Here is a 138,202-nt window from a genome sequence, read left to right as displayed (position 1 = left end):
TTCTGCCTAAGCAGGCAGCAGTCTCCACAAGGTCACCACCTGCTCTCATTTGCCTCTGAATGAGTCTGTAAGGGGCTGGGACTCAACAGGACTGACAGCCCTAAGGGCTCTGGGGGAATCCCAAGTTCTTCCTACTCTCTTGTGATACAGCTGCATCCTTCAGGCTGGGTAACAACTCTGAACAGGGTAAGAGCCACATCACACATAAGTCCTCTGCTTAGCAAGGGTAAGTCAGACCACTGTAAGGCTCCCCCACAAATCCCGAGAAGTTGAGACAGCTCTGCAGGCTAGGGGCTTAGGAGGAAGATTCATAATCTATGGCAGGCCAGGCTGTGTGTCTCACATAGTCACGTGGCTACACACCAAAACCAGGCTAGCCTGCAAACCTTCTAACATATGGGTGTCCTTTTGCTCAGGACTCCCTCTTAAGGACCACAGCAGACTTCTGGGAGACCCTTACTGTGGCACTGTACCAACACACACTCTTGTGCCCACCTTGGGGCAGGGGGAGGAAAGAAAAGGCCAGTACTTGATAGGCGTGGAGGGCCTGGAGGCTGGGTTGGGCAGGGCTGTGGAGGGCGCTGGAGACATTGAGTCGGTAGTGTAGAACCTCCAACTGAGAGACAACAAACAGAAAGGCCAAGAAGAGGCAGATTGGAGGACACGGGGTGGGGAAGGGAGGGCAGGAGAGGACAGGGGAAGGGAGATGGGGAGAGAGAAAACATGAGGAGCCCAGGAGAAAGAACAAAGAGAAAAAACAAAAAACAAGAACAAAAGTTCATCAGTGGCAATACCCAACAAACTGCCCAGCAGCCCTGGGTCTCCCACAGGCAAGCCCCAGCTGAGATAGATGAATCCTCAAGATCCCCTACACAGCTGTCTGTCAGCCCTCACAAGATCCCCTACACAGCTGTCTGTCAGCCCTCATGAGATCACCAGGAAGTCTTAGGCCACTGGAGCTGCAGGCCTCAGCAGCTCTGAGGTCTGCCCAGTTCTGTTTTTCCAGATGTGTAACTCTGTCCACTGACCCTACAATGACAACATGTGGTTTTATATATATATGATAACAGTGTACATAACAGCCCAGGATCTCACTGTCACTGGAACATCTGCTGCAAGCAAGGCCTAGCAAGGTGAGGCTCAGAAAAGAAACCTGAGCCAGGCACAGGACTTGGGGGGTGGGGGTGTACAACTGGCCTTCTATATATATGGGATCCACACAGACTTGACCAACCTAATTTAAGATATTTTAGAAAGGCATCTCTCTGGAATGTGTACATGAGGTATTGTAAATATTCTGTTTTGAGACAGGGTCTTACACTGCAGCCCATGTGGGCCTGGAACTTCCAATTCCTCTGCCTCAGCCTCTGGAGTGCCAGGATTACAGGCACGTTGTAGGGAAAACCTTAGAGCAGGACAGGTCAGTTCTGTGCAAGAGCACTTTATACAACGGAATTAATGATGCACAGATCTGGGAATACCAAGGAGCAAGCCCTAGGCCGTCCCTCAGGCACTGATTGAGGAAGCACTGAGGACTTCCATGGGTTGACTTGAGAAGTGACAGAGACCTTGCCTAGCATGTGTGAGGCCCTAGGTTCAACCCCCAGAACCAGGAGAGGGGAGAGGGGATCTGTTGACCAAGTCAGTAGATAAGGATAGAACAGAACCAATTCATATACATCTAAAACCCACAAATACCCTCCATTCATTCATGTTCTCTCCAGTCTATGAAGATGGGCCTGGCCTGTCCACCAGGTTGCACTCTGTCCCTACACTGGAAACTGCCAAAGGAAGGGTGCTTCCTAGCTCCAGCTGGGGAGACAGACTTTTCTACTTCTTGTCTCTCAGCACAGGGTGCTCCCAAGGGAAGGAACCCCCAGGACCCTGACAGAGTCACATCCCCCCCAGAGGCTAGAGCAGCCCAGGACAGCAAAGGGAACAAACAGCCAAGCCAGCAAGCCTCCAGGCCCCACCCAACCACCCTCTACCCTAGCTCCCTGTAGCACCACTGCCTGCCAAGGCACTCCTTCCTCAACACACACCCAATGCCAGCACACTCATGCCCCACCAAAGCCAGGCCCTACCAGCATGCCCGCCAACTGCAGGAGAGGAAAGGATGGACTGCCAGACACCGAGGAGCCTCCAGTAAGGGGAGCCAAGGCCCTTCTCCTCACAGGCTTCCTTTGTGCCAGACCCAGGCTCACCACAGTGCTCCCAGAGGAACCCCACAGGGCAGGTCCCCTGCAGGCCACAGCCAGCACTGACCCCAGGCACTGGGAGTGAACATGTACTCTGGACCCAGTCTGAGCAGAGTAAGATCTCAGATGCCAGATTTTCTGCATGTGGCAGTCAGGGCTTGGTAGGGACTGGAAAGGATTTCTGGAAGGTATAGTACAGGCCCCAGTAACAGGATGGTGATATGAAGGAGAGCAACTTCTGCTGCTGTCTTTCCTGGTTTCCAGCCATTGGAAACCTCTGGGTTCTATGTTCTGTCTCAATAGAAGGCAGAAAAGTACAGTCAGCCAGGAAGCATCAACCCTCCACACACAGCTCACCCACCCAAGGTCTGGCCAAGAGGAAGCAACTGTGGGGACAAGAGGGAAGTACTCTTTCACACAGAGAGGACCCACTGACCCTTCCCTCTGACCATGGAAGACAGACTCAACAGGAGACAACCCAGAAGGACCTTTCTGGTTGGCTCGAGGGCAGGTGTGGCTTCCACTCACTGGAAAGACAGGAAGACAAGCAGCAAAGCCAGCCTGTCTCAGCTAGGTCAAGCCACATGGACAAGGCTGAGCCAGCTGGGGCCTGGGAACCTGGAGAAGCCCAGTACCAGTCTTCTGTGTGCTAGCCTAGAGCATGAACAAGTCTGGCTGGAAGCAGGAAGGGTATCACAGGCTCTCTGTAGTGCCCAAGGTCCAGGAGGAGTCTTCAGCCTTTCCCTGTCTTCCTTCTCCAACGTGATGCTATGAATGGATGGACATCTGGGGGGCTCTGCACTTGAGAGTAGTGGAAGAGTCTCCACCTTCAACACAGCAGAATGTTGGAGTCACAGAACTGGCTACAGGGACGCTGTGGTAGCAGTATCCAGGGCTCAATACTGAGTTACAGGCCATACTTGTCAATGTTTTAAAGGAAGTGCTGGAGAATTCACCTGGCAGTGACAAGATCAGTCTACAGAGTAAGGAGATACAAGCAGCATCGTATGTTGGTGCTGCCTGTGTGGGACTCTATGACCTACAAGATCCACCAGGCCACTCACTACCTGAATGCAACTGTCTACTCTGACCAGTCCACTGGAGTACTTGCCCAAGGAACACCACCACCAGGAGGGTCCAGGGACTTGACCACCTCCACCTATCTCTCTGCAAATGAGTGTGCTATCCAGGAGAAGGCAAGGGAAAGGCTGAGGAAGTGGAGAGGAGGAAGAAGCAGACTAGGCCACATGCAGGAGGGTTCCAGAGCCCACACATCACAAATGGCTACTTGCTGATGCTCTGCAAATCAGAGCAGCAAGCAGGCAGAAGAGGTCTATGGTCACCACAGCATGGAGGGCCTGCTCAGGGCCACCTGAAGAGCATCAGGGCCCTACGGAGGGCAGAAAAACTGGACATGAGTCTCAAATAGACCTAGAGATTTCTCCGTCCCAGAAGACCTGAGGCACCCCGTGGTGGCAGGGACTGTGGAGGGGACAGACTCAGGCTCAAAGGTCACCTCTTACGCACAGTATCCGAGTGAAGGGTGAACAATGGGCTTCTGTTTCCCTCGTCAAAGCTGGGGTAAGCAACTCATGCGGACAAGACACAGCAGGCTAGCAAGGGCAGGAGACAGGAGGTGGGTGAATAACCACAGAGACATACCTTGGCATGAGGGGACTGCATTTTTTGGTACATCTCCAGGGAATAATGATGAAGCCACATTTCAACAAAAACCTGCAGAAAAGACATTAACTGATCAAATTGACAACAGGGCACTACACCATTTAATGGTGAAGAAATCTTTCCAACAAACGGTGCTGGAAACAGGCTGTCCGCGTGTCAAAGAAACAAGCTGCGAAGAACCCAATCCCACCCACAAGAATGAATGCCAACAGAATGCCAGTCTAGGCACAAAAGCCAAACCGCGAACTCAGAAGGAAACATGGGGGCAGCTCTGGCTATAGCTTCTTTGAAGTGACACCAAAATTAAAAAAAAAGGAAGAAGACAACAGGAATGTTATCAAAATCAGAGCGTTTGTGCAACCAAGATACTTTTACTAGAGTGAAAGCAAACTACGAAACAGGAGAAAATACTTGCAACCCTCCAACCCTTACCTAATAAGGAATTTCTATGTAGAATACATAAATTTAAAAAATTAGCCCAATATCAAAAGCAAACAAAACCAAAGCTGGGCATGGTGACGGGCATCCCTGCACTCAGGAGACAGAGGCAGACAGACCTCTTCAAGATCAGCCTGGTCTACATAGCAAGTTCCAGACTGGCCAGAGCTACATAGTGAGACTGCCATTTAAAAAAAACAACAACCCAGGCTGGTTGTGGTGGGGAAAAACCTCAACCAAAACACCCAACACTCACAGTCTAATTAAAAAATAGACAAAGGTCTCGAAAAGACAATGCTCCACCTATGATAGACAATAAAACAAAGAGACGGCCACATTGCTAACCACTAGGGAACAGCACCTGCATACCTACAGCAGCTATGGCAATGACTCAGCTCCTCAGCGCCCAGCACACACCTGCTGGTTTACAAGCACCTTAACTACTGGTCTAGAGGCTCTGTTGCTCTCTTCTAACCTGAACATGGTGAAAAAAGGGAACTTATGTACTCTACTTGGGTGAGGAGGGGGTAGCTATAAAACATAAAACAGTAGTAACCAGAACTACCATGTGACTTCACAATGCTATTTCTAGATACTTTATATCCCAAAGATCTAAAAGCAGGGGCTGGAGAGATGCTCAGTGGTTATGAGCACGGGCTGCTCTTCCAGAGGACCTTAAGTCAGTTCCGTTCCCAGCACCCACTCAGGCAGTTCAGATCCAAAACTCTTCTGACCTCTGTACTTAAATGGCACATACTCACACATACATATACACATAAATAAAAGTAAAGCTATGCGGGGCGGTGGTGGCACATGCCTGTAATCCCAGCACTTGGGAGGCAGAGCCAGGTGGATCTCTGTGAGTTCAAGGCCAGCCTGGTCTACAGAGTGAGTTCCAGGACAGGATCCAAAACTACAGAGAAACCCTGTCTCGAAAAACTAAATAAATAAATAAATAAATAAATAAATAAAAAAGTAAAGCTAAAAATAGATAGTTGTACATCAATATTCATAGCACACTAATATTCCCAATAGCTAAAAAGTTGACATAACCCAAATGTCTACAGATGAATGCATATAGCCATACAACAGAGTGTTACATGACCATTAAAATGAGAGATTTGTTGGGCAGTGATGGCGCACGCCTGTAATCCCAGCACTTGGGAGGCAGAGGCGGGTGGATCTTTGTGAGTTCGGGAGGCCAGCCTGGTCTACAGAGCGAGATCTAGAGAAACCCTGTCTCAAAAAACCAAAAAAAAAAAAAAAAAAGGCTGGAGCGGTTAAGAGCACTGGCTCTTCCAGAGGTCCTGAGTTCAATTCCCAGCAACCACATGATGGCTCACAACCATCTGTAATGAGATCTGGTGCCCTCTTCAGGCCTGCAGACATATATGCAGGCAGAACACTGTATACATAATAAATAAATAAAATATTTAAAAAAAAAAAGAGAGAGAGATAGATTTTATTTAGAGACAAGGTCTTACTATGCAGTGCAGGCTGGCTTTGAACTAAGATCCTTCTGTCTCAGCTATCTAAGTCTGGAATTACCAGGATGTGCCACCAAGTTCAGCAAAAAGAAGGAAAATCTGATCATGCTAAAGCAGACCAGTCACATGAAATACTCCACACCATCTAGATAAATCCTCCAGAAACAGGTGCCTGGAGCAGTCAGACTGATAGAAACAGAAGCAAATTAGTGCTTCCTGGGGCAAGGAGGAGGGGGATGGAGAACATCACTAAAGGGCTAGTCTGTTTTTCAAGATAAAATGGGTTTCATCCTGTCCCTCAAAGCTTAGGGAGCACCGTGGACTATGGGGCTAAAGGACTGTTCAAGCCAGAGGTCAGGAGAACTGGAGTCCAGTTTTCACACGACAGTGGCCTCCTAGGGCTACCATGAAAATAAAGCAAGAGGTTTCTAAAAGCACAGGACTCCATATTCCACTTGTGTACAAGTGGGACTGAATTCCAGCCCATCCAGTTTTCTGTCAGGAGCAACACTGGCTACCACAGGAGCCCCAGAATCCAGTACTGCACAAGCTGATTTTCTCCAGACACTGGGGCATGGAGGAGGGCAGCGCCACTCACTGAGTGTCCTGCCACTTGTATCTCCTGCTCAATGTCTGGGAGCTCATTGCTAACCAAGGTAGAGGTTCTGAGGGCTCTCACCATGCAGCATCATACAGAAATTTCTGCAGCATATCTAGCATATGGTGGTCACAGGAAACCAACCCTAGCAACACGGGATGGTTTCAGAAGGGGACAAGGTAGGGCACGTGGAACATACACACAGATGGACCGTTGGAAACTAGATGACTGGTGAATGAATATCTCCTTGTGAGAAAAGCAATACTGTGGACAAGGGAATCTGGACAGAAAACACTGTCTATGACATTTAGCTTACAAGAGTATATCTGTTTCTCCTCATCTGCTTTCTAAATACCACAGCAAGAAAATGCCATTTAGATCTAGCCCCCGGTTGACTAGATGTCTTTGGGGTCTGCCCCACAGGGTAGAAGGTGTTAGCTAAGCAGTTTGCTCTGAAAGAGAAGCAGGGACTGGCCTTTGTTTTTACCTGGAGTAGAGTTTCTGACCGCCAGATCTCATGGGACGCAGGATCTGCATTCACAGATGTCTGATGAGAGATATGTCGCTTTAAGAGGCTAGTGTGGAGACCATAGGAAGCAAAAGGCATGGCTGGAGTCCTAACAGGAGATACAGAGACAACAGTAAGTTAGGGACCCCTGCTGACACCAAAATCAATGATACCAATAGTCAATTACAACATACTGAATCACACAGTGCCACAAGGTCCATACTGATACACTTGTTATCCTTACTATACCCTGTCCACTTAGCAAATGAGATGCTAAAAAAAGGGATGAAATCAGAAAGTCACAACTTACGATATGCTCTATTAATAACTGTGTAATTGAGAATAGCAGATGCTAACATAAATGATAATTTGACATTCTTCCCCACCAAGTCCTTGATCCAGGTACAGAGCACAGATCTGAATTTACAGTAGAAAAATCTGGTTAACATCCTTAAGCACAGACCAAGCAAGCACTAACGGAGCACAGGGACAGCAAAGATCTGATAGGACACTGGCAAGAACTTGGCATTACTACTGTGGTGTTCTGCTTACTTGGCCCAAGGAAGGGAGTACCTACTACACTCACCCTGCAAACACACCTAGGGACCTCTGCTACAAGCAGGAAGCAAGAGGAATAAGGGATAAAGAGCTACAGAGAGGACTTCTGTCCTGGTTGGTTTTTGTCAACTTGACACAGCTAGAGTCATCTGGGAAGAGGAGACTAAATTGAAGAAATGGCATCAGACTCCCTGTAGCAAGTCTGTCAAGCATCTTCTTGCTTAACAGTTGACACAGGAAGGCCCAGCCCAAGGAGGTGGTCCTGAGTGCATTAGAAAGCAGGCTGAGCAAGCCTAGAGGAGCAAGTCAGTACACAGCGTTCCTCCATGGCTTCTGCTTTAGTGCCGGCCCTGACTTTCCTCAGGGACAGATGAAATAGACCTGTCCTCCTACACTGCTTTGCTCATTGTCTGGATCCCAGCACTAGAAACCCAAGACAACAGTGCACAGTGAGCAGCCGCCAAGGACCAGATTCCAGCCAGCAGACATGGGTAGGGTAGCTGGTGGTGAACACTGGACAGGCTCTCAAGATCTGATGGCAGCTTGGTAGCACACCAGCTTCCCAAGGTGGACAGACGCACTGTGCTCGAGCAAGAAGACTGTGAGGCCTCTAGGAAACACAATGGAATAGCAAACAGTCCAGAGAAGCCAGGCACATCTGTAACCCCAACACTCGGGAGGTGGAAACAAGAGGGTCATGAACTTGAGGGCAGCCTAGGTTACAGTGTGAGCGACTGGACAGGACAAAACAGACAGAGAGCCATAGCTGTGTCAAAAATTTGGAAATCCAGGTTTAAAAACTTATGAATGTTCTATCTGGCAACTTTTCTGTAAGTGGATTACTTCAAAATGAAAAGTTCAAGCAAGCCACAAACCAGGCCCAGGCAATCACTTAGCACCCAAATTCCACCTTGGAGAAGCCCTCTTCCCCAGCTACAGCACTACCAGAGTATCAGGGTCAGGTCACTAGCTGTCACCACCTCACCCCCCAGGTCTACCTCTATATTCTGAGGACATCTGCCCACATGGTGAGTTTTAGATGAAGGCATACCTGGTATGCACATACCAGCAGACATGGCTAGACCAGAATCTGCATCAGTGCCTGCCTATAGCCTGCTAGATCAGGCACTGGGTCAGTGAGGTCAGGGAGGGAGCAGAGAAGTTCAGACAATTCCTGCTAGGTCAGAAGGGTTCCTAAGGAGGACGGCCAAGAGGCTAAGGGCCCATAAAAACCTTAGAAAAAGCAGCTGGAGAGGCCCCAATCCACTCTCAAACTGTAGTCATAGCATACCTCCAACTTGTGGAGTACAGCATCAGGCTTAGCTTATGGCCTGGCACAAAAGGCTTTTCAGCCCAGGCTCTCCCCTTTGACTGATTCATATGATCATCTCTTTTGAATACAAGACAATCCTTCCCCCTCCACTCTATTCATTGCTTTGGTAGGACTCAGACCCCATCTGCAATGAGGGCTACTCCATGGTAAGGCCTTGTCAATGAGGCCAGAGACAAGCCTTACCCCTTCCTGTCTTTGTTAGGGCAAGGGACGTTGAAAATTGGATGGACCCCAGAAAGGTTGGGGAACCTTGGACACAGATACCAATACTTGACTGGGCAATGCCATTAATGAGGCCACTCCCAGTAGAAGGACCAGGTCTTAATTGTCAAGACAGCCTTACCTGGGGGCTGGTGAGGGGCTGGAGCCCCCTGGACTGGAAGCAAGTGGTGGAGGCACACTGCCTTCGGTGGGCAGGAACCATGACAGGTATCTGTCCACCAGGATGAAATAGGCACAGTCTGAAGTTCGGACATGGAGGGACATAGGCACGGGCTAGGAAAGCAAAATTGTTATTAGTGTCATGAGCATCCATGGCAGAACCCTGGCCCCACTGTGGGATCTACACAAGCCACACTCAGAGGTGTCCCTTCTGTACCTTCTGAGAGATGAGGCTCAAAGCAAAGAAGAACATGTAGTATTCAAATGGGTCTGACGGCAGTGTCAAGGGGCAAATGCGGAGGCAGCAGAGCCACCTTCAACCCCCCCACACCTTGGGCCAACAAAGGATACTGAGGGCTAGGTTCAGGCCTAGGCCTCCGGTAGGAGGAACCTGGATCTTGTTGTGGTACAGAGGGCTGTCGGGGAGGACATTCTCCTGGATGGATGCCTTCACAGGGCCCTGCAGAGAGAGGCAGGTCGGTGGGCAATCACCAGCACAGCTGTTACAGCCTTCGGGGGATCTACTGAGACAGACAACAACACACAGATCCTGCTTTATGGATACAGGGTCTGACCTCTGGGCAGGGCTTGATTTAAAATTTTTCCTCTAGTCCTCATAAAGCTTCACACACACAAAGGTAAGAACTGAGTGTTTTTGAGTCCTACCTCATGTTTCTCAAACCTCCTGAACATCACCTTCCCTGAGGTCTGGAGCTCTGAAGAACAGAGCAACGCAGTCACATGGGCCAGCTGCTGCTCAGGCCGCAGTACAACATAGTCTCCATCAGCAATTTGTAGTGAGCTTTTGAAAATGTTACCACTGGAACTTCTAAGCTGTGATACCTCTAGGACCCTGAAAGGTTCCCTGCCCACTCACAGCACAGCCACCGGTCTGGGTACTCCCCAGTGTTGTTCACCACCATGGCTCACTCACAGGAAGGCAGGAGACAGGGAAGTCAAAGCTATAGTCTTCAGCTTGAAGCTTGTAAACCAACTTCATCATGGGGCCACTGAACATGAAATTTAAAAAGGAGAGGAGTCTGTCAGCATGAATAAGTACTCAGCCCTTCTCAAGCAGGAAACCCACCTACCTTGGGTCTAGAAATTCCATTGCTATGCTGTACTCCACAGGGCTCACACGCCCCTGGAGGCATCGGAGATTCCAACCAACAAGGACACCATCCAGGCTGCCAAAGATGCTCTCCACCAGCCATGGGAAGATGGCATGCAATTCCTGAAACAGTACACAGTAAGGCAGCTGGCATGCTCACTGAGGACCAGTGCCCATCCCTGTCTCTGTTCCAGTTTGCACCATATACTACCTGCCTGAGGTCACTCTGAGACAGACCCACAGAAGCTCTGTTCAGCGGTGAAGAGCTGTGAATTCTTCCACTGGCCTCATTTTACACACCAACCATATATTGGGGTCAATTAAGTCAGCCTTTGACTGAAATATGTTTTAAGATTTATTTTTATTATTTTAAAAATTATGTGTATATGTAGGTGGGTGTGTGCTTATGAGTACAGGTGACTGTGGAATCTAGAAACACTGTCAGATATCCTGGAACTAGAGTTACAGACAGCTATGAGCTGCCTGACCTGGTTGCTGGAAACTGAACTTGGGGTTCTCTGAAAGAGAAGCAAGTGCTCTTAGCACTGAACCATCTCTCCAGCCTTCCTCACCTCCTCCACCAGTGTTTTCATTTTGTTGAGACAGTCTAGCTACATAGTAGGAGGGCCTTCAACTCATAGAAATCCTCCTGCCTCAGCCTTCCAATTGCTAAGACTACTGTCAGTGTATACCACCATATTCAGCCAAGTATAGCATTCTTCAGGGACTGGCGGTGTAATATGACGACAGAGCACTTGCTTCTCACGTGTGAGGCCCTACATTCAATCTCCAGTATCACAAACACTAACAAAAACAACAACAAACAAAACTCCAATGGGGACAGAGAAAGCTTAGTCGGCAAATGTTTATCACACAAGCCTGAAGACCTGAGTTTGATCCCCAACACTCATACAAAAAGAGAGGTGTGGTGACACATGCTTATAATCCCAGTGCTGAGGAAGCAGAATCCCTAGGTTTGTTGGCCACCCACCCACCTAGCCTAAAACAGCAAGGTCCAGGTCCCAGTGAGCCCTGTCTCAAAAAACAAGGTGGACAGCTGCTGAGGAACAATACCTGATGTTGAACATGTATACCTGCGCACATACACATATACACAAACACAGGTCTACCTCCACACACATGAACACCATCCCCCAAAAAACCTTCTGATTTTAACAGACTTCTATTAAAAAGGAGAGATTTTTTTTTCCCCCGAGACAGGGATTTCTGTGTAGTTTTGGTGCCTGTCCTAGATCTTGCTCTGTAGACCAGGCTGGCCTTGAACTCAGAGAGATCCACCTGGCTTTGCCTCCCCAGTGCTAGGATTAAAGGTGTGCGCCACCGCCACCCAGCTGAGAAATACTTTTTTTAAAAAAATCAAATCACTGCCGGACAGTGGTGGCGTACGCCTTTAATCCCAGCACTCAGGAGGCAGAGCCAGGGGGAATCTCTGTGAGTTCGAGGCCAGCCTGGGCTACCAAGTGAGCTCCAGGAAAAGACGCAAAGCTACACAGGGAAACCCTGTCTCGAAAAAAAAAACAAAAAACAAAACCATACCAAATGACTGAAATATAACAGCAGTATTAATTTGTTGTCTAGGCCAACTTTTTGGCCTCAACAATTCTAAGTGTGTATTTATATTCAAGTTTTCAATCTTAGTACTATGGATATTTGGGGCTAGATACTTTGTTGTTGTTTTTGAGACAAGGTCTCACGAAACACAGGGGGGCCTTGCTATGTAGCCTGGCCTTGAACTCCTGATCCTCCTGCCTTCCAAGTGCAGGGACTATAGCATGCATCACTATGCCAGGCTTTAGACTGGGTACTTTGTTGTTGCAGGGAGCTGTCTTGTGTGTTGTAGGATGTTTCAAGCATTTCTGGCTTCAATCCACCACAGACACATTAAAGATTATGGGAGATACCAAAAAGGAGTTGCAGGTAAAGCTGTACCTTGGCTGGAAAATCCTCAATGACTTTCACCAAGTCTTGGCAACGCTGAGCAAAGGGCTTATTTATAGAGTCAGCTTTCAGGCTAGCCTAGAAGACAATGTGAAAGAACCATAAGCAGACTTGCCACACAGCATCTGCAAATAGTCTGCTTAACCAGAAGAGAGGTGCCAGCATTGGCTCTAGCACTGTCTGCACCAGGGGTTGCATCAAAGGCCCACAGCACGCTTCTAAAAGAGAGACGCTATAATTCTACCACCTTTAGACCAAAACCTCTCAGGCGCTCCCTTAGGCATCCTATTACTTCAGAGTGCTGCACTATCAAAAGGGAACTGACTCCCACTGGCCCACAAGTAGGGACAGGACCCCTGTTGTACAGGGACCTTTCCTCAGTTCACAGGTGTTGAGTTTATACACAGGAGATACAAACTTCCCACCTCCTCAACCACGATTGTACCACTGAGATCATCAGTAAGAATGGACAATAAACACAGAGAACAGAACTCTCTTTCTCTCTCCCTCTTTCTCTCTCGATTTTTTCGAGACAAGGTTTCTTTGTGCAGTTCTGGCTGTCCTGGATCTCACTCTGTAGACCAGGCTGTCCTTGAACTCACAGAGATCCGCCTGCCTCTGCCTCCCGAGTGCTGGGATTAAAGGCGTGCACCACCACCACCACCACCCAGCCACCTCTTTTCTCTCAACCAGTGGACAGAAACTTACTGGAGTTACCACCTTAAAAAAAGGCAATAATGTAATTGTATTATAAACTCAAAAAATAAAAGAAAAATCACAAAAAATTAAGGTAATCTGAAATACAGATGGCCTCTGCCAATTCAATACTCATCAAGACAGCAGATAACCCAGTGAAACAAATACTCAGGACAGAAAACATGGAGTTCTGCTGAAGTCACGGGATGTGGGAGAACATCCATGACTCCAAGGAGAAATGGCCTCTGGACAAACAGAGATCAGGAGGTACTAGACTTTCAACAAACAGGCTTGGGCCGAGCATATCTAATACCCTGACCATTGCCAAACAAAAAGGGACAGCATGGGGCCTGTCTCAGAGAGGCAGAACTGACTGTTAAGGCCATGGGCTGAGCCAGTTGGCTCCAGAAGATACACTAAGGAAGAATATTCCTTTTTTCCTTTCCTTTTCTTTCTTTCTTTCTTTCTTTCTTTCTTTCTTTCTTTCTTTCTTTTTCTTTTCTTTTTTTTTGTTTTGTTTGTTTTTTGTTTTGAAACAGGGTTTCTCCATTTAATTACTAGCCCTGGCTGTCCTGGAACTTACTCTGTAGATCAGGCTGGCCTCAAACTCACAGAAATCCACCTGCCTCGGCTTCCTGAGAGCTGGGATTCAAAGTGTGTGCCACCACTGCCTAGCAGGAAGAATATTCCTTTTTTTAAAAAAGCCAGGTATGGGGGCTGGGGATGTAGCTCAGTGGTAGAGTGCTTGCCTAGCAAGAGCAGGGCCCTGGGTTCGGTCCTCAGCTCAAAAGAAAAAAAAAAAGCCAGGTATGGTGGCACACACCTTTAATCCCAGCACTCGGGAGGCAGAGGCAGGCAGGTCTCTGAGTTCGAGGCCAGCCTGGGCTACAGGGTGAGCTCCAGGACAGCCAGGGCTGCACGGAGAAGCTGTCTGGAAAACAAAGTTCATGAGACGTGCCTTCGGGGACTGACGTGAGCAGTCTTTTACCACTCCTATCTGCCTCACATTCTGCTCTCCCAGCTTCAGCCTATTTTTTTTTTTGTTTTGTTTTGGTTTTTCTGAGACAGGGTTCTCTGTGTAGCTTTGCATCTTTCCTGGAACTCACTTGGTAGCCCAGGCTGGCCTCGAACTCTTTACACTCTTCCAGCCTCAGCCACCCCAGTACTGACTGAATCAACTAACTTGGTGAATGAGGAAATGAGTTCAGAGATTGAATGCATGCAGCATCCTGCACTAAGAGAAGGCATAGTAAGTATACTAACACTGATTTTGGTGTTTTTCCCAATATAATAATAAAAACAATCCAGTGGAGAGTTTTCAACTCAGCTGAGTATGGTGGCACATGCCTATTATAACCCAGCAGCTGGGGAACTAAGGCAGAAAGAACTAGACTTCAAGAGGCCTGCACAGCCAGGTGTGGTGGTGCAGCCTTTAATCCCAGCACTCATGAGGCAGAGGCAGGCGGAGCTCTGTGAACGCAAAGCCAATCTAGTCTATATTGCAAGTTCCATAGCAGTCAGAGCTATACACAGACCCTGTCTCAAAGACAAAAAAACAAAAACAAACAAACAAAAAAAAAAAAACAAAACAGAGGGCAGCAGGGCTCTATAGCAAGACTCTTGGTCCCCCTAAAAATGAGTCCTTCAAATCAGCAGAAAGAAATCCTAAGACCCTCGCTATAGAACCATCACAGCAACCTTCCAAAGGCAGCCGACACTTACCAGGAGGAAGCTGGGCTGTTGCAGGTGAGGGAACGCCATAGCAGCCTTTGGGAAGTCAGAAATGGCTACCTTAGGGAACCACTGTGGAAAGACAAAGACAAAATCTCCACATCTTCTACACAACCGATTATACAATTTCACAATGCCCAGGAGATTTTGGACTCAGGACAAATCACACCACATATTCCTTTGATTTCTAAGATGCAGCAGGAGCTAGCTTTGTGGTGGCGACTGCTTGGTAATGCTTATACAGCACTTGCTAGATGCCGAGATTGGCTCTAAGGGCTTTCCATTTATTTCCCTATCTAATTACCAGTGACAGGCAGCATCCTTAACTATCCCCAAGAGTCTTCTGTGGATATTCAATCAAACACCCACCTAAGCACTGTTGTAAAGAGGTTTTAAAGGACGACTGAAGCACAATGTTGGTGGACTTCAAGAAACAAAGCAGAGCTCAGCTAGAAAGTCAGAACCTCGAAGAAACTAGAACTGAGAGCTACTTGAAAAGCTTGGAAGAGATTCCTCCTTGCAAATTAAAGCAGATCTTGATTGGCCCTTCTAATGCCTTAAGCAGACACTTCACATAAGTGGGCCTGGACCTGTGACTATGTAACTAAGAGAAAGCAAATACAAAAGGTGCTAAATTAGGAATAATGGAAAGTACATCATCACAATAACCCCACGAGGCTGACACAAATAAGGAAACAAGTAGAAAACAGCAAGATTTCTCAACACCAGCCAAGATTCCAGTAAACTCCTTAAAATCTTATTTGAGCTGGGTGGTGGTGGCACACGCCTGTAATCCCAGCACTCAGGAGGCCAGCCTGGGCTACAGAGCAAGATCCAGGAAAGGCGCAAAGCTACACAGAGAAACCCTGTCTCAGAAAAAAAAAAAAAAAAAAAAAAAAAAACTTATTTGAAAGAGAAGGGCAGAGCATATAACAACGCTCTTTGCAACATATGAAGAGCAAGTTCTAGGAAGGAAGGCTTTGAAATGGCCACCAAAAATTAGGAATAGCTCGGCAGCTTCCTACCTCTCTGTGCCCGTGGTCAGAAATACTAATTATAGTTAGAAAGAGCAGAGGCTAGCCTGGTCTACAGAGCGAGATCCAGGACAGGCTCCAAAGCTACGCAGAGAAACTCTGTCTTGGAAAACTAAAAAAAAAAAAAAAAAAAAAAAGGAAGGAAGGAAGGAAGGAAAGAGAGAGCAGAGAGGAAGCCTGCATTCCACTGAAGGACTAGTGGTATTTTTCCTGGCACAGCTCTGCCCACTACCAGGAGTAAAGGTATCAACGTGGAACTGGAGGTCCGTGAGTAGAGAAGTCCAGTAGTAGGAGCTGAAAGCAGTTGCGGTTTTGAGTGGAGACCACCAATCTTTGCCATTTGGCGAGAGAGAATCACTTCCCAGTTTTTTCCAATTCTTAAACTAGTATCAGTTTCAGTGCTGGCCCACATAGCAAACGACTCCAAAATGATCAGGGCAGCATAAAATTGTGGATTATTTGATAAGGACAGAGCTCTAGAGGAGACAAGCAACTCTCACAGAAAGCAGGCAGCTGAAAGTGGAGATGTCAAACGTGGGTCTTCCCACGAAGAGGGCAACGACTCTTAGCCACAAGCTTTTAGACCCTGTCAGCCACGCCCCTTGTCAGTGTGCATGCAGTGCTTCCCCCGACCCCTCAATACCCACTTTCCTCAGGCGCTGCTTCCAACTGCTTTTGAGGTTTATAACTATTGTGAGTCAACGCTCTCAGGCCAAGCTTATCGCGCCACAGCCAAGACCTCCTTTGGCTGCTCTATGATAAGCTGCGGCTTCCCGCATTTGTTGATCACAACTGTTCTACACCGCGAAGTTTCGAGACTCGGAAACCGAGGCTCGGAGAAACCAGAAGGTAGAATCTGGACCCATGCTGAGTTCTACGCCCAACATCACTCGCTAAGCCCAAGGTTCAGTTTTCACTCCAAGTCCTCCCTCCCTCAACGCCCGCATCGAGCGTTCATCGAGCCCCTACCGGGACCGGCCGTGAGGACCACGCAGGAAGGCGGCGGAAAGGCATGGCCCCCGGGGGAGGCGGGAGGGTGCAGCCGGGCCCTCCGCTCCCCGCCGGCCCGCTCAGGGGCTGCCGGGAGGCCCGAGTCCCACGGCTCGAGGAGGAACAGAGTCGGCCTCGGAGAGGACTCGAGGAAACCGCACGGTGCCGGGCTCCCTCGCGCGCGGCTCCCGCCACTCACCTGCCGTGCTGATCGCCCAAACCTCGAGCCTCTCAAAAATAGAAGCCGCCATTCGGCCACTCGGCGCCGAAATGTCGTCATCAAGCTGCGCCGGGCGCCACGCCCCCTTGGCTTGGTGGGAGGTCTGAAGTGCGGAGGAAAGCGAAAGGATACCCTTCAAGAAAAGTAGATAGGCAAGAATTCCTGTTCCGGCACAGGAACAGCCCAGAGAATTAAAAATGGGATTACATTACATTAAAAAGTTTTGGGTTGGGGATTTAGCTCAGTGGTAGAGCGCTTGCCTAGCAAGTGCAAGGCCCTGGGTTCGATCCTCAGCTCCAAAAAAAAAAAAAAGTTTCTACAAGGGCTGGAGAGATGGCTCAGTGGTTAAGAGCACCTACTGCTCTTCCAGAGGACCTGAGTTCAATTCCCAGCAACCACATGGTGGCTCACAACCATCTGTAATGAGATCTGGTGCCCTTTTCTGGCATGCAGGGACACATGCAAACAATACTGTATACATGATAGATAGATAGATAGATAGATAGATAGATAGATAGATAGGTAGGTAGGTAGATAGATAGATAGATCTTTAAAAAAAAAAAAAAGGTTTCTACAAAGGCAACTGAGTAGAGGGAACAGCCAGCCTAAATCTTTTCTAGCTGTACTTTGGGGAAGAGGATGTTATTAATATCTAGAAAGTATAAAGAACTACAAAAATTAAGCACCCAAACTACCAATCAATAAATAGACAAATATGAGCAGACCGTCGTTCCCCCACCCAAAGAAACACAGGGCTGGAGAGGGCGCCCAAAGGACCCGAACACCCACATCGGTGGATGTAGTAAATTGGCGAGAATGTAGGTGTGGGCTACCAAACGCGAAAGCAGATGTCGAGAGGAAGAGGATGATGGTACCAGAGAACACATGTGACATGAAAGAGGAAAGGGGACTTCAGGAGTGGAAAGTACAAGGGGGGAGGGGAGTGAGAAGAGCAGGGAGGCGAATAAACAAAAAAGCCATTTAAAAAAAAAAAAAAAAAAAAAAAAAAAACAACTTCATACTTTAGGCCGGGCAGTGGTGGCGCACGCCTTTAATCCCAGCACTCGGGAGGCAGAGCCAGGTGATCTCTGTGAGTTCGAGGCCAGCCTGGACTACCAAGTGAGTTCCAAGAAAAGGCGCAAAGCTACACAGAGAAACCCTGTCTTGAAAAACAAACAAAAACTTCATACTTTATAAGCTAATTAAAAATTTAGAAAGCTGTTTGTTAGAGCCCTTAGGGAGTGCTTCAAGTAGGGAACCTGCACAAAATAGATAATTACGTGCAATCATGAATACCCGTCATCTAACAGGCATTTACCAAGTACCCAGAATAAGCCGGACATGGTTCGGGTTGTTGCTACCTAAGCGAGTGGTCTATCAGGGGTCTGGTCTCCATACAGCGGACAGCTTTCCATCCCACTATCCCCGTGCCTAACACACTGTGCACACTGGGAGCTCAGCACAAGTCAAGCAATCAACTATGTAAAGATTCCTCCCGACCCCCACCCTCCTCGCTGGAGCTGCCTGGCTGGGACCTGCGGGGACCCTGCATGGAAACGAGCGGCCAGTAGGAGGCGCTGTGAAGTCTCCTATCCCCCTGGGCCGTGAGAAGCCAGAGGGATGGAGGGATGGGTAGTGAGGTATGAGTGTTTTGCCTGCATGTATGTATGTGCACCACGTGTGTGCCTGGTGACAAAGAAGGGCAGAAGGAGGCTTTGGATCCCCTGAGGCTGGAGTTACAGACAGTTTTGAGTTGACATGTTGGTGCTGGGAATCAAACCTAGGTCCTCTGGAAGTGCTCTTAATCACTTAGCTGTCTGTCCAGCTTCCTTCCTCCCTCCCTCCCTCCGCTCCCTTCCTCCAACCCCTCCCTCCCTCCAGTCGCTCCCTCCCTCCCTTCCTTCCTCCCCTCCTTTCCTCCCTTTCCTTTTTTACACAAGACCTAGAACTCAGGAGTCCCTGGCCTCTACCTTATGAGTGCTCGGACTGAAGACATACACCACCATACCCAACTAAGCCTTCCATTTCTAAGCCTTTATACAGTAGTCAGCATGCCCCTTCAATGGAGAAGCCTCCCAAATAGCAGATTTGGTGATGGGGGGTAGGGAAACCCCTGACTCTTTTAAATTAAACACACACACACACACACACACACACACACACACACACACACACGTCTAAAAACAGTGGCTACTTTCCCTTAAACAGAAAACACACCACTTTGGTACCCTCCCATGACCCCCTTCTGTGCACACTCTGGGGAAATCATTATTTCTACACACACCCCAAGCACTGAGCCCTCCTTTGTGACAGTCACAGTGCTGAGACAGTGGGAAGACTGTTCCAGTCTGTTCTGTTGCCATGAAGAGACACCATGACCAAGGCAACTTATAAAGGAAGGAATTAATTTGGGAGCTTGCTTACAGTTTCAGAGGGTTAGTCCCTGACCATCATATTGGAGAGCATGAGGCAGGCAGACATGGCACTGGAGCAGTAGCTGAGAGTGATGTGGACATAGCTCTGTATAAATAAAATGCTGTTTGGCCAGTGGCCAGGCAGGAAGTATAGGTGGGACAAGAGAAGAGAATTCTGGGAAGTGGAAGGCTGGGTAGAGAGAGATGCTGCCAGCCACCACCATAACTAGGAAGATGTAAGGTACTGGTGAGCCACAAGCCACATGGCAAAGTATAGATTAATAGAAATGGGTTAATTTAAGATAGAAGAAGTAGATAACAAGAAGCCTGCCACGGCCATACAGTTTGTAAACAATGTAAGTTTCTGTGTGTTTACTTGGTTGGGTCTGAGTGCCTATGGACCTGGCGGGTAAGAGAGATTTGTCCTGACTGTGGGCCAGGCAGAAAAATTCTAACTACAAAGAGTTTACATTGGATCCATAAGACGGAGGCAGAGAGAAAGCAGACTAGGCGTGGCATGGGCTTTTGCTACCTCAAAGCCCACTCCCAGTGACACACCTCCTCCAACAAGGCCACACCTCCTAATGCTTCCCAAACAAACCACTGTGAACCAAACCTTCAAATATTGAGGCTATGGGGGCATTTTTATTCAAACTACCACAGTCATCCTTGACTACATACTGGTTCAAGACCAAACTGGACTACCTAAGACCCCATATATCAAAATCCTACCAACCAACAAAACACCAAAAACCCCAGCAACAATACAAACCAAAAACAATTTATAATAACAGAGACTCATATCTGTAATGTGGCAGACACTGGCACTGAGGAGGTTGATGCAAGACACGAGTTTAAGGCCCATCTGAGCTCCAAAGTAAAGATCGTCTCAAAACAAAAACAAGAAAAACCCACCCACTTCAGGGACCCGGCAGCAATGAGTGTTGAGCCAGAGAGATTGGTAAAAATGGCAAAGCACAAGTGACGGCACACAGATGCATTTGACCTCCGACGATCTCGGCTCTGCAGCTACTGGTCTGCTTCTTGGGTAGCAACCTGGTGGGACTTTCACCTCCTGCCAGATCTGCCTCCTGCTGCTGCCACCAAATGTAGTTTTAGCTACCTCTCTATTGTTCTGTTTTCCAATAGGACTCAAGAGTCAGAGGCCGGGGTGAAAACCTGCTAGCTCAGAGAGTTTGATGAGCAACTAGTTGACCTTCCCTCTTTGCCGGTGTCTCCAAAAGAAGCTTCCTTCCACTCCACCAAACCAAAAAAGACTGACACACTCAAAATCCTCCCTGCTGTTCCTGTGTGTCCAGGACTCTCTATGATTACTTTCTGTCAACTAGTTGCTGGCTCTGCCTCCTGACCCAAGGTTGATTTTATTTAATCAATGCAAATGCAAACTCGGGGTTCACAGTGTTATCATATACCCTGAAACACACCTCTATGTTGTTGTGGAATATTATTTTAACTGGGCAAAGATGTGTTACATTTGTTTATGCTGTGGAATATTACTTTTTTTTATTCTTCAGCTGAGACAGCAAGAGAGGTGCTTTAATGTACATGAGTTACACTTGGCCACAAGTGAGAACAGAACTAGTCCACAATGCCACAGGTCCAGGGCTGAGGGCCAGTGGGACTGTTTTAGTTGTAATGAAGGCAGTCAAAATCTCTCAGGTAGTCTCTGCAAGCTGACGGTGATGTTCCAGGCCCATTGAGACTTATACTGATAGTAGCACTGCCAGCGTCCCGGCCTTCAGCGTCCCTTATGCCTGCTCCTTCAGCCTCTGGGTGCACAAGCTGGTTTCCTTGGACCTCTGCCTCAGCTTTCTTCCCCTGCACTTCAGCCTGCATGTTTGCTGCATCCTACACTCTGCTCTCATGGCACAGGAGTTTCAAGGAAGATGGCGCTAAGGCTGAGAGCATGGGGTATTACTTTAATTGTGTAAAGGTGTGTTAGATTTGTTTATGCTGCATTTGCTTAATGATGTAAGGATGTGTATTTAATTATGCAAAGATGTGTTGCTGTTTTGCCTTGCCTGCCTAAGGCACCCAATTGGTCTAATAAAGAGCTGAATGGCCAATAGCTAGGCAGAAGAGGGGAATAGTTGTGGCTTCCAAGCAGAGAGAATAAATAGGGTGCTGTGGATATCACTCTGTATAAATAAAACTCTGATTGGCCAGTAGCCAGGCAGGAAGTATAGGCGGGACAAGCAGAGAAGAGAATTGTGGGAGGTAGAAGGCTGGGGAGGAGACACTGCCAGCCGCCGCCATGGCAAGAAGGATGTAAGGTAATGGTAAGCCATGAGTCACGTGGCAAAGTATAGATTTATAGAAATGGGTTAATTTAAGATAGAAGAAGTAGAAAACAAGAAGCCTGCCACGGCTATACAGTTTGTAAACAATATAAGTCTCTGTGTGCTTTCTTGGTTGGGTCTAAGTGACTGTGGGACTGGCGGGTAAGAGAGATTTGTCCTGACTGGGCCAGGTAGGAAAACTCAAACTACAATAGGGGGAGAAATCTAGGTTTGGGTGAAGAGGAATGAAGGAAGAAGGAGGAGAGAAGAGAACAAGGGAGATACCCTGGGCCAGAAGCCAAATGGCTGCCACTAGCCAGACATAGAGTCTGCAAGAAAGTAAGAAAAGATTTAAAAAAAAAAAAACCCAAGGCAAAAATGTAGATGAAGAGAAACAGGTTAAGTTATAAGAGCTAACAAGAAAAGAGCTAAGCTAAGGCAGAGCATTCAAAACTAATAATAAGTCTCTGTGTCATGATTTTGGAGCTGGTTGGTGGCCCAAAAGAAAAAGCCTGGTACATTATGTCAGAACTAACATCACACAATCAATAGGTTAAAAACCTATTGGAATCTACTAACAGAGCAGACAACTAGTCCCACCAATCCATCAGGTAGTGGTGTGGACCTGAAGAAAAGCTCCCCCAGCTTGCTGGACCTACTCTCTGATGTACCCAGAAGTTTATTTTAAACTTGTCTCAATTTGTGATGTTCTTTGCTCTGTAAAACTGTAAGGCTGCTTCCTCATTGGAACCCAGAATTTTGGATAACCTAAGTCTGTGTTCCTGGGCCATAGCCACTCAAAATGCTTCCAGAATCTTATTCCCTTTAAGATGAGAGCTGAGTTGAGCCAGGCATGGTGGAATATGCCTTTAATCCCAGCACTTGGGAGTCAGAGGTATGTGGATCTCTGAATTTGAGGCCAGCCTGGTCTTCAGAGTGAGTTCCAGGACAGCCTGGGCTACACAGAGAGGGCTGTCTCAAAAACAAATAAACAAAAGCTGATGAGAGCTGGGTTTTTTTGTTTTTGTTTTTGTTTTTTGGGGGGTGTTGTTGTTGTTGTTGTTTTTCACTACTCAAGGGCGAGATGATGTGCCTAGTGTGTGATAGTGGTACGACCGTCGTAGGATAACGAGTAACTCTATAATTGCTCTTAAAGCTGCTCTACAGGAGGGAATTTGCACCTGTACTGTGAACCTGGTCAAAAGTCAGTGGCTGGGCCAGGTGCAGTGGTGCATGCCTTTAATACCAGCACTTGGGATGCAGAGGCAGGCAGACCTTGATATGGTTAGGTCTGATATTGCCTTATGACACTGCTGCATCTTCTAACTAGGTACAAGTGCCACAAAAATCAATTAACTTTTTTTTTTTTTTTTTGGTTTTTCAAGACAGGGTTTCTCTGTGTAACTTTGCGCCTTTCCTGGAACTCACAGAGATCCGCCTGGCTCTGCCTCCCAAGTGCTGGGATTAAAGGCATGCGCCAACACCGCCCGGCTCAACTAACGTTTTAAAATCAGGATTAATTATTTAAACAAGTTGGCTTTAAGGGTCTTAAATCCCAACCAATACAGGTCCCAAATCCCTCTGATCTCAGCCCAAGCCACACTCAAGCAGTTAAAACGGTACTGTGCCTTCTCCAGCGACAATTTGTGACTAGGAACTGAGGTGGGGTGGGTCAAAACAAGAGCCAGATGACATCGAGAGGCATCTGTTACATTTCTGAGGCAACAAGCATGAGACAGAAGGCAGAAAGAGACCAGAGTCTGACCTTCAACAGATGAGACTGTGCTTAATAGCACACACAACAAGGGCAAATCTCTCTCCTATGGGAAATGCAGGGGTCTGGCTGTGACCCTTTATGGTAGCATGAAGGGCTTGGGAGTGAGGAAATTGTCTGCAGTCTCTCCTCAGGTGATCACCACACTCCTTTTCATAACAGAAAAGGAGTGATGCCAAACCTGCATGGGGATTTTTTTTTATTTTAGTTTTTTGTTTTGTTTTAATTTTAAAACATTACTTTGTGGAATATATTTACTGATAGAGAGGACTTTAGAGTTTTCCCAGCCATGTGCCTCCAACACCAGCTGGCTATCAAAGCCACACTGTGAAGTGTCTAGACTTGGAAAGCTCCTGTGAATGTGTAGCTCTTGGGAACTTGGGAAGGCACAGACAGGACCAGGACTCAAAGGGTAGATGTCCGGATGCTAGACAAGCTGCTTCCAGTGGGCAGCTACCACAGCTGGAGAATCAGCCTGCCTGGAGGAGGCAGGAGGTGTAGGCTGTGCTGGGTCCTGATGCCTTGAGAAAGGGTCTCACTGTGTAGTTCTGGCTGACCTTGAACTCACTATGTAAACCAGGCTAGCTCCAAAGTCACAAAGCTCTGCCTGCCTCTGCCTCCTGAGTGCTGGGGTACAAGGTGTGGGGCACCAGGCCTGGCCTCTGTCTCATACTTCATCTGGACAAATGTATACAGGTTATAAGGGCTTTGGCTCCAGACAATTGTCACTGGACTCAAGAGCAAGTCCTCCTGTCCAGTGTAAACCAATGGCTTGCTTTTCTAAAGGAGCAATACCTTTTGTGTGTACTGTTATTTACCTCGTGAGATAAGGATGTCTGTGGTAAAAGCAGCTAATGGGATGCTCATCCATGGAGAGGAGAGAGAGGACTCTGTCTAAAGACCTCTCAGTAGCAACTCCAGACTCACAGCAGGGACTCCTTAGTTGAGTTTTGCCGGGTGTGGTAAACATCTAGTTGATGATGCTTTGCTCTGTATCTGCTCCTGCTCTGTGTTTGCTACAAGCACTCATCCAAAACCAAGGACACAGCTATGGTAGCAACTCCTTGTACTGGGGCCAGACTGCTTTGTGTTCTCCATGACGTTTACCTGGGAACTTAGAAAGCCTCATAGTTTAATAGTGTGCACATAGGTAATGTTAATTTATTCCATTAACCTATGTGTGTCATTTGAATTCAGCTTTCTTTTATTAAGTTGGTATTGCCCAGCACTATCCTCTAAGCCAATCAACTGCCATCTTTGTAAAACTCACGATGGCTGCTTATGAAAGATCATGACAGCTGGGCTTAATAGTAGATATTCCTTCACAGAGGAGGGGTAAGAAGGGTCACTGGACCCTCACTGAGTCTCAGCCTCTCCTCTCAGCCAGCTGTGTGCAATTCTGGCATAACTGCATTTGGCTCGTGATTCAGGGAGGAGCTAGAGTGTATAGGCTGGGAAAGACTGAGGAGAAGATTTTACTATGTGGCTGCTTTCAGGGCACCCACACTCCTGTCAGGAATCCTTCGTCCATGTGGATGTAAGTCCAATATACTCCCTGATGCTTCAGGATGAACTTTGATGGTTTGTGGTAGGGATTTTTTTTTTTTTTTATGTTTTAATCCACAGATTTTGTGAAGTTCTCAAACTTGGTCAATGCCCGTACATTCAAAAAGGCAGGGGAGAGTAGTCTGAATTGGGTTATGAGGTCCACAAGGTAACTCACCTCAGCCATTGAACTCGCTCTAGCTTGCAGTGAGTCTGTTCCAAGCTCCAGTGAGGGAGGCCTATTCGGGGCCTCTCCTGCCCAGTTTGCCCACACGTGGAGCCCTGCTCTCTGGGAACTCATCTTCCTGCTCATGGAGAGTCTGGTTAGGGCCATGGGAGGCCCCAGTCTCAGACCTTCCCAGAGGCTGGGGAGTAACAAGCAATCAGCACGTGGCCCCGCTGATGAGCTCCCCCCCAGCTCTGTGTGTATGCCTGCATGCCAGAAGAGAGCATCAGACCCCACTATAGATGGCTGTGAGACACAATGTGGTTGCTGGGAATTGAACTCAGGACCTCTGGAAGAACAGCTGGCAACCACTGAGCCATTTCTCCAGCCCTGTCATGGGGATCTTCTGAGGAGGGGTAGACATCACTTATCCCCCAGAGGAAAAACTTCTCACCACAGACAGTGAATTTATTTTCTATTGGTATTATGCCTCATGGTGTTAAGAAAGAAACTAGTGAGTAAAATGAAACATTAGAAGGATGTAAACATGGAAATAGTTTAGTCAACCAGTTGTGTGTGAAGATTAAGACAGGATGGATGTTTCCAGAATGGAAAAGAAATCTAGAAAGCTTATGCAAGTTATTATGGTCTGAGTAAGTTGTTTAGGCATGTAAAAGACGAGAGTTCAAGATGATGTATGTGCTAGGTGATAGTGGCTCAAACATTTAGTCTCAGCACTTGGAGGCAGAGGCAGGCATATCTCTGTGAGTTCAAGGCCAGCCTTGTCTATAGAGTGAGTTCCAGGACAGCCAGGACTACACAGAGAAACCTTGTCTTAAAAACTCCCACCCATCCCCAAAATAAAAAGAAAGAAAAAGGGCAAAGAAAGGTCAAAGGAGATATTTCTGTCAAGCCCAAGTGGTTCTTGAGGACAGACTCCTCAGCTAGCCTTGACAGTACAAACAAAAGATTAATTATGGCCACTTACATGACCTTAAACATCCAGCTAGGTGTTATAACCAAACACCTTGATTATTTTTTAACAGTCCAAGGGATCACACTTAAATCCACATGGGATGTTATTTAGACAGCTGTTTCTCATTAATGATTTCTATTTTGTGACAGGGTCTCACTCTATAGAGTGACTGGCCTGGGACTTGCTATATAGACCAGGCTAACCTCAAACTCACATATATCTGCCTGCCTCTGTCTTGCCAGTGCTGGGATCAGAGGCGTGGTCACCAAGCCTGGCTGATCATAAGGTGAGAGAATGGTGTTCAGATACAGGATTTTAGGCTTCAGGTCTCTTCAGCACCTATCTGTGGTAAAGGTCGGGCCCACTTCAACAAAATTAGCCGGTGGATTTGGACATACCATGTGTGCAGGCTTCTTCCTCCTGCCTGGGACTTGGAAAACTGGCACTCTTGTGTTCTCCCTCACATCTATTTCCAGACCCAGCCAATGACTTCTCTTCCCTACATCTAACAGACGGGGTCTTATTGACAGGCTCTCTTGAGGGGCACCCCAAAACTGCCACATCCAACACCCTAGGTTCAGCTGAGAGAAGCCAGGTGGGTCACCAGCCCATCCCACAATGCTAGTCACGTCACCTCTTAAGAGGGAGGTGGACAATATGGACAGAGGTCCATATTGGCTAGGCAGGCTAGGTCACAAAGAGCCCAAAGAAAAGTAATCAGCCCCTTTCTTGGCTAAAAGTAAAAAAAATATTTTTGGGCCCTTTGGCAGCCTTGTCCCTGCCAGAGACTAGACACCCGTCACAGCCAAGAACAGCAAAATATTCAGCAAAGACCATTGAGACAAAACTCTAATCAAGAAAATAGAATTTCTGGCCCGGGGCTAGGCAGTGGTGGCACATGCCTTTAATTCCAGGACTCGGGAGGCAGAGGCAGGCAGATCTCTGTGAGTTCAAGGCCAGCCTGGTCTACAGAGAGAGTTCCAGGACAGTCTCCAAAGCTACACAGAGAAACCCTGTCTCGAAAAACAAAAACAAACAAACAAAAAAAGAATTTCTGGCCCGGGTGCTAACTTCACACTCTGCTTGGGCCAGCTCACCTTAAACCAGTGTTTCACTTACAGTAGTAATTTACTCGTACTAGAGACTTCAAAAAGCCAACATACATTGGCAAAGTTTGAAAAAGGATATATAATAAAGAGGCGGTAATTGTAAGAAACTCTAAAATAATAAACAAATGGTAGTTAGCCCAGTGAGGACTTGTTTGCTGATTGCTCTTGTCCTTTGTGCCCATTAACCAGTCTCATCAGACGGTGACATTTGGACTGAGAACCAGTCATCAGCTATGCCTGGGTTGGGTTCTAGCCCACCCTTCAAAAAACAGAGCTGGGGGGGGGGCGGCGCTCACCTTTAATTCCAGCACTCGGGAGGCAGAGGCAGGCAGATCTCTGAGTTTGAGACCAGCCTGGGCTACAGAGTAAGTTCCAGGACAGCCAGGTCTGTTTCACAGAGAAACCCTGTCTCGGGGAAAAAAAAAAATCACCATGGAACCTTTATAAAACAGAATTGCCTTGCTGAGCTAATTCTGCTTTGTGTGTATTCCCTTGTGGGACACTGAGACTGTTTTGTTAACATCATCACACTCCTTTTTATATCAGGCTAAGAGGGAACACCAGACCCCTCATTGGATTTCTTTTATTTTTACCCTTTTGCTTTGTCTTGTTGCAATTTTGAGACATTGTTTTACATGATGTACTTATTGGTTTCTAGAGGGGACTTAAGAATTTTTCCAGCTGTGTGCCTCCAATATATTAGAGATTAAGTTCAGAGTTGCAGTGAGAAAGACCACCACTCCAATTAAACAGTCTCAACATGGTTAAACTCTAGATCCAGAGGGTAAGCTACCCAGAAAAGCAGAGGGCAAGCGCACCGGGGCAGGGTGTACTTGGTTTTTATTCTGTTATAGGTATTGTGTCTTGCCCATGGCTGGGGTCTGCCTAACAGTCTTAGGTGATCGGTTATCAGGAAGGAGATGAACCAGGAAGGCGGTAGCACTCAAGCCAACAAGTTCTGTGAATGGGGGCCCCAAGCTTAGCGTAAACCCAAGTGGAGCCATTCAAATGTTTGTATAAAGGTTTTATAGGGTGGAGAAGATAAAGTCTGGAATTCCTCTTCAGAAACAAGAGTTTCACGATGTTTGACAGAAAGGGCTAGTATTCAATGTTGCTTACGGTCTCATCTGCAGCGAGCAGACTGCACAAGGACTGTTAATGGAGGCAGCCTGTTACTCATTCCAAAGGTTAGTCTTGCCCACTCTGGTCAGCCTTGTCTCAGAGATTCCATTTCCCTCATTGCTACTCTCTGTGTACCAGAGGGGTCATGTACACCAAGTGGGAAGGAGCCCGAGTCTAACATTCCTCTTGAGTTGCTGGATGTATTGCATCTGGGGTAAAGGTTAACCCAGATTAACACACTATTAATGGTGTGGTGTTCCAGACTGCTTTCTGTACTATGGAGTACACATGTGCTCTTACAACAGAGATGATCTGTTCCTCCTGCCCCCGACCATCTGGACCCTTTTGTCTCTTCCTCTTTCCAACAAGCATTGATTAAGTAACCTCTCTCTGCAGCATCCTTGTCTCTTTAACTGGTATTTGGGGATAGGACTGATAAGTCTACTGGGGATGCTGGAGGCAGGATTTTAGTCATAACATTTCAATTACTGTTTCTTTCACTGGCCACGAACACAAGACATATGTCCTTGCTGAAGAGGTGGGATTTGTTTGTTTGAGACAGGGTCTCGCTTTGTTAAGCTCTGGCTGACTAGAACTTGCTATGTAGACCAGGATAGCCTCAATTCACAGGGGTCCTCCTGCCTCGGCCCTCTCCATGCTGGTTTTAAAGGCATGCACCATCACCGCCAGCTATGGGATCCTTTTTAAGATCCAAAAATCAAGTCTAGCTATGGTGATATGAATTCATAATTGTAGCCATTGGGAGGTGGAGGCAAGAGAATTGAGAGTTCAAGGCCTTGCTGAGTTATATTAAAAAGTTCAAGACCAGCCAGAGATATGAGATCCTATTTGACAAAACAAAACAACAACAACAAAAACCCCACCAAAAACAGAAAACAGGATTTCTCTCAAGATATCTTAAGGAAGCAAGATGCTCCTTGTTAATGAGGCATGTAAGACAGAGATAATCAAGAAAAGCTCCTTGGTTGGACAAAGGGACACAGAGTCCAGTGGGTCTTTGCCTTGGACTGGTCTAACAAGCTGCTCAGCTGATGAACAGGGCTCTCAGCCCTGGTCATAGCCACGTTTCAAGACAGGGATGAGCCTGAAGGAGAGTGCTCCCCATAAACTACACAGACTGATGTAAGACAGATTAATAGAAAAAAGGCAAATAAAATGATACCAATTTGTGTGATACAGGAAGCCTGTCAACAAATGAAGACCCTCTAAGGGGCAATTGTTTGTTTGTTTGTTTGTTTTTATTCCATTTGATAAAAATAGGACGTTGTGAAGAGACAACTGAGTTACGAGGTGACTGGCGCTCTCTCTTCTCTGTGAGACCTGGGTGTCAAATTCAGATTGTCAATCCTACAGAGCCAGTGATTTTACCCGATGGGTCATCTCACCTGCACTGGGACTTTTGTTTTTGTTTTTGTCTTGGAGACAGAGTCCCCTATATTCCAGGCTCTCTGGCATTCAGTGTGCTCACTCTGTACCCAGGGGTGACCTGGAGCTTTCATCCTCTTTTCTCTAATTCCCAAGCGCTGTGATCACAGACATGTGCCACCATCCCTAGGTTATGCTGTGGTGAGCATTGAACCCAAGACCTCCTCCATGCTGGCCAAGCACTCTACAATCAGCTCTCTTTGATCATCTTAAAATTCCTAAAATGTAATGTTATTGTGTGCTTGTTTGTGTGCTAAGGTTTGATTTCTGGATTTTTTTTTTTTAAGATAGGATTTCTCTGTGTAGTCTAAGCTGTCCTGGAACTCTCTATGTAGACCAGACTGGCCTCAAATTCAGACATCTGCCTGCCTCTGCATCCCGAGTGCTGGGATTACAGTCATGCCTCACCAGTCTGATTTCTGGATTTTTTTTTTTTTTTTTTGAGCTGAGGATTGAACCCAGGGCCTTGCGCTTGCTAGGCAAGTGCTCTACCACTGAGCTAAATCCCCAATCCTGATTTCTGGATTTTTAAGTCTAGTCAGTTAATGTCTATGCCTACTTACATGTCAATACTCATTTTAATTATTGTTACTTTGAAATCAGTTTAAAAATTAGCAGCCTCGGGGTTGGAGAGCTGGCTCAATAGCAAAGAACACTTCATTGTTCTTTCAGAGGACTGGAGTTGGGTTCCCAGCATCGATATGGTGACTTCCAGCCATCTGTAACCCCAGTTCCAGAGGCTCCAGTGCCCTCTGCTGTCCTCTGCAGGCATGCATGTGCTGCACATGCATACACACATGTGCAGGCAAAACACTCAGGTACATAAACATAAAATATTTTTTAAAGAAAAAATAAAAATCAGGAGTTTAGCCAGAAGTGGTGGTGCATGCCTTTAATTCCAGCACTCAGGATTCAGTCAGATCGCTTGAATTCAAGGCCAACTTGTTCTATATAACAAGTTCCAGGCCAACCAGGGCTAAATTGTGAAACCCTGTCTCTAAATAAACAAGTAACAAATAAATATTAGAAACTGGGGCTGGAGAGGGGACACAGCTGTTAGGATCACTTGCTGCTTATGCAGAGACACAGGTTCAGTTCCTAGCACCTACATGGAGGCTCACAACCATCTGAGACAGGCAGATTGCCACGAGGCCAGCCTGATCTATATAGGATGTCAGGCTGGACTACAAAATGAGATTCTGGCCACACACACACAAACACCCCCACCATACGCACATTAAACAAGAAGGAAAGGAAGGAAGGAAGGAAGGAAGGAAGGAAGGAAGGAAGGAAGGAAGGAAGGAAGGAAGGAAGGAAGGAAATGGGCAAGAAAGAAAAGTAGAAATTATGTTTTTGTGCTGGGATCAAACTCAGGGCCTTGTTTGTGCCAGACAAACACTCTACCACTGAGCTACATTACCTGACTCACAGCAGCCAGGAAATGTGAATTCTCCAATTCTGTCATTTTCCAAGGGTGTTTTGTCTGTTCTGCATCCCTTGTTTTTTATATTCATTTGGGGATCTGTCTGGCAATTTTTGCAGAATGGACTGTTGGGATTTAACAGGAACTGCACTGGGTTTGCAGGGCATCTGAGGAGTATTGCATCTTAGCAATACAAAATCTTGCAGCTGGGCTAGTGATGCATCTTGAGAACCATGCAAACCTGAATTTGATTCCTAGCACCACTAAATAGGAAAAATAATGGTGCAGTCTGTAAGCATTGTATATATTTCCATCTTAAAGGTTTTAAATTTTTAATAATGTTTAGAGGTTTGCAATGTATATTTTAAATTTCTTTCTTTCTTTTTCTTTTTTTCTTTTCTGGTTTGCTGGAAAGGGTCTCTTTTTTTGTGGAGCTGAGGATTGAACCCAGGGCCTTGTGCTTGCTAGGCAAGTGCTCTACCACTGAGCTAAATCCCCAACCCCGTTGTTTTTTTTTTTAAAGGGTCTCTTGTACCCCAGGGTAACCTTGAACTCCTGCTCCTCAAGTGCTGGGACTACAGGTGTGTACAACCCCATGAACTCTGCCTCAGCAAACTCTCTCAAAGCTGTCTGGCCTCCATATGTATGCCATGGCGTGTGGTGTGTATGTGCACACATGTACACACACAATAAATAAATTAATTAAAATATATTTCAAGTATCTCATTTTTATGTTACATGAACAGAATTATTTCTTTAATTTCATTCCCTGCTAGTCCACTACTAGTGTGCAGAAGTGCAATTGATTGTTGTATATTAATCTTGTATCCAGCACCTTTGCTGAACGTATTAGTTCTGATGCTTTTTTTTATTTTTTATTTTAGTTTCGTTTGGTTGGTTTTTGTTTTTGTTTTTGTTTTTTTGAGACAGGATTTCACTGTGTAACAATCCTGGCTGTCCTGGAACTCACTTTGTATACTGGCTGGCCTCAAACTCACAGATTCTCCTGCCTCTGCCTCCTGAGTATAGGGACTAAAGGTGTGTGCCACCATGCCTGACTCTGATGCTTTAAAAAAAATTGTAGATTCCTTGGGCCTTTATATACTTAAGGGGGTAGTTTTTCTTCTTTCTATTCCAGGTTCCTTTTACATACATTACTTGCCCCATTGCCTTGGCTGCAGCCACCACTACAAGTGTTGAGAGTGAACATCCTATGCTGCTACTGATGTTACACAAAGTGTTCAGTCTTTTGACATTTAGTACAGTAGCTGTAGATTTTTTATACATGGTCTAAAGACTGGGTGTCCCAGTCACTATTCTGTTGCTGTGAAGAGATGCCATGGTCAAGGCAGCTCTTCTAAAGGGAACATTTAATCGGGCTTGCTTACAGCTCCAGAGGGTTAGTCCATTATCGTCATGGTAGGAAACATGGTAGCATGCAGGCAGATATGGTGCTGGAGCAGTAGCTGAGAACTACATTCTGATCCAGAGAGAGAGAGAGAGAGAGAGAGAGAGAGAGCGCCTGGGCCTGGTGTGGGCTTTTGAAACCTCCAAGTCCACTCCCTGTAACACACTTCCTAATCCTAATCCTTCTCAAACAGTACCCCTCCCTGGTGACCAAGCATTCAAATACGTTAGCCTATGGGGGCCATTCCTATTCAAACCAACACTGGGCTTCTTGAATATTTTTCCTGTGTCAATTGAGATTTTTTGTTTGTTTGTTTCTGAAGAGTGTTTCATTAAAAGCACTAATATTTCTCTGACGAAGCTTCAAGCTCTCCACTAAAGCTGGGAGAGTGTGAGAGCCAGAGCCCCAGAAGATGTGTCAGAAAGGAAACTCTCTTGGAGAGTTGGTAGGGTGACAGGAAGTGATATTCCACTTTCATAATATGGTCATTGATTTCCCTCATGACAGAGATGCTTTTTGTGGGCTTGATTATTTATTTTATTAGTATGATATATTTCACGGACTGATTTTCATATGTCAAATCATCCTTGCATTCCTGGGGTAAATCTCACTTGGGACGCGTGCGTGCGTGTGCGTGTGCGTGTGCGTGTGCGTGTGCGTGTGCGTGTGCGTGTGTGTGTGTGTGTGTGTGTGTGTATTTATTTTGTTAGCATTTTTTTTTCTTTAAAAAATTGTTTTACTTAAGGGCTGGAAAGATGGCTCACTGATTAAGAGCACTGGCTGCTTTTCCAGAAGACTAGAGTTCAATTCTCAGTACCCATATGGCAGCTTGCAACTGTCTGCAACTCCAGTTCCAGGGGATCTGACACCCTCACACAGACATACATGCAGGCATAATGCCAATGCACATGAAGTAAAAATAAATAAATTAAAAAACAAATAGATAAAAGTAAAATCTTAAGGCTGGGCAGTGGTGGTGCATGTCTTTAATTCCAGCACTCAGGAGGCAGAGGCAGGTGAATCTCTGTGAATTTGAGGCCAGCCTGATCTACAGAGTGAGTTCCAGGACAGGCTCCAAAATCTACACAGAGAAACTCTGTATTAAAAACCAAAAAATAAATTAATTAATAATGATAATAAAATCTTAAAAATACTGCTTATTACTCGGGCATGGTGTCACATGCCCTTAATCCCAGCACTCAGAAGGCAGAGGCAGGTGGATCACTGAGTTGAAAGCCAGCCTGGTCTATAAAGCAAGTTCTAGGACAGTCAGGGCTACACAGAGAAAACCTGTCTCACACACAAAAAAAATTACTTATTGTTCTTAGTGTGTATGTGTGTGTGTGTGTGTGTGTGTGTGTGTGTGCGCGCGCGCGCACACGCACGTGCATGCACATTCATGCACATGCTACAGTGAACATGTATACATCAGAGAAAAACTTATTGCAGTCAGTTCTCTTTCCATGATGCTTTGGGAATTGAACTCAAATAGTCAAGGTTGGCAGCAAACGCCTTCACCTGCTCTTGCCCTGATTTAAAAGCATCTTGCTGAGCAGTTCTGAGTCTGTCCACACACAGGATACTGGCTGGTAGCTATGCTTATCAGGTGACATCTTGGTGGGGAGACGTTCTTCCTCTTTCCCGGTGCTTCACTCTCAGTGTATCTCCACGAGGTTGCTGTGTCGTGGCCTGCTCCCTGAGGTCCAGCACTTGCTCAGCCATATAACTAGAAACATAGAACTCACTGCTGTATCACCCACAGTGCATCACCAAGTGCCTGTTGTATGCTGGTGCCTAGGACAGGGCAAAGTGAAGTTCTTCTAAAAGCCAGAACCCCAAAACACTGCACATCAGCTCTAGGGTTGTCAAGAAAATGTGGGCAGATGGCTTCTTTTTACAGGATCTCCCAAGTCTATGGTCTGAGTGCTTTTTTTCTAGGCGTGTGTGGAGGTGTTTCAAGACGGGGAGCACTCCCTCCCTAAGTTCAGGCAGGGACTGTGCAAACAGCAGCAACCCTTTCAGACGATGTCAGGTAGCCCAAGGAGTTGACTAAAACCAGAGTGTTCCAAGTATCCCCACACTTTGTTTTCATCTGAGCGAGTCATCCAGGTGTGTCCCAAGACAGGGTGTCCATTAACACCGGTAAACTTGAACATTTGTGTGTATGAATACATAGATTTTTAGTAGTGTATATTATATACCATTCTATCCTCATCACACATAATCAAGGATATATTATATAGTTGTATGCTTATTATATATTATATACTAAATATATTAGATATGTCTTATAGACTAAACATATAAAGTTCTGGGAGAAACAGGTGCCCACTTTGGTTTTGCCTGGCTGGGCTGGGCTATTGTTTTGCTGTCAACAAATCAACACCTTAACACAGCTTTCTCACTATATATACACACTCTCATATATATATATATATATATATATACACTCTCACTATATATACACTCTCACTATATATATACAATACTCTATACACACACAATATACTCTGTATCTATCTATATCCATCTATCATCTATATGTATATACACATATATACACATACACACAATTTATATATATATGTGTGTGTATATATATAAAGAGAGAGAGAGAGAGGTCTCTCGCCCAGCTACCTTCAATTTCCCTTGTGCCAGCATTACAGGCACAAGCCACCAAGCTTAGCTAGCATTTTTGCTTTCAAAATGAGAAGAACAGAAAGAAAAAGACTCCTCAGACCTAAGCATAAATGAGCCAGAGTGGACTCTGGAGATCTTGTGCCGGAGCTAGCCCCATCGTGGTGTGAATGCTGGTGAGAAGTAGGGAGTACTCCCGGCTATCACTAGTGGAGAGCTGATGTTGGAATCCCTTGAGAATGTTAGGCCTGTCAGGCGCTTGAGGCTGTTGAGGCTGTCATTGACGTTTGAGGGCACCGCAGCTGTAGAGCTGCAAGCTGTCTTACGATGCTGGGTGCTGTCTTTTTATGGGACAACAGCTCTTCAGATTCTGCCAATTCACAGAACTCTCCCCAAAGGCTGCTTTCTCTTGCCTATAGTGTAAGTTAGTTCCCGCCACCCCACTGAGATTTAGAGACTGTCAAGGCCACTGGGCCAGACTCCTGTCTTCATCTCACTGTGCTGGACATTTGCAAACCCCACATGATCCTGTGGTGGGGGCCTGGACGATGTCCTGTTGGCTGGAGTGATTGTGTTGGGGTGGGAGAGCTAGAGTATCTGCCCCCGTGCTTTCAGGGTGGGCTCCGCCCCCAACCTGGACCCTCTGAAGGGGCTCAGTAGGCGGTGGAGCAAGCAGGACGGTGGAGCCCTAGGACTGGTCAGCTCTGGTCGACTCGCTAAGAGGGTTATTCTGATATGTAACGCGGTATGGAGCCCTGTGCAGAACCCAACCGGCGATGGTTGTGAGATGGTCTATCCAGTGCCTGGGAGCCAGGGGCGGGCCTTGCACGCAGGCGTTGTAAACTAACGGGGCAGGCGCAGTGCGCACGGTGGTGGCGGCAGCGGCGACAGCAGGTGGGTTGCAGCGGGTCTGGCGGGACAGCAGCTGTGGGAATACAAATACAAGCCAAGGCTAGAATGTCTGAGGGCCAGGGGCATGGCAGAGGCAGCCAGCCGCAGCAGCCAAGGCTGGGGCTCATATGGCGAGGGGAGGTGCCCTACAGCTTCCACATCCGGGGCTCAGGGCCCTTGCAGCCCTAGCCTCCTGGCCTCAGGTGAGCTGATCCTCCAACCTGTTGCGAGGGTGGAGTTAGGGGGTGGTGATCGCTTTTCTCTGAGTCCTGGAGTCCTCCTTGGCGGCGCTCAAGGCTGCAGGAGCTGCTCCTGTTCCGGGTCCTGCCTTCCTGGCCCTGCTCCAAGGAAGCCTCCCGTTCCTCCTTGCTTGTGGAACCTGTTCCACTCCTGGCTAATGTTCTTCAGCAACCTCCCACTCACCCTCAGAAGCACCTGCAGGGTTCCAGGTCTGCACCACCCTGCCATTTCCACTGCCTGAGGCTGACAGGAAGGACCTCCATGGTTTCAGTCCCTCCTGCCCACGGTCCCTGACACCACCCCGCCCTACACACATACTCTCGTTTAAGCCTTCTAAGGTAGGTCTACAGTGCAGGTGTCCTGGGATCCTAGGGAGAGGCGAGATCTGGGTGGACAGTCTGTGAAAGAACAGAGGCTGGCTGGTTATTCCTGCTGCCTGTCCCCAGCAGTTTCCAGAAGCTGGCTCAGGACTCCTCAGCCGTCTGCCATGTCCCCGGGACTTCCCAGCACTGCCCGCCTGGCACGCTTCTGCCAGAAACTGAACCGTCTGAAGCCACTGGAAGAGTCTAGCATGGAGACGTCACTGCGACGCTGCCTGTCCACACTGGACTTGACCCTACTGGGTGTGGGTGGCATGGTGGGGTCTGGGCTCTATGTGCTCACAGGCACAGTGGCCAAGGACATGGCTGGCCCTGCTGTGCTCTTGTCCTTTTTGGTGGCTGCAGTAGCCTCCTTGCTGGCAGCACTATGCTATGCAGAATTTGGAGCCCGTGTGCCCCGTACTGGCTCTGCATACTTGTTCACCTACGTGTCCATGGGTGAAATATGGGCATTCCTCATAGGCTGGAATGTGCTTCTGGAATACCTCATTGGAGGTGCTGCTGTGGCCCGGGCCTGGAGTGGCTATTTGGATGCCATCTTTAACCACAGCATTCGTAACTTCACAGAGTCCCACATGGGTGTCTGGCAGATGCCCTTCCTGGCCCGTTATCCAGATTTTCTGGCTGCTGGCATTTTACTTGTGGCTTCTGCCTTTGTCTCCTGTGGAGCCCGAGTCTCCTCCTGGCTTAACCACACATTCTCAGCCATCAGTATGATTGTCATCCTCTTCATCATCGTTCTGGGTTTCATCCTGGCCCGCCCTCACAACTGGAGCCTAGAAGAGGGTGGTTTTGCACCCTACGGCTTCTCTGGCATCCTGGCAGGCACGGCCACCTGTTTCTATGCCTTTGTGGGTTTTGATGTTATTGCTGCCTCCAGTGAGGAGGCCAAAAACCCTCGGTGGGCTGTGCCCATGGCCATCGCCATCTCCCTTGGCCTGGCAGCTGGTGCCTACATTCTGGTCTCCACTGTGTTGACCCTCATGGTACCTTGGCACAGTCTGGATCCTGACTCAGCACTCGCTGATGCCTTCTACAGGCGGGGCTACAGCTGGGCTGGCTTCATTGTGGCGGTTGGCTCCATCTGTGGTAAGGGACCTTCTGGGCAGGGTGGGAGGGGACAGGGTAGTGGGCCTTCCCCCACACCTCTCAAAATACTTCTGTCCAGGCCCCGGTTTTACTACCTGTATAATGAGCTCACGAAAATACTGGTTTTCAGAGACTTGTAGGCAGAACCTCTCCCCACAAATTGTACACAGGTCAGACTGCTAGCTCTCAAAAGCTCTTTAATGGGCCTAGACCTAAAGGGAAGTGCCCCATTCCTCGGTGGGAGGTGAGAAGCTAATACCCTCCATACACACTCTATCTGAGAGCCTAGTAGCAGCCCTGCTGGGCTTATCTGCCATGCTGATAGCTCCCTATGCTCTGCTGCAGCCATGAATACGGTCCTGCTCAGCAACCTCTTCTCCCTGCCTCGCATTGTCTATGCCATGGCCGCCGACGGGCTCTTCTTCCAGGTGTTTGCCCGTGTACATCCCCGGACACAGGTGCCTGTAGTAGGAATCCTGGTGTTTGGGGTCCTCATGGCTCTCCTGGCACTGCTGATGGACCTTGAGGCATTGGTCCAGTTTCTATCCATCGGTACCCTGCTGGCCTATACCTTTGTAGCCACTAGCATCATTGTGCTGCGTTTCCAGAAAGCTGCTCCACCCGGCTCCCTGTGCCTAGCCAGCCCTGGTCCTACAACTAAGAAGTATGACTCCTTCTCGGACCACATACAGCTAGTAGGTGCAGAACAGACCTCGATGTCTGAGACTGGGCAGCTGCGACCAGCCCTGAAGCCTTTCCTGGGCTTCCTGAATGGATGCAGCCCTGGAACTGCTGTGGCCTGGGCGCTTGGCATCTTGGTAGCCTCAGCTATCTTCCTGGCATGTGTGCTGGTCTTCGGAAACTCAGACCTGCACCTCCCACGGTGGGGCTATGTCCTGCTGCTGGCCATCAGTGGTTCTGTCTTTCTGTTCAGCCTTCTGGTCCTGGGGGCTCACCAGCAGCAAAAGAAGCAAGACACTTTTCAGGTACACCCCTATCCCCATCCCCATCCCCCAGATTTGTGCCTCACCAATACTGTCCCTTCCCAGGCCAACCTGTTCCCTTTACCCCAGTCTCTCATGCTACCTGAGCCATTCTGCAAGGGCTCATGGGGCTGGGGAAGCAGGTTTATACATTCCCACTTTCTCCAACATTCTGCATGGCGAGGGTACACCTGGCCCCAAATCTTCAAAGACAAAGAAGGTTTCTGTGGGACTTCCACACAGGCTCTGGACTGGTATATCTATCCTACAGCCAAGCTCAGCCTCACTCTTGCACCCTCAGATCCCTTTGGTGCCCCTGACTCCAGCCCTCAGCATCCTTCTCAACATTTGCCTCATGCTGAAGCTGAGCTACCTGACCTGGTTGCGCTTTATCTTTTGGCTGCTGGTTGGTGAGTAGGGCCTGGGCTTGGATAGGCCCACCATGGGAGGACAAGGAGGGCAGGTGGGGTTGGGACCTGCCCCTTAGGCTCATGCCCACTCTTGCAGGACTCGTCGTGTATTTTGGCTATGGCATCTGGCACAGCAAAGAGAACCAGAGGGAGCCACTGGAGCTGACGACCGCACACTACGTGGTGTTCCCCAGTGGCAGCCTGGAGGAAACAGTGCAAGCTGTGCAGCCTGCTAGCCAGGCCCCAGGCCAGGAGGCAGGCTGCACAGAGTAGCTGGCCAGCCTGTAAGGCTGCCTCAGAGAGGGCCCCACATTGCCCACATCCGGAGGCCAGAATTGGCAGCTGTCTGCCCAAGGAAGACTGGGCCGGGAGTGTTGTCAGTTCCTAGGAACTGATAACGGGATAGGCCTTGGCCAGTGCTGGTGTATACTCACTGCCCAGTGCTTTCCTGTTTATGATCAACTCTGGATACCTAGGCAGGTGGAGCAGAGTGGGCAGGTGGGGCAGAGGGGGCAGGTGGGGCAGAGTGGGCAGGAGGGGCAGAGTGGGCAGGGAAGAGGCCCCAGCACCTGGGGCCCATAATAATAACTAATCAGCTAGTGTTACAATCACCTATCGTGTACGCTGTGGTATTCTTTGTGGCACTGAGTTCTTACTTGCCTGAAAAACCAAACAATTGTCCCCAGTGCACAGCAGAGACACAGAGGTCTACGAAAAGCATCTCTGGGGTGGGAAGCTACTACATGCATAATGTGAAGAGGGGCATGTGGGAAGACAGAGTCAGATTCCTCACGTGTCTTCTGTAAGGGTGTTTGTGTGCATGTGCGTGTGTGTACGTGTGCTCGTGTGTGTGTGTGTGTGTGTGTGTGTGTGTGTGTGTGTGTGTGTGTGTGTTTTAGTGGTGCTTGAGATGGAAGTCAGGACCTTGAGATTGATAGGCAAGGATTCCACTAGTAATCTGTATCCCCAGATCCTTGACATGTCCTCTAGCAGGGTAACCTGGACTCAGAAAAAGTAACTAAAAAGGCATTGGGTGTCAGGGTCTCTTGATTTTCCTGGGCTCCTGGGATTCAAAGCATGTGCCCAAGGACTGCCTAGAGACATTGAAATGCACTGAACACAGGTATACAGCCACAAGACACTCCCCCCAGCGCATTCCTGCATGGCCCACACAGCTACCCTTGGAGTGCACACTATGTACAGACTAAGTTGATCACTGTTTCCAAATCCAGGCTCCTGGCCACAGCTCACTCTTTTACTGTCTCTGTATACTCTGGGAGGGTTTCAGATGAAGTCTTTAGGGCCCCTACTACTCATTAATCTCCAGAACAACAGTGTCCACGAGAGGTGGGCTTGGAGTAGTACATGAGTGGCACACTTGAGTATGCATGGATGCACATGTGCTTGGCCCTGTGTCCACTACCTGCCAGCCTACTAGGCAACTGCAAGGCTACAGTTCAGAGAGGGAGAAAGTCCCAGGTCCACTCTGCATCTCCCTCTGTCTAAGGTAAATATCTCCTTCTCATTTCTCCCTTTAAAGACTACACAGGAAGCTGCTTGCTTTGGCAAGCTTTACTTCAGCGGTGATATCACAGTTCTTTGGGTCCCCGAGGACTACTGAGTCTGGGACTCCCCTGGTCACTGTGCATCCATAACAAAGCTGCCTCTTCCCTCCCAGGGGTTCAAACTCTATAAATTATGCCCCACACTTGGACCAAGAAACAGCTGTGTTTCTGTGGCCCCTATCCCTGCCATCCTTTCTGTGGGCTTTGGGGCATGGAGGAAGTCTCTAATCAGGGGGAATCAAAGCCCTACATGAATACAGATCCAGAACCAACTACCCTCAGTGTCCTTCATGGAGAGCATACCTCAAAACTCTGGCACACTGGCTGGGGCCAGACTTAGGGCCTCTGGAAGGAAGATGCTTTAGTGTACATTGAGGTTGCCAGAAATGTCTTGATGGCAGGAAATCCTAGATGTGCCGCCTCTCATCTCACCTAGGCCCCTGAGAAACCTGTTGGTCAGGTCAAGGGGCCTTGAACTGCATGGCAGAGTCACCCAGAAGACAGAGAATCCCAAGGAACCAGGAAATCAATCTTTTGGCCAGATTGCCTTCTACCCTCTCAGGCTGGACCCAGGAAGGAGTCCGGTGGAAACACCCACCTCCAGTCCTACTGGAGCTTTGTCCTTGATGTTCTCAAGCCAGAACCCTTATCCTTCCCGTCCCTTGAACTTTAACCCACAGTGAGCGGCTGTAAGCCTCAGGAATGGATAGGCCAAAGGATGATAACCACCCAGACACGGCCACTGGTGGATGGATGTCTGGATCCCAGCAGCAATAGACATGGATGGGGCAGGTGCAAGTCACTACTGAGACACTAGGCAGCAGGATTTGCAGGTGTGAAAGTCAGTTCAGTCTATGCAGTGTTGTTGATAGTTGCCTTTGGAGCTTTTGCCTACAAAGATAACAGATAAGGGATCAAGGTAACATCCCCCAAAGTGTGGCAGAACCCAGTGTTCAGGCAGAGTGACTTCAGCTCTGGGACACAAGCAGGCCCACCACTCACTTCTTCATACTTGGTCCTCCAGTAGAAACCGGCTTCTCTATCCACATACAGTAGTAGCAGGTCACAGAGGAAGGTGACCTGGAAAAGGCAGGACCTACCATGTTCTAGATTCCTCGACCCACCCCTCTCCTCCAGCTAAGCCCTCACCCAGGACACAATATGCAGGTCCGGTGGGTGCCCCAGGCACTGGCAGGTGGCTACTGCGGCCAGCGTGAACCCTAGGTTCAGACTTACCATGCCCAGCCAAGCTGCTCCTGTGCCCACTGTGATGGCAGTCGGAATGAGTGCAAACTTCCCTGCCTGAGAGACCTGGGCTGAGCCTCTGCAGCTGGGGCTGCCCTCCCAAACCTCCCCTGGTCTAAACTTTACCTTCCCAGTGACAAGAATGTCAAAGCGGATCCCATAGAGCTTGAGCAGGCTCCGGGCCTCCACACCCGAGGCTTCCCACCAGTGATTGGCTGTCCTGGGGATAGCAGAGAAGACGCCATTGGTTTGCATGCTGCATTTCAGGCTGGATTACTCATGGACTCTACCAGCTCAAGTTTCCATGTAGGTGTTAAGGAGGGGGAAAGCATCCCAGACCCTGGGCAGGGCCTGATGGGAGGAGGTCCTGACAGGAGGGGGGCCTGACAGGAGGAGGGCCAGAGAGGGCATGAGGGTGCTGAAATGGACACTGGCATGGGAGAAGGAGGGGTTGGAGGTGAGGGATGGGGAATTCTGAGACAGCAGTTCCTTTCAGCACAGAACTAGGGGAGGAAGTGAAGGCAGGCACTGTGGCAGGGCTCCAGAAGGCGCTCAGCAGGGAGAAGGGCGCCGGCAGGGGCAGTGGGCACAGAGGCCCACCCCATAAGGTTGGAAAAGGTGGGGAGCCAAGCACAATGAGTTCTATCGAGGGACGCTGTCCTTGGGCCTTATGGCCACCTGTGCTCCTGCTACCATGTGTGATAAAATGATATTAAGTGGCAGGAGGAGCCCAAGATTCTACTTGGGGAACTGAAAACATGACGATACCTGCAATTTAAGATCTCTTAGTGCCTCTGGGATTGGAAAATGCAGATTTGGGAACATTACTAACACAGTGGGGGAAATATAAAATGTCAGATTTAATCTATCAACACCCTTTACCTAACTTCCTTCCTTTCTCCCCTCCCCCCTCTCTCCTTCCCCTCTCCATCCTTCCTCCTCTCCCCCTCCTCCTCTCCTTCCTTCTCCCCTCCCCCTCCTCCTCCCCTTCCTCCCCTTCTCCCTCCTCCTCTCCTTCCTTCCTTCCTTCCTTCCTTCCTTCCTTCCTTCCTTCCTCCCCTCCTCCTCCTTCCCCAGGCTGCCTCATCCTTTCTCTGCCTCCTGAGGGCTAGGATTAGGGATTGCAGCATGTTCTATGACCATCTACCCAATGTCCAGAGTTGTCTGTGGCATGCGGAAACATTCCTCAACAGCGTTGGGAAGGGTGAGTATCCAACATCTGGTATTTACTTTTGAATAGTTCTGAGGCCCTGGGTCCAGCCGCTAGCACTGCCGGGGAAGAAAAGCAGGACCACCAAACCCGGGTCAGGGTTGTATAAATATTTGTGCTATTGGTCTGAAATTTTCCACAGATTTTTTTGGGTAATTTTAAAGTAAAGTCCCATAGGGAAATTAAAGATGAGAGGTGTCTGTGCTCTGGAGGAGCAGGATCATCTGGGAGAGGCTACACCAAGATCTGCAGTGGGGAGCCTGTACTGACAGTTGAGTGAGGAAAGAGGGAATGGAGCTGGGGACAGGGAACACCCACAGGACCCTTGTACACACAGTAGAGATCCTGAAATCTAGGGACTGGGAACAGGGAACACCCAACAGGACCCTTGTACACACAGTAGAGATCCTGAAATCTAGGGACTGGGAACAGGGAACACCCAACAGGACCCTTGTACACACAGTAGAGATCCTGAAATCTAGGGACTGGGAACAGGGAACACCCAACAGGACCCTTGTACACACAAGAGATCCTGAAATCTAGGGACTGGGAACAGGGAACACCCAACAGGACCCTTGTACACACAAGAGATCCTGAAATCTAGGGACTGGGAACAGGGAACACCCAACAGGACCCTTGTACACACAGTAGAGATCCTGAAATCTAGGGACTGGGAACAGGGAACACCCAACAGGACCCTTGTACACACAGTAGAGATCCTGAAATCTAGGGACTGGGAACAGGGAACACCCAACAGGACCCTTGTACACACAAGAGATCCTGAGGTCTGGGAACAGGGAACACCCAACAGGACCCTTGTACACACAAGAGATCCTGAAATCTAGGGACTGGGAACAGGGAACACCCAACAGGACCCTTGTACACACAGTAGAGATCCTGAAATCTAGGGACTGGGAACAGGGAACACCCAACAGGACCCTTGTACACACAGTAGAGATCCTGAAATCTAGGGACTGGGAACAGGGAACACCCAACAGGACCCTTGTACACACAGTAGAGATCCTGAAATCTAGGGACTGGGAACAGGGAACACCCAACAGGACCCTTGTACACACAGTAGAGATCCTGAGGTCTGGGCAAAGGGAACACCCACAGGACCCTTATACACACAGTAGAGATCCTGAGGTCTGGGAACAGGGAACACCCACAGGACCCTTATACACACAGTAGAGATCCTGAGGTCTGGGAACACCCACAGGACCCTTATACACACAGTAGAGATCCTGAGGTCTGAGTTGGATGTGCTCTGTTCTGGTGGTTGTAGGGAGACAGGTAGAGAGAACACTAGACCAGGAACAGCAAGCCAGGACTATGGCAGTAGGGCATACCTGAAGTTGTACCCTCTCTCCTGCAGCTGGAAGGAGTACTGGGGATAGCAGGCAGAGCCCCTGGTGTCCAGGTTGCAGTCCCAGTGGATGCTGATGCCCACAGCACCACCCTGCACACAACACACTTCTGTTGCACTGGCACATGGGCTCAAGGCCCTAACCCTGAGCTGCAGGAACTTTGTCCCAAATGACTCACCAGCAATGCCAGGTCCTCAAAGTCCCCTCCAGCCATGGCCACAAGGTCCCCGATGCGGAACACTGGACAGTACGGGCTGGAATGGGGGTCATAGCGACAATGCTTGAAATAGGTGCTGTCCCAGGTATCTAAGGCGTTGGTTCTAGAAAGAACAGTGACATGATGGGGATCAGATGACCCAAGAGGCATGGGGCATCTGGGCTCAACCAAGACCTGCCCATGCTTACTTAGAGAAGTTGAACTTGCTGAAGGTGACAGTGTTTTTGATGAAAAGTGTGAAGTCCTTGGCCTGAACTAGCAGGGGCTTCCTGAGGACAGATGGTGCACTGGCATCATTTTGCTTATCTTAGGGCTCGCCCTGCCCTGGGAGAGAAAGGAGACTTACCTGGGCACAGCACCACTCTCCACTGGGCACCAGCTCAAGATCTCACAGGTCCTGTGGGTTCCGTTGAATACCACACACTGACCCGTTTTTATGCCTTGAAAACACAAAATGAGCTCCAAGGCCTCAAGTCTCTATGGGTCCTGAGGAGGGTGTGGGGCACGGGCTTGTTGGCAGAATGAGATGGGGCACAGACAAGAACAGCAGGACCTGCTTTGGGGACCACACAGTATTCCCTCTCCTCCCCTTGTTCGAGCAGCAGTACCAGAGGACCAAGCCCACAGTTACCATGGCTGTGCGTTCCTGTCTCCCCTTCAGGACAGTCCTTGTCTTCCCAGCAGTTAGCCAGAGGAACGGAAGGGTGCTGAGGTAAGAGAGACTCTAGTCACCGACACAATGACAAGACCCTGGATCCCTCCCAGGATACCCCAAGTTTGGAAGCACAGGGAAGGTACAAACTGTAAGCTAGAGGAAAGAACCATCCCGTGAGACAGGGTTCCAAGGGCAGAGCAAGGCTCCTGAGAGCTGTGTCCCTGATAGTTCACTGAGGTCCAGCTCTCAGTCCAACTGGGATAACAGACCAGGAGTACTAAAGCACCATAGAAGGACAGACTAGTGATGCGCAATATAAGGTAGGCACAGCTACCAAAGAACAGGGGCCTGTACAGGGAGGAGAGCCCCCCCCACACCTGCTGGGGCCAGTCTCTTCTGCCAAATACGGACACTGTGTCTATATAAGGCCAAAGAGTCAAGGAGGTGAACTAGGAGCTAAAGGTAGGTTCCTGGGGGTCCCCAACCTAAGAGAGGAAGGCAGCCTTGAGCTCCAGAACCCTTATGGGGATTCAGCTCATGAGGAACTCCAGGATGACCACAGCACCGTGGAAGCAAGAATGGCTGAGGGACAAAAAGCCAGAAGGAGACTTAGGACTTATCAGAGGTTGGAGTACAGCCACTTTCTCTGCTTTGCTGTCCCAACCTGTGTCTGACTGTCTCCAGCTCCTTCAACCAGAGTCCATGGTGAGATGTGAGTACCTCTAACCGGCAGCCCAGGTGATGAGAGACTGGGGGTCTTTACCATGCACCCCCTCCAGCTACCTTCTGCTCATACATCAAGTCCAGCTTCTTAGCAGGACTCAGAGGGTCCATGAGATCTTGGGCTGTCATTTTTGTGACCCAGCCCTAATCTATGCTCCAGCCACACTGAACAGCAGGTATCCCCAGAGACACCTCACTCCCTCACATAGCCTGGGCCTCTGCCCATGAAGCTCCCTCTGCCCTGGCATCCTGTTGCAGCCACAGTGACCCAGATCACTAGCTCCTTTAAGATTTTGTCCATGTATTTCCCTAAGTCTCCCCACTGCAGCCTCTGCCTTGTGGGCATCATGGAACCTGCTGCCTTGGCTGGACCATGGCTGCAACTTGAGATACAGGGAGCTGGAGTTCTGCCAGCCCAACCCAGGGCCTGACCTATATGGGGGGTGTGCTCAAGAAAGGTTTGCAGAGGGATATGACACTCTATTGAGCATGTGCTTGGAGGGACCAGGCCACTAATATTCCAAGAAGAGCTGGCAGGAACTCTGGTTGTCCTCAGGAAACTGGTCATTAGATCTCGTGAGTTACTTCCCAATCATGGGAGGTTCACTGGAAGAGCCAGAAGCCCTGACAAGGAAAGAGGAAAACTCTTGTGTTTTCTAAGAAGTGGGTGTGTTGGTTTGGTGAAGTTTTGGAGTTGTCTACTTGGTAAACCTAGAATCAGCATCCTCTAAGCATCAGCAACTGAGGTGTTGTCTGCCTTCCCCAAGGGAGAGTTGCCCTGTGTACATACATACCTCCTTTGTGGATAGGGGTAAACTATGGGCATATGACATCCCCTGAAACGGTAATGTCACCAAATACCAGAGCCTGAGTCCAGCTGGGCAGAGGTTGGACTTGAATGTGGTGTTTATATATGGACTGGGTCATAACTTTCACACAAAAACCAAGGTTGTGAGAGCTAGTGTGCTCTTTGAAAGATTGTCTTCACAAATGGAAAAGGTGAGATTTCGGGGGGGGGGGTGCTTCCATTTCTGCAGATAAGGCAGAAGACTCACACATGAACACAGTTGGGCTGAAAAACACCCAGAGATCATAAATCACCTGGAAGCAAAGGCAGAAGTGTGCTAGCTTGTCCCCCAGAAGAAAGCTGACTCAGAATACATTAATGAGGCTGGAGAGGGAAGGTGCTCTCCCAGCTTGCCCCCTGCTCTTAATGCCCATCTGAGTGTGTGCCCAGCTGTAACCCAGAGGCATGGGAAAGAGGCTGGAAACTGTCTCCACTCATAGCCCATACTTGGGGTACCTTTGGGCAAGTGACTGAAACTTGGGAAGCCCCAATCACCTGTTTGATGGGAACTACAGTATTTCTGGTAGAAACAGATGTAAAGACTTGATGAAATGAGTTCTAGAAAGAAAGATTTAGCGAATTGCCTGATATAGATACACCAAGCTCAGACTGAATCCTGATTCACATGTGAAGGAGAAAGGAGACAGGGCTGGCGATAGATGCGGGGTGTGCTACAGGCTCTGGACAGACTTACCTCTGGGCATCTGCCCTGGACTTGAGCTGGTGTCACGAGGAAATTGGTCACCAGGAAGAACACATTCTCTCCCTAGAAGGCAAGGCTAGAGGTTGGCCTCAGCTGAACTCCACAGCTAAGGGGCTGGAAGCTGACAGTCTGCTGTTTGCTGTTTGTTGCTCCCAGTGCTGGGAATGGAACCCAAGATCGCAGGCATGCTAGGCCAGCGCTCCACCGCTGAGGTATAGCTCAGCCTGGTAGCTTGGATTTCGTGGGACTGCTTCTTGGCACCATCTAGTCACCAATTTTGTGCTGCAGAAAGTGGTGACCAGCAAGGCAGGCAAACCTGGCTGTGTTTATGGCCTTTCCTGAGCCCAAGGAAGGGTCAAGCCTCTATCCATATCTTCTAAACAAGTTTCCTTTCAAATTCTCATGCACTCAAGCAGGATTTCCTGACCCCAGGCACTGAAGATAGGCAATGGGGACAGAGGAGGATGGCTGCTCACAGAGGAACAGCCGGCAAGGGAGTGCTTGCACAGAAATCTAGCGCCACCTGGAGCCAAAAAATGGTCAGGACGAGGTAGCCAGCCTGCTCCTGGAAGTATCCCTTGCTTAATATGCCTACTGGTGATGGCAATTACCCATTGGTTCACAGAACTAATTCGGAATGAAATTGGCCCATTGTTGGTGTACTAGGTGAGGTAAACAGACTTTTGTTTATGTCTCCTCAGGAAATGTCACGCGGCAGCTGGCAGTGGGAGCCAGATGAGCTGGGTGGAGGGAGAAGGGAAGAAGAGTGAGTGGGTGGGCGGGGTCAGATTGCACCCTGACAGGCAAAGACAGGAAAAGGGACCGTGATCAGCCGCAGATGGCAAACTCCCAGCTTCTTTCTCAACACACCTATCCAAGACGAAGGCCTGCTGAGCTTTTTTTTTTTTTTTTTTTTCCTGCCAGAAGGATGCCCTTCTGGATGAATGGTCTAGACCAGTTATGTTCAAGGCTGATCCTGAGTTTGTCTCAGCTTGTATGCACCTATGGGACTGTCAGCTCCTTCTTTTAAGTTGATCATCCAAAATCCAGAAACAGGGACCCATCCTGCACCACCACAAACATGTAAGGCCAACATTCCTCCAAGGGAGAGTGGACTTTGGTTTCTAGATCCCCTTCCCTCTGCTGGGAAGCCTGACTCAGTAGGGGTGTGCATTCACTTTCAATAAGACTTATTTGCTGTGACTGTGACTTATTTTCTGTCTATTATTTTTTTTTTTCCTTTTAGAGACAGGGTTTCTCTGTAGCTTTGGAGCCTGTCCTGGACTAGCTCTGTAGCCCAGGCTGGCCCTGAACTCACAGAGATCCACCTGCCTCTGCCGCCCGAGTGTTGGGATTTACAGGCTTGCACCACCACTGCCTGGCATGCCTTTTAATTCTTTTGTTGAGCAGTTTTATTTAATAATGCGTATGAAAGTATGTATGCTGTTTGTGTGCCTGGTAACATCAGAGGCCGGAAGAAGGCACTAGAACTCCCCTGGAACAGGAGTAACTGAAAGTTGTGAGCTACCATGTGAGTGTTGAGAGCAGAGCCCAACACCTCTGCAAGAGCAGCCAGTGCTCTTAACAGCTGAGTCACCCTCCAACCTTTTAATTCTTTTAATTAATTTTAATTCTTTTAATTCTTTCATCAATGGAAAAAATGAACCTGACCCAAGATCCCTAATGGTAACAAGGGGGACTTCAGAAAGTTCAACCCCTGAATTCCTGTGTCCCCTGCCTTTCACTTCCAAGCATAAATCTTGAGCCCGAGATACTTCAATCCTTTTCAGGTAGGTATATCTTTGTATGGGTAATGGAGGGGTAGGGTGTTTTTCTTTTCTTTTCTTTTCTTTTCTTTTCTTTTCTTCTCTTCTCTTCTCTTCTCTTCTCTTCTCTTTTCTTTTCTTTTCTTGATGGTACTAGGAATTGAACCCAGTAAGTTATGCCTGCCAGGCAAGCACTCTGCCTCTGAGCTGTATCTCTAACCTTCCTTTTAAAAGAAAGTTCCATAGGCACAGGCTTCCTGACTCGGGAAGCTACACATCCCTGAAAGCCATTTGCTCAGATTGACTCCGCACTCTTCTGAGAGGCCCTTTCCCTTCCCCAAGCCCTTCTCCCACCCTCTGGCATCACAGGTATCCTGTGTCTCTCATGCACAGCAGCTGGAGGCCACTGTCAGTGGCCGAAGGACTCCAGCAGCAGGGACCTACCTGTGATGGCTTCACGAAATCAGCCACATCCCACAGCCGGTTCTCTAGCTCCTTAATCTGGGTTACAGAAACCCCTTTGAGTTTAGTGATGACAGAAATGTGGGGGTCCAAGTCCCATTCCTGGTAGCCTTTTTTGGCCAAGAGGGCCCACCTAGGGAGAAGTTGATGGACAGTGTAATGTGAGATGAGGAGTGGAGAAGTCTATAACTCTAAGCTGTCTTGGAATACTCCAGAGGCTCCTTAGATCAGCGTGGAAGGCCTCAACCTTCTGTCCATCTGCACCTCTTGCTCTAGACCCTTGAGCAGGTGGAGCCCTTGGATGGAGCTGTACACTTTTCACATGCCAATGCCTATACACTCAGCAAACCCAGCTCCCTCCTTCAAGACACTTCAGACATGCAGCTAGTGGTCTCTCTGGGAGCCTTAGTGCTTGGTTGTTCACAGATGCCAAGATTTACCACCTCCTGCCCCACCAGGGTAGGGTGTCTCTGGGCAAGAGTACTGCAGATGTACACAGAGAGCAAGATGAAGCTGGGAGCAATGTCCCTTATGTGAGCACATGGCTTCTGCTGTCTTCTGACTGGAGTAAAACCCTCCTCCTGACCATCTCTCACCACCCCCAATCCCACTCTCCCACCAGCTGGAATTCTAAAAAGCCAACTTCTAGCCCTCAGCCAGCGAGGCCAACAGCAGTCTGTGCAGCTAGCCTGATAAGACAGCCTGATAAGATAGCTCTTACCCTATCACGTAGGCCACCACTCCCAGCTGCAGCAGCCTCTGAGAGACACCCACCCGGCAGTTTCTAGTCATCACATACTTCTCTGTCTTGTAATCCAGAAACCCCCAGCCCATGAGTGCTGCCACCACGGCAGAAGCCATGTTCCCTGTTGGTCACCAGTGCATGAGTCAGCAGGCAGCTGCAGCTGCAGCTGAACAGGAGGCAGAACAGCCGTGCATGGGATCCAGGCCAGTGTTAAAGGGACATCGCCATTCAGCAGGTTCTGGCTCCTGGCCCAGTCCCAAACTCCAGCTGATCTAGGCCTCCCATCCTATCCAAAGTCCTTGGGTTGGACCCTATGCATATAGAGAGGAGTAATCCTGTTCCTGCTCATCCACGTCACTTCTTTACAGGGTGGGCAGTGACCAATGTGGGGTAACAGAAGCCCACAGGAGGGGATCTGAGCTCAAACTTGCATATTCTAAAGTGTAACCGGTCAAGTTAGGTTTGAGATGTCCCCCCTGGAGCAGCAGCATAGGGGAGACTAGCTCTTGAGAAGACACTGAGACCCTCAGGCAGGACAGCATAGTTGTGGCGTCAGAGAATAATCTTTGCTAGACTCTAACAGGGTCCTTAGGTCTTCCCTGGAGCCGCCTACTGCCCCCAAATACAAACTCTGGAGTCAGACTGGAAAAGTCCGTGCAAAGAACATGGAGGAGATGACCAACCCCGTGCATGGCAGCAGTATGTGCGGTAGTCAGCCCTGGTGAAGAGTGTGCCAAGGTCGTGGTGCTTCTGCAGCCACAAACAACACCCGGTTCCCAGGGAGACCGTGTGGTGGGAGGGCAGCACCATTACTGGCCTCAGTGACCACCTGTTGCCCGCAAATCAAATTCGATTGGTCAATGAAGTCAGAGGGACCGCCCACATCCTTAGGAAGCGCTCCTGGCAGTGAGCTGTGCCCCCACTGGAAGTTGAGGGTAAACATGAAAGGTCCCCTGCAAGGAGTCTACGAAAAATGAAAATCAAGAGGGAGAAGCACCAGCCACCACGCGCCAGGCAGAGGCCGTGGAGGCCAAGAATTTCTGGACCGAAGATTCACACTTTGCTCTGGAAACAGAAGGTGCCTCATCCTCCGAGTGGGGTCCTGGTTGGACTCCTCAGGCAGGTGGTAAGAGTCTGGCTGGCATGGGACCGCACCCTTCAGTGGGTGGGGCTGCACCCCTCATTATCAGCAGCAAGTCCCTTACCCTCCTGGAGGCATGAGGAAGCCCATCGCTTAGATCTGTCTTGCAGAATAAACTGTAAATGAAACACACTGACAGTTACTGGTGTCCCACCTGGAAGGGTTCAGGACCGGGTGTTCTAACCTATAGGAAAAAACTTAGCTAATGGATGTATTGAATTTAGAATTGTTTAGAATTATTTTTAAATTAATTTAGAATTATTAAACACCATTAGGTGTTTGTAGACATTATGACCTGTGGGCTGAGAATGTAGCTCAGTTGGCAGAGTGCTTGCCTAGCATGCTTGAAGCCTTGGGTTCAAGGTTCTCCTCCACTAGCAAGTTGGAGACCAACTTTATGGAAGAAAATGTGATCTGTAATGCTTGGACCCGATGGGGTGGGGCCAACATACCCTTTAGCGTTAGGCACGTGCTCCCATTGGTTCTGACTAGCACTGTGACAGAGAAAGGATTTTTGTTTTTTGGTTTTTTAGCCATGAGGTCCTCATGTGGAATAAGAGCTACTAGCTGCTGACACAGGAGGAATCACAGCAAGGGCAGGAAGGGGTGGGGCTGAGCCAATGGAGCGCTCCTCCTTTGTCCCTGTCTACTGTTAGGCACTCGGAGACTTGGAGAACTGGTCCTGCCTACCCTCTATCTGGAGTCTTGCCAGGCCCATAGTGTTGTGCCGGCTTCTTGTCTTCTGCGCCAAGGGAGTGCCTCCAAATTGAATCTTCAGCACCGGGGCCTGGGGCCTCAGGTATCTGTCAGGGGATACTGGAACCAGGCTTGGCAGGAAGGATGTGGAAGATGGTGGCCATCTTGTCCTTGAGTCCATCTCACAAACTCGCAGCCTTCCCCTGGGCCTTGCCTGTCCTGTCTCCCATGCCTGAGAGACAGGATGGAGGCTGAGACAGCGATGAGGGCTCCAGGAGATGAGATCTAATTGGCACTTAGAGGGAGAAGCACATGTTCCCTGGAGAAGATGGGAGGGAGCTCTGGCCAGCTGCATCTGGGGAGGACCAGAGACCCCTTAGGGCCCTGTGTCCCTCTGCCCCTTGTACCTCTCTGCTCTGTTCCAGGGGGCCTGGGCTCTGGCTTCCATGTTGACCTCTAATCTCTACATCAAGTGTCTGGATCTTCGGGACAATGGGCTCTGTGGGGCTGGAGCAGAGGCTCTGGCCCACGTCCTGTGTAAGAACAGCATTATCTCTGGTAGGTAGATGCTGAGTTTCTGAGTCTGAGCAGCAGGTACACTTGGGGCCCCTTTCCTCAGAGAAGTGGCTCCCTTACTAGGCCTTCTTACTGGGGGTGTTGCTAGGAGATGAGGGTCCTCATCACAGGGTGAGGCATGTGGGGTGACTTTCTGGGAGTTTCCTCATTGGTGTAGCCAATGCTGAATGCTGCTATTTGCCTGACCCATCTCATGGCTATCACTCCTCTGGTGATCACCCCACTTGTGCACATGATAGACTCCCAGCACCTGAGTGCAGGATGAGAGAGGCACAGAGAAGCAGTGTCTCCATAGACTGGAAGGGCAAGGTGGGAGTCGGGTGAGGCTGCTTGCTGATGACAGTTCTGGCAATGGAGCTGACCCAGGCAAGCAGCATGACCATGTTTTACTCTGTAAAATGACCACAGCAGCACCACTTAGCTCTCTGGGCTGTGGCCAACATCAAAGGAGGTGGCAGAAGTGGACCCGAGCGGACATCTGAGCTCACACTGACAAGTGTCCTACTCCCTAGCATAGGACAGACAGACAGAGAGCTTCTGTGGGAGGTTATGTTGTTACAAGACAGCAACCATCAACAGGGGGCTGGCCCTCTGCCACAGCATTCTTCACAGACAGACAATCATGGGATGGATAGACCAGAGACCCAAGGTGACCCAGCCAATAGATGGCAAGCTGCCACCACGCCACCCTCAATAATCAGATTGCAAGGTCCCTTCTTTTGCCTCAGGCCTGGAGGTTTATGAGATGCAGGAGTGCGAGAGGGTGGTGCCTGGCCGCGGCTCCCACTGACCAAGCAGTGGTGCTGCCCTCAGATGTGGACCTGTCAGAGAACCAGATTGGAGCTGCAGGGCTCCAGGCCATCTGTGCCGCCCTTGCCTTAAACTCAGCTGTGCAGAAGATGCGGCTGGCGGGGAACAGGCTAGAGGAAAAGGCTGCCCAGCACCTTGCCGCTCTTCTGCTGCTTCCCACGGGCTTGAAGTCCCTAGACCTCAGCTATAACCAGCTCAATGACCTGGCAGGTAATACTGGGTCTGGGTAGTCATGTGTCATGCATATCCACTGGTGGCAGGGGAGAGGGATGGGCAGGGCCACACCCAGCTTCTACCAGAAATAGCCCTGTGCTGGCTGGCATCTGTTCACCATCCCTCTCTTGGTTATTCTTCTCCTTCAACCACACAGAATTCTTAATTCCAGACTGTTTGAATCTACCTACCAAAACAAAGTTCCTGACTTCAAGAAACATACACTAAACAAGACCATTCTCAGCAATTAGTGGCCTTCCAAAAGAAACAACGTATGGTTCTAGAAAAGGATGGACCAACCACTATAGAGTGAACATGTGTGGGGTGTGTGGGGTGGAACCGAGTCAGCCATGGCAAGAGCATGTTAATGAACTGTGAGCACGCAGGCTTGTTTCCTAGACCGGTAGAGACTGGTGTGGTTGGGCGGGTGATCCAGGGATGAATGATCAGGCTGTGGTTTGGAAAGCAAGCAGAAGCTACATGGCCTGCAGCTCACAGCTGAAAGTATGAAGGTTTCACCCCAAGTGCTTTTGTAAAAAGGCTTGCAATACAGCTTAATGGTAAGGTGCTTGTCTCGTGCATGTGAGATCTTGGGTTCAGTCACCAGCACTGTGGAGGTGGGGGACACTAAGTGCTGTGAAGGACTGGGATTGGCTACTTGACCCAGTCATGGTCTCGCCAGGGCCTTTGCACAGGCTGTACGCTTTGCCAGGAATATGAATATCTACCTATGCCATCTCCAAATGTGCCAATCAGTTACACAGATCAAAGCTAGGTATACCTATAGAATCAACTACTTGGAAGATCAGTTGAGCCTAGAAACTTGGGGGCAGCTTGGTGGCAGGGAAGGGTCATGGCAGGGTCATGGCAGGGTCATGGAAGGATCATGGAAGGGTCACCAGGCCCTGCATTAGGAGGTTCTGTCACCTGGAATGGCTGAAGCAAATTCTTCATTTATATAAATGTGTGTGAGTGTGTGTCACACACGTGTGAGTGCCTGTGTAGCCTAGAAGAGGACATCCCACATCAGAAACTATTGGGGTCCAGAAGAGACACTACTAACAGTGCCAATAATCTGAGGGAAAAGAATCTAAGTACACGGAGCTCTTTCATCTGTCCACTTTATTCTTCTAAGATAAAATTCTATCTACACAGCTTCAGTTCTGTTCTCATGCTCAGCTCCTCTCTGTCCCTTCTCTCCCCTCATTGTTCTGTATTGGTGAAATTATTAAGGCCACTCCACGTAGTTAAAAGGGAGGTTTATTTTGTGGGGTAACTTACAAATGAAGGGGTAGATTGCAGGATCTGGGAAAGGTATGGCGCAGTCCAGCGGTGTTCTCTGGAGAACTCTCCTCGGTCTAACTCCAGTGTCCAGGGTCTCAGAGCCAAGAGAGACCTCTCCTCTCGATCCTGGGTCTTCAGCCTCCTCCCTCAGCTCCGCCTTGTGGGCGTGACCATTACCGAAGCCTCAGTGGGGGTTGGAACTTCCAGGCCAATGCTGGGATGGCTACCCACTGCAGTTCTTGTTCTATCTAAGCTGTTTCCATCTCATTCTCCTCTTCATCCTCTTCTCTGCCCATTTTCGTTCCTTCCTCCCCTACTCTTGTGATTGTCTCAATACACCTACAATCTGCATAACTCTGCCCTACTTTCTGGTCAAGCAGGGCCACTCTGCTCCGAGCTAGGAACCCTGCCTCATGGCTTCACTGTACTGAGTCAGTAGCTCTGGACTGCTTCATTTGCACAAGAAACAAAGCTATGTACCTAATTTCTGCCTATCTTTTAGGCCTAGGGGACAGGCCGGTGTCTCCATAAGGGTGTTTACCTTAATTCAGATCAGCAGTTGGTCTGAAAAGCTTATTCTGTCTGCTGTTTTGGCCTAGGATGCTTGAAAGGTATTTCAGATAAATACATTGTTAGTATAGAGCGCACATGAAATTCACAGCAGGAAACAGCTGATATATTAAGAGCCAAATAACACCAAATGCTCCTTGAAATTTGGGTTCCTCTGGAAGAATTCCTTGATTCTTCCAAGTATAGCTTCACCATATTCTGAATTTCTATTTCATATTCCTGTGGCTCATAGTAATCCCATCCTCTGCAATAGGAGTTAGGTTGTAAGCCACCCAGTAGCAGTGCTGGGAACTGAACTCAGGTCCTCTGGTTCACTTAGCTGCTCAGACACTTCTCCAGCACCTGACACAAATTCTTAGATGCCCATGTGTCTGCATTGTAGTGGACACTGTAGTTGTCTCAGGACAATTGTCTAATCAGGAGTTTTGGAATTTCTGGTCTGTCCCAAGCTGCTTAGATAATTGAGTGGAGTGGCACTAACCTCAGCTCTGGAGTTTAACTGCTGAAGTCAATTGTTTTCTAAAAAAATTATTGTGGGAAGTCAATGGAACTAAAGGAGGGCTCATCTCAGACTCTGACAAATTGTAGCAGTCTCTGCAACTTGAGAACTTAGGAGCCAGCTTACTGTCATGTAACAAATACCTCCAATAACTGTCTCTCAAAGGGAAACAATGCATCTGAGTTCATAGTTTACTATAAGGAATACCTCTGATAACCATCTCACAATGGGAAACAGTGCATTTGAATTCATAGTTTGGAGATTTCAACCTTTGGTGGACTGGTCCTGTGGCTGAGCAAGCATTAGAAAAAAGCCACTCAACTCACGGTCTGAAAGAAAGAAGTAAAAGGAAGAGACTGGAGTCATACAGGTCCCTCAAGGGGACCCCAAGTGGCCTAAGACCATTAGATAGTGTCATCTGCCACATCCCAATTTTGGGGACCAAGCTTCTTAGAGTAGACTTTATTTTATTTTGTGTATGAGTGCTTGCCTGCATGCATGCTTGTGTACTACATGTGTGAGTGCCCAGAGGACAGAAGGTAGGTAGCATCAGATCCATGAAACTGGAGTTACAGACAAGTGACAGAGACAGTAGGGCTGGGGGATCTGAAGCCCTATGAAGGTATGTAGGGGGATGGGCAGGGAGGAAGAGCAGAGTGAGTCTGTTTTGTCTCTCCAAGAGGGGATCGCAGGTTGTTCCTGAGGGGTGAAGGGGCTTGAATCTCAGTAATGCATGATCTATGACAGTGGAGAGCACACCTGCAGGAGTGTGCCTCACCCTCCAGTCCTCTCCCAGACTTAGCAGTGTCCAGGAGATGCAGGAGGATCCTGCATCTGAGAACCTAGAGGGATCAGATCCTGCCCTGGATGAGACAGTTCCTGAAACCTTAGCTGTGGCACAGGATACTCTCCAAGGTGCTAAAATGCCCTACTGCTGCAAGGGCTAGCCAAGCAGGTGGCTGGGAGCACTCAGGCTTCACACACACACACACACACACACACACACACACACACACACACACACACACTCATGTACTCACACCATGTATTTCCTTGGTTTGATTCAGCTCAATTTGGTTTGGTTTTTGAGATCAGGTCTCATTATGCAGCCCAGGGTGACTTGGAATTCACTACAGTGTTCAGACTAGCCTTGAACTAAGGATCCTCTCCCTCAGTGTCCTGTATGCTGGGGTTATAGGAGTGGACTACCATACCTAGACCCTGTGAGCACTTCAAACCAGCTTTTGTGCTCCAGCCACCAAGATAATGAGAGGAGGCCAGATTTGGATCCTTGAGGGATTCTAATCCAGGCACAGAGATCAACCAGCCAGGGTTGGGAGGCTGTAAGGAGTCACCAGGCTAGAACAGTACAGGAAGTGGAAGGACAGTAAACATGGGTTCCGAGGGGCCCACACAGCCTGCAGAGACAGGTGTGGTGTCCTGAGTCTGCACACCCAGCTTATGAGGCTGAGATACGGTTGGCCAGGCAGATAAAGGGGTACCATGGAGAACCATGGGACGAGGGTGGAGCTGGGGCTGTGGAGAACTGGCGGGGTCACACCCATCAGTGCTAACAGAATGAGAGCTGGCTGTAGGGTGTGCCCCTGCCCACTGGACATGCTAGGTATTATCAGAGTTCCACCCACTTCCTTTTGCTCCTCCTCTTTTCCACCACAGCTGCCAGACTTGGAGGGCTCTGTCTCTGTCATGCCCACCAGCCAATAGGAACCTTGCTGGAGTGCTCAGCCTGCCTCACAGCTCTTACAGAAGCTCCTGTGAACCCAGCTTGGCACTCAAGGACTCTCAAGTGCCCTTACTTCCTATGTTATTGCACCTGCTTTCTCTTGCCTCTCCTCTAACTCCAGCACCAACCCAGCTTCACTTTGCATCCCTGCTGTCTATCACATGTGCATACATGTGGATTCCTTGATTCTAGGTTGTCTGCTCTGTCCTTCCTTCCAGACCCCACCAACACTACCACTGCTTCTCTACCCTTTCCATCTGTAGATTAGAATAGTTGGGATCTCTTTACTTTGACTTCATATCTTCCCAATTGTGTGTGGATTCCTTGCTGGGCGTGGTGGCTTGTATCCATATTGTCAACACAGTGGAGGTGACAAGAAGATGATCTGGAGTTCAAGGCCAGTCTGGGTGACAGAGTGAGTTCTAGACCTATCTGTGTTGTAGGACAAGACCCTGTTCCAGTGTACACACACACACACACACACACACACACACACACACACCACACACCATACACAAACACATACACACACATATACACAACACACACACACACACACACACACACACACACACACACACACACACACAGCCTGTAAGTCCCTGGGGCACCTGAGCTCCACAAACACACACAGACACACACACACACACACACACACACACACACACACACACACACACACACACACACACGTTTCTTGCAGGTAATCCAGGTATACACTGAATTTTGTAACCCTCCTCCCCAACAAAAGTTCTGACACATGGTGAGCATCAGGTCATTTTTTTTTTAACATAGCATTTTCTTTTTTTCTTTTTTAAATATCTCTTTGTGCTCCTCAGGAGAGATACTTGGACCTGCCTTGGCAGAAAACACAGGACTCACAGATCTTAACCTCAGTTGGAATCACCTTCGAGGCCTGGGAGCCATTGCATTTGCCAAGGGTCTGGAGGTATGAGACAGCTGCCCACTCAGTCCCCAGAGCCCGCCTGTCCTTTGGGAAGTTGTCCCTGAGCCGTTCTTAATGATACAGCTCTTCAGACATGAACTGCAGCCCTTTTCAGCATAACTTTCATGGTGACCTTGGATGGTCTGTTTTCCTGCCCCCATTAAATGACAATGCACTGCACCGAGTCTCATGTAATTTCATGACTAGATAAATGTCGCTGCCTCCTCCAGACATCAGCTGGTGGGGCCATCTGTGCAGTCTGGTGACATTATTAACACACAGATACTTTTCCTTGTGTGCCAGCACACCCTCCCGGTGCTTCCCTGAAAGCTCATAGATCTGGGAAACATGTTTCAAGCCCGTCCAGGGTATTTTGAGGCATCTTCATTGTCCACAGTGACAGTGACCTTGGAAATGACAGGCACGACCATGCCCTCTTACAGGACTGACTACAGTTGGTGGGTGGGGTAGTCCTGACAGAAAGAGTCAGGTTAGAGCATCCACCCTTCCCTGATCACAGTCTCTTGGGCAGGCTTCATACAGTACCCTGCCACCAGGTCACTGGGCCCATGCAGTTTCTCTGTACCCCAGGATACCTGCCTTGGGAATTTCCACATAGATGTGGATTGATCATCTCTGAGAATTGTCCGTAGCTCTACCCATCATCCTCTGCTGCTCTTCAAGTTGTTTGGCCCTACTGGTCACTGCTGCCTGAGAACTCATGCTAACTCTGTCCCAGGACCTCTGTCTTTCATCATTGCTCAGGCTCTCTTGGAAGTGGAGACTGTGGCTTTCTGCACCATCAGATGTGAACTCACAGCTTTGCTCTCTGTGTCCTAGGCAAATATATTCTTGAAAGTCCTAGACATCTCGAATAATGGCTTTGGAGACTCCGGAGCCTCTGCAATAGGTGAGGCCCTCAAGGCCAACAACGTGTTGGAAGAACTAAACATGAGGTGAGAAACAAGGGTGCTGGTCTCGGGGTCACACAGTGATCTAGATGCTGTTCATACTGCTGCTATTGTGTGGCTTGAATCTTAATCCTACAGCAAGCTCTGTCCTCATTCAAGAGGGCTGGGGTGTAGCTAGGCTGGTGGAGTGCTTGTCTAGCATGCCGGAAGGCTGTGGGTAAATCAGGAGTGGTGTCTTATGGTTCACTTCTGTGGCTGTGACGAAACACAGTGACCAAAAGCTACTTTAGAGGAAGGTTTATCCGACTTCCAGTGTAGTTAGATGTGAGCGTTTCAGGGGACTCCCACCACACGCACAGTCAAGAGCTGAGAGCAGAGCATTTCCCATGCTGCTGCTCGCTGTCATCTTCCAGCTTCTCCCGTTCTACAGCTGGCTCGTGGTGCCGCCCACATCCAGGAACAATCAAGACAACCCCCAAAGACGTGCTGTAGGCCAACCTGATCTAGATAATTCCTACTCACTGAGACTCTCCTCCAGCTAAATAAAAACTGGCCAGCACACCCATTCTTTGTTAACTTGACACACACACACTTTAAGCTGTAGTTTCCCTTCGTTGGTCCCCCAAGGCCTCATGTTTATTTTACAATGTAAAATATAGTCCTTAAAAATTCCAACACCACCGAGCAGTGGTGGCGAACACCTTTAACCCCAGCACTCGGAAGGCAGAGCCAGGCAGATCTCTGTGAGTTCAAGGCCAGCCTGGTCTACAGAGTGAGTTCCAGGATGGGCACCAAAAACTATACAGAGAAACCCTGTCTCAAAAAAAAAAATTCCAACACTTAAGGTTGCTGGAGAGAGGGCTCAGTGGTTAAGAGCATAATGTTGCTCTTGTAGAGGACCCAGATTTGGTTCCCAGCACCCACATGGTAGCTCACAATAATCCATAATTCTACTTCCAGAGAATCTAATGCCCTCTTCTGATCTCCATGGGCACCAGACACACACGTGGTACATATATATGCAGGCAAAATGCTCATATACATAGTTTTAAAAAATTCCAACACTTTAAACATCCAAGATCTCTTTGAAAGTCCAAAGTCTCAGCCAGGTGGTGGTAGCACATGATTTTAATCCCAGCACTCAGGAAGCAGAGGTAGGCAGATCTCTGAGTTTGAAGCCAACCTGGTCTACAAAGTGAGTTTTAGGACAGCCAAAGCTACAAAGAGAAATACTGTCTCAAAAACAAAGCAAAACAAAACAAAACAAAAAAACCTAACAAAAACAAACAAAAAACCAAAACAAACAAAAAAGTCCAAAGTCTCCTTACAAACACAGTCTCTTGGATATTCAAAACCATGTACTGCTCTTTCAGAGGACCCAAGTTTGGTCCTCAGCACCCGCATCAGATGGCTCACAACTGCCTGCAACCCCAGCTTCAGGGGGACTGGATGGCTTCTTTCTGAACTCCTCAGGTACTTGCACTCAAACGTAATTTTAAAAAAGACTTTAGGGTTGGGGATTTAGCTCAGTGGTAGAGTGCTTGCCTAGAAGCACTAAGGCCCTGGGTTCTATCCTCAGCTCAAAAAAAAAAAAAACTTTAAAAGTCTGGAGTCTGTTACTAGAGTCTTATCAAATCAAAAGCAGGCTACATATGTAAACATTCTTATTCATTCCCTGGGGAAGTAGAGACAGTCACACCTGGGCAAAAGTAAAATTTGGCCGTGTGAATCCAACCTGTAGCCATGTCTGCCATCTGAGACACATCTTCGGGTCCCATCCCTGCTCTCCACCACCTGAAGTGCACAACTGTCTTCCTAGACTCCACACCACACCTGTGTCTTGGTGGACATCCCAGTCCTGATATTCCAAACATCTGAGGTCTCCATGGCAACCGAGGCCTCCCTTCATCAGTGGTGCCTTTGGGCCTCCCCCTCACACAACAAGGAGCATGCCTCAGCTGCTCTCCATGCATCCTCCACACTCTCAGAGCCAGTTCTGCACGGGCTCCACTTCGGACATTGCCACGCTCTGCCAGCTTCATCCACAGATGTAGTCTGGTCTCCTTGGATTAGCTTCCAGTGCCGACCCTGGGGGACACTTCCCTTTTGTCCCTGAGATGCACAGGTCTCACCTCAGGGGTAGTGATCTATTATAATCGAAGCTGATTCTTCAGTCCCAGCTTATCAGCAAACAAGGGTTTTTAGCCAAAGTAATCCAATTAATGGTAAAGTCTTTGCTCCTTTCTGAAGTGGGATCTAGGGCTTCACTGCTGCTGGCATTTCAACATTACTGTCATTCAAGCACCTCAAGAACTATCTGGAAAGCTCTGGCTATGGCACTCAATGGTTTTTCCAGTCTGAAATTGCAATGTTTTCTATACCTGTCAACCAGCACTTAGGAGGTAGAGGCAGAAAAAATAAAAAGTTCAAGGTCATCCTCAGCTATATAAGAGTTACAGGCTCAACTGGAATGCATAGGGCTATCTTTTTTCTTTTTCTTTTGAGACAGGGTTTCTCCATGTAGCCCTGGCTGTCCTGGAAAACTCTCTCTCTCTCTCTCTCTCTCTCTCTCTCTCTCTCTCTCTCTCTCTCTCTCTCTCTGTGTGTGTGTGTGTGTGTGTGTGTGTGTGTGTGTACCAGGTTGGCCTTGAATTCAGAGATCCACCTGCCTCTGCCTCCCAAGTGCTGGGATTAAAGGCATGCATCACCACCACCCAGCAGACTCTATCTTAAGAAAAAAGGGGTGGGGGTGGGGCTGGAGAGATGGCTCAGAGGTTAAGAGCCCTGGCTGCTCTTCTGGAGGTCCTGAGTTCAATTCCCAGCACCCACATGGTGGCTCACAGCCATCCATAATGAGATATAATGCCCTCTTCTGTCCTTCAGGGATACATGCAGGCAGAACACTGTATACATAATAAATAAATAAACCTTAAAAAAAAGGGGGGGGGGCCCTCTGGATAAGTGAGACAATTGAATAGCTTGATCTGTTTGGGAGGCTCCCAGGATGTGGGACCAGGACCTGTCCTTAGTGCATGAGCTGGCTGTTTGGAACCTTGGGCTTACACAGGGACACATGCTCAGCCTAGAAGGAGGGGACCTGCCTGTACTGAATCCACCATGTTTAAATGAATCCCCAGGGGTGCCTTGGTCCGGGAGGACATGGGAATGGAGGGGAGGGGCTGGGGGGAAGGTAGGGGTGGGGGAGGACAGGGGAACCCATGGCTGATGTATAAAATTAAAACACATGATAATAATAATAAAACAATAATAAAGAAAGAAAGAAAGAAGAGGAAGTCAGCATTAGCTATGTAGGCTTGGCAATTCGGAGGGGAGGGAGGAGTGGGCTCCAGAGCCGATGTTGTTGTGGTAATGGGTATGTGTTGCCAGTGGGCAGAAGACATACAGGAGCATCTTCCAAGCTTAAAGAGCCTAGGAGCAGGCATCCCCTCATCTCCACAGGGCGGGGGGTGTTAGATGTGACCGGTCCATACATGCCTGCAGAGTGCGCTGACCCAGTTAGCCTCCATTTATTTATTTATTTGTTTGTTTTCACTTTTCTCCTCTTCATATGCTTCCTGATCTCTGATAATTACTAGTATATTTTCCAGGCTGTTGTTATTAGTGTTTGTGTAGGATAGAAAGCTTGTTCTCAGGCATTTTGTCTGGCTTATTTCACCTAACATAATCCTTCCTGTTCCACCAAATGACATGGTACTTCTTTCTTTGTGGCTGAATACTCTATTGTAGATACACACTGCATTTGACCTATCTATCCATGTATCAGTGGGTACCTAGGCTGATTAACTATGATACATATGTCTCTCTTGTTGCAGAAACAACCGAATCTCCATGACAGGGGCCCTGAGCCTGGGACTGGGTCTGCAAGTCAACCAGACACTGCGGATTCTTATTGTAAGTTCGAGTCTGGTTGGGGAGGCTCCAGCACAGATTGGTCCTGTGTCTCTTCATACAGCTCTTTCACCTGCCAGCCCCAGACAGCACATGGGCATCTCATCATCTTAGCCTCTTGTGGCCACTTCCCACCTCTGACTCTCCACCCCTTTCCCAGTGGCTGTGACAACGCCTTGTAGTCCTCCCTCCTGCTTCCCTGAGTTCCACTGTAGGAGAGCAGCAGCGCATCCCCCAGTTTCCTTCCGTCTTCTTCCCTGGACTTCTGCTGTCCCCAGTTTAGACACACCTGAGGTTTTTTTGTGTCCAGAGGGTCCTTTCCTCAGGTTTGCAGGTGGGGGGCGAGGCCACAAGACGGGGTGCCAGCAAAGGCAGAGGGGAAGGAGCCAGTGAGGTGAGCAGGTCTCAGCTGTACCAACACCATGGGGAGGAGGATGGGAAGTGCAGGTATATCTCCAACTTGGGGCATGGAGTGCACCTGGCTCCGCCTGGACCTTAGCTTCCCACTCATTAGCAACTCCACCTCCTGTGACAGAGGAACCAGACTTATTTCAAGCTTGAGTCCACGTTTCCAGCCACCTGTTATACTATCTCCAAGTCACAGTGAGTCTCAGAATCCCACCTGGATGAACTACCCGCTTCTTAGGGAACTACCTGCCCCCTACCCTGCTGGGTCCTCTCTCTTCTTACTTCTCCTGCTCTATTGACTGAGTTCACCAGCCCTCGAGACACCTGGTGATTTTCTCAATCAGAAACATGCCCTGCTTTTCATTGTTGTTGTCTTGTTAGATTTGTTTTTGTTTTTGTTTTTTCAAGACAGGGTTTCTCTGTGTAGCTTTGGTGCCTGTTCTGGATCTCACTCTGTAGCCCAGGCTGGCCTCGAACTCACAGAGATCCACCTGCCTCTGCCTCCCAAGTGCTGGTATTAAAGACATGCACCACCACTGCCCGGCTTGTTTTAGTTTTTTATGTGTATGTGTGCCTGGGTGTATAGATGTAACAGGGCACCAGATCCCCCTGGAACTGGAGTTACAAGGGTGGAGTTGTGAGCCACCCATGTGGGTGTTAGGTACTGAACCTGGATACTCTACAAGAGAAGCAAGTGTCTTAACTGCTGGTGTTGGTTATTTGCGGTGCTCTTACCCTTCAAGGAGATGTCACGAAACACAACAGAATCCACTAACAAGAGTTTTATGAACCTGGGGCCTATGCAGGGACACTTTGCTCAGCCTGAGAGGAGGGGACTGGACCTACCTCAAAGGAATCTACCAGGTTGAGCTGAATCCCCAGGGGAGTCCTTGCCCTGCAGGAGATGGGAATGGGGGGTGGACCAGGGAAAGGGGGGACGGGAGGAGGGAGGACAGGGGAATCCGTGGCTGATATGTAAAATTAAATTAAATTATAAAATAAAAAAAAAAGAAAACAAAAAAATGACCAATAAACATGAAAAAAAAAAAGATAAGGTAAAGAGACAGAGGTGCACAGGCTTGTGGAAAGGACACGTGAGTAAAGATGGAACCGGGAATCACGGCGCCAGCTCATAAAGGCTGGGCCGTGCCTGCACACACAGGCCCATGTGGCTATTCCATGCATTCACGTAGATCACGTGGTTGTGGTGCGCGCTTTACACAGCCACGCAAAGCCATGGGATCCCGGTCACTAGAGATGTTTTGACCCGGAAATGACTAGGCAGAAGTGACTAGGTCCTGCTGGGCATGCGCAACCATGCCCGAACTGTGGAGGCGTGTTGTGAATCGGTACCACCTGGGCCACCTCTCCAGCACTTGTGTTTTTTGTTTTTTAATTTTTTTTTTTTTTTTGAGCTGAGGATCGAACCCTGGTCCTTGTGCTTGCTAGGCAAGTGCTCTACACTGAGCTAAATCCCCAACCCAATTTTTAAGATTTATTTATGTTTGAGTGGTTTGCTTGCATGTATATCTGTGTACCACATGTATGCCTGGTGCCTTCTAGTGCCTGAGACTAGTGTTACAGACAGATGAGAGCCACTATGTGGGTGCTGGGAATTGAACTCAGGTCCTCTGGAAATGAAGCCAGTGTTCTTAGCCACTGAGCCATCTTTCTAGCCCCTAGTGGGCTCTTAACTTTGTAAGTAGTCTTGACCTGCTAATCCTCCTGCTTCCACCTCCTGAGTACTGAGACTATGGGCATGGGTCCTCATAAGAGGCTCTAGTATCCAAGTGTGCTCATCCTTCTTAGATTTCCAAGAATCCCATTCGAAGTGAAGGATATGTCAGCCTCCTTAAGTCCATCCAGAACAACAGATCGTCTGCCCTGGAACTACTGGACCTCTCTGTAAGAGCTTCTTCTGAGCCTCATCTGTGATCTGCCAGGAGCTCTGTGAGCTATTGACATATTGACATCTCCATCTTAGAGGGATGATGTGGGAGTCAGCGCTCTCTCTCTCTCTCTCTCTCTCTCTCTCTCTCTCTCTCTCTCTTAGTTTTTTTGAGACAAAGTTTCTCTGTAGCTTTGGCTTTAGAACCTGTCCCGAAACTCATTCTATAGCCCAGGCTGGCCTCAGACTCACAGAAATCCACCTGCCTCTGCCACCCAAGTGCTGGAATCAAAGGTGTGCACTACTGCCATCCTGCAGAAGTCAGCTCTCTTATCCCATGCAGATATACTGCCTGATAGACTTGGCATTTCAATCCTCCCAGACTGTGGGCCATAAAACCACTCCAACTCTGTGTCATTGTATGTTGGAAGTATATAATTTAAAATTTTTATGTTATGTGGAGTTACAAGTAAGAGATTGCCTTGAGTCTCTGAAAGACTCTGGACTTTTAAACAGTCTTTTATTTTATTTATTTTGAGATGGAATATCTCTATATAGCCCTGGCTGTCCTGGAAGTTGGTACATAGACCAGGCTAATCTTATATACTTGTGTGTATATTCACAGAGATCTGTCTGCCTCTGCCTCCCAAGTGCTGGGATTAAAGGCATGCTACCACACGTTTTGTTTTGTTTTGTTTTGGGGGGTGTTTGTTTGGTTTGTTTTGGTTTGGTTTGGGTTTTTGTTTTTTTTTTTGGCGGGGGCAGTTTTGGTTTTTAGAGACAGGGTTTCTCTGTGTAGTTTTGGAGCCTGTCCTGGATCTCGCTCTGTAGACCAGGCTGGCCTCGAACTCACAGAGATCCAACTCCTGAGTGCTGGGATTAAAGGTGTGTGCCACCACTGCCAGGCCCACACCTGGTTTTTAAACAGTCTTGAGACTGAAAGACTGTGGGAACTTTTGAAGTTGGACTAAATGCATTTCACATTATGATATGGCCATAAGCCTATGAGGTCCAGGAAGTGGAATGTGGTGGTTTGAATAAAAATGGTCCCCATACACTCATATGTTTGAATGCTTAGTCCCTAGTTGGTGAAACTGTTTGGGAAGGATCAGGAGGTGTGGCTGAGGTGTGTCATTGGGAGTAGGCTTTGAGGTTTCAAAAACCCATGTCATTCTCAGTTAGCATGCTCTCTCTGTCCCTGTCTCATGCTTGTGGATCATATATATATGTACGCTCTTAGCTACTGCTCAGTGCCTGCCTGCCGCCTGCCTGCCTGCCGCCTGCCTGCCTGCTGCCTGCCTGCTGCCTGCCTGCCTGCTGCCTGCCTGCCTGCCTGCTGCCTGCCTGCCTGCCTGCTGCCTGCCTGCTGCCTGCCTGCTGCCTGCTGCCTGCCTGCCTGCCTGCTGCCTGCTGCCTGCCTGCCTGCCTGCTGCCTGCCTGCTGCCTGCCTGCTGCCTGCCGCCTGCCTGCTGCCTGCTGCCTGCCTGCCGCCTGCCTGCCGCCTGCCTGCCTGCCTGCCGCCTGCCTGCTGCCTGCCTGCCTGCCTGCTGCCTGCCTGCTGCCTGCCTGCTGCCTGCCTGCCTGCTGCCTGCCTGCCTGCCTGCCGCCTGCCTGCTGCCTGCCTGCCTGCCTGCCTGCTGCCTGCCTGCTGCCTGCCTGCCTGCCTGCCTGCCTGCCTGCCTACCTGCTGCCTGCCGCCTGCCTGCTGCCTGCCTGCTGCCTGCCTGCCTGCTGCCGCCATGCCCCCTACCTGATGGTCATGGACTCTAACCAGTTCTTGGTGGGGTGTGTGCAATTGCGTAGTTCAGAAGTTCAAGGCTGGCATCAAGTACACAGTGAGCTTCAGGCCAAACTACACTACATCAGACCTTGTCTCAAAACATAAACATAAACAAAACAAAACAAACAAACAAAAAACAACAACAAAAACTGGATTGAAAGCTGCACATAGATTTAACGTAGCGATCAAATACTCATGTAACTGAGCCAGATCAAGAAATAGAACACACATGTCTTAGCTACTTTCCCACTTCTTACAACACACCATGACTAAGGCAACTTATAAAAGAAAACATTTAATTTTGTACTCCTGGCTTCAGAGAGTGAGTTCATGACCATTGTCTTAGTCAGGGTTTCTATTGCTGTGAAGAGACACCATGACCACAGCAACTGTTATAAAGGAAAGCATTTGATCACGGCAGCAGCTTACAGTTCGCTATCATCATCGTGGAGAGCATGGTGATGTGCAGGCAGAAAGAGTGCTGCCTATATCTCACAGGTGGCAAAGGTCGCCTGAGACACCAGGCGGCATCCTGAGTGTAGGAGACCTCAAAGCCCGCCCCCACAGTGACACACTTCCTCCAACAAGGCCACACCCACTCCAACAAACCCTATCTCCTAATAGTGCCATTCCCTATGAGATTATTCAAGCTACATTCAAACTACCACAGCCATCATGGTAGGAGCACAGCAGTAGGCAGGTAGGCATGGTGCGAGAGCAGTTGCTGAGAGCTCACCCCTTATCTACAAGTGTGAGGCAGGGAGACCCAAACTGGAAAGGTGTGGGGTTTTAAAAACTCAAGCTGCACCTGGGCCCCTGCCATCCCCAGTGACACACCTCCTACAACAAGGCCACACTTCCTAATCCTTCCTAAACAGTTCCACCAACTGGGGATCTCATATTCAAATACGTGAGCCTATGAAGGTCATCTTATTCAAACTACCACAGGGATCCTTCTAGCTGCTTTACTAAAGGCATCCTTGAGTTCCTTTACTTTCCTACTTTAATAGTCATGAGATCATGGAGGAGGAGTCATGAGGTCATGGAGGAAGAGTCATGAGATCATGGAGGGTCATGAGATCATGGGGGAGGGATCACAAGATCATGGGGGAGGGGTCACGAGATCATGGGAGAGGAGTCATGAGATTGTGGTAGTCCACAAGAGAGAAAAATGCCCAAAAGAACTCTTAGACCTGGGTATGCAAATGAGAATAATCAAATCCTCAGAAAGTGCTAATAACTGTCTCCTAATGGCTCTTCTTAGGATGTCCAAGTGAACAAAGAGTGGGATGGCCTTGCTAGCTCAGTGAACGTAATTCTTCCAGGACTTTGTATAAAGAATAACACTTCCAGAAGAAAAGACTATCCACCAGCCTCCACACCATCCCAGCCAGCATCTGCCTCAAGTGGCTCTGGCCTCATCTCTAGTGTACCACTCTAACGTTCATACTGATCCCATTCAACATGGCGTCTGCCATAATCTGGGCTTCATTTGCTGTGGCTCATTCATTCAACCAAAATACCTCCCATGAACAACACAGACACAAGGACAATGACATCCCTGTCATCTAGGTGTTCATGTTCTGGTGATCCTGTTAGACAAAATATAAGGAGAGATGGAATTCCCAAGCTCTTGAAAGAAGGCAAACAGTCACAACCCACTGTAAGGCAACGTACCATTACTAATGTTCCAAACTGTAAAATCACCCATGTGCTTCAGTCTAGCTGATGGACTAGTGTGCTCTACAGAAGTAATCAGAGCTGCAGAGGAAAACAGCTGCTGATTGCCAGGTATGTAACTCAGTGCTTGCTTAGCATACAGAAAACCCTGGGTTTGATTCCATGGTGCCAGATAAAGAAGCACAGTTATCTGTGCATTCCAGTAGTGTAGGCAGGAGAAACAGAAGTTCCAGGCCATTCTCCACAACATAGTCCAGTTTGAGGCCAGCCTGGATAAGACCCTGTCTCAAAAAAGAAAAATAAAAAAGGTATCTATAGAGCTGGTAGCACATGCCTGTGATTCTGGCCCTTGGGAGACTGAGTCAGAGCATAGTGACTTAAGACCAGACTGAGATACACAGCACAACCCTGCATAAAAAACACTCACGTCTGAAGACATTCACTAAAGCCAGTTATTTGTAATGATGAAAACTGGAAACAAGCGAAATGCCCAGTAAAGATTTGGGAACTCTGCTAATGTTCAGGAACAGTAATCCAAGAACATAGGACAATCCGTGATGATAAACATAATCAATGTTGTGCGGGAATATCAGAATCATGTGGTTTTCTGGTAGTTCATCAGAATTACCATGTATTAAAATATGACATTTTCAAGAGAAATGATAACACATCACACAAAAACTTGTGAGTGGAAGCTGGGGCGATAGCTCAGAAGGTAAAGGTTCTTGCTACCAAGCGTGAGGAGCAGAGCTTGCTCTCCAGACCCCACATGGTAGAAGGAAAGAATGGGTCCCCACCAGTTGTCCTATGACCTCCACACATATGCTGTGGCAATGTGCCCCTCTGCACACATTAATAAATAAGTGTGATAAGAATAGTTTTAAAAACACCTCAAACTGTTCTTAGCGGCATCATTCATAATATCCGGAATGTCCAAAAGATACCAGTGGATAAATACAATTGGTATATACACACAGTGGAATACTATTTGACCACAACAGAATAAATTTTGGGGTGATTAGTGTTATAGAGTTAATTATGGGTGATTGTTATACAACTGTGAATACGGTAGAAGTCACTCTAGTAAATGCATAGCTTTGAAAGAATAAGTTACATCACAACAAAGTTGCTTTTGAAGGAAAACAACCAGTCTCTACATGGACGGAACTTTAAACATGCTGTGAGACGTTAGTCAAAGATCATGTATTGTATGATTCTCTTTCTGTGAAATGACCAGATTATACCAATCCACACACATGGTAGACTCTAGGGTGTGGAGAATCCAGGACTGACAGCTACTCTACTCTAGAGTATGGAGAATCCAGGACTGACAGCTACTCTACTCTAGAGTATGGAGAATCCAGGACTGACAGCTATCATCTTTTATATATATATATGATTATTTACAGTGGCTTACAGGATATGGTCCAAACAGTCCAACCAAGTCTGATGGAAAGGCCAAAGGGGACTGAGACTAGATGTCTCAACAGTTCCATCTGCTGCTGGAGTCCCAGAGAAGTCCTGGACAGCTGCCATCGTCAATCCACATTAGAATCCCAAAGAAGCCAGTTCTAACACTAGCAAAGGAAAGCCTCAGGAAGGAGAGAGATGATCTTGCCAGTAAGAGTGAGTGAAGTGCCGAGGGGGTGGCGCACGCCTTTAATCCCAGCACTTGGGAGGCAGAGGCAAGCAGATCTCTGTGAGTTTGAAGCCAGCCTGGTTTCCAAAGGGAGTTCCAGGAAAGGTGCAAAGCTACACAGAGAAACCCTGTCTCGAAAAACAAAACAAAACAAACAAACAAAAAAAGAGTGAGGTCAAGCAGGCAAAAAAGCAAACACCTCCTTCTTCCCAGTCCTTTTCTGTGGGGTGCTCTACATTTACAGTAGTTCTTCCAACATCAGTTGATCCAAGGGTGAGTCTTCCCACCTCAAATGACCCAGTCAAGGAGAACCCCCTCCATGGGCATACCCAACTGCTTCAGTTTTAGTTGATTCCAGATGGAGTCAAGATGGCAACCAAGATTAGCCATTACAAGTCAACTTGACACACACTCATATCTCCTTATGTCATACTCAATTTCCAAATGAAAACATAATTATGCCTAACATAATGTAACTATTCCATGCATTATATATTTTAGAATAGTTGGCAATGTTCCTTGAGGAACAGTCTCTTAGTGTTTTATAACTTAAATATGATAGCCACTGATATTATCTTAATTGATGTTACATTACATGATAAAGAAATCAAGGAAAAAAGACACAAATATCTGTACAAACACATACTTAAAAAATATGACAGAAATACTCATGTAAGGTTTTTTGTTTTCTTTGTTTTGGTTTGGTTTTGGTTTTTTGAGACAGGGTTTCCCTGTGTAGCTTTGCACCTTTCCTGAAACTCACTTGGTAGCCCAGGCTGGCCTCTAGAACCCTCTACCTCCTGAGTGCTGGGATTAAAGGCGTGCGCCACCACCGCCCAGCCTCATGTAAGTTTTGTCTCTGCAAATGGTCACATGGCCTTAGCTGGTATTTCCTCCACTATCCATTCTGGATTTCCTCCATCCTCAGCAGGTCTTGACTTTTCCTGGAAGAAACCATCCTTCATTCCTGAAGGGTCTGTGCCCTTTGTCATCCTTCCTGGATCAGGCTGTTGTAGTTTCCCATTGACTTTAATCATAGGACATGGTAGCACCAAGAGACCCTAAAGGATCTCCTACACTGCAGACATAATCTGTCCTCCTCCATTGGGAGAAGCAATCCAATTTCCCCTTGGTAACCTGGATCAGTCACCCCTCTTAATATTGTTATGTCTTTTTTTTTGGGGGGGGGGGGTGGCTGAGGATCGAACCCAGGGCCTTGTGCTTGCTAGGCTCCACCACTGAGCTAAATCCCCTGTTATGTCTTTCTTAGCCTGTTGACTTAAGGGCATCAGAAGCCCACAGTGGCCAGGGGAAGTCAGCTTCCAGTCCAATGGAATGTTTGCTGTGTCTCCTGACAGGAGAGCTTCTCCATCTAGAACTAAAACTTGTAGGCCAGCAGAACTTAAGGTTGCAGGAACAGGAAGCGAATATGTTCCTAGTGGGTCACTAAGGGTGATAGTGAGTGGAACCATTTCCTCTTCCACCCCTTGAAGATTCCTGGACCTGTGGATCTTGGCTGTGGGAGAAACTGTACCATATATTGGATGCTAATTCAAAGCATATAGTGCCTTAAGAGAACCTGCCCCAACTCTCCAGGCTGCTGCTACCTAATAGGTGCTGTAGTTATGTCTTCAAAAGGCCATCCCAGCTTTCTGTCAGGCCAGAGGCTTCAGGATGGTGGGGGACATGGTAAGACCACTAGATTCCACGAGCTGTGAAGTGAGCTCATTGGTCAGAAGCAATGCTGTGTGGAATGCCATGTCTATGAATAAGACATTCTACAAGTACTGCTGCCATGAGGACCAGCCTCTAGCAGTGTGGGACCGATGGGGGTCCATGGAGTCAGTGAACTAAGACTTCTTTTTTGTTTGTTTGTTTGTTTGTTTGTTTTTCAAGACAGGGTTTCTCTGTGTAGTTTTGCGCCTTTCCTGGAACTCGCTTGGTAGACCAGGCTGGCCTCGAACTCACAGAGATCCACCTGCCTCTGCCTCCCCAGTGCTGGGATTAAAGGCGTGCACCACCACCGCCCGGTGAACTAAGACTTCTTTATCTGAGGGAGTAACAGAAAAGACACACACTCTCTCTTGATGGTTTCCTTCTGTCTTCCGTCTTTATTCTTCTTCCTCTTATTTTTCCTCTACCTTTTTCCTGGTGTTTTCCTTCTGTCATTCTTGATGTCTTCCTTCTAACTCACTTTATTTTTTCCCTTACACCTTATATACCCCAGCAGAACTTTCAAGCAATATAAAAATTATAATGTGGTTACATTCTATTTTTCAAATGAATGATTACAATGGATACAAGTAAAAATAAGCACATTTCCATATCCCTTACATGATTAAACATTTTAGGTATTACAGGTGAAAACAAGTTGTCCCAAGAACCCACATACATTCATTTCCAAGCAATTTCTTATAGATTAACAGAGTGTGAGCAAGCAAGGTATTTTTCTCGGCCAGTTCTTTTACTGGCAGGCTGCATTTTGCAGTTACAAAGAAAGGACCAATCATTTTATTATTTATCTCAAAAGGCAATCTTATAAGAATCACAAATCTAAACTTTTATATATAAAAAACAGTCAGTCTGCTCTACTTTAAATCTTTAGGGTACACACCCACTCATTGACAGTTTTTTTATGTCAGGAAGCTGAGAGTAGAAATGGGCAGAAGGAATTAACACCATCCCATCCTAACAAGAAAGGCACATCAGCTAATAATAATTAGGCTGCTTTGTTTTTGATCCCTGACCTTAATGAGTCCCTCACTCAGCTACATGTCTTTCTAAAAAAAAAAAAATTGTTTTGGTTTTTTGAGACAGGGTTTCTCTGTGTAGCTTTTTGCCTTTCCTGGAACTCACTTGGTAGCCCAGGCTGGCCTCAAACTCATAGAGATCTGCCTGCCTCTGCCTCCCGCCACCACCCGGCTCTTTCTAAAACTTTAGATTGTCTTCTTGGGCTTTTTAACCTCAAAGCTATTTGACAAAAAATATTAGTCTAACCTTAAGTTATTTTCAAAGCTTTGTTTCAGCTGTGATGCACTCTGAAACCTGTGAATGCATCTACCAACATTAAGATTAAAAGAATTTAAGTTAGCTGGGCTTCTGGGATTCAGTTGCTTTTCTTTTTTGGTTTTGGTTTCCAAGACAGGGTTTCTCCATGTAGTTTTAGTGTCTGTCCTAGATCTTGCTCTGTAGACCATGCTGGCCTCAAATTCACAGAGATCTGCCTGGCTCTGCCCACTGCTCCCTGAGTGCTGGGATTAAAGGCATGCATCACCACCACCTGGCCTCAAAATCCTATTTTAATTGACACTATTATTGTATAAAAGCATTGCTTCAGTTAAACAGTACAGCTTCTGAGGAAACCATCTTCATAATAATCCACAGGTAAAAATTCCCAGTAGTAGAATGGGTTATTCCCAAGAGATGATCATATTGCATTAAGGACAGTGGGGATCTCCCATGCCAGATACCAGAGAAAAATGACAACAGCAAATATGCACAGACACAACAGTAGTAAGAGACATTCTGGGGCAGAGGCTCTCAGAGCCTTGCCTATCCAAGATTCACCCATCAGGGTTTTGTTTCCTGGACGGCCGATCCCCTGAAGCCAATTGCCATTGCTGCTCCTCTGACATGACCACTGGCACATGGGTAGTAATTTGGCAGAAGCATTATGTAGAAAGGCAAATCCATAACCAGAATAAGTATCTACTCCAGTAAGGACAAAGTGTTGCCTTTCCCACAAAGGAAGCGGTCCAATGTAGTCTGCCACAGACTGCTGGCAGGTCACTCTGGGGAACAGCACCATATTAGGGACTGTGTTGATCTCAGCAGCAGATCAGTCAGATTAGTTTTGCTGAGTGGAAGTCCATGTTGTTGAGCCCATGCATAACCCCATCTCTGCCACCATGGCCACTTTGTTCACGGGTCCATTGGTCAGTGACAGGGATGGCTGGGGAAAGAAACTGACTATCCACAGAATGGGTCATCTTACCTACTTGATTAATGAACTCCTCCTCAGCTGAAGTCACCTTTTGATGAGCATTTACATGGGACACAAGTATCTTCACATACTTCACCCATTTAGACAGGATCTATTCACATACTTCTCCAAAAATCTTCCTCACCAATTTTCCAATCATACTCTTTCCAAGCCCCTGACCATCCAGCCAGTCTGTTGGCTAAAACCCATGAATCAGTGAACAATCACACACCTGGCCATTTCTCCTTCCAAACAAAATGTATGATCATGTGTACTGCCTGAAGTTCTGCCTATAGTGAAGATTTCCTTTTGCCAGTGTCTTTCAGGGTTGTCTCAGAAAAGGCTGTAATGCTGTAGCTGTCCACTTCTGGGTGGACACTTCATGACGTACAGAACCATCAGTAAACCAGGCCCTAGTCTTCTCTTCCTCAGTCAACTAATCATAGGTCACACCCCATGAGGCTGCAGGTGCATGCTTGGAAGCAGATGGCATTGTAATGGGAGTAGAAAACATAGGCATTTGGGCAACTGTAGTTTGGAAGTTTTCCTTTATCCCAGCCAGCGAGTGGTTGGCACAAATCTCTCCCACTCATGTCCCCCAAGTAAACACACAGAGGCTTATATTAATTATAACTGCTTGGCCATTAGCTCAGGCTTATTACTGACTAGCTCTTATGCTTAAATTAACCCATAATTCTTATTTATGTTTAGCCACATTGCTTGGTAACTTTTCTCAGTTCTGCCTTGTCATTTTGCTTCCTCTGTGTCTGGCTGCAGACTCCTAACTCAGCCTTCCTCTTCCCAGAATTCTCCTTGTCTGCTTATCCTGCCTATATTTCCTGCCTGGCTACTGGCCAGTCAGCATTTTATTTATCAACCAATCAGAGCAATACACATTCACAGCATACAGAATGACATTCCACAGCACTTCCCCTTTTTCTATCTAATGAAAAAGAAAGGTTTTAACTTTAATATACTAAAATCATATATAATAGAATAGTTATCAAGCAAGAATTACAGTTACAATATCTAGTCTATTTGTATTTGGCAAACTTAAAGAAAATATTCTATCCTCTATCTTATATTTGTAAGTCTAAAGTTTCATATCTAATTTATCTTTTATCATAACCAAGGAAAATTATAACTACCTAGTCTTCTACATCAAAGACCTCAGAAGGATATAATATTACCTAAGTAAACAGGAAATGCATTGTAAGCAACTTTTAAAATTCTGGAAATGACAGAGACATTTGGCTGCCTGGACAGTCACCCAAAGTTCCTGTTCAATGTTGGGGCATCCAACTTCAGCCCATAGGCCTAGTCTCTCAGTCATTTTGTCCTGTGTCCTGTAGAATGTCTGGCAATTTCTTCTGCAAAGCAGGAACCTGAAGAACCATCTCACCTTGCAAATTTCAGGGGTCACCTTCCTATGGGTTCTCCATGTCCAGTCAATCAGTCAATGCAAGGGCACTTTTTTGCCCAGTGGCTAACTTTTGCCACAAACAAGATAAACTCCATATGGAGTGTCTTTGATGCCCATCTTTCTCTTTGAAGTAAATCCATGCTGCCAGGAGCAGATGTGTCTCATTGTCCAGAAAGTCCAAGTTTTTAAAACATTTTAAATGCCAAAATATATAGGTCTTTGAAATGTTTGAAGATGACCTGTCTATCTAAAATATATCCCTGCTTGACCTTGAAAACATACCTAATATGACAAGTTTGATTATGATAGATGACTAATTACTAATCCATATTTCTTAATTATACATTATAATTTAAATGAGTTACATAAACATAATACCTTAAACAAGAGTATAAATATATATATGGTATAACAAAATTAACTGTAAATTTGTATCAATAAACTAAAATCCATACCATTGTAAAACATAAGAGTAGATTCAATAATCTACCCTTTTATCCTAGCATATCTATATCCAATCCTCCTTTTTTTTGAAAAAAAGATATTGACTATGACCAATAACAATTTGCAACCAATAATCTAAACAAAGACAAACAGCCATAATCCATTTTTTGGGAATGTGGGCATAGTGTTCTAGACTACTTCCTGCTGATAGAGGGCACTGGGTCTGGTTTGATCAAATCCGATCCATCTTAATATGGAACAAGGGCTGGAGAGATGGCTCAGAGGTTAAGAGCACCAACTGCTCTTCCAAAGGTCCTGAGTTCAATTCCCAGCAACCACATGGTGGCTCACAACCATTTGCAATGAGATCTGGCGCCCTCTTCTGTATACATAATAAATAAAATAAATCTTTAACATGGAACAAATCCATAACCTCTTGTTTCCTGTAGAAACAAAAGCATAATCTCCTTTCCAAAGCAACATATCCTTAGACATAAATTCTGAAGTCAAGATACTTTTAAAATATACATATTAATTTAACTGAATAGTCTTTACAATCGAATGTCTCTCTGCAGTTAAAAATCCCAAACACAATATAATCTAGACTCTGTGATTTCCATTGTTATGTGGCTTATTTTTTATATTACTTTTGCTTTCTCTTTAAAGACTATATTTTTTAAAACTTTCTATTTCTTTTTTTGTTTGTTTTTTTCAAGACAGGGTTTCTCTATGTAGTTTTGGTGCCTGTCCTGGATCTCACTTTGTAGACCAGGCTGGCCTTGAACTCACAGAGATCCGTCTGACTCCGCCTCCTGAGTGCTGGGATTAAAGGCATGTGCCACCACTGTCTGGTCCTATTTCTTTATATAACTCTATATTCCTTTTCCTCTCTCTCCCAAGCCTACATACATTTTTACATACACTGGAAACCATTTAAATTCTTATTCCATCTGAACTGACTTATTATGAATCTATAATCCTTCTCTGACCAGGAGAGATTTTAAACCGCTAAACTGTGTTTTTAGGAAAAAGGCATTTGAGTAGCTGAGTACCATGTACCAGGAGATGTGTTAATTTGCTCAAGTAAGGGCATCACATCTGGTACAGCAGCTACAAATAGAGTCATCTGTGGCATGAATCTTAAAAGGTCTTCTTAATGAAATCAAACCCGAGGCCAGTTGTTGGGGTGATTGCTGGAAGATCAGAGAAGCAGAACAAGCCACAGCTTCCTCACCTTGCTTGTTCCTCAGCTGTTTCCTCAGGCTGGAAGCTTCTGAGTCCTCATCCCAATGGTTCTCAGCTGAACTGTGTTGCTCCAAAGCCTGAATGCTTAACCAACCAAATGCTTAAACTGCATGCTTTTTCTCCTCTAGTTCCTGGTCCTCAGGCCTTATATACTTTTCTCTTTCTGCTCCCACTCCCTGGGATTAAAGGCGTGGGTCACCATGCTTAGCTGTTTCTAAAGTGGCCTTGAACTCAGAGAGATCTGGCTAGCTCTGCCTCCCAAGTGCTGAGATTAAAGGCGTGCACCACCACCACCCAACTTCTGTTATGGCTTACTCTTCCCATTTTCTAGCCACCATTTTTGGCTTTGTTCTAGTGGCTGTCTGTTCTCTGACCCCAGATATGTTTATTTCGGTGAACACACAATATTTCAGGGAACACAATACCCACCACAGTCATCACTTGATTAAATTTACAATCATCAATTGTCATTCTCCACAATTCATCTGTCTTCTGTACTGACCAAATAGGAGAGTTATACGGAGACGTTGTGGGAACCACCAGCCCTGCACCTTTCAAGTCCTTGATGGTGGCACTAATTTCTGGAATTTCTCCTTGGGATGTGATATTGTCTCTGATTCACTGTGTTCCCTAGAAGAGGCAGTTCCAGTGGTTTCCATTTGGCCTTTCCAACCACAATATTCCTCACCCCACAGGTCAGGGAACTAATATGGGAGTCTGCCAATTTCTAAGTATATTTATTCCAATTATACATTCTAATAATGGCATAAATAACTACACAATGAGGTCAGGGACTCCCTGGACCCATTGTGAATCAGACTTCAGTCAAAACTCCATTAATAACCTGACTTCTGTAAGGCCCTACTTTATCTGTATGTCACAATGCTTCTTGGGGCCTCCCAGAATCATTGTCAATTCAGAACCAGTATTCAATAGGCCCTGGAAAGTCTGGTTGTTTCCTTTCCTCTAGTGGAGAGTAACCCCTGTAGAAGGCCATAGCTTCCTCTGGAGAAGGACTGGGGAAAAGCATTTTCAACTGTGTGAGTTTCCATATTAAACCTAGTGAGGTAACACAGATCCAGAAAGACAAACATGGTGTGTACTCACTTATAAATGGGTGGATATTAGGTGTAAAGTAAAGGATAACCAGACTATATTCTACAGCCCCAGAGAACCAAGGTAGCAAAGAGGACCCTAAGAGGGATGCATGGATTTCCCCAGAAGGGGAAATAGATGAGATCTCCTGGGTAAACAGGAGGTGGGGGATGGAGAGGTGGGAATATGAGGGATTGGATTTGGCCAGTTGGGGGCCAGAGGGAGGGGGATAACAATGAAAGAGAGATCTTGATGGGGGCACATTGTGGGCCTAGGGAGAAACCTGGTGTCAGGGAAACTCCCAGGAATCCACAAGGATGAGTCCAGCTAAGACTCCTAGCGACAGAGGAGAGAGTGCCCAAACTGGCCTTCTCTTGTAATCAGATTGGTGACTACCCTAACTGTCATTCGAGAGCCTTTACCCAGTAACTGACGGAAACAGATGCAGCAATCCACAGCCAAGCTCTGGGGTTGTATGAGCCAGGGGGTTCAAGGTCATCACAGGCAACCCACAGAGATAGCTGACCTGAGCTCATGGGACACATGGACTCTGGACCAACAGTGAGGGAGTGGATGTGGGGAAGGTGGGCAGATGGGAGTTGGGGAGAGGGAACGGGAGGAGAGGAGGGAGGGAAAACTGTGATCGGTATGTAAAATAAATGAAAAAATTCCATTAAAAAAAGAGAGAATTGTAAACAGTATTGAAAAAAGACAAGTTGAGGCAGATTGGCAGCATCAGTCAGTGCTGGTACCTGTCACAATGTGTAACATTTTAAAATAGTAACTCAGGGTTGGGGATTTAGCTCAGTGGTAGAGCGCTTGCCTAGCAAGCGCAAGGCCCTGGGTTCAATCCTCAGCTCTAGCCAAAAAAAAAAAAAAAAATAGTAACTCAACTGGGCGTGGTGATGCCCATGTTTAGTCCTAGCAGCCTGGGAGGCAGAGGCGGATGGATCTCTGTGAGTTTGCCTGGTCTACAGAGTGAACTCCAGGCCAGCCTTGGCTATGCAGTGAGACTTAAAAAAAAAAACAAAAAAAAACAACCCTAAACCTCTCTGTTCCAACCTTCTCAGAGGCTTTCCAGGGGCTTTGGTCTAGTGAGATGAACTGGTTTAGAAGTAGCTCTCTCAGGGTATTCTGTCTTCCAAACTCTACATTGCTCAGTATCCTCACCATCTGTAGGTTTAACTGTTAACTTTGTTACAGTAGAGCTTTTGTCAAAGACTCCATCTGCGTTTTAAACTTTAAAGATATTTTTGTTGAGAAGACCTTTTTTTCAGTTCTGTTGTTTCATCTTTATAATACAGACTTCCCCCCCGCCATCAGATTTCTCTGTGTAGCTTTGCGCCTTTCCTGGAACTCACTCTGTAGACCAGGCTGGCCTCGAACTCACAGAGATCTGCCTGCCTCTGCCTCCTGAGTGCTGGGATTAAAGGCTAATACAGACTATATCTTTGCATATAAGGACTTTTCAAATTATAATATTTAAAAATGTACAGGAATTCCCAAGGAATCAAGAATGACCGACAAAAGCCGGTGTCCTCTTTTCACCCAACAGCTGAGACATTGTGGAAGCCATGTGCAATTAAAAACTAATAATGAGGCTTATCTGATTTTATTTTGAAAATTAATTGATAGAAAAATAGAAAGCAAGCTTTGGGCCCTTCCAACCTCAATTGTCAATCAGAGGGTGATGTGTGAGGCACATCCAGGTGTAGGAGTCAGCAGACTTACTAACCAAATAGCACCAAACGCCTGCCTAGCATTTGCCATGGTAGGTTGAAACATTACTGATCGCCTCTGCATCCCACTTGCCAAGTCACCACAACGCATGTAGCAGCTGAGAATCCATTACTAATGAAAGTCATCAGGACAGGTACTCAAGGCAGGAACCTGGGGACAGGAGCTATGAAGGAATGCTGTTTGCTGGCTTGCTCACTGGCTTGTGCTTGGCTGCTTTTTATACAGCTACTACCTACCTGAGGCATGGTGATGTTTGCCCATGGTTGGGTGGGCCCTCCTACATAAGTTAATAGTCAAGGCAGTCACTCACAGACATGACCACGGCTAACATGACAGGCAATTCCTCAGCTAAGGTTTCTTCTTTAGGATGACTCTAGGCTGTGCCAAGCAGACAACTAAGTATAAGTAGAACTAACTGGGAAGTAGTGGCACACATCTTTAATTCCAGCACTCAAGAGGCAGAGGCAGGGGGATCTCTGAGTCTGAGGCCAGCCTGGGCTACAGAGAGAGTTCCAGGATAACAAGAGCTACCCAGAGATACCCTGACTAGGGGTTAGAGATTTAGCTCAGTGGTAGAGTGCTTGCCTAGCAAGCGCAAGGCCCTGGGTTCAATCCTCAGCTCCACATACAAAAAAAAAAAAAAAGAAAGAAAGAAAGAAAGAAAGAAACCCTGTCTAAACAAGCAAACAAACAAACAAACAGAATAACTAGAACAGTCTCACTTTTTAATGGGATTTTCTTTTTTGATATGTGGTATTATGAAGTCCATGCTGGTCTCTAATTAGCTATGTAGCTAAGATGACTTGATTATATCTATCCATCATCTATCTATCTATCTATCTATCATGTATGTATATACCTATTTATCTATCGTGTATGTATTATGTATGTATGTACTATCTATCTATCATGTATGTAGGTATGTATATATGTATCTATCAATCTGTGTGTATGAATGGTGTGCATGTGGGTCAGATGGGAGTCTATTCTCTAGCTCTGCAATGTGGGTGCCAAGGATAGAACTCATGTCATGCTGAGCCATCTCTCTTGCCCTAAGGATGACTGAACTTATTATGGTCTTCCTGCTTCTACCTCCTCGGTTTTGGGATTAGAGGCCTGTGCCACCACACCCAATCTTGTGCTGCTGGGGAATCAAAAGCCAGGCTTTCTGCATATGAGTCACGCACTTTATCAACTGAGTTACATCCTCAGTCTTTGCCCAGTGTAAATGGGCTTCCCTTTGGTGTAGGAGTGAGTAGAAACTGTGTTCCAGTGGAATGACCTGTATGTGTCAGGGACCTGAGTTGACTTTACAACCATAAGCCATAAATTGCTTTTTGTGTACTAGATGAGGTGGCTTGTGCCTGTGATCCCAGGATTTGGGAGGCTGATATGAGAAGATAATGTGTTGTGGCCAGCCTGGGCTACATAGCAAGACTCTTTCTCAAAAAAAACAAACCCAACGAGTTGTATGTGTGGTTTTGTGTCACACGGTGTCTTGGTCATTTCTCTATTATTGTGAAACAATAATGAACAAGGTAACTTATAGAAAAAAAAGTTTATTGGGGCTTACCGCTGCAGAGGGTTATAGTCTATGACCATTGCTGTTTCTTTTTTTGGGGGGGCGGGGGGCACCACCCAACTCCCAAATAAATTCACACATGGAGGCTTATTCTTTTTTTTTTATTTTTTATTTTTTTGGTTTTTCGAGACAGGGTTTCTCTGTGTAGCTTTGTGCCTTTCCTGGATCTCACTCTGTAGACCAGGCTGGCCTCGAACTCACAGATCTACCTGCCTCTGCCTCCCAAGTGCTGTGACTAAAGGCGAGCGCCAACACCGCCCGGCTGGAGGCTTATTCTTAATTATGATTGCCCTGCCTTAGCTTGGCTTAGTTTCTAGTCAGCTTTTGTCTGTTTGTTTTTTCCAGACAGGGCTTCTCTGTGTAGCTTTTGGAACCAGTGCTGGAATGCACTCTGTAGACCAGGCTGGCCTTGAACTCAGAGATTCACCTGCCTCTGCTTCCTGAGTGCTGGGATTAAAGGCCACCGCCAGGCCTAGTCAGCTTTTCTTAACTTATTCTGACTATCTTTTGCCTCTGGGCTTTTTTTATTTCTGCAAATCTTACTTTTATTCTGTGGGTGGCTGTGTAGCTATGTAGCTATGTGGCTGGTCCCTGAAGTCCTCTTCCTGCTCTCTCATTCCTAGATCTTCCTCCCAGATTTCTCCTTCTATATATCCTCTCTGCCTGCCAGCCCCGCCTATCCTCGCTATTGGCCAGTTCTTCATTAGCCCATCAGTTGGAGATAGTCCCAGGAACACAGAAGTGAGTGATGGGGAAAGAGTCCATGGATAGTGTGAGTTCAGCTGTGGTTTCATTTCCCCGTTACTCTATTGTGCACCAGAGAGATCTATCATTTTTTCCTTTTTCTTTTTTTTTTTGGGGGGGGGGGGCGCGACAGGGTTTCTCTGTGTAGCACTGGCTGTCCTGGAAGTAGATCAGGCTGGCCTCAAACTCAGAGATCCACCTGCCTCTGCCTCCTGAGTGCTGGGATTAAAGGAGTGCACCACCACCGCCCGGCCAAGATGACATATTTTTAAGTTAACAGAAAAGTATAAAACAAGCAGATTTCAGCTGAATGGATATAGCAAGTCTCTACATATGAAAATTACACCCCTAAAGAGGTTGTAGGCAGGCTGGGTGGTGGTGGCGCACACCTGTAATCCCAGCACTCGGGAGGCAGAGCCAGGCAGATCTGTGAGTTTGAGGCCAGCCTGGTCTACAGAGTGAGATCCGGGAAAGGCACAAAGCTACACAGAGAAACCCTGTCTGGAAAAAAAAAAGAAGAAGAAGAAGGAGGAGGAGGAGGAGGAGGAGGAGGAGGAGGAGGAGGAGGAGGAGGAGGAGAAGAAGAAGAAGAAGAAGAAGAAGAAGAAGAAGAAGAAGAAGAAGAAGAAGAAGAAGAAGAAGAAGAAGAAGAAGAAGAAAGAAAATAAAAAAAGAGGTTGTAGGTAGGAGTTGGGTGTGGTGGTACACACACAGAATCCCAGCTTTGGGGCTGACACATGAAGCACTTTCATTTGGGACCTTCTGTTCTATAATTACCAAGCCTGTGGATCGGAGAAGATGAATTTTCTCAGTGAGACACTGGGGAGGTGAAGACTTCAAGGCAGCTTCTGTTGGTAAGTGGACGTGGAAAATGCTAGACCTTGGTACCTGGCCAAGGTTTTCTTTCAGGTGAATGTATGATCTGTGAGCAGGTTAAAAAAAATCTTACTCATGAGGAAACATAGTTGCAACTTATCTTGTTCCCAAAGAAAGTATTTAAGTAGCAAATGGACCCTGTTAATCTCTGTATCCCAAGTTCTTTTTTTGAAATGTTTTCTTTTGATTTTTGTTTTGGTTTTTCGAGAAAGGGTTTCTCTGTGTAGTTTTGGTGCCTGTCTTGGATCTTGCTCTGTAGACCAGGCTGGCCTCCAACTCACAGAGATCCTCCTGGCTCTGCGTCCCGAGTGCTGGGATCAAAGGCGTGCATCACCGCCACCCGGCTTGACATGTTTGTTTGTTTTTTTAAATGTTTATGTATATGTGTATTGGCCTATAGGTATGTCTGTGTACCATGTGCACACCTGGTTCCATGAAGTTCAGAAGAGGGTGTTGGATGCCCTGGAACTGGAGTTACAGATGGTTGTGAGCTGCCACATGGGTTCAAGGAACAGACCCCAGGTCCTCTGCAAAAGCAGCCCTTAACCATTGAGCCATCTTCCCTCACATTCTTTGTCAGTTTCAATGTGGACTTAGAGAAGCACTACTTTCCATGTTTAAAAATATTTGAATTTTTAGCTGGACATGGTGGCATGTATCTGTAATCCCAGGACTAGAGAGCTAAAGGCAGGTAAATCAGTTCAAGGTCACCCTTGGCTACATAGTGAGTTTGATGCTAGCCTAGACAATGATAACCCTGTTTCAAAAAAAGAAAAAACAGGTATCTCTCTCTCTCTCTCTCTTTTTTTTTTTTTTTTTTTTTTTTTTTTTTTTGCCAGAGCTGAGGACTGAACCCAGGGCCTTGCACTTGCTAGGCAAGCGCTCTACCACTAAGCTAAATCCCCAAAACCACCCCCCCTTTTTTTTCTTAAAGAGTTTAAAGAAGTTGGATTGTGGTCTGCATCTTTGAACACACTTTTTAAAAAAAGATTTATTTATTATGTACACAGTATTCTGCCTGCATGTGTCCCTGCAGGCCAGAAGAGGGCACCAGATCTCATTACAGATGGTTGTGAGCCACCATGTGATTGCTGGGAATTGAACTCAGGACCTCTGGAAGAGCAGTCAGTGCTCTTAACCACTGAGCCATCTCTCCAGCCCTCCAGGGTATCTTAGATTATAAAAATGGGGCACAATATTAAACCTGCATGGAAGACTAGGAAGCTACAGTCCTCTTTCCCCCCACAGCTGTTTTCTCCTTAGAGAGCAAGGATGTTCTGTGCACAGTCAAGGTGTGTCATAGCTCTTGCTAGACAGGTAATGTTGGGTGACAGTGAGGCCAACAGGCATGCAGAAAGGATTCTTGTTCCTTCTAACTGAATAAGGGAATCAGAATAAATGCACTGGTTTGGATTTAAGAATGAAATCTTTTCATGCTGTGCTTCCCTCTTGGTCTTATGGGAGGGCTAGTGAAGGGGCACAGGGACCTCAGGCATCTACGTATCCAAGGACTATGGAACCCAGAAAGCTGGTAGCGCTGCTCCCAGAGACCATTCCTTGATCAGGGCAAGAATCCTGGGCCTTCTCCCTGCTCCCTGCGAGTGCCAGCCTGGCTGTCTTCCCAGCTCTTGTTAACTGCTGTTTGCTCAAGAGGGAAAGGTCTCTACCTGGGCACATTCCCAAGTGTTGGTCCTCTTTTGGTTCCAATATATTCTTTGTCTGAGTTTACTATTACAATAGTTTTTCCCACACATCAGTACATTTCTACTCCATTTTCTTTATATATACAATAACCTTATCTATATACCAAGATAAAGTGGTATCACAAATCTTAATTGGTCTTAATAACAAAAACTCAGAGTCAGATATCAGTGTAAATGTGAAAGATCAGAGAGACAAAGGAGCAAGCCACAGCCATGTCTCACCTCGCCAACTCCTCAGCCTGAAGGGGCCCAACTCCTGTCTCTGCCCACCTTACCTTCTTCTCTCTCTCTGCCCAGCCATATCACTTCCTGTTTCCTCCTCCCGAGTGCTGGGATTAGAGGTGTGTGCCAGCACTGCCTGGCCTCTGTGGTTAACTAGTGGCTGGCTCTGCACTCTGATCTCCGGGCAAGCTTTATTTGTTAGAGTACAAACAAAGTATCACCACGCAGAGTTCTTGTTCTTTTCCCATGTTGTACTGTATGGTTGTGTAATGCTTTCACTGGTCCTATTTCCATTTTGATATTAGTGACTCAAGCACATATAATCTTAATGGTTTTTATGTTCGTGTGGGTGAACTGAAACATGAAGTTTTAAAGGATCAAAGAATGTTAAATGTTATTAATTTCCAAAAGCATAATACTAGCTTTTACAGTTCAAAGTGGGTCCACAGTTTGTTTGTTTGTTTGTTTTTTAACAAACTGTCATTATAAGGCCAATATAAACTTCACTGTGTTTTCCTTTTTCCAGTAGGTGGGCATGAACTACCAGCCCCCTCTGTGGACCCTGGGGGAGACTTGGCCCAGGCACAGCAGGTCATATGCATGATGAGCAATACCACTGCCACTGAAGAGGCCTGGGCTCACCTAAAAAACAAGTTCAACCTCATGTATGCCAACGAGGCCTCTATGCATGTGTATGTGAGAAGGTGTGGAGAGGTGTTCTCTCTGAGGCCCACAGGACCCGGCAGAACTGGCTAAGGGTTGTGTAGAGATGGCTGTGGATTTTGCAGAGTCAGAGGCTGAAGAAGGGGAAGAACACTCTGTGGCTGGCAACCATATTTTTATCTCCTCTCCACTGTTAACATTACTTTTATTGTGTACAGTACTTAAAAACAAAACAAAACAAAAAACTCACAAAGGTCCCTGTCTAGATACCAACCTTTCTTAGAAGGGCCAGTTAGCCAACTAGTGAACCTCTGGGGCAAATACATTTGTTTTCCCTTGGACATTAATAAGTATGTCTATATGCTCAGTTAAAAGCTTCTAACTAGATAAGGGAATTAGGGCAACACACGTTATTTAATGTGAAGAACGAAGTCCCTCACAGCACGTGTGAATAGCGTGGAGTGGCTTTTCATCCTGTCTTGTGAGCACTGCAAAGAGTACAGCTGGGTTCCACTCAAGCTGCGGGTTTCTGACATGCCATTTCTTCATTAGCTTTCCTCCAGCTGGCGAATGGAAGCATCCTATTCACTGCATGTCCCCAGATGGGGGTCACCTCTCTACCTCCTTCCTGGTATGGAAGAAGCACTGGTCTTTATTTAAAGAATTTGATCTAAAATGGACCCCCAGGACTGCCAGATGTCACAATAAAGTAGATGCTAGAAAGAGATCCTGTTGTCTGGCCCGGCTGGGAGTGCCAGGTTTCTCTTGAGATAGTGCCACAATCCCAGTGGGCTCAGACAACCTCTTGGAGTGTTTGCAGTCCCTCCGCTTATGCAGTTAATTTCGTTACTCTAAGAACTCTTTTTTTGTCTTTACATTTTACTTTGTGCATATGTACGTGGGGGTGAGAGGGCAATTACTGGGCGTTGATTCTCTCTTTCTACCATGTGGGTCCGGGGAATCCATCTCAGATCCTCAAGGTTGGCATCAAGTGCCAAGCCACTCGCGGCCCTTGGCCGGGCTCTTTCAGGCTAGAGCCCAGGTTTTTCTTGGTGGATCTTTTTCAACCAGAGTGTCCGCTTACGAGGTTCAGGGAGCACTGCAGACCGCACCAGGGGTGCTTCGTGCAAACCGCGAGCGCTCAGTAGTCTCCTTGGCTACACCAGGCAAGCGAGCAACCGCACAGCTGACCCAGGAATCTCCAGCTCCTCAAGAGCCCTCCCGCCAGGACCTCTTCCGGTCCCGCCCCTTGAGGGCGTTCGTCACCGGCTACGGAGTCCCTACGCTACCAACTTCCGCATTGACCCACCCCATCGCGAGACTTTGGCGGCGCAGCAATGGCAAGACCGTGAGTACCGCTGACGGGATCTATAGAACGAGTTAGGACGGGGCTGGGTCGGGGTCGGGCCGCGGGGGAGCCGACAGGTTCAGGCCCTCTGGAGGGAGTGGCGGCTGGGGCGTGAGGCAGTCCTCCCCCGCCCGCCGCCCGCCGCCCGCCGCCCGCCGCCCAGTTCCCGCCCCTTCCCCAGATGCCGCGACACTGCTCCGCCGCCGGCTGCTGCACACGGGACACGCGTGAGACTCGCAACCGCGGCATCTCCTTCCACAGGTCAGCGCGCGTGCGTAGTGGCACGCGAGGGCTCACATGCGCAGGCGCTGGTGTTGCCGCACTTTAGGCCGCGCAGGAGACAGCGCCTTCCTGAGGTCGAAGTGAGGCTTGAACTTGTGAGCGGGAGGGTGAAAGGGGCGGTCGAGTAGTCTAGAGTCCGACCGAAAAAGGACTGGACTCTTACTTGCCTTGGACTTGGAGCTGGGTGATGCTGAGCAGGCCCGTTCCTTCTCTCGTCCTCAGTTTCCCTTAGCGGGTGGTAATCTGAAAGGGTCGTGGGGAGGTGCCGGTCTCGCCTGTGGAGCTTGGGCATCCTGCTAGCAGGCAGCAGCAGTCTGATGCTCACGGTTTTGTGGCTCTGCAGACTTCCTAAGAAAGACAACCCCAGGCGCGGCTTGTGGCTGGCCAACTGTCAGCGGCTGGACCCCAGCGGCCAGGGCCTGTGGGATCCGGCCTCTGAGTACATCTACTTCTGCTCCAAACACTTCGAGGAAAACTGCTTTGAGCTGGTGGGAATCAGGTGGGTCTTTCTGCCAACCAACAGGAAGTACAGGTTGTGAGGCATCAGAGTATTGGGTCAAGTGGAGCAGCTCTGTGCCCTGGTGAAGTCCATGAACTGGCTGGCATGCTCACAGACAAGCAGACTATATTGTCAAGGGTGCTGTACAGTAAAGCATGGCCCCAGGATCACCGTTGCAATGGCGTCAGAGAAAAACAGCCTTTCCTCCCGTTGGTAGACTTGGTATGCAAGCATGAGGACTTGAATTCAAATTCAAATACCCAAATAAAAGGCCACATGTGCCTGTTCTTTTAATCCCAGGTCTGGAGAAGACAAACAAGAGGATATCCTGGGCTCACTGACAGCTAGCTAGTCTAGTTGAGTTGTTGAGCCCTGTGTTCAGGGAGCCCTGTCTTGAAAACAAATAAAATAAATAAGGTGGGTGCACTGGAGAGACAGCCAAACAATTTAAAACACTTGTTACTCTTCCAGAGGACCAGAGTTCAATTCCCAGCCCTAGGGGATCCATTGCCTTCTTCCTACCTCTGATGGCACTGGCACATAGGTGTTACACATACATGCACACAGCAAAACATTCATACTCCTAAAATAAATGGGGCTGGCTAGGTGACTCAGGTTAAGAGCACTGGCTTCAAGCCAGGCGATGGTGGCACACGCCTTTAATCCCAGCACTCCAGGAGATAGAGGCAGGTGGATCTCTGTGAGTTCCAGAACAGGCTCCAAAGCTACACAGAGAAACCTTGTCTCAAAAAAAACAAAAAAGAGCACTGGCTTCTTCCAGAACCTGGCTTCCTTTGTCATCATCCACTTAGTGGCTCACAAGTCAGTAAACTCTAGTTCCAGGGGACTCAATGCTCTTTTCTGACCCCTCATGAGAGAGTTCTTTTGACTGGCCCATCTAGCCCTGCTGGTAGAGGTTTTCTGCTCAACTCTGGAAGCTCATTCACAGGGAAGACTAGTTTGATTTTACCTCGGTGACATTTTTCAGATTCATTATTGGCAGTGTGCCTTGGAGCCTCTCAGCCCTAGTGCTGAGGGACATATGTTGGGTTCCCAGGGGAAGTGACAGCACTTTTTCTCCAGCTCATCTGGGCTGCTTTTCCCCACAGTGGGTATCACAGGCTGAAGGAAGGGGCAGTCCCCACCATATTTGAGTCTTTCTCCAAGTTACGTCGAACAACCAGGACCAAGGGGCATGGTTATCCACCTGGCCTGCCTGATGTCAGCCAGCTCCGGAGATGCAGGAAGCGGTAGGTGATGCAGGAGGGGGATGCCCCACCCTCCCCCCAGGACTGAGGGACTGGACTGTAGGGTGAATGCCAGCATCTTCACAACAGGGTTCTTGCTGCCTAGACCCAGTAAAGGGGCTCAGGTGTTAGGAAGTCTAAGTGGGTGTGTGAGAGGGGCCTGGCATACCCTGAGTTGGCTTGTCAGTTTCTTTGTGTCTCCCCTCCAGCTGCTCTGAAGGTCAAGGACCCACAGCTCCATTTTCTCCACCTCCTACCGATATCATCTGCTTCCCTGTGGAAGAAGCCTCAGCGCCTGCCACTCTGCCTGTATCCCCAGCTGTGAGGCTGGAACCTGGCCTTAACAGCCCCTTCTCAGATCTTCTGGGCCCTCTAGGTGCCCAAGCAGACGAAGCAGGCTGTAGTGCCCAGCCTTCGCCAGAGCGGCACCCCTCCCCTCTTGAACCACGGCCTATCTCCCCATCTGCATACATGGTACGGCTGCCACCGCCTGCTGGAGCCTACATCCAGAATGAGCACAGCTACCAAGTGGGGAGTGCCTTGCTCTGGAAGAGGAGAGCTGAAGCGGCTCTTGATGCTCTGGACAAGGCCCAGCGCCAGCTGCAGGCCTGCAAACGTCGGGAGCAGCGGCTTAGGCTTCGACTGACCAAGCTGCAGCAAGAACGGGCGCGAGAGAAGCGGGCACAGGCAGATGCCCGCCAAACCCTTAAGGACCATGTCCAGGACTTTGCTATGCAGCTGAGCAACAGCATGGCCTGAGGACACAACTAGGCTCTGGCCACTCTTCCTCAGACTGCATCCGCCACGCTGGACAGAAGGCATAATAAAGTGGATGCTAGAAAGAGACCTTGCTATCTGGCTCTGCTGGGGGTGCCAGGCTTCTCCCCAGACAGTGGCCAAAGTCCCAGAGGGCTCAGACCCTGGCATGCAACTTCTTGGCCATAGGGTAGGGACACTGTTTGCAGACCCCCTGCTTATTTAGTTACTCTTTCAAGTAAAAAGCCAGCTCCTGAGTTCAGCCCTGCCCTTCCCCCTCCTTTTTCGAGTCAGGGTTTCATGTAGTCCAGGAAGGTGTCACTGAAGCAATAGATGACCCTGAACTCCTAATCCTCTTGTACCTTCTGAATAGAATGATAGGCATGTGCCATCATGCCCAGTGTCAGACTTGGTACTTACGTAGAGGCACAGCAAGCTTCTACCCACAAGCCTCTTCTCTTTGGTTAGTCCCTTGCACTGCCCACTTCTGGCTGAATTTAGGGAGCCTCAAAACCAACACAGGGTGCTACACTTGTCAGGCTGCAAGCCACATCTAGAGACATGTCAGTCTTTTAGATACAGCACTCAGGCCCTGGCCTTGGTACTGTATTTATCTTGGGAACTTAGGCTTCTTACTATGTGGTAAACACAAAGCACATGGCCTCTCCCTGCTGCTCCTTGGCCACATAGCTCAAGCACAGTTGAGTTTCTGGCTGAGTTCATACACAAGGTTCTCAAAGTTTTCATTTTGGAGCCCTGGGTGAATGTTTATTTGTATCCAGTGTGGAGGAGATGAATGTCCAGTTACAGGGGTCAGCAAGATTTGCCGACTGAAGTTTTCAGGTGTTCCCCCGCAAAAGAGGTTTGGATGAGGTCACAACCTTGAGGGGAGGGCTGACAGCACAACTGACTCACACCCAGCCTGTCTGCCTGGCGCCCTCCACTTAGCTACCATCAGCTTGTGCCTAGTACCTGATCTTATAACCGGACAACTTCCTGGATGTCTGTATGGGACTACCACCCACGGCACCTTTCTGTCTGGAACCCACAGCATAGGGTGAATGGAGCACAGGAGGGAAATGTTTTTAAGTCCAAGTAGAGTCAAGAATTTCTCCGAATGAGTTCTGGCTTCCTAGGACAGAATAGGTTCCTATGAAAGGTCCACTATGCAGTATTGGGATGTCAGGTAACAAGGCTGGATGCCCTGACAGTCCTGGTCTCTGAGGAGATATCTCAGATACTCAATTTCCTCTCACTTGTGACTGGCACCATGTGTTGACATGGGCAGAACAGGGAAGATGTGCTAAACCCACAGAACTGTCAGGTGCTTCAGGAGGGCAGACCAAGGTGGCCACTATGTCAGCCAGGGGTGTACATAGCATTGCCACAGCTTAAAAGGAAGGCATGTTAGTGGCAGAACACACAGAAGTGTTTCTGCTGATTCCTCTCTGGCCCAGATAGGCACACTGGGTGGGCCAGAAACACAGCCTCTCTGGGAGGCTTAGCTACACTTGCTGCCCTGTGGGCTGGGAGCAAAACCTTTCAAAATTCATGTCTAGGATCAGATCACTGTCACTGGTCCCCATTAAGTTCTGTGGAATATACCCTATTGTTAAGAGTAGCTTGCCAAGCCCTCATCCCTAACCGTAGGATTCTATGCCTGGATCACAGCACACATCATCTCTATTGCTGAGTGGTGTCCCTGAGCCTTGTTCTCCTTGGGGAGGGGCCAGCTGGGAAGGGAGTCTGCTTCACTTGCCACCCATGTGGCCTGTGTCCTCAATGACGCGCAGCCCGTAGATGGTCCTTTACCCTCAGTGCCCTGCAGAATCTCGGAAGCACAGGTGTGGTCACTCTTTAGGTGGAGATGTGGCCAATCAGCTGAGTGTCATCACTCTCCAAACAGAGTCCTCAGGGGTCCTCAGATGTCGGCACCCAGCTCTGCACACTGCTTGTCAGAGATGTGGGAGGCCAGGGAGTCTATGATGTCCAGCAGCAGCTGCTGGCTCAGCAACCGCAGCGTGGGCAGCTTAGAGACCTGCACAGATAACCAAAACTAGATGAAACCAGACTCCCAGAAGGGCCAGGGTGGGCAGCTGAGTCCTCTTGGGGCCCCAGACTGCTCACGGCTTGGCTGTCTGACGATAGTGGGCAATGGCCAGGAGGTGCCCAGGCCTGCTGGGGAGGGCTGGGACCTAGAGCACTGGGGCCAGAGCCTGACCTTGGTGAACTGGTGCACAATGATGTGCAAGCAGTGCCGCTTCATGTCCAGTGCCTGCGTCTTGTCAGCCGCCTCCAGAATCTGCAATGGCAGGAACCATGAGGCACTGCCCCAGCTAACCCACAGATGAAGGTGTGCCCTGCAGGGTACCAAAGCACTACCTGTAGCACGTTCTGCACTGTTACATTCATCTCCAGGTTCTGCTTGCAGTATGCCTGTAGTCTGTTGTTGTAGAAGCCATAGTAATAGGGGGCCGCAAATAGGTAACTGGGCACAAAGTTAAGGAGCTGCCAAGTCAAAGGACACATCCACTTGCATCCACCCATTCTGCCACATCCCTTGTCCTCTGAGGGAGGGTACTGCCTGAACTACACAAACCTCAGAAGCCAGAGATCCAGTTTGGGCCCCAGCTGGCTTACTCTCTAAACTGGTTCCGAACCATTTTAGGCTCAGAGGCCCCATTCAAGATCAAAAGAAAACCTGAATCCTCTCATCCCCATGTGCACATTCACAGAACTTTTCCAAGGCTTCTCGGGCCCCACCAGGTGTCCTTGTACCTCAAGTTCAGACACTACTGACATAAAGCACAAGGAACCCCTTGTCCAGGAGACCCAGCACCAGCACTGGACACTCCAGAATTAGGTGCCAAGCCAAGATCACCCAGCCAACGGAACGGGTACCAAACATGTCTGAGGGGTGCTAAGACTTCTCAGTGGTGACCCAGGAGCACAAGCAGGCAAAGGATGCAGTGAGTCCTCAGGGGGCATGTTGACCTCTCCATAGTAGATGTAACGTAGCATGGACTCAAAGGCCTGTCTGCTGGGCACCATCTCCCCGATAGAGATGTTCACCTGCCCATCCTCTGGCATGAATGAACGGAACATGGCCTCAAAATAGCTGCAAACGAGGAGGTAGATCCCAGCTCTCAGAAGAAGAAAGAGTCAAGGCCCTGCCCCTCCCCCATAAACCCTCAACACACCTAGAGCGGGCAGCTAGGATGGCTTTGTGGGCTGGTCGTGGGTGGCCGTCCAGCAACAGTGTGATGTCACAGAACTCCGAGCCTGCCCCCTCCAGGTATGCCTTCATGTCCTGGATCAAAGATGTGCCTGGCAGGTGTAGAAGGACCTTGAAAAGACTCCCACCTCTACCCTTAATGAAGAGGCTACCTTTGTTTTCTGGCCCAGTAGGTACCACCTCTCCACAGTGACCATGTCGCTGCTCTGAACAGTTTCCCCAGGACAGAAGAACCAGTGTGTCCTCTCCTCAGCCCTCAGGTCACCTGGAAACTGGCCCTCAAGGATGCTGCACCAATAACTGACCTTCCACGATGTGCCCTACATGCCTAGCACCCAGTCTGGACTCCCCTCCAGGCTTATCTTTTGAACTCTCAGGCCAGTGGCAGGGGCTAGTTTAAGTCCCAAGGAGAGTTGGGGAAGGTGCTATCAATCTTCTCTATCAGATAGGCCGACAAGTACTAGACAAGATGTAGCTATAGCTGCCTGGCTCACTTGACATCCGATCTGACCAGCCAACCAGAGAAGGCACAAGTCACCCTGAGGAGTGGGTTTCGTGGGTATCCAGGCTCACTGGCACACAGCTTGCTGTTGAAAGCCCGTATGAATTCCTTGAGCCATGCCTGCCTCTGTCCCTCCCAGCCTTTGTGCCTGGGAACACCTGATGGGTCACAGAGCCACCCTTACCCCAAGGGCCTGGCAGGTAGGTGGTTACTAAGCCTCTCAACACTACTTCCCTACCAATGTCCACGGGTTGATCTGAGGGCGCTCGAGGGGGCGGCTGCTGCTTCCTCCGCACAATCTCTACAATCAGTGGGGATGAGAGGCGCTCGAACTCCTTCATCATGATCACCTGGTTGAAGTGGGACTCCCTCACTATGAAGTTCAGGCAATGCTCCTGGGACAGACAGGCACAGGGGACAGCTGGAGTCAGACCAAGGCCCAGGCTGGGCAGCAGAGTTTGCAGTGAAGAACAACGGAATACACCCCATCCCACCAAGGAAGGCCTGGGCTGGCAGGCATTCCCAGCTGTCAGGCTAACCCCAGCTTGTACCTTAAGCTGACCCAGCTGTAGCCTGGCAGCACTCTCACACACAACCAGTACATTCTGGAGATCCACAGAGGCTTCGATGTACTGCCGACACAACTGTTCAAGACGGCACAGCTGGAAGCTCAGAGCCAACTTGTATACATCCATGATGAGCAGCACGTCCTCTACATGGCCTGCACCAGAAAGCCCCTGAGCCTAGGACCCCAGGAAAAGAGGGCTCCTTCCAAGAACAAGAGGGTCAGGGCTGCAAGATGGCAGATGGACTGCATGCCAACTGACTACGGCTTGTGCCTCTGCTGCCCATCCCCACCCTGGTCCACACCACCCATACCCGAGGCGGACCTTTCCGTGGGTATTTGATCTTGTCTGTGTAGAGAAACTGCATGAGCACCTCGAATGGCCGGGCCTCGGCCTCACGAATGGCCACACGTAACAGGGGTGGCCGTGCCCTGCCCACAGCTGTACCAGGGACCTCCCTGGGCGCTAGAGCCCCATCCTCCTCCAGCTTCTGTGGGGAAAAGGGAGCTCAGGGCACCCTAGTAGACAGTGGGCAAAGCTTCCCAGTCACGAGGGCTGAAGGAGACCTTACCTGGGCCAGCCACTCTCGAGCCTGCAAGATCTTCCTGCGAAGCCAGCGGCTCCGCGCAGTGACAATGGCAACATGGCCTTGTACACACTCCTCCTTCTGCATGAAGAATGAGTGGTGAGTTGTGAGAGAACAGGACCCCGACCCAGGGGACTGAAGCCAGCAGGCCAGGGCAAAGCTCCACTCAGCAGGTCAGTAGGTGAGGCTGGTAGAGTCAGTCACCTACCTCACCCAGCACAAATTCCACATCGCAGAACTGGCGGCTCTCCCACAGGCGCCCATAGTCTTCATGCAGGGTGCACTTAGGGTAGCAAGAAAACTGCAGAGGAGAATCAGTGAGCGAGCAGCAAAGGCTCTCCTGAGACCAGCCATAGAACCCTCAGACAGGGACCCTCAGACAGGGTCAGGCGAGCCTGGCTAAGGCCTGTCCTGCCTGCGCTATGACTAAGAAGGCCTCCCATGCCCACTGTTTTTCTTTGACAAAGGCTCCCAGGCTTTAGGCAGGTTGCACTGTTTCTAAAATCCCAGACCCAGGTACTCAACAACCCTATCCCACCCCTCCCCACCACTGAAACAGCTTTATCCATGCCTCCACTATGCCAGGGGCCCCTGTCCTAACCACCTGTTCCTCCAGGTTTGGGACGGGCCTCCAAGGCAAGCTCCCACCAGCCTTCTCCAGGCTCTGATTTTCTTGGAGGCCCCAGCACAGAGCCCAGCTGGGCCTCTCCTTCACAGGTGCTCTCCTGACTTCTCTGAAGCGGAGGCTCTGCTAGTCTCATTCTGCACCAAGGCTCCCTCCCTCCCTCCCGGTGTCATCTCTGCCCACCTGGACCTACAGCACCCCAACCCTCTGCACCAGACTACTCAGAGATACAGTCATGCCACAGGCTTAGCTCTCAGTAGGCACCTTACACAGCCCTAACCCACCCACTGGCCCAGATATCTACCCCAGCAGGCCTCACGGAACCACTCGCTACACACCTGGAACCTGTACATCTCACCACTGCGAATGTTGTTGTCCACAGTGCCCCCAAAGATGTACATGGCATCAGAGATGACAGCAGCTGCATGGAAGAGCCTCCCACTGGGCAGCTGAGAAGGACCAGCAGACAGAATGATGGGATGGGGCAGACTCCAACAGTGGATCTATCTAGCGTTAGCCAAGCTAGTGTCACGGATCCATGTGGCCACAAAAGAGGAGACAAAGGTCCCAGTCCCCTGGTCAGAGGTTCCCTAGGTCTCCTGCAGGCTGGGACCCTGGGGTGGGGCAGAGGGCAGGGCAGGTTGTGCAGAACCCCAGATTAACAGTATATTTGGGCCAGCATGTCACGCTGACTAGAGGGTAAAGCCTGGGAACCCCAGAGCCACATGCTGCCCTACCCGTCTATCAGAGATCCTGCTTCAGAGGGTAATGGGATTTTAATAAGTGTCCTTGACACTCACCTCTGATGCCAGGTGGCCAGGCTGCTTGGCTGAGGTGGTACCAAAGTCTAAGCCAAACACATCTCTGGACTTCTTAAAGCTGCTGCGCTCCTCTGAGGTTAGGATGGATGCCTCGTCAGAAGAGGAAGCTCGCTCAGGCACCTCAGCCCCACCAACCTGGAGGAAAACACATGCAAGAAGGTAGCAACCCAGCACCCCTTTCAGAGCTTGCTGTGGGCTCCAGAGGAGGGACAAGACATTGAGTAAAGCTGTGAGGGTGGTCAGGGTGCTTCCCAGAGGTCTGCAGGAGAGCAGCGTAGTGCAACTGATGGAATGCAGACATGAAGACCTGAAGGATATAGGACTAAGGGCCTTGAGGGTTCTCAGGTTGCTCTTCTTGGTTACACGGAACCAAGGGAACCCAGGTCTGGACTCACCTCACTGTCAGAGCTGGGCTGGACAACCTCCCAAGTCTGGAAGTCCACATCATAGCAGTGCAGCTCATTGGGCAGTGTATTGTCCGCCGCACCCCCAAACACATAGAGATGACGGTCAAAGGCCACCATGGTGTGTCCATAGCGCCGCTGTGGTGGGGGTGGAGAGCCCCGGAGCAGGTGCTCAGTAGGGATTCGTGTCCACCTAGGGCCATGACCATGAACCAGCACTGGGCGGGCGGGGGGGGGGGGGCGGCTCTGCTCTCCCTCACACTCCCCACAGAAGGTCCTCCCATGAAGTTCCCCTAAAGTCCTTGCAGTGCCAGCCCATGGTCTACAGGGAAGGCACAGGCCTGTGTGTCCAGCATCCCTTGACCTGTTTAGCTCAGGTATTGGCCCTACTCAGCTCTATGCAACCCACCATGGGGCCTACCCAAGCTCCCTCTCCTCCCTCCACCATAGAGCAGACAGCAGTGACAGGGCACAGCCTCTGCTAGTCTGCTCTGGGAATGGAGCTCTACAGACATGCATTATCCAAACAGCAGAGCCCCACCTGGGAGATGCCTGCCCAGGCACTAACTCCTCCAGTACTTCTACCCTCCAACGGTTCCCAGAACTTTCCAATAATCCCCTTTTCTACTATGTTAGCTGAAGAACCAAAACAGATGCAGGTTCACTCTGTGCCTGCCCCGCACTCAACAAGATCCCTCCACCTACCACTTCTGGCAGCTTGTGAGTCCCTCCCAAGCCCTGTTCCTTTCTCTGCTACTTCCAGCTCCATCTCAGGGTCCAAAGGCTAGCCAGTAGTCAAAGGAAGTAGAGAGCCTACTTTCCCTGCCTCTCCTCTGCTCTCCCATGAGATTAGTGCTGGCCACATTTGTTTACAGTTGTCAGTGAGCAAGCCACACACAGGGCAAGGGGACCCTGACTCAGGCCACATCTTGCTGAGCTACAGCCATACCCCAAGGGTCCATGAGGCTGTCAAATGCCCATCCTCCAGGGGGCATGCTCCTGCTGTATGTGGGAACTAGGGGAGATCATAGCAGTTACCAGACACAGGAATGAGCATTATTCCTCATTATTCCCTCAAAACCCAGGGAACTCACGTCTTGTCCTTGAATTCGAACTGGAAGAGGTTGTTGGTTATCTTGGCTCCGCTCTGCCCTGAGAACACGAACATCTTATCCCGGCACACAGCCACAGGGAAGTTGCAGCAGGATGGGGGGATCTCCCCACTCTGGGCCACCTGCAGTGGGGGCACAGCTCAGCCAGGGCCTCACAGGCCTGGGGCCACGCTATCCTACACTTTGAAGTGAATAAATGTAGTTTACAGCCTCATCACACCTACCACATGGGCCCAGTTCTGAGGCTAAAATCGTGAGGTTCATTTGGAACTGAAACTATAATTTCTATAAGAGAATTAAAGCTTCAGGGGAAAACAGTGAACTTTGTGTTGCTCTCGCTGTGTTCACATGAGGGTGGACCTGTCCCATGTGGCGCACTGCCCATCCCGACTCAGAAATTTTTCTTTCCTCAGCCTCCACTTTGGCTCCTAGGGACCAAAGCCAGGGATGTGCACGTGCTATGCTACCATGGACTACAGCCTCAGCTCCAAAGCCTTTTAGTATTCATTTATTTATTCTGTCATTTTGGAGACAAGGTCTCTCTATGGAGCCCAAGCTGACCTCAAACTCACTCTGTAGCTAAGGATCACCTTGAATTTCTGACCCATCTCCCAAGTACTAGGATTAGGGGATCAAACCCAGGGCTTCATACATGCTACATTACTAATTGAACTACATCCTCAGCCCACTTGGATGGGCCTTGGTAAGGGGAAGAAGGCAACCTCTGTCATATGCCACCTAGCACCTCTCACCCGTATACCAGCTTCCTTTATCCCTCACCTCTTGATGCTGCAAACCCCCACCCAGTGCCCTTGACTTCCCACCTGCATCATGCTCCCTGCACCCCTTACCTCCTCCCAGCATGTGAGTTCTCGGTCTTGGAGGCCAATTGTCCACATGTCGTTCAACCTGCATCAGGATAGAGGAGTCAGGATCCTTTGGTCCTGAGCCTGGCTGGGAGGGATAGCTCCAGGGAAGGACCACTTGCTACATATGTCAGGAAACAACTGTGCCATCTTTCTTAAAAAAAAAAACAGGAACTTCCGGGGAAGAAGGTGCTATACCAAATCCCTGCACCCAGCCCCTAGCAGCTCTCTGACCAGCCAAGACAGAAGTAGATTTGCACATCTGGGGTAATGAGACAGGGCCAGCCACCTGGGGAGGGAAAAGACCATGTGTCCCACACAGCCTGCTGCTGCACTGTGCCATTACTGGTTTCTGCAATGTCGAGTTTAGAATGAGCACGCACTGTATGGATATCAGACAAATACAACAAAACAGTGTTTCTAAGACAAGGAGGAAGCCTGGTGTGGAGGCGCACACCTTTAATCCCAGCACTCAGGAAGCAGAGGCAGGAGGTGCTCTGTGAGTTTAAAGCCAGCCAGATATACACAGAGGGTTCCAGGACAGCCAGGGCTACATAGAGACCTTGTCTTAAAACAAAAACAAAACGTAAAGCAATAAATGTATCGATGAAAACTGTATCACAGGGAGGAGCCCAGGGCTGGGTTTGAGCTGAGACGCTTCCGGCCTCCAGGACCCTATAGTTTCCAAATCTCCTCATCAAGGAAATCCAGGATCATAGAGAAGTCTCACCTCCACACCCCTCTCCTGAGACACTCAAACCCCACCAGGGTAACTTATCCCAGTCTGACCACTCTGGTGCCAAGAGACTTATTCTGCCCCCGTGGACATGCAGAGGTAGGGTACATGGCCAGCTACATGCCTACCTGGCATTGCCATCATAGCCAGCAAAGATCCAGAGCTTGTCACTGTACACTGTGGCCCCATGGGCTGACCTGGCAACTGGCAACCTAGAACATAAAGAAAAAAAATGATGGGCTGGATAGAAGACTCAGAATTGAAGAGAACTCACTGTTCCTCAGGAGACCCAGGTTCAATTCCCAGCACCCACATGGCAGCTCACAACCCTGTAATGCCAGTCCCAGGGGAATCTGATGACTTCAAATCTCCTCAGGCACCAGGCATGCATGTGGTACAGACATACATGCCAGCAAAATACCCAAACACATTAAAACTATACCTATTGTTTATATATATTTTATTTATTTATTTATTTATTTATTTATTTATTTATTTATTTATTTTAATGAGGAAAGGTTATCAGAACAGGCTGTAGCACAGGGCTCCATGTGTCCAGCAGCTAGGGCCACAAATGCCCAACACTGGGGCTCAGAGGCCAGTGCTGGGACACTGGAATCAAGTAATAGCACAAGAGGTCTGGGCAGCAGATGTGTAAAAAAATCAGATGTTGAAACAGGGTATGATGGTACATGTCTGCAAATCCTGGTACTGGAGAGACGAAAGGAGGAGGAGGATCAGAGATTCAAGACCAGCCTCGGCTACATGGCAAGCCTAAATCAGTGGGACTGTGTGACACCCTGACTCAAAACAAACAACAAAAATACACAAAGGTAAAACCAAAAAAACCCGCCGGGTGGTGGCACACGCCTTTAATCCCAGCACTTGGGAGGCAGAGCCAAGAGAATCTCTGTGAGTTTGAGGCCAGCCTGGTCTACAGAGAAACCCTGTCTTGAAATAAACCAAAAAAAAAAAAAAAAAAAAAAAGTACTGAAGTATTCCCAAAGCAGCCCACCCAGGTTCCCGAGAAAGAAGGGGATGTACACCTGGGAGTAGGCTGAGGCAATGGCTGGGTTCAGCTCCTAGCTTCCGGCCTGCTGCATACACCCTGTCTAGCCTTGCCCCCATGGGACTCAGCAATGGTGAAAACCAAGCAATCACAGTCTCCCAGCCCCAAGGTCCCCATCTGACATGCGGCAGGAGGCACATCCCAGGCTGAAGGCCATTCATTCCCTTACTGTGAAATGCTTAGCAAACCTCCTTACCTCCCTTCAATCTTCCACTCTGTCCATTGGCCAGTTGCAAACTTGTATTCAAAGAGGTCATTTTTATTCTTCAAGTTAGAATTCGAATAAATATCTCCAGTATAGCCCCCTGGGTGAAGACAATGAAAGTAAAGTGTTATATGTATTTAAATACTATTTTATATGTATTTAAATACTATTTAGTATTTATATGTATTTAAATACTATTTAGTATTTAAATGTGGGGCCCCAGTTAACAAGCACAAACTCTAGCACCAACTCCCCACCTGAATGACCCCTGCACTGGGCCCTGGGGATGTAGTTAGGCACACTGATGTTTCTTGCCCTAGCCATCAGAGAGGACACCCCCACTTCCATGAGCTCAGGACATTAGGAAAATCAGTACCCTCAAGCCAGAGGTTCAGAGCACTCCAGTGGACAAAGTGGGGTAACACCTAGCAACAGAGCTCAGAGAGCCCCATGGAGGGTGGAAGTGGTGGGAAGCTAGAAGTCTGTGGGTGCAGGAGGGCAAAAGGCTGCTTACCAAAGACGAACATGCTGCTCCCGTACACAACAGCTGAGTGGTGATAACGGGGCGCTGGTGGGGTACCAGTGGTAAAGGCTCTGGGAGAGGCACAGAGTGAGGTCAGTGAGGGGTCACCCTTGACACCTCCATACTTTATTTTCCTTTCTCCCTTCCTCTCCTACTTCTCTTTCCTCCCTCCTCCCTTCTCCTTTTCTTTTCAAGTTATGGTGTTGCTGTAAGTAGTCCAGGCTGGCATGTAACTCATTATGCTATGTAGTCCAGGTTGGCCTCAAATATATCATCCCCCTACCTCAGTCTCCTGAATACTGGTTTTGAGAGAGGTGTCACCGTGACTACAGTCATCGGCTCTTTCAGACAAGTTCTCATTACAGTGCCCAAGCTGGCCTCTAATTTATGGATCTTTCCCCTCAGCTGCCCAAAGACATGGGAGAAGAGATGTACAAAGCAGGGCATCAGCTTTGCTTTACTTCTGTATTTCTAAGGTATCGTTTCTCTCCTGGAGCCTTTAAAACATCAATAACCAGGAGAAAGCCAAAGTAACAGGCATTGAACTCTTGTAGATCCTGCCTGGAGGAAGGCCTTGCCCGGCACCTCTAAGAGGCTTCTCAGACCGCCCCCACACACACACACACAAGACAGGGTGACAGGGTTTCACCATGTAGCCCTGGCTGTCCTGAAACTTGCTCTGTAGACCAGGCTGGCCTCAAACAGAGATCCGCCTGCTTCTCCAGTGCTAGGATTAAAAAGCACCATGGGGGCTGGAGAGATGGCTCAGTGGTTAAGAACACTGAGTGCTCTTCCAGAGGTCCTGAGTTCAATTCCCAGAAACCACATGGTGGCTCACAACCATCTATAATGAGATCTGGTGGCCTCTTCTTGGCCTGCAGGGACACATGCAGGCAGAATAATGTATACATAATAAATAAATAAATCTTTAAAAAAAAAAAAAAAAAAAGCTGGGCAGTGGTGGCACACACCTTTAATCCCAGCACTCAGGAGGCAGAGGCAGGGGATCTCTGTGAGTTCGAGGCCAGCCTGGGCTACCAAGTGAGTTCCAGGAAAGGCGCAAAGCTACACAGAGAAACCTGGTCTGGGGGGGGAGGGGAGCCACCATGTGCTGGGCGGTGGTGGCGCACGCCTTTAATCCCAGCACTTGGGAGGCTGAGGTAGGCGGATCTCTGTAAGTTCCAGGCTACAGTGGTCTAGAGTGAGTTTCAGGACAGCTAGAGTTACACAGAGAAAATCTGTCTTGAAAAAACAAAACAAAACAACAACAAAAAAAAAAAAAGAAAGAAAGAAAAGAAAACACCATGCCTGACTTTTCCTCCCTTTAAATAGTGTCTTGCTATGTGTAGTCTTGGCTGGACTAGAAGTCACTGTGTAGACCAAACTGGCCTCAACTCACAAAGATCTGCCTGAGTACTAGGATTAAATGTGTGAGTCTCCAGTGATACCTGGCTGGGGGACTGGTTTGTTGTTTTGGAATCATTTGGAAGATATTTTACAATTCAGTTTTTCAAGTAAGCAACAGAATTTGACTTGGTCCTGGTATCAAGATACTGGGATTAGGGGAACGCACCACTATTCTCAGCTTAAGCAATTTATTTTTGCTTGTCTTTTGAGAGGGTCTTGCTATGTTACAAAGCCTAGTCTCAGATTTGCCTGCTTGCTTCCCAAAGACTAGCATGGTAAGTGGTCCACCAGCACAGCCAGCAGTGTTGGGTAATGAACCTGGAAACCTGTGCTAAGCAAGCACTGTTACCATTGAGCTACATTCCTAGAATTTTTTTTGAGCTGGGGGTCCTGAACTCAGGTTGTCCTTGAATTTATAATCCTCTGCCTCAACCTCCTGAGTGCTAGTATCACAGGTGTGTTCACCTTTAGTAAGCAACTTTTGATCAACAGTCACAAAAATGTGTGTGTGTGTGTGTGTGTGCGCCACAGTGCACATGGGGAGGGAAGAGGACACTTTGTGGTTCTCTCCTCCACCTTTACTTTTTCTGATGATTGAACTCAGCTCACTGGGCTTGCTCAGCACTGCCATCTCACTGGCCCGTCAAAGGAATTTTTAAATTAATTGAGGACTGGATCTGGAAGTGGAGCGCAGTTAGTCAAGTGCTCGCCCTGTCTACACTAAGCCTGCCTCAGCCCGCCTCGCTACAGCTCTGAGTTAGATCTCCAATATTGCATAAACCAGACATGGCAGCAGAGATCTGTAATCTCACACTCGGGTGTAGCTGTAAGAGGGTAAGAGGTCAGGGTCATCCTTACCTATATAGCAAGTGTGAGGCCAGCCTGGGATATACATGAGAACCTGTTCAAAAAAAAGACTAGGGGTAGAGTTCAGCGGTAGCGTGCCTGCCTGTCGTGCACCAGTCCCTGGATTTTATATCCAGCACAGAAAAAAATAATAAATCAAAGAGTTGGTAGCAGCTGTTTTAAAATCAAGCGTGAGAACTATTGTTTCTGCTGCCATACCAGTGCTGGGGGGCGGGCAGAGGGCAGGTGTCCTAGTGGGTTGTGGGGTTTTGTTGTTGTTTTTCTTTGTTTATTTTTGTCAACTTGACACACACTAGTTATCTAAGAATAGGGAAACACAACTGAGAAGATGTCTCTATAGTATCAGGCTGTAGGCAAGCCTGGGGGCATTTTTTAAATTAGTAATTGATGTGGGAGGCCCCACCTCATTGTGGGTGGTACCATCCCTGGGCAGGTGGTCCTGTGTGGTATAAGAAAGCAGGCTGATGATCTACAGAGAGAGCTCCAGGACAGGCACCAAAACTACATGAAGAAACCCTGCCTAAAAAAAAAAAAAAAAAAAAAGAAATACATAGAATATACAAATTTATAGAGACAGAAAGATTAGATGTTATCTCAAGATGGAGAAGAAAGGAATATAGAACAATGATTTCCTAAGTACAGAGTTTCTGTTTTGTGTGATGGAAAAGCCCCACAAACAGAGAGTAGTATCAGGACATAATATCATGAATATAATAAATCAATACAATTAATGTAATTAATATCATGAGTATACTTGATGAATATCATGAGTGTAATATCTTGAATGTAATTCATGCCACTGAATTGTAAACTTAAAAATGGTTACAATTGCAAATATTATGTTCATTTAAAAAAATAAGATGGAATGTAATCACCATACATTATATGTGTGTATGAAATTGAAGGCAGCGATGTTCTAAAGTAGAAAGTGGTGATAGTGATGATGGCCTATGAAGATGCTGGGCTAAAGTCTATCAAACTGTGCAATCTGTCAATAAAGATCTTTTTTTTTGTTTTGTTTTATTTTGTTTTGTTTTGTTTTGTTTTGTTTTTCGAGACAAGGTTTCCCTGTGTAGCTTTGGAAATTGTCCTGGAACTCACTCTGTAGAGCAAGCTGGCCTCGAACTCACAGAGATCCACTTGGCTCTGCCTCCCGAGTGCTGGGATTCAAGCATGCGCCGCCGCCGCCATCACCACCCAGCTCAATAAAGATCTTATAAAATGTAAAAAAAGAAAGAAAGAAAGAAAGCAGGCTGAGCAAGCCATGAGGAGCAAGCCAGTAAGCAGCACCCCTCCACGGCCTCTGCATCAGTTTCAGCCTCCAGATACCTGCCTTGAGTTCCTGCCCTGACTCCCTTCAATAATGGACTGTGACATGGACATGTAAACTGAGATTTACTTTCCTTCTCAAGTTGATTTTGTTTTTTGGGTTTTTTGTTTTTGTTTTGTTTTTTTTGAGACAGGGTTTCTCTATGTAGTTTTGGTGTCTGTCCTAGATTTTACTCTGTAGACCAGGCTGGCCTCGAACTCACAAAGATCTGCCTAAGATCTGCTTGCCTCTCCCTCCCACCTGCTGGAATTAAAGGTGTGTGCCACACCTCCTGGCTCAAGTTGCTTTTGGCCATGGTGTTTCAGCACAGCAACAGAAACCTAAGATAGTGCATGATGCCAAATGGAGCTGCCCTGCCTGGCTGAGTGTCCAGAGCAGTCACACCATCTCCAGAGCCCTGCATCCTCCTCTTTCAAAATACATCCATCCCATCCCAGAAGGCTCCTAAGGACCAAGGGGAGTCCTACAGACTGCAGAGTATGCACCACAAGGGGTTGTGGCACTGTGCTCCTGCGTGAGCAGATGATAGAGCTAGCCAGTCCAGGAAACCCTGACCCTCAGGTCTGTGTAAACTGCTCCCAGACAGGAACTGCTGCAGGAAACACAAGTATGTGGTACCCAAAGAGGGCAGGTAGCTCTTGTGCAAGGCCACACAGCTGAGACTGTGGTTCACAGGGTTTGCATGCTGCTCAGTGCCTGTATGGGGTCTACTGGAAGGCAACTAGCCTTATGAGACGGGGGTAGGACAGGAGGCCCTGCTGCCAGCCTGGAGGTGGCACTCTGGGAAAACTAATTAGCTGAGGCCCACCCATGCCCTGTCTGAGACCCGACAGCAGCTCCTGGCCCCGAAGAAATTATGTTGACTGCAAGTCCCCCCCCCCCCCCCGGTAAGAGTCTAAATACCACCCACTAGACCAGACAGACCCCTTAGTTCTTGGGATTAGGATAATCATTTTCATAGAAAGCCATGAGAAGGAGGAAGCCATCTAAGGCTCTCCTCTGTTACATTTAATCTCCCTCTGGCCCTCTATGATGAGCTGACTATCAGCCAGTGGACTCAGGACAGTGCTACTGCTCTTCAGGAGGACAGGCAGGGTCCCAGGGCCACCCACCTGCACCAGGAGCAGTCCTTCACATCAAACCGAAGGAGATCATTGAGCATCGTCTTTCTGAAAGGCAATTAGAGAGGGTGACAGTAGCCAGGCTGCTTTGTCCAAGTGTTACCTCACCGGGATCTTAGAGATGGGCAGGGGCATACACCCAAGGTTGGAGACAGCAGGAAAGGCCTGGCTCACTGACCTCTGGACTTGTCCAGAGTCAGACAACCCAAAGGACAAAAGGACAAAACTACTAACTAGTGATATGAGCAACTAGGGCTTCCACACTGACAGGGCCAGCCTGATCCCCACCACAGGCAGCCTACTCAAGGCTGACAGGAGAACATGAATTGGCCCAGAGGCTGGAGTCATCATTCACACCTACCCCAGCCTCCAGAATTCCTACTTCTGCATTTAACCCTTCCAAGACAGACCGCACTACGATGAAATGCTGGCTCAAACATGCATCTTCCTGCCACCTGACATAAGAACTGCACTAAAGACGCGTCCACTGTCCACTGGGCCAGCTTCCATTACCGGCATGTTACCAACCCTTGTTAATGTGGAAGAAGAAAGTGAGCCAATAGGATCCCAAGTGCTCCCTTCAGGCCAGGTCTCTACAGGGCATCCCTGCCTGGCTCAGTCTGTGCCAGCTGCGAACCCTCACTGACTCCATTTTATAGGAGAGGAAGCTTGCCAACAGCCAGAAGGGCAAAGCTTAGAGGCTGGTGTTAGCACCTCCTTGTTTAACCCCCACTTAAACTCAGTGGCGCTGGGTGAAATGGGAGGCCACTGTTTTGAACTAAGTTGCTATGCTAGCCACCAAAGACCAGGCAAACCAGAACAGCTCCTGGGGCCAAATGCCTCGTAAACTCAAGCTTTAAGGGACACCCCAAATCAGAGACTGCAGTCTCCCTGGGTCTGCTGAAGCCCCGAAGAACTCTAACCTAACCAACCCCGCCCCCACCCCTGGGGTTTCCTTGCTCCTACTTTCCAATAAATGCAAAGTTGCTACTGGCCAGTAGGAAAGCATCTCTCCACTCTGGTGAATGGAGGCTGCCCTGCTTTATCTTAAGTCACAGCCAAACAGATGCAGAATTAAACTTTCTCTAACTTTCTTTTGAAACTGCATACCAAAAACACTTCTGCTTATCACCACAGTTCTCTACCTGCTCCAGAAAATGCTAAGGACAGTGATCCGAAGTTACCACCCACCATTCTATGTTGGACACTGGTCTTTTTGGTGTGGGGAATTCTTTTGAAGGCTCACCCTTTAACTCAGTAAACGCTGACTGTGACATCTGGGCACTGGTACAGAGAAGTGAGAAGAAAGATGCTTTGTCTTAGCACAGAAACTAGATCAGCGCCAGCAATTGTAGTCTGGGGGTGCAAATGGAGCTGGTAAGAGGTAAGAGAGGACAGGAAGGCCTCACCCATAAGGAACATCAGAAGGGCAGCGAGAAGTGTGTCTGGGAAGGAACAGCATGCAAAGGGCTGTTCAAGACCTCACAAGTGTACAGCAGGCCTCATACACTCCTGTGAGAACTCGCTTTACACAGAGGAGCCGGGACATTACGAGGCTATGGGCTGACTTGCAGTTCTAAATGGGTCCCCAGGTGCTCTTGAGAAAGGTAAGATAAATGCCAGTAGACCATGGCCCAGTTTGCACGCCCTAATAGAGTCCTGAAAATCTCACCTGCTCTACATCAGCTACCCCAGGAAGTCTACAGGACCAAGACTGTAGTTCCCTTCCTGAGCTTTAGGCCAGGTTCTGGGCCTGAGAAGAGGGAGTCATACACAAACATATAACTTCAGCTTAACTAATAAGTTTGCGTGCATGGAGATGTGCTCACCAGAACTGCAGGTCATTTCCAGAAAGATTATTTTCCAGGAAGTTAAAGCAACGTGGGGAAATCTCCAGCAGAAGCAAGACATGCACAGCATCAATAAAACTGATTTTGGAGGCAGTGAGGTGGCTCAGCAAGCAAAGGCACTCGCCACCAAGTCTTGCAGTTTGGGTTCAATCCCTGGTGCCCACCCGCATGGTGGGGAAAGATAAATCCTGCATGCTGTTGTCTGACCTCCACATGCGCCCCACAAATAGATGTAAAAACAACAAAACATGTTCCCCATACTTTTGGTTACAAAGCAAACGAGTGGGCAAAGCCTAGAGAGAAGTGTAAGGAAAGAAGAAAAGTGCCACGCAGGGCTACAGGCTGTCTCCTCATTCAAAACAAGCATATTTCTAGGGACGGAGCCTGTGCTGCCATTCAAATGCCAGGGTGAGAGGGCTTAAGGGCAGGATCTTCCTCACCATAACCTGGAAACCAGGTACAAGGTACCTCACAGACAGAGAAGCAAAGGCTCATAGAACATGGCTAATGACCCCATTCTCAGACAACAGTCTGTCTCACTGTCGTTGTCCCCTGCCACCACTCCCATCAAAACTGGCAAACTCACCCGTTGTCTCCGCCAAACACATAGATGGCATCCTTATATGCCACAACTGTGTGCTTGCTACGCCTAGAAAGAAGAGGTGAAGGGTGGTGAGAACGGGACTCTCCTGGCTGACACCCAAGGTGGTTGTCACATAAGTTTGGGTAAAGCCTCTCAACTGCTAAGATCCTACAATTCTATCAGACAGCAAGGACGTCTGGCACACCGAAGATTCTTCAGGCTCCCCACCAATACCTCAGCTCCAGGACCCAAACGGGACCCTCAGAAATTAACAGGTCTAGTACCCTGCCTAGGGTCACTACAGCGCGACTCCCTGGGAATCGACTACCCCAGGACATCAAACAGGGTTTCACCCTTAGAGCCTATCCTAGACCCTCCCCAGCTCTCGTCGCCACTCCCAGTGCCTTCAGGACCCCCTGTACACTGTCGTACCGGGCGCCCACGAATTCGTCGCAGGGTGGGAGGCGCCGCCAGCGATGCACTGTTTCGAAGGGTCCAAAGTTGAGCGTCAGGTACTCGACACTGTCTGAGCAGCTGTGGTCAAAGTCCACGCTCGGAGCCACCTTGGAGCGCACCCCTCCTGCCAGGGCCCCGGCTCCGATCGGGGCTCCCGAGCCTCCGGGCCCAGCCATGCCTGGTTCAGGCCAGATGGGCCGCCCAGGTTGCAGGGCTCACGGCCACCGCCCGGGGCCGAGCCGAGGGACCACATTTCCCGAAGAGCCCTGCGCCTACGTGCACGCTAGGCCCGCCTTCCCGACAAGCTTTGCTCTCTCCGCGACACTGTGGGATGTCAAGGGTCCTGGCGGCGGGGCTCCTCCGTGTCGTACAGAGAGCAGCACTTCACATTCTGAAAGCATTTCTGGCCAGTAATCGGCTGGGATTTCTCCGTTCAGGAAACGCGGTCTGACCAGAGTAGCCTTGTAGTCGAGCTTTGCCATCGCCCGGAAGCCGCCATCCCCGGAACTCCAGAATGAGGTTTCCGGTTTGCAGGCGACTCAACCGTCCACCTTCTGTTTGCACCCCCAAGTCTGGGTTTCAGTGCTCCCCTCTCCCTTGGCGTTATTATTGTCGGGGACTCTTGGTGACGGAGAACCTCTGTGTTCTCCGTTCCTGTTTATGGTCAGGATTTTCATTTTTTCCTCCCCTTTTCTGCTGTGGGCTTTGAACCCAGGACCTGATGGCAAGCACTACACTAGGCTACCCCACAAACATTTAAAATGTAATTTGATGCCAGTTGTTTCTTCGTCTGTAAAATGAGGATTCAGAAAGTTCAGACAAAAGGGATACGTGAAGTCGTGAAGATGAAGTCGTAAAGCTAATTGGTTTCTAGTTTCAACTTCCGTGTATTTTTTTATAAATGTAAAATAGTAATAGTTAAGTCACGAGTGGCTTCACAATGGCTCTTCTAGCTGTCAAAAGATCATCAAGATCTATAGAATGTGACTGGGTAAGTTTTTGAGTGGCTACTGTAATCCAGCTGAATATTTTTATTTCTGAGTATATAACAATGGTGATTTAATAATAGCAATAAAACAGCTCAGATTGCTGTGAGGAGCATGGCATCTGCCTCAGGTCCCAGCTCCTGTCTTAAGTGGGCAAATACAAAAGCTGCCTCTGGCTTCTTGAAAACAAGATCATGTAGCTCAAACTTTTGTTCTTACAGGCATGTCACACCATACCTGGCTCTCTCTCATGTGTTGGCCCAATTACACTGGGACACAGATCTGCAGAAACATATGTTTTAATTTCAGGGTAATGTTGCAGGGTCTTGCTGGGAAGATAGTCCTAAGAGAGGAAACAGGCAGAGCCTGTCCTTCCTCTAAAACCAGCTGTCAGTAACAGCTGAGGCCTTGGGAATAGACCATCTTCTGGAGGCAGCAGGAGCCTCTCTGGAGGGGAGGCAGACTGTTGAAGGCAGGCCGTGGGAGGACTCAGATTCCACCCTGGGGGATCCTGGGAAATTGGAGATTGGCACTTGCCCCCAGGATTTGGTCTCTGGCCTTGGTGCCCCAGAGGCCTGCCCTGGTCTACCACATGAGAGCTCAGGATCCTTTCCCTGTGAGCCAAGACATGTCACCGGTTCTGCAGGGATGAGAAGATGATGAGTCGGGACAGAAGAGAGTAGGCTCCCCCCTCTAGGCACCATGAACAGCAGCGGAGACCGCCATGTGTCAAAGCCCAGTGCTGGGCAGGGAAGTGGACTTGAGCAGGGTAGGAGGGTTGGATAACTGGGTGGGGGGGAAGAAGGGCTCAGAATGGTCAGAGAGAAAGACAGAACACACGTACTTGCTGTGCAGTATAAACAGCCTTTGCGAAGGCAAGAGGGAAACAGAAGGCCAGAGAAAGCATGTCATCTATCAGGTCTACCCTAGCTCCTGCATGTTTCCACCCTAGGATTTACCCATCAGATAGCCTTCAGCCCCTCAGTCACCTCTGGCCTATCCCTAGTTCCTGGAAGTTCGCTGTACACAGGGCAGGCTACAAGGGACTCTCACTGGCACTGTGCTGGTACATAGTAATGGCTAGTGTCCAGTACAGCCACCCCACATCTCTGTGTATAGCATATCTAGAAACGCCACTAGCTGTGTTCCCTACCTAGGCTTGGCCCAAATCACACTGGAGGAGTCCCAGGCTTGGGCTCACTCACTTTGCCTCCATCTCACAGCACTGGCTCCGCTCTGGGGCACACACCTGTTTCCCTTCTTCTTCTGTAATCACATCTTGTCTGCTTCTCAATCACAAATTCATCCCCCATGCTACCCAGGAGCCATGAGAACTAAAAGTGAGGGAAGAGCTCTACAGGAGTATGGGGGCAACAGGCTGCCATGGGGACTTAAGAGATCCTACCCAGGACACCCACACACACCCCCAAGACCTCCCACACCCGCACTCACTCCACCTCCCGCTTCCGGATGGCTCGACCTGAGGCCAGCACCTCAGCCACCTTGGATACGATGGGATCGTAGTTCATGCTGGCCACAGCAATCACTTCATCACTTCTATAGAGAGAAGGAGCCTGAGTCTGAGGACCACGAGCAATGATCCTTGAAGATCCTAACACCTTCTGTTCTGGGGTGCTGGGAAGCTCTTGTCCAGGAAAACAGGATGTCCTGAGCACCCGGGCCTCTACTGGTCCCAGCACTGTCAGCTGCCCTAGGAAACCCCAGCCCTCCACACGGTGCAGGGATGGGACCAGCCTTTTCAACACTTACCTCAGATATCCAGAAGACAGTCTTGTCTGACGGTGGAGGAGTTATTATGGCTCCTCATCTTTAGACTCCTGCTAAATACCCCTCTCCCATTCTCTTCCCTTCAGACAAGCCCCTCCTGCTTTGCTAACACTGACCATCCATTCCCAGTAGCACCCCTCTGCTCCATGCTCCCACTGCACCCCATTTCTCTCACTTGGTGTAAAAAGCCACAAACTTCAGCTCTTCCAGATCCCCCTGAATGATGACATCATCGAAGCCTTCTCCGTAGCCTGCGGGAGGGTGCCCATGTGAACTGGGAAAGGGAACAGTCTTCATAGGCTAGCTCCCTACCCTGCCCTCCTAACTCCTGTCGGAACAACCTCCCTACTCCTCTCTCCCCTTTACCCTCTCTATCTCTGTCTTGGTTTTTCCAGACAGGGTTTCTCTATGCAGTTCTAGCTGTCCTGGAACTCACTCTGTAGATCTGCCTGCCTCTGCCTCCTGAGTGCTTGGCTAAGGCATTTGCCACCATTGTTTGGCTCCCACTCCTTTTTAAAAAAATTAATTACGTTTAGTGTGTGTGTGTGTGCGCGCGCAGGCATATGTGGAGTTCAGAGGACAACTTGCAGGAATTGATTCTCTCCTTCCACTCTGCATGTCCTGGGAATCAAACCCTTACCCACTGAACCATCTCACCAATCCTCTTCTGAATAGTTGCTAGCTAAGTCTCAACAGTTAGCCCAAATTGACCTTCAATTCCTGATCTTCCCATTTTAGCCTCCAGACTGCTGGGACTATTGTTCACAACCACACCTGCACTAAGCCTACTTGTTTGCCAATTCTTCATTCATACTGGACCCAACCCCCACACTTAATCCCAAAGTGCCTTCAGGCCCTACCCACCCCTAACTGCTGTAGGCCCCGATCCCCATGATGGGCTTTTAGCTACCCTCTACAGACTTTTAGTTACCCGCATAGCGGAGGCTCTTGCCAAACATGGCAGTCCACAGATAGGGCACCGTGTTGATCTCCGCCTCCTGTGCCAGCATGTTCTCAGCTGCTACCCGCCCTGAAAGACCCAGGCTGGTTAGGGCCCAATCCTTTCCCTCACCACCCCAACACCGCCTGCCCTCAGCCTCCTCTGGGGACCCTTGACAGCTATGGTTGCTGTCCAGGACTCCCCCAAAAAAGGCATCACAGTCAGCAGTAGCTCATCTTTGGATGTGTTAACTGGTATGGGGGACATAAACACATGGCCCCAAGAGACCCACTCACATCACTACTCTGAATGATCTGTTGTACATCTGAAAGGTCTACTGGGGTTGTGAACTACTTCACAATGTGTACACAGAAAACTAACCAGACATATCAGGTCTAATGAGGGACTAAACTGGAAGACAGAGGCCAGAAGGAGAAACGGCAGCCCATGCAGGGCCTGCAGTCAGCACAGGTGGCTGTCCACTTCTTGAAGCCCCGCCTGAACCCATAGTTGGGTACATTTAAGAAGCTCTGCCATCCCTAAGTCCTAACTATATTTAGCCAAGGAGTAGCCTTTGGTTTCTTATTCTCTAGCAGCAACTTTAGACCTTGGATTTGAACAGATACTGGAATTGGGAGATAGCATTATTATCAGCCTTCCAGATAATGGTGAAGGAGAAATAAAAGGAAAGTAGATGTATGGGGTAAGTCCCTGAAGTGGGCAACACGCTGTTCCCTGCATCTCAGGAATCAAGAGCAGCTGTACGTAGTCCACGACACTCAGGAAACCTGGTGGCTACCAAATGTTAGGGGAGGCAGCTTCGCAAACAGCAAATAACCCAACTCAGTCTGGGCTACATAGCTGCTGCCTCCAGGGATTCAGAAAGCTACTGAGCTCACAGAGATATTGTAGTGGTGCAAGAGACAGGCCCCGAGTAAGAAGCTAGCCTACTAAATAAACCCTTCCTCTCCATCAATGCTGGTCAAGGGGGAATTCTTCCAAATATATGACCTTGATAGTAAAATGGCAATCAGGATTGGAGAGGGTTTTGCCCAGCTAAATGGCATTCAGAGGGTCTCTGAAGACAGGCCACTCTGTACACTGATTGGCCACTGGATGAGGCTTGTCAAACAAGCCACCACCTATCCTTGAACTTAAGACCTCAGATCAAGAACAGAGGAATGGGCCTGAAGGATGGCTGAGGCCCTGGAATGGCCTTCTGGCCTTTAACTTGCTGGCCGTACCCTGGGCATGGGCCATCTGCCAGTGTGGGATGTTCACTTTCCGATTGTTCCTCCAGGCCAGAGGAAAGGTGATGGCATCACCAGCAGCAAACACGCCTGGGATGTTGGTCTGCATCATCTGTGGGGAGAAGGCCGGGGCTCTGACATGGACCTCCAGCCACACCCCACCCAGCATCCTGCCCACTTCATTCAGCCCCACCTTGTTGACTGGGATGAAACCTCGGGAATCCAGACCAATGCCACTCTGCCTCAGGAAGCCTGTGGCAGGCACCGCACCTAACAGGACAGAAGCCATGCATCCTCACTCCGGCCCCATCTTTCTCCTGCCACACCTCTCTCCATCCTGTGTATCTGCCTGCTCCAGATTAATCACCTATAGGCTACCCACCCGGGTCTTCATGAACCCTACCCTCTGTGCCCCCATTCACAGGCTGTGCATCCCTTTAGCCCCAGGAGCTGTCTGCTACAGAACTCTCCTATGGGGGTCCACAAGCCACGCTTCTCCAGCCCTGTGCTGCCAGCTTGGCTCCTCCCCAAACTGTCAGCTGGCATTGGAACCAATCAAAGGCTTATCTGCCCTATGTATCAGTCGGTAGCAGACACCTGCTCTGTGAAAGGCCAGGCTAAGCCAGGTACACACCTTTCCTGATGGTCCTGTGAAGTGGGTACCATTGGGGTCCCATTTTACAGATGTGGAAACTGAGGCTCAAGTAAGGGATCCAAGGTCACTAGAGAATGTGTCTGGGCAGTTCTGTTCACTAGTGCCTACTTGTCTACCTACTTACCAATGCCTACCACGCAGACATCTGCCCGCAGAACCTTGCTGCTCTTCAGCACCACTTCCTGCAGCTAGAGGGAGGGAGTGGGTAAGCAAATGGGCACAGTTCCTGAGCCCAGAAAGAGACACAGAGCAGCAGCAGAGAGAAAAACCCACCTTGCCCTCCTGAGCCCGCAGCTCCAACACCTCTGTCTGCATATAGAACTTCACCCGATTGTTTTCAAACATCTGTACAAGCAAGCAGGCACATGGCAGTGGGTGAGACTACAGCCTGGGGCTAGGCTAGTCAATCAGGGTCAATCATAGGCCAGGCACTGGAATAGGCTCACCTTCATAAGGGCTCGACCAACACGTTCCCCCAGGAACCTCCGGAAGGGTGTCTCCTCCAGCTCCACCACAGACACTGAGTGGGCCTTCTCAGCCAGATAGGCAGCCACCTCCATCCCTGGCAGGTGGGCAAGGGTGGCAAGGCTGGCACTCTGACACCTAGGGCCAGCATATCCTGGGGACTGGCCATGGTGGTTAAACACCACGCACATCCCTTGAAGCTACTCACCCAGGAAGCCTGCTCCCACAACAACAGCATTGCGGCCACGGGCCAGCCGCACCACACGGTTGGCATCCTCAGGTGTGCGGATGGTGAACACATTCTCCACATCTTTGCCTTTGCAGTTCAGGGTCTTAGGGCTGAGATTCAGTGAGTGGTATTAGTGATGGCCTCCCATCTTTGGTGATACCCAGCTGCCTAGTGTCTGGTCAAGGCAGGAGACATACACTACCTGCTGCCTGGTGCCAGCAACAGCTTGCTGTACTCCAGCTTGAAGCCATCCTTGAACACGACCTTCTTACTCCTCACATCCACTGTGACCACCTATGACCCCAGTGGGCAGTGAGACCTCGGCACAGGCTTGGGCCTTGTTGCTCACGTCTTAGTTCCACAAGATCCCCTGAACCCAGAAGTTAGGCGCCTTTCTCTAAACTCAGGCATCCACTAACCCCTGAAAGCCGTCTTTATACTTCCAAGTCCCACCAGGTTCTCTTGCCTTAGCTGGGATCAGACTATCTTCCCAACAACCCTGCCAGGAAGAAGGGTCAGTGCTGGGTCCCAGGCCTGGACAAAAGGACTTAGCAACCATCACACCCGGGGTGCACATGGTTTCATGTCATTCTGGTTCCCTTAAAGCTTTTTCTTCTTCTATTTTTTGGTTTGCTTGTTTGTTTGTTTGTTTGTTTGTTTGTTTTGCAAGACAGGGTTTCTCTGTGTATCCCTGGCTGTCCTGGAACTTGCTCTGTAGGCCAGGCTGGCCTCAAACTCAGGAGATCTGCCTGCCTCTGCCTCCCGAGTGCTGGAATTAAAGGTGTGGGCCACCAGTGAAGCTTTTTCTTTGCTTGTTCCACCCTTCCCCTCATACCTGGGCTTCAGTGAGCATCTCGAGGCCATAGGCCCGGAAGAATTCCTTGGGTCTCAGGGCTAGCTGTTCAGGTTGTGCATCCAGGGACTAAAGAACATGGTCATGAGTCAAGTCCAGATGGTGAGATGGTAGCTATTCCATTAAATATACATATATGTGTATATATATGTATACACACACACACACACACACACACACACACACACACACACACACACATATATAGACAGGGTCTCAGTTTCTATCTCTAGCTGGACTGGAACTAGCTCTGTAGATCAAACACACAAGAGAGCTACCTGCCTCTGCCTCCCAAGTGCTAAGATGAAAGTTACGTTCCATTTCACTGTAAAGGACACCGAGCCCAGGGAGGATCAGACCAATCTGGGTCACATGGGTATATCGGACAGAACTCAACAAACCCAGATCTCTTGGGAGCACCACAGCCAAGCCTGGTAGACTGGAGAAAACCATCAGCTAGACCTCCAGGTCGTGACAGGCAAGGCTCCACGCGGACATGACAGGGACCTGAAGGAGTAACGATCCACATACTGTCCCATTCCCACCTTGCTGAGCTTGGCCCGGTCATAGGGCAGATGACGATCCAGTGTGCAGAGGACAATCCGGTCTGAGAAGCCCTCCTGCCTCAGGGTCTCCGCACACACCAGGCCAGCAGCACCTGAGGGACAGGACCATAGACCAAGGCCAAGGTCTCTCCCACCCTCCACACTTCCCCTTTCCTCCAATACGAACACCAACCTGCACCCACTATGAGCACATTGGTGCTGCTGCTGTGGCCAGCGCTGGGAGAGATGCACTTGGCCATCACCTTTGTCCTTCGCTGTAGCTGCAGGGCCTGTGAGTGGTGGGAGGGGAAGGGCAGCTGGGAGCTCCGTTCCTGCAGCTCCAGCCCAGCTCATCTCCTCCCATGCCATGCTCCCTTCCACCGCAGATGTCCTCCAACCTGCTCCAAACACTTCCACTCAAACCTGGGCCTCAGTGACCCGAGTCACCCTGGTACCTGCTTGCTTGCCCGGACAGTCACCTTCTCCTTCTCGATCTTCACCTGAGAGGGTGGCAAAGCACAGCATCAGAACCTAACTCTGAGATGCTTCAGTCCTGACTCCACACCACAGGCTCCCACCATGCCGCTTTCCCCCCACCTGGAACTTATGTAGACTGTCCAGGCCTGGGAAGTCCTCCAGGTCCCCAGTACAGATGTTAAAGCAGGCACCGTGCCAGGGGCAGCGCACACGGCCCCGGGACAGCACACCTAGGTGAGGCAAACGGGTTCCAGTCTAGAGCCGTGCCCGGAGACTGCTCTTTAGGGCTCCTTGGGCATTGGACCTCTCCCCAACCCAGGAGACCCCACAAAGGGAAGAGGGTGCTGGGGCCTTCTGGAATCCCTATTTAGGCATTGATGGTGTGTGTCCCACCTCCCATGTATTCCCTGCTCTTTCTCACCTTTCACCAGGGGTGCTCCATAGTGAGGACACTTATGGCCCAGGGCATGGAATTCCCCATTGTCCTTCACCAGCAACACCTTCCCCCAGCCCAGCTCCACTTCCCGCATCCTGGGGAGGGGCTGGGTTCAGTTAGAGGCCAAGCCAGAAGTCCTCCTGTAAGCACCTCCTCCCAGGGTCCAGGCTTTGTTTTGGACCGCTCAGAGCAGCTGAAGCCCAAAGGCTGCACCCAGGGAGTCAAGAGCCATAGCCCATGCCAGACCCTTCATGTGTGGCCTCTCCTATGCCACCCACCTCAGGCCCCGCCACCACCCTTGCAGCCCAGCACCCACTGGCCATTCTCCAGGTCCTTGACGTGGCAGACAGTAGCCTCCACACAGTCCTGAGGGCTGGGGTAGGGCTGTGGGGTGGGCAGGCGCTCTTCGGCATGGAAGTGGCGCGCCGTGCCATTGCCCTGGTAAGCCCGGGGGCTGCCTTTCCCGCCGGCTGACAGCTCCTCCTTGCCTCGTTCTTTCTCTGGCAGCACCACCTCAATCTTGAGTTCCACTGTGGACAAAGCAGCCATGAGCCCTTACTGAACCGCTCTGTTCCCACCCCATGGCGCGAGCAGAGATCAGCAGGAGGTGGCTGACTGCAGCTCTCTTTAGTGGTTTCCTTCTTGTTGAAGAGCCCAGGGTCTGCACCGAGGCCAGCACACCGCCGCCGCCGCCGCCGCCGAGCTACGGCCATCCCAGAAACTTACTTTTACAAAAGTAGTGAAGGGGACTCAGCTCTCCACACTGGAGCCATTTTCTCTAGGAGAGACCCTCTGTGCCCAACTCATGTAACGACGGACAAAGACAGTGTCTCTGCTTGGAGACACACTTGCAGCTCAATTCACAGCTGGGCAGGGAGAAACAGAGTTCACTAGGCAGAGCAGCTCACTCCTGTAATGACAGCACTAAGCAGCCCAGGAAACAAAGTGAGACCTTATGTCAAGAAATGATAAGGGTGGGTGTGGGGACAAGAATCACTGTCCTTGGAACTTTCTCATTAGCTTTGAAAATGGTTTGCTATTTGGGGGTTCTGTTTTGTTTGTTTTTTAAGACAATCTCATACAGTTGGATGACTATAGCCTCAATTCAATATGTGCCTGACAACATCTTTGAATTCTTGATCACAGGTAGGCACTGCCTATTCCAGTTTGAAAAGTTTATTCTTTTCAAAATTAAAATTTAAAAAAAAAAAATGACTGCCTAGGGTTGGAGAGTGGGCGCAGTGGTTAAGAGCACTTGTTGTGGCCTAGGACCCAGGTTTGGCTCTCAACATCCATATGGAGGCCCACCACCTCCTAAGGCACCATGCACGAACGTGGTGCAGAGATGTTCATGGAAGCAAAACACTCATACATATAAAATAGTAAAAGGCCTCTCCTGAGCAGTGGTACGGTACTTGTGAAGTATGCACAGGCTCTGCATTCCACCCTGAGAACTGCAACAATAGCAATAATAACAACAAGTTAATGTTTTCACCCAGAACAAGGCACAGTAGTGTACACCTGTGATCCCAATACCTAGGCGGTGGAGACAGGAGGGTCAGGAATTTAAGGTCCTCCTCAGACACAGTTTTGACATCAGCCTGGGGTGGAAGGGTGCACACGGCACAGCAGGCCTTCGCAGAATGACTTAGCAAAGCACTGGAGTCAGGTCCTTAACACCAAACAAGGGACATAAAGTACAGGACATAACTTCAACTGCTTTATCTGTAGAATGTTAAAAGTAATTATTAATTTATGTATGCAGATGTTTATATATATGTTTATCTGCACCCCAGAAGAGGGCATTGGATCCCCTGTGACTACAGTTATAGCCAATCTGCCATGTAAGTGCTAGGAATTTAATTCAGGACCTCTGGAAGAGCAGCCAGTGCTCTTGACTGCTGGGCTATCTCTTCAGCCCCTTACATACATTTTAAAAAATTGTTGCCAGGCAGTGGTGGCACATGCCTTTAATCCTAGCACTCAGGAGGCAGAGACAAGTGGATCTCTGTGAGTTCAAGGCCAGCCTGGTCTATAGAGCGAGATCCAGGACAGGCATCAAGACTACACAGAGAAACCCTGTCTCAAAAAACATAAATAAATAAATAAATAAATATTTTATGCATATGAGTGCTTTGCCTGGATGTATGTCTGGGCAGCATGTGTGTGCCTGGTGCCCACAGAGACCAGAAGAGGGCAATAGATTCCCTAGATCTGGAGGTACAAACAGTTATGACCTGCCATGTGGGTACTGGGAATCAAACCTGGTTCCAAACCCCAGCTTCAATCTCTCTCTCTCTCTCTCTCTCTCTCTATATATATATATATATATATAGAGAGAGAGAGAGAGAGATAGATTTTATATATATATATATATATATAGATAGATGGATAGATAGATATAGATAGATATATATAGATAGATATAGATACATATTTCAGTTTTGGTTTTTTGAGACAGGGTTACTCTGTGTAGCCCTGGCTGTCTTGGAACTCACTCTGTAGACTAGGCTGGCCTCAAACTCTGAGATCCACCTGCCTCTGCCTCCCAAGTGCTGGGATTAAAGGTGTGCAGTTTTCAACTTTTTGTTTGTTTGTTTGTTTTTGAATGCCGAATGCCATTTATTGAAGGAGGGAGGAGGTCTTAAATACAGGCTTACAGCACAATAGGAGAAGCCCCGAGGACAGAAGTTCTCTTCTGATGTTTTTGTTTTGTTTTGGGTTTTTTGTTTTTGTTTTTTTTTTGAGCTGAGGATCAAACCCCAGGCCCTGTGCTTACTAGGCAAGTGCTCTACCACTGAGCTAAATCCCCAACCCCGCTTCTGATGTTTTACAATCTTGCATCTAAACTGTTAACACCCAGTATGCTGGATACACAGACAAGGAGCTTCCCTTAAGCATTCAGGAGGGTGGAATCTCAGGGAATTAGCATAGGGAGGATATCAAGGTCAGCAAGCAAGGCAACAGTTACCCAACAGGCCCTTCCCTTTTATTAAAAAATGACTTAGGTTGCGTGGGACATTAGCAGGTCACCTTACCCATCATGGAGACACCTGTCCAGGCCACACAGGCGCTCTGTCTTAGGTTGGTGAGTGCCCCCAGGTATTATTACCTGTCTCTGAATCCTCATTATCATACAGGCTCAATCATGTGAGAGCTGCAGAGTTAACTGTTGCCAAAGATCTCTAAGTGGTGCTGGGCTTGCAATCTGTGTGTTGACTCAGAAAAGACCAACAGAAGTCTTAACCCACCCATAGTTGGTAGGCTAAAGGCAACTGAGCCATTCCCTTCCTTAACAAGCCTTACTGCAAACTGAAGTCCTTGTAAGATGGTATCCCATTGTTTTTTTGTTTTTTTTTTTTTTTAAGATTTATTTATTTATCATGTATACAGTGTTCTGTTTGCATGTATCCCTGTAAGCCAGAAGAGGGCACCAGATCTCGTTACAGATGGTTGTGAGCCACCATGTGGTTGCTGGGAATTGAACTCAGGACCTCTGGGAGAACAGCCAGTGTTCTTAACCTCTGAGCCATCTCTCCAGCCCCTTATTTGTTTGTTTGTTTTTTTAAGACAGGATTTCTCTGTGTCTAGCCCTTTGAGTTCTTAATATAGCTATGTCCATCAGTTTGGGATTCAGTCAACACTTAACCAAACCTCAACGAGTTGATGTCTCTGTGTACAGGGTCTGGAGCCCTGAGAGTGAAACAGCACAGAGAAGCAGGCCCATGGCTAGCACACAGAGCCTGAACAGTGTCCGTGGGGCCTACTCCAGGACAGCAGGAGCAGGTATCTGCAGACTGACATTTTCTTCTTTGAACTTTTCTGCATTTCCCAAAATCCCCATGACGTTCCTGGGGTATTTTTTTTAATTAGAAGGGAACAATAAACAGAATTTTGAGCAGCCGTAATCCGGTCTCCTAGGCTGCTACAGCAGGGAGGAGGGAGCTAAACCCGGCACAGCAGGCGCTACAGCGGGAGCAGGTGGCTCCTCTCTCCATCCCCCCAGGCATCAAAGCTTCTCTCCTGCTTTTACCTCTGAACCCCTTCACCTCAGACCTGACACCCCAGAAACAAAGGTTACAAGGACCATGCTGACTGCTGAGTCACCTCCTGGCCCATATCTGCATGTGTTGCTGCCCTCGACCCCATCCGTAGCTCACACTCAAGTGAAGTACCTGTAGCTGCATCCTCCGGATCTGTAGGCCGTGAATGGGTCCTTGATCCTTGCATGCTGGGCCAAGTCCCCCTCCACAGCCAGGTATCCCAGCCTCCCACTCAGGCCCAGCTTTTGCAGGGAACACAGGCAAACAGCAGCTCCTTGACTGGGCATGGTAGAGAGGACATAGCCACACTGTGGAGGCTCTCATGTGGGGGTACAGGACTAACACACTTTATGTAATGGTGTTAGAATGTTTTTGGAAGAATTAAGAAGAAAAATATGTCAGGCTCAGCTGACATCAGTGGGGAGAGCTGTGGGAGTCCACAGGAACAGCTGGCAGGGGTGCAGAGAGACTCCAAGTCAGGCTGTTAGTCTTTCCTCCTGGAAAGCTCTAAGGCATGCTCACTGACGTTCTCCTGGGGAGCCATTAAGTCAGGAGAAGCAGCAGAAGGAAGACTGGATAGAGGACACTGCTGACCCACAGAGCTGGTCAGCCCAGTTCCATGATCCCATCAGTCCACCAGACACTGTTATTGCCTCTCAGGCCTCAAGACACTTGCGTCACAAAATGAGAAAATAGGCTATGGTAGAGACCACTGACGGAGTCACACTTAGTTCTGTCTCTAGCAGGAGGAGTGACTGACAACCTGTAATTGCAGGACTTGGGAGCCTAAGGCAGAGAACTGTCATGAGCTCAAGGCTAGCCTGGGCTTCACAGTGAATTCTAGGCCAGCCTGGGTTACCATGTGAGACCCTGCTTCAAAAAGGGGGTAGAGAGAAACACAGAGTGTCTACCCATTTGTTGATCATGTATATAACTGGAACCAAAGTTCCACTTTTGAAACTGTGCAGTAGTGTTTTTCAAGTTTTTTATTTGGCTTGGTTTTTTTTTTTTTTTTTTAAGATTTATTTATTTATTATGTATCAGCATGTATCACTGCAGGTCAGAAGAGGGCACCAGATCTCATTACAGTTGGTTATGAGCCACCATGTGGTTGCTAGGAATTGAACTCAGGACCCCTGGAAGAGCAGTCAGTGCTCTTAACCTCTGAGCCATCTCTCCAGCCCTGGTTTGGTTTTTGTGCTAGAACCCAGGGCTTCTCACACATTCAGCACTCATTCTACTACACATACAAGCCCTGGTAAGAGAGATTTGTCAACTAGCTCTGAGATTCCTGGCAGACATGGTAAAAAGCAAAAGCCTAATAAAAGGCATATGGATAACCAGATCAGGAGAATTGTACTTGTGTGGATGGACACTCAGGATGGGGGTAGGGGTGTGTGTGTGTGTATGTGTGTGTGTGTGTGTGTGTGTGTGTGTGTGTGTGTGTGTGTGTGTGTTTTATGGAATATGGGGGTATGCACACACATAAGTGTGTTCATGTGAAGCTGGGGTCAGGAGTCTTTCTCTGTCATTTTTTTTCTCTCTCTTTTTTGAGACAGGCTCTCCCACAGAACCCAGACCTCAGTGATTGGCTACTTGGCTGCACGGTCTGTCTCTCCCACCCCCATCCTAGGGTTACGGTACACACACACCTGGCTTTCATGTGGGTCCCAGGGATCCGAACCCGGATCCTGATGCTTGTGTGGTGGGGACCTTATGTACAGAGCCATTGCCTCAGGTCACTTTCTACCAGTCCTGACAAGGGTAAGCCTCTGACTTAAAGTTTTAGGAAGAACAAAGAACTGCCAGACATGATGCTGGGCGCCTTTAATCGCAGCACTCGGGAGGCAGGAGCAGGCAGACCTCTGTGAGTTCGAAGCCAGCCTGGTCTATGGAGTGAGTTCCAGGCCAGCCAGGGCTACACTGAGAGGCCCTGTCTCGAGAAAAACAAGATCCCCGAACATGGCGTGTGGACGCAGGAGGCAAACACTGACAAGACTAAGACAAGGCCATGAAGAGCAGCAGAGAAGGGCCGTTCAGAAAGCTTCCCATGCACTCTGGCCTCATCAAAGCCCCTGCTGACCACTGCTGAATGCCCCACTCTCATGCCCACATCCTGAGACTTACCCCCCAACTGGAGCTCGAGCCTGCTGCTGCAACTCAAAATCCACCTTAGAGACGAAGAAGCGGAACCACACCTGCAAGTGCTTCTTGAATGCCAGGGCTGGCCAGCAGGCACCCTGCCTGCTTCCTCCATGGGGACATGGAGGGCCAGAGAGGGGTGATCAGCCCCTGGTCACACAGGTAGGAAGGTAAAAAGCCCAAGTTTTAACATTGCCTCTGAGTAGCAGGAATAGCCAGCCCCTTTGAGACCGGTCAGAGCAGTGACATTCTGGATAAAGGGTAAGATGGAGACATAGCCAGCTCTTGAAGGCCCCACACCACAAAGCCACCCACAGCCAGGCCCTCACCGGGACAGAATGTGTCCCCTCAAGTTTTAAGCCGAAATAAATCTCTCCTCCTTTAAAATACAAAGTTTTAAAAACATAAACTGGGGCCAAAAGAAAAGAAAAAAAAAAACAAACAAGACGAAAACCATACACTGAGTTGATGGCTAAGGCCTGTAATCCCAGGGTGTGGCAGGCTCACAGCGTGTTCAGGCTAGCCTGGTCTACATAGTGAGGTCATTGAGGGCCACATAGTAGAACTCTTTTTTTTTTTTTTTAAGGGGGGAGGGTAGCTCAGAGGTCAAGAGTATTTGCTACCTTTGCAGAAGACCTAGGTTTGACTTCCAGTACCCATGCCATGGCTTACAACTAACCATCAGTATATCTAATTTCAGGAGACTGGATGCACTCTTCTGGCCTCCACAGGCACTGTGCACATGCACTTACATACATGGAGGCAAAACACTCACATACATAAAATAAAAATAGCTAGGCAGTAGTGGCACACACCTTTAATCCTAGCACTCAGGAGGCAGAGGCAAGAGGACCTCTGTGAGTTTGAGGCCAGCCTGGTCTACAAATCGAGTTCCAGGACAGCTACACAGAGAAACTCTGTCTTGAAAAACCAAAATAAACAAACAAATAAATCTTTTTTAAAAGCAAATAAACAAACAAACAAAAGAAAACCATACCAGAGCTACAGCACATACTATTCTTCCAGAGTTTGAGATCTAACACCCAAACAAGGCTGCTCACAACAGCCTATAACCCTACTCCAAGGGGGTCTGACTCTTCTGACCTCTGCATGCACCTGCACTTATGCGCTCGCACACAGACACGTGTTCTCTCTCTCTCTCTCTCTCTCTCTCTCTCTCTCTCTCTCTCACACACACACACACACAATTCAAACTAATAAAAATAAGCTTTAAAAACCATCAAAAGGAACTATGGATATAGCTTAGTTGGTAGAGTGTTTGCCTAGTATTTCCGAAGCCCTGAGTTCTCTCCCTAGTATTGAATACAGCTATGGTTGATGGCACACTCCTGTAAGTCCAGATGGTGGAGGTAGGAGGATCACAAGTTCAAAATCATCCTTAACTCCATAGTGAGTGTGAGGCCAGCCTGGCTATATGAGATCTTGTCTTAAGAAACAACAACAACAAAAGAAAAAAACAATCAACAGACAAGGGATGTGTCAGGCGACAATGGGTAGCTCTAGATCTGAAGCATCAAAGTCGGGGTCCCTGGTTAGGCCAGCTCTTTGGAGTTATTTAAAGGAAACTGTGGGTGGTATCTTGTTTCTTTGGTCCTGCCAGCCGAGCAGTCCCACAGGTACCCAGTATGAGACTCACGTGGAATCTTGCTGGCACATCCCTGTCCACTCCGAGAAGGGAGACAAAGACAGTGGGTATCTGTGGCAGAGGCGGAGGGACCTGGCACACACTAAGGCAGGAAGGGCAGTCTCCACCACCACCTCCAGTGGCTCACAGCTCTGCTCCCTCCCCCAAGTCCTACCACAGACCCACGAAAGGGAGAAAAGTCTTCTGTGTCCCAAGGTAACCGAGCTGATGGGTATCAGGTAAGGAGAGCTACACAAGCTGGCAGAGTGACCCAGCCAGGGTAAGTTGGGTAGGGGTGGGTGGAACACTGACAAGGCCCTGAGGCCCTTGGTTTCCGCATCCTGTCATGGCTACAGGTCCTGCTTCCTGGAGGTTATGACTAGGGAAGAGGAATGTGTGGAGAAACCCAAAGACCAAGTCCAGTGGCAGGGCAGATTCCAAGTCCTCTAACATCTTGGAATGACCCTTTGTAGCTGGAGCCTCTAGGACTGGGTAGAGCCAGGACTTCCTATATAAATGGAGACAAGAGAAGGGCATGAGGGTCCACGCCTTTAATCCAGAACTTGCAAGGCACAGGCAGGAGGATATCTGTGAGTTTCAAACCAGCCTGGTCTATATAGTAAGACCCTGTCTCAAAACAAACAAACAAACAAACAAAAAACCCAAACAAAGAAAAACAAAAAGGAGATGAGGCCCAGAGATGACATCGGATATCACATGGTGATGAGAAGAGGTGAAGAACCTGCCTGTCATACCCTGCCAGCAATAAGAGGTGAAGAGACCTGCCTGTCATACTCGGCCAGCCTCTTTGAGAGGTCAGTGTTCAGGTCCATTTTGTAGCGAGGGAAACTGGGCCTCAAAGAAGTCACATTGCAGCCAAGAACATCCCCAGGGTCTATCATCTCCACTTTTTAAGAGGAATCAGCTGTTGTTCCCATCACTAACACACAATGCCCTAAATAAAGAGGGGCTGCAATGGCAGAGTCCAGGAGAGCCTTCCCAGGCCCTCACCCTCTTTCCTATAGTGCATTAACATTCTGGGCTCCTGCCTAGCCTGACCTACTTTGGAGGTTGGTGGAGTGCAGAGAGGGAGGGAGAGGCTGTCAGAGAGGGAGGTACCTGGCTTGGGCTTGGAGAAGCAGCCGCCCATGGTAAATGGCTTGGGATCTGGCCTGGCTGGAGCACAGATGGCAGGCTGTCTAGCTGTCCAAGGTCTACGATGTCCCCTGCAGGACTGGACCTGCTGTGGTCCTCAGAGATGCTGGAGCTGCCATGCCAGCTGGACAGATTTAGGACCTGCAGGGGAGATGGGTCATTGGTGCAGGTGTGGACACTGATGAAGGTCTGGGTGGAGTCTTAGAAGAATCCTACATGGGAAGTTCAGAACTTGTGTGGGGGTACTCTGGATAGCATCTGTCTCCCTTTCAGGCTTCCTGGCATAGGAACCTCACACTCCCCTCTTTGTATGCACTGTTGGAGACTCTGTGCTCTAGGGCCTGCCGCTCTTCATGTGTCTGCGCTGCAGAGACCCTGGCCCAGACTTCCCCTTTCTTCCCTAGGAGAGACTCTGGGACTCTCCATTTTCCCAGGGAAAACCTCCGAGTCTGCACCAAACCTTCAGAACCGGAGTCCCCCTCCCTCCAATGGCAATGACGAGGGTCTTGCCCGTCTTGGCATCCACTACCCTGACTAGCAATCCCTGGTCACCTACCTCATTTCAAGGGAGTCACTGCTCCTTGATTGCAGCCCAGCAGTGGAGAGACTACTAGGCCCTGGACTGCAGGGCAGCGAGGGCCAGGGTCCAGGAGGGTCCAGCCAGAAGGGGACTGTGGGGTTGGGCCAAGCCAAGACACTGGTCCCCAGGGAAACCCAGCTCTGTGGGGAAAAGAACGGGCAGCCAGCCCAGGACTGATGGGGTTGGGGAAGAGGGAACCAACCACACAGCTCTGTCCCGAGCCCAGCAGCTATCAGCTCCCCAGGTCATGGGCCACAGAAGACAGAAAGACTGGGATCCAAGGTCATCATGGTCAAGCAGCAGGTCGGGTATCTGTGTGGTCCCCGGCTCCCCACCCTAATAACTCCTAAGATGAGCAGGGTCCTGAGCGGTCCCCAGATTGCTCTAAGGCTGCATAGTGGCAGACAAGAGTACCTGGTAAACAGATCACAGCAGCCATGTGTCCTCACAGGCATAGGTGGGCCTTCTGGAAGATGTGGACTTTGGAAGGCTCAGGACAAAGGTGTAACTACCCTGTTTACAATTGACTGCTCCACATTCTACACATTCAGCCAGTCCCTGGAAAATTTCACCTGGAAATTCTTCCTGAAGTCTATACTTAAGATGTGCTGAGACTTACTTGATTTGTCCAGACCCCAGGAAAGAGCCAGAGACCAGGAAGGAAGGAAGGAAGGAAGGAAGGGAGGGAGGGAGGGAGGGGAGGGAGGAAGGAAGGAAGGAAGGAAGGACCCAGCCACTGCTGGCTCCTGATTGTAGCTGCAAATACAGGCAAGAAGGAACCAAAGCCATGTAGGTGTGCCCTCCTCCTTTGTCACCAAGGCACGTCTATAAAACTTACACCAGAGAGTCCTTTCAGAGGTGCTGGTTTCCCTGTGCCTAGCTCAGCCCACCTCCTTCCCTCCTGGTTTCAGGACTCACCTGTTGGGCCTGAGGTCCTACAGACTGGCTTTTGACCCTAGGGTCCAAGCCAGCTGTCCACTCCCTCCCCAGGTGCCAAGAAGTTTACCTGTGGGGCCTCAGGCCTGGTGGGAGATTTGGTGGGGACTATGCCTTCCACCTATAATGTGCTAGGCCAGCTTGGGGCCAGTCATCCCAACTCAAAGGCAAAGTTACTTGGGCCTGCAGGGAGAGACCACTGCATTTTGTTGCCCAGAAAAGTTCTAACACTGCCCGCTGCTCACTCCCCATCTAGAAGCTTCCATCCATGTCCCAAGAAGTCTAGCAATCTGAAGCAGGTTCTGAGTTACCCCACCTCACAGAGGTTCCCCGGGCTTCTGCATGGCTCCCAGGACACCCCTGGATGCAGGCCAACCAGAAGCCTGCTTCTTTTCCCCATCCAGGTCCCTTTACTTCGCTCCTGGTGTGTGTCGGGTGGGAAGGCTTTTTTTTTTTTTTTTTTTTTTTTTTAAACCCCTGCTTAGCCTAGGCCCTCTGAGGCTTCAGGTGCCCTGGGGACTGCTGCCTTTGAGCGCCTCAGCTTGTGACTCACATTTGGGAGAGGGGAGGTCCTGACGCCAACGTCCTGTCCACTCTCCCTGCCTTGGCACGTGCAATTTCCTCGATGTGGAAAGCCTTTTCCAGCACCCTTACCGGCTTCTTTGCGGCTCCCTCGCCAGACGCAGCAGCCAACCCACGGATCAGCACAAGGTAGGGGGCTCCAGGCAGCCGAAAGGGGTGCTGGGGAGCAGCAGCAAGACCGGGGTCGCTCCAGCCTCCTGAGTGCCCCACTCGGCCGGCAAGGTGGAGATCGGCGAGCTCGCTGGCCGAGGGCGCGGGGAGCGTGCGGGGCAGAGCCAGGCGCGTTCACCTGGCTCGGCCGACGCGGGCGGGCGAGAGGGCAGGCGCTCGGGATCCGCGCCGGCTGCGGCCGGCCTGCAGGGCGGAGCGGGCGGGGGCGGGGCCGGCGCTGCGGCTACACTGCGGGCCCCGAGCCCGAGGCGTCCGCCCCGCCCCGCAGCAAAAGTAGGATCAACGTCAAGCTTCCAGCCACCTGCGGGTGGCGGAGCATGAGAAGGCTGAGGGGCTGCATCTGAGTCACCCCGAGACTCTCGACCCCCCACTTCGAGACAATGCGCACCGCGTGTGGGTCGCCAAAGACGACCTTACTCGGCAGGAGCAGGGTGGAGGGTGAATTAATTTCTGGATGAAATGTCCCGGAAGAAGAAAACCCAAGCCATGCCCCTCCTAGATCTCCTAACTCCATCTCACCCCACTCTCACACGTATCTCGTTACTACATTTTTTTTTTCCCTCAACCTGTTAGGATTTGAGGAGAATTTCCCTGGACTCGTCATGGTGCGCTCCCTCCCTGAAGCCGTCTGTGGCTAGCCTGCCCAGGCTGGATTACCACTTTTTCTGGGCGTTTTCACTGTCTTTCTCTGGCCATCTCACTCCATCTCTGAGCTATTGTCTCTCCAGCACGAAAACCAGTGGCAGTATTTCAGGGAAGTGTTTCTGTTACTGCACACACACAGGGCCCACGGGTCTGTTGGAAAGAAGTAGTGCTCACCTGCTGTCCCAACCCATTTTACAGATGGAAAGATGGCCCCAGGGACTGAATGTTGCCCAGAGCAAGAAGCAGAGAGGACTCAGTACAGTCTTCCTTGTCTAGCAGGGAGTATGGTTTCTACCGTGGGTGCTGCCCCCCATTGAAGGGGCCCATCACTGGAGACATGCTTGTCCTGGGGCATGGTGCCCTTGACCTCAAACCAGGGGCCTCACACGCACATTGATAAATTGTACCTCTAGCCTCACCCTAGCAAGAAAAATAACCAAGGCTGTGACTTCATATGCACTTCTAAAAAACAAACAAACAAACAAAAACAAAACAAAACAACAAAACTGCCACTGTTCTTGATTGCTCACCACAACTAGATGGTCAAAAAACTCTGTTGCTGAGGACACCAGCAAGAGCTGCTGGACAGAGAAACCAGGCTGGGACTGAGCTGAAAACTTCCTCTCAGCTGGCTAGCTTCCACAGAGACAGGAAGTGCTCTGTAGGCCTCTGTGGAACAAAAGCCACCAGTGGTCTCACCTGGAGCTGGACACTTTGTGCTACAGTACCACGCCCACTGATGAAATAGTGGTACAAAAATCATGGGACAACCAAACACTTTACTGTTGGACTTAAGGCCTGCTCCTCAGGAGAGAAATCATGCCCGTACTATAAACTTGTTAAAATCCCATGGCCAAGGAGGTCTCAGGCCCCAAGAGATCCTGCGACTGCTGTCTTGCTAGACGGACGTGCCAAATTGCCTTCTAATTATTTATGTTTATGCACATCAGTGGCCAGAGGAGCTGCTTTCCGCAATGGCCAACAAGTCATGAAGGGGCTAGCCGAAATGCAGAGACACCTCACTACTGAGTGCCCAGCCGTGAGTAGGATGTCTGTGTCAATCCCTGTTTGCTCATGGCTTGTGGGGAGACACGGCAGAGGGGCAGAAAGGATGCGCGGATGACCTGGAAGGTGGAGATGGAGCCGCAAAGTACTGTTTTCTAGACAAGACAGAGTTGTTGTACTCATGTACTCACTGAAGCTATGGTTACCTGCTCAAATCCTGCACAAGAGCAGGCCAAAAAGGCGAGCTAGCATATTCCAACAGGCAGCACTGACTCAATCAATAGGTTGCTATTTTGTCATTTTCCCCCTAGAGCTGAGGACCGAAGCCAGGGCCTTGTCCTTGCGAGATGAGAGCTCTAACACCGGCTAAATCCCCAACCTGATTCATTAGCTTGCAAAGAAAACAAAACCCAAGAAAGGACATGAAGGGAGGTGGGGTATGTTGGGCACGTGTGGATGGAGAATTGGAGGTGTATATGATCAAGGCACATGAAATCAAAGAAGAAAAAGATCTGGGGGGAGTTTTTTTTTTTCTTCTGAGACAGGGTCTCAAACGTGCTGTGTAACCCAGGGTGACCTTGACTTCTGGCCCTCTGGCCTCTACCTCCCTAGCACCAGAATTTTAGGCATCCACTACTAGACCCAGTACTGGGACTGAACTAGGGCCTGTTCATGCTAGAGCTATGTCCTCAAACCTGAGTTGTTTGAACCAGGGTCTAGCTGTAGAGCCCTGGCTGACCTGGAAATACTCTACGTAGACCAGGCTAGCCTCAGACTCACAGAATCTGCCTGTCTTTGCCTCCTGGGTGCTGGGATTAAAGGTATATGCCACCACAACCTGCCTAAAATCTTTTTGTTTGTTTGTTTTTCGTGACAGGGTTTCTCTCTGTAGCTTTGTGCCTTTCCTGGAACTCACTTGGTAGCCCAGGCTGGCCTCGAATTCACAGAGATCCGCCTGCTTCTGGCTCCCGAGTGCTGGGACTAAAGGCGTGTGCCACCACCGCCCGGCAATCTTTTTTATAATATATTCATTTTTATTCATGTGTCTAAATGTTTTGTCCATTTGTATGTCTATGCACCATGTACATGCAGAGTTTGTGGAGTCCAGAAGAGGACATTGGATTCCCTGGAGTTAACAGATGTTTGTAAGCTGCCATGTGGATGCTGGGAACCACTCAGCAATTGTCCTTAACCACTGAGCCATCTAGCCTACTCCAAAACATGGAATCTTCAGCCTCAGCTTCCTAAGTAGCTGAGCACCACCAGATGCAGCTTGATTTACTATTTGTTTTATATTTATTATTTTTGAAGTTATGGTAATCTAATCCATGGTCTCACTTGTGCTAGAAAAGTGCTCTGCCACTACCCTATATCTTCAACTGTTTTTGTATTTTTCTTTTTGTTTTGTTTTGTTTTTTTGACAGGTTTCTCTGTGTATTAGCCTTGGCTGTTCTAGAACTCACTTTGTAAACCAGGCTGTCTTGAACTCACAGAATTCCTCTGCCTCCAGAATGCTGGCATTAAAGGCATGGGCCACCACTGCCTGGCTGTTTTTTGTATTTTTCATTCTAAGAAAATGTCTCACTAAGTTGCCCAGGTTAGCTTTGAACTTATTATGTAGTCCAGGCAGGCGTTGAACTTTCAACTGCCTCTGGAGTAGCTGAAATTAGTCATAGACCATCAGGTCTGATAGCATTTGTTTATCACAATTAGTCAGAGGATGGGGAATCTGAGGTTCAGAGAGGTTAGGGACTCTGTACTGGCTGGTTTTGTATGATAGTCAGAGAGGAAGGAGCCTCAGTTGAGGGAATGCCTCGAGACCCAGCTGTAAGGCCTTTTCTCACTTAGTGGTCAATGGAGGAGGGTCCAGCCCATGGTGGACAGCGCCATCCCTAGGCTGCTGGCCCCAGGTTCTATAAGAAAGGAGGCTGAGCAAGCCATAGGAAGCAAGCAAGTAAGCAGCACTCCTGCATGGGCTCTCCATCAGCTCCTGTCCTGGGTTCCAGCCCTGCTTGAGCTCCTGTTCTGACTTCCTTACAGCAATGTGGAAGTGTAACCCTTTCCTGTCCAACTTGCTTTCTGGTAGTGGTTTTTGTTGCAGCAATGGAGACCCTAGGACAGACCCTGCCCCCAAGAGCACAGCTGCTAGGTGGCAGGACTGGATTTGAACTGACTTGAGCTGAGTCCCCTGTGCTGGTGTATGTGGTGGTGTGGGAGCTGGAGGAAGACTTGCCTACAGCGTCCAAGTTCTGCAGTTAGTGAGCCCATCCATCTGCTGCAGCTTCCCCACCGCTGCTGGCAGGACAGACAGATGCAGAGCCAGGCCTGCAGGAGGCGCTTTAGGATGTGGAATAGGGAGGGGCTGCTGAGTTTGAGGTGTCAAAGATGAGATTGGAAGGACATTAGTGTAGCACCTGTGAAGAGGAGGACCACTTGGGAAGAAACCTTGGCATGAGGTAAGTTCATTATGGAACCCTTGGGGCCCAGGCATTAGGCTTCAAGTTTCTGCTGCCCCATGGGGCAGAAGTGGCAGGAGCTTCATAAACACTAAGCCCAGGCTGAGTTAGGACAGCTACCTTTGGAAAGGCCCTCAGAGCTGAGGTGGCTCATGTAGCAAGAGATCTCAGGAAAATCCAGAGATGCTGAGCCCTGCAGCCCAAGTCCTGTCTTGATTCCAGCATCCTGACAATAGTAAACACAGGGAGCTGGCTTGGAGTGGCTGAGCATTACTCCAGACACAAGGTTTGGTTGCTTAAGTAATGAGTGTAGGGTCTGCTCATGGCCTGGGAAGATGGAGAACCCCATGGGCTCCCCAGCCCCAGGGCACCCCTATCATGAAGCAAACTTCTGCCTCCCTCAGTGCTTCTCTCTCTTGTCACTCAGGTCTCCAACAGAGCCATCTGTTTTCAGCCAAGAAAAGCTAGAGGTCAGAACAGCTCAATCAATAGTGTTTGCATAACATGCACAAAGACCCGGGTTCCATCATCAGCAATGAATGAACTGGCTTGGTGGCACAAACCTATAATTCCAGAAATTGAGAGATGAAGGCAAGAACATCAGAAGTTTGAGGCCAGCCTGGGCAGTATCACAAAAATAAAATAAAAAAGGAAAAAAAAAAAAAAAAGATAAAGCCAAGTGCAGTGGGCTTGAACCCCTTCTGAGGTCCTCATCTTCACCCCAGACCAAGGCCAGGTTGTCCTTTTCAGGATGGAGATCTGCTGTCCCCCACTTTGGAGGCAGCGGTGGTTACTGATAGCTGTAGCCCTCTCTGGGGGCTAGGTGTACGGGAGATCTGGGAGATGCGAAACACAGTGTCCTGTCAAGTGGGCATCACAAGACCTGCCAGCGAGGCTTGTGGTTCAAGTCCAGGTGACTCAAGGGTGCAACAGAGAGGTCTGGAGCAAACCTTTAAGGTACTGAATTGAGGAGGGCAGCTGTATGCACTGTCCAGCCCCAGCCTCACTTGCATGCTGCTGGGATGACGGGGCCTAGGCCCAAAGGCTCATTGGTGGGTTGTCTCTGAAGTAAACAGTGCTGGTGGGGAAGCACAGGGTCAGTCAGAACCCCATGGGACCTAGCCCCTCTTTAGTTGGACTACAGGCTCCTCCTGCCCAGGGATTTCTGGAGCTGGGGCCAGAGAGGGGTGTCTACTGGCACAGTGGTTCTAAAACCTCACTATACCTCAACCTCCAGCACTCATATCAGTCAGAACCACGGGTGGGTTCCCATCTCAGCTGCTGGTGGGGGGATCAAAGTACTGAGGTCTAAAAGGTGGAGGTCAGAATCTCCTAGATGCTGGAGGTCTGGGTTCCTCAGATGCAGACCTCAGAGCAGTGCTTCTCATTACCTTCTAAGGTACAGAAGACTTGGAGCATGCCTGCACATGCCCAGAATTCAGCACTCAAAGAGGATTTAAGGTCTAAGGGGTTGAATTTCTTTATTTCTTTATTTTTTTTTGGTTTTTCGAGATAGAGTGTCTGTGTAGCTTTGTGCCTTTCCTGGAATTCGCTTTGGAGACCAGGCTGGCCTCAAACTCAGAGATCCGCCTGCTTCTGCCTCCCAATTGCTGGGACTAAAGGCGTGCGCCACCACCATCCAGCAATCTGTGAGGCTTTTAAGCAAGCCAACACAAAAGTTCCCTCCCCAAAGATCCTCAAAGCTCATAAGGGGTCCATATACAGACAGGAATGGCAGCAGGTAGCAGACAGGATGCTCACTTTCCCTGAACACTGAGCTCCTCTGGTTAGTTCAGGCTCAGCAGAGCAGAGCATCTGCACTGGTTCACCATGGGCAGTCTTCTGCATCCCTGCTTGGAAGGCTGAGTCCAAGTGTGGGGCTCTCCCACAGCACCCACTGTACCCAGAGAACAGTTCTCAGTCTCGGGAAGCTGCCATGTTAGGGTGAGGGAAGCAGGAGCGAGTCTACATTGAGTAGCAGGGACCTCGCCACAGTTTACCGGTTGGGAGAGGCTGGTGGGGGCTGACTGAGGAGACACTGAAACACCGAGGCTGCTGCCACCGCCAGCTGGTGCAAGTTTTATTGAGACAATGTACAAACAGGCCATGGAAACAAGGGCTTTGATGCTGGGACCAGTAACGTAAAATGGAATACAAAAATAAAAAGGCACTAATCTGTTAAGAAAAGACACTCAATGTATTCTAAGAATATAAGTCATTTAATACTGTTAATTTTATAGCACAAAATAAAACAAGCTATGATCCCCAAAAATAATTTTAAAAGCTTACACAGAAAATATTATTGCCTGACACTTATGATCTTTAAGTTATACACATCAAAAGAGTTTTATGTCGTTTTAAAACACACAGTGAAGACCGTCTAGAAGCAAGGCCACTGTTCCTCCTGTCTCAGAGAACTGCCCTCCTGCTCTTCTAGAGTATACAAGCAGCTCAGTGTCCACACTCACAGCAGTTACCAGGGATGTGGTTCTCTGGTCCCATGGTGAGGAGTCCACAGAAAGCATTAGTCTTAGGTACTGTGTTAAAACAACCAAGAATCCACTCATTTTAAGAGGTTAATGAACATAATATTAAAAGATTAAATTATAAACACCTGGAACAAAAAACACATCATCCCTTTAAAAAAAAAAAAAAATGCTCATTATTCTTCTGAGCAAAAGTTCCAAGAGCAGCGGCCATCAGTCTTGGCCCATCTTGTCTGTAAACAGCTGTAAAGGAAGGCTGGCACAGCGCCAGGAACCTGCAACTCCAAGGGAGGGCACAGAGTCTCTTCCAGTGGGCAGAGGGTTCTGAGTCTGGATGACCAAAGCCAGTGCACCCTGCTAACCCTGCAACAGGTGTCCCCAGAGCAGTGCAGGAATGACAAGGGCATCTTCGGCACAGGAGGTCCTGCCTAGGAAACGGACTTTAACCTGGTGGTCTATGCCGACTACCTGACCGAGTCCTTCTCAGCACAACAGCCCCAGTGAGGGGTTGTCATCCCAGCACTTTCTACAACACAGCAGAGCAGACCATGGGACAACGCTGATCACAGAAGGAGAGCCACCCTGGATCACATTCCCAGAAGAGTGCGACCTAGGCAAGATGCCACTTTCTATCAGTGTGAAAAGGAAAAATTTCCCAATTAAGAAACTGACGGGCTTTTAAGTCAGAAAAGGAAATTACTGCTTTCAGCACGTATCCTGAGAGTTCAGAACTTAAGTCTTTATTTCCAGCTCTGGATTTAAGAGAGCTGTAGAAACATTTACATGGGCCAAATTAACTGATTTCATAAACCAAACTCCAAGTTTATGGGACATTTTGATCCTGAATCTACATGGAATCTTGCTGGTCAACAGACTTGAAAAAGGAAATCCTATTCTCAAAAATGGCTGCCTGCACTGAGCATGCTGTTATCATCAAAAGGCACCAAGCCCTTCAGTTAAATGTAGTTTTTAAAAGACCTTAAAAGCTGGGTGTGGCGACTCAAACCTTTGTAATTTCAGCCGAGGCTGGGATGAAAAATTCAAAGCGTGCATGGGCAATTTATAGAGATTCCATCTCAAAATTTAAGAAAAAGCTCGTGGTAGAGGGCTTCTCTAGCATGTGTAAGGCAAGAGGTTCAAGCCCCAGTAACGATTCCTCAGAGGCTGTCCTCTGTGAACAAGGCATGTATTCAGTGCAGGTATCAAAAGGCCTAGGGCTGAACTGGGTCACTAGCCAGAAGGCAAGTATTGTTCTAGGCAGAGTTTGGGGCCCACTCAACAGATCTGGCTAAAAAATGGTAGCTTTCAGAGATGGAAAAAAGCTGACGTTTACCACTTTTTTCTGGAAAGCCACAGAGAGGGAGACATGATACTACCCCCAAATCCCAAATGACCATTTTGTCACATGAACATTCTTTAATATGGCACTTATCAGCCTGATTTAAAGAGAAGCTAATGGGGCTGAAGAGATGGCTCAGCAGCTAAGAGCACTTGCTGCTCTTACAGAGGACCCAGGTTCAATTCTTAGCACCTACATAGTAACTCCAGTTCCAGAGGATGCAACACTCTCTTCTTGCCTC

The 138,202-nt window shown here is 48.8% G+C and overlaps 7 protein-coding genes across 26 annotated transcripts in view; 3 read left to right on the top strand and 4 right to left on the bottom strand.

Moving 5' to 3' along the window:
• Smpd4 (sphingomyelin phosphodiesterase 4) overlaps positions 1-16,962 on the bottom strand; it is a 24,265-nt gene extending 7,303 nt beyond the window's left edge. Inside the window, exons 1-11 of one of the 2 annotated variants that reach the window (XM_036196246.1) lie at positions 16,905-16,962; positions 14,673-14,753; positions 12,246-12,332; positions 10,276-10,418; positions 10,119-10,194; positions 9,536-9,644; positions 9,402-9,454; positions 9,147-9,298; positions 6,892-7,021; positions 3,861-3,932; positions 530-616 (exon numbers count right to left, since the gene is read on the bottom strand). In XM_036196246.1, the coding sequence (XP_036052139.1) occupies positions 530-616; positions 3,861-3,932; positions 6,892-7,021; positions 9,147-9,298; positions 9,402-9,454; positions 9,536-9,644; positions 10,119-10,194; positions 10,276-10,418; positions 12,246-12,332; positions 14,673-14,711 (948 nt within the window). In that variant the 5' untranslated portion in view covers positions 14,712-14,753; positions 16,905-16,962. The remainder of the gene's footprint in view (positions 1-529; positions 617-3,860; positions 3,933-6,891; positions 7,022-9,146; positions 9,299-9,401; positions 9,455-9,535; positions 9,645-10,118; positions 10,195-10,275; positions 10,419-12,245; positions 12,333-14,672; positions 14,754-16,904) is intronic. The other variant, XM_036196247.1, reaches the window with a different exon arrangement.
• An 18,939-nt stretch (positions 16,963-35,901) lies between these two features.
• Slc7a4 (solute carrier family 7 member 4) lies at positions 35,902-39,759 on the top strand. 6 transcript variants are annotated; one of them, XM_036196591.1, is made up of 5 exons: positions 35,902-36,139; positions 36,826-37,845; positions 38,191-38,831; positions 39,130-39,238; positions 39,336-39,759. In XM_036196591.1, the coding sequence occupies exons 2-5, from the start codon at positions 36,864-36,866 to the stop codon at positions 39,509-39,511; spliced, it is 1,908 nt and encodes a 635-aa protein (XP_036052484.1). In that variant the 5' UTR covers positions 35,902-36,139; positions 36,826-36,863; the 3' UTR covers positions 39,512-39,759. The 6 variants fall into 6 exon arrangements, with proteins under 6 accessions (XP_036052484.1, XP_036052485.1, XP_036052480.1 ...); XM_036196592.1 differs by having other exon boundaries at positions 36,823-37,845; XM_036196587.1 differs by having other exon boundaries at positions 36,566-37,845.
• A 335-nt stretch (positions 39,760-40,094) lies between these two features.
• On the bottom strand, positions 40,095-50,914 carry P2rx6 (purinergic receptor P2X 6). Of its 3 annotated transcripts, none has more exons than XM_036196593.1 (12): positions 50,720-50,914; positions 49,981-50,131; positions 47,762-47,833; positions 45,474-45,549; positions 45,189-45,282; positions 45,031-45,111; positions 44,804-44,945; positions 44,608-44,717; positions 42,175-42,268; positions 42,040-42,105; positions 41,806-41,883; positions 40,095-41,694 (listed from the first exon to the last, which is right to left on the bottom strand). In XM_036196593.1, the coding sequence occupies exons 1-12, from the start codon at positions 50,857-50,859 to the stop codon at positions 41,656-41,658; spliced, it is 1,143 nt and encodes a 380-aa protein (XP_036052486.1). In that variant the 5' UTR covers positions 50,860-50,914; the 3' UTR covers positions 40,095-41,655. The 3 variants fall into 3 exon arrangements, with proteins under 3 accessions (XP_036052486.1, XP_036052488.1, XP_036052487.1); XM_036196595.1 differs by having other exon boundaries at positions 50,798-50,914; XM_036196594.1 differs by lacking the exon at positions 42,040-42,105.
• A 519-nt stretch (positions 50,915-51,433) lies between these two features.
• Positions 51,434-88,540, top strand: Lrrc74b (leucine rich repeat containing 74B). Its single transcript, XM_036198313.1, has 12 exons — positions 51,434-51,535; positions 51,704-51,869; positions 52,541-52,683; positions 53,006-53,138; positions 53,970-54,176; positions 59,116-59,225; positions 60,063-60,178; positions 63,967-64,045; positions 66,260-66,355; positions 69,383-69,524; positions 87,023-87,197; positions 88,228-88,540. Exons 1-12 carry the CDS (start codon positions 51,434-51,436, stop codon positions 88,538-88,540), a joined length of 1,782 nt encoding a protein of 593 aa, XP_036054206.1.
• Positions 88,417-91,379, top strand: Thap7 (THAP domain containing 7). 4 transcript variants are annotated; one of them, XM_036194993.1, is made up of 5 exons: positions 88,418-88,504; positions 88,766-88,860; positions 89,130-89,285; positions 90,395-90,535; positions 90,742-91,379. In XM_036194993.1, the coding sequence occupies exons 2-5, from the start codon at positions 88,802-88,804 to the stop codon at positions 91,289-91,291; spliced, it is 906 nt and encodes a 301-aa protein (XP_036050886.1). In that variant the 5' UTR covers positions 88,418-88,504; positions 88,766-88,801; the 3' UTR covers positions 91,292-91,379. The 4 variants fall into 4 exon arrangements, with proteins under 4 accessions (XP_036050887.1, XP_036050886.1, XP_036050884.1 ...); XM_036194991.1 differs by having other exon boundaries at positions 88,766-88,866; XM_036194990.1 differs by lacking the exon at positions 88,766-88,860 and adding an exon at positions 88,686-88,765 and having other exon boundaries at positions 88,421-88,504.
• Lztr1 (leucine zipper like transcription regulator 1) lies at positions 88,666-111,355 on the bottom strand. 6 transcript variants are annotated; one of them, XR_004945606.1, is made up of 22 exons: positions 110,129-111,355; positions 109,700-109,762; positions 107,255-107,311; positions 102,530-102,609; positions 102,007-102,115; positions 100,870-100,953; positions 99,991-100,048; positions 99,122-99,261; positions 98,019-98,220; positions 97,603-97,758; positions 97,141-97,251; positions 96,386-96,478; positions 96,163-96,258; positions 95,916-96,081; positions 95,577-95,746; positions 95,264-95,420; positions 94,489-94,615; positions 94,257-94,406; positions 93,671-93,776; positions 93,510-93,590; positions 93,101-93,326; positions 88,666-89,677 (listed from the first exon to the last, which is right to left on the bottom strand). XR_004945606.1 is itself a non-coding variant. In XM_036194982.1 (21 exons), exons 1-21 carry the CDS (start codon positions 110,326-110,328, stop codon positions 93,210-93,212), a joined length of 2,523 nt encoding a protein of 840 aa, XP_036050875.1. In that variant the 5' UTR covers positions 110,329-111,355; the 3' UTR covers positions 92,035-93,209. The 6 variants fall into 6 exon arrangements, 4 of the variants coding, with proteins under 4 accessions (XP_036050875.1, XP_036050876.1, XP_036050877.1 ...); XR_004945607.1 differs by having other exon boundaries at positions 88,667-89,134; XM_036194982.1 differs by lacking the exon at positions 88,666-89,677 and having other exon boundaries at positions 92,035-93,326.
• A 66-nt stretch (positions 111,356-111,421) lies between these two features.
• Aifm3 (apoptosis inducing factor mitochondria associated 3) lies at positions 111,422-130,238 on the bottom strand. 4 transcript variants are annotated; one of them, XM_036194987.1, is made up of 22 exons: positions 129,831-130,238; positions 128,318-128,481; positions 127,726-127,902; positions 119,093-119,306; positions 118,762-118,871; positions 118,461-118,570; positions 118,319-118,363; positions 118,057-118,153; positions 117,864-117,976; positions 117,301-117,387; positions 116,668-116,759; positions 116,445-116,575; positions 116,218-116,333; positions 116,045-116,116; positions 115,896-115,959; positions 115,310-115,386; positions 115,111-115,228; positions 113,858-113,956; positions 113,102-113,177; positions 112,591-112,695; positions 111,983-112,003; positions 111,422-111,778 (listed from the first exon to the last, which is right to left on the bottom strand). In XM_036194987.1, the coding sequence occupies exons 3-22, from the start codon at positions 127,754-127,756 to the stop codon at positions 111,739-111,741; spliced, it is 1,818 nt and encodes a 605-aa protein (XP_036050880.1). In that variant the 5' UTR covers positions 127,757-127,902; positions 128,318-128,481; positions 129,831-130,238; the 3' UTR covers positions 111,422-111,738. The 4 variants fall into 4 exon arrangements, with proteins under 4 accessions (XP_036050880.1, XP_036050879.1, XP_036050882.1 ...); XM_036194986.1 differs by having other exon boundaries at positions 129,932-130,238; XM_036194989.1 differs by lacking the exon at positions 111,983-112,003 and having other exon boundaries at positions 129,932-130,238.
• Positions 130,239-138,202: the final 7,964 nt, after the last annotated feature.

The sequence above is a fragment of the Onychomys torridus genome, chromosome 8 (genome assembly GCF_903995425.1).
Source record: "Onychomys torridus chromosome 8, mOncTor1.1, whole genome shotgun sequence".
NCBI lineage: Eukaryota > Metazoa > Chordata > Mammalia > Rodentia > Cricetidae > Onychomys > Onychomys torridus.
The sequence above is the reverse complement of the archived record's forward strand: the minus strand, read 5'-3'. Positions and strand labels throughout refer to the sequence as shown.

Excerpts from the sequence above, each read along its gene's own strand:
- Slc7a4 (XM_036196586.1), top strand. The coding sequence starts at position 36,222 with ATGGCAGAGGCAGCCAGCCGCAGCAGCCAAGGCTGGGGCTCATATGGC. Across the intron at positions 36,340-36,825 it reads CCCTAGCCTCCTGGCCTCAG|TTTCCAGAAGCTGGCTCAGG; the intron begins GTGAGCTGATCC and ends TGTCCCCAGCAG. Across the intron at positions 39,239-39,335 it reads TATCTTTTGGCTGCTGGTTG|GACTCGTCGTGTATTTTGGC; the intron begins GTGAGTAGGGCC and ends CCACTCTTGCAG.
- P2rx6 (XM_036196593.1), bottom strand. The coding sequence starts at position 50,859 with ATGGCTTCTGCCGTGGTGGCAGCACTCATGGGCTGGGGGTTTCTGGAT. Across the intron at positions 50,132-50,719 it reads GTGGTGGCCTACGTGATAGG|GTGGGCCCTCTTGGCCAAAA; the intron begins GTAAGAGCTATC and ends ACTTCTCCCTAG. Across the intron at positions 44,718-44,803 it reads TTGAGGACCTGGCATTGCTG|GGTGGTGCTGTGGGCATCAG; the intron begins GTGAGTCATTTG and ends TGTTGTGTGCAG.
- Lrrc74b (XM_036198313.1), top strand. The coding sequence starts at position 51,434 with ATGGCAGCAGTATGTGCGGTAGTCAGCCCTGGTGAAGAGTGTGCCAAG. Across the intron at positions 60,179-63,966 it reads TTGGAAGAACTAAACATGAG|AAACAACCGAATCTCCATGA; the intron begins GTGAGAAACAAG and ends CTCTTGTTGCAG. Across the intron at positions 69,525-87,022 it reads CCAGCCAGCATCTGCCTCAA|GTGGGCATGAACTACCAGCC; the intron begins GTGGCTCTGGCC and ends TTTTTCCAGTAG.
- Thap7 (XM_036194990.1), top strand. The coding sequence starts at position 88,686 with ATGCCGCGACACTGCTCCGCCGCCGGCTGCTGCACACGGGACACGCGT. Across the intron at positions 88,766-89,129 it reads CGCGGCATCTCCTTCCACAG|ACTTCCTAAGAAAGACAACC; the intron begins GTCAGCGCGCGT and ends GTGGCTCTGCAG. Across the intron at positions 90,536-90,741 it reads CTCCGGAGATGCAGGAAGCG|CTGCTCTGAAGGTCAAGGAC; the intron begins GTAGGTGATGCA and ends TCTCCCCTCCAG.
- Lztr1 (XM_036194982.1), bottom strand. The coding sequence starts at position 110,328 with ATGGCTGGGCCCGGAGGCTCGGGAGCCCCGATCGGAGCCGGGGCCCTG. Across the intron at positions 107,312-109,699 it reads GTGTTTGGCGGAGACAACGG|AAAGACGATGCTCAATGATC; the intron begins GTGAGTTTGCCA and ends ATTGCCTTTCAG. Across the intron at positions 96,082-96,162 it reads CTCGAGAGTGGCTGGCCCAG|AAGCTGGAGGAGGATGGGGC; the intron begins GTAAGGTCTCCT and ends TTTTCCCCACAG.
- Aifm3 (XM_036194987.1), bottom strand. The coding sequence starts at position 127,756 with ATGGGCGGCTGCTTCTCCAAGCCCAAGCCAG. Across the intron at positions 116,576-116,667 it reads TTGCTGGCACCAGGCAGCAG|CCCTAAGACCCTGAACTGCA; the intron begins GTAGTGTATGTC and ends ACTGAATCTCAG. Across the intron at positions 115,960-116,044 it reads TGCGGGCTCAGGAGGGCAAG|CTGCAGGAAGTGGTGCTGAA; the intron begins GTGGGTTTTTCT and ends CCCTCCCTCTAG.